General features: G+C 43.2%; 4 protein-coding genes and 1 pseudogene across 7 annotated transcripts in view; 2 read left to right on the plus strand and 3 right to left on the minus strand.

The window, feature by feature from the left end:
* The window catches only part of LOC306785519 (C-Jun-amino-terminal kinase-interacting protein 1-like), a 32,842-nt pseudogene extending 27,181 nt beyond the window's left edge, over positions 1-5,661 (plus strand). Inside the window, exons 9-12 of the transcript in view lie at positions 503-613; positions 879-949; positions 1,061-1,159; positions 5,589-5,661. The product of the transcript in view is annotated as a C-Jun-amino-terminal kinase-interacting protein 1-like (transcript). The remainder of the gene's footprint in view (positions 1-502; positions 614-878; positions 950-1,060; positions 1,160-5,588) is intronic.
* Positions 5,662-14,869: 9,208 nt separating this feature from the next.
* On the minus strand, positions 14,870-26,843 carry LOC306782588 (centriolar satellite-associated tubulin polyglutamylase complex regulator 1-like). Its single transcript, XM_079276023.1, has 9 exons — positions 26,668-26,843; positions 26,467-26,569; positions 25,779-25,909; positions 25,454-25,538; positions 23,339-23,424; positions 21,768-21,975; positions 20,444-20,553; positions 16,356-16,419; positions 14,870-16,111 (listed from the first exon to the last, which is right to left on the minus strand). The coding sequence occupies exons 1-9, from the start codon at positions 26,747-26,749 to the stop codon at positions 15,943-15,945; spliced, it is 1,038 nt and encodes a 345-aa protein (XP_079132149.1). The 5' UTR covers positions 26,750-26,843; the 3' UTR covers positions 14,870-15,942.
* Positions 26,844-29,101: 2,258 nt separating this feature from the next.
* Positions 29,102-75,784, plus strand: LOC306781911 (cytoskeleton-associated protein 5-like). 3 transcript variants are annotated; one of them, XM_079275025.1, is made up of 44 exons: positions 29,102-29,213; positions 30,559-30,654; positions 30,950-31,143; positions 33,688-33,894; positions 37,460-37,631; positions 37,732-37,864; positions 37,975-38,075; positions 38,310-38,423; positions 39,910-40,014; positions 41,858-41,947; positions 43,494-43,658; positions 43,788-43,916; positions 44,040-44,204; positions 44,369-44,470; positions 45,071-45,181; positions 46,252-46,344; positions 49,183-49,368; positions 49,501-49,595; positions 49,740-49,923; positions 50,078-50,223; positions 51,815-51,989; positions 52,271-52,384; positions 52,763-52,891; positions 53,015-53,209; positions 53,311-53,437; positions 53,839-53,921; positions 54,314-54,421; positions 55,050-55,172; positions 56,059-56,208; positions 56,297-56,500; positions 56,577-56,712; positions 56,835-57,028; positions 57,111-57,283; positions 64,368-64,541; positions 64,668-64,788; positions 67,714-67,893; positions 67,970-68,157; positions 69,254-69,326; positions 69,402-69,590; positions 69,773-69,910; positions 70,446-70,529; positions 70,695-70,854; positions 70,937-71,058; positions 74,597-75,784. In XM_079275025.1, exons 2-44 carry the CDS (start codon positions 30,598-30,600, stop codon positions 74,852-74,854), a joined length of 6,147 nt encoding a protein of 2,048 aa, XP_079131151.1. In that variant the 5' UTR covers positions 29,102-29,213; positions 30,559-30,597; the 3' UTR covers positions 74,855-75,784. The 3 variants fall into 3 exon arrangements, with proteins under 3 accessions (XP_079131151.1, XP_079131152.1, XP_079131153.1); XM_079275026.1 differs by having other exon boundaries at positions 70,449-70,529; XM_079275027.1 differs by lacking the exon at positions 54,314-54,421.
* A 670-nt stretch (positions 75,785-76,454) lies between these two features.
* LOC306781034 (homeobox protein DBX1-B-like) lies at positions 76,455-84,638 on the minus strand. Its single transcript, XM_079273666.1, has 5 exons — positions 84,230-84,638; positions 83,561-83,644; positions 78,554-78,600; positions 77,126-77,281; positions 76,455-76,954 (listed from the first exon to the last, which is right to left on the minus strand). Exons 1-5 carry the CDS (start codon positions 84,552-84,554, stop codon positions 76,694-76,696), a joined length of 873 nt encoding a protein of 290 aa, XP_079129792.1. The 5' UTR covers positions 84,555-84,638; the 3' UTR covers positions 76,455-76,693.
* Positions 84,639-141,581: 56,943 nt separating this feature from the next.
* The window catches only part of LOC306778732 (dynein axonemal assembly factor 4-like), a gene marked incomplete at its 5' end in the record, with an annotated part of 7,197 nt that continues 4,599 nt past the window's right edge, over positions 141,582-144,179 (minus strand). Inside the window, 4 exons of the mRNA XM_079270384.1 lie at positions 141,582-141,744; positions 141,948-142,053; positions 142,440-142,593; positions 142,665-142,774. Coding sequence (XP_079126510.1) covers positions 141,626-141,744; positions 141,948-142,053; positions 142,440-142,593; positions 142,665-142,774 — 489 coding nt within the window. The 3' untranslated portion in view covers positions 141,582-141,625. The remainder of the gene's footprint in view (positions 141,745-141,947; positions 142,054-142,439; positions 142,594-142,664; positions 142,775-144,179) is intronic.

Raw genomic sequence — 144,179 nt, forward strand, 5'->3', positions numbered from 1 at the left:
CTGCTGGTGGGCTCAGTACTGCTGGTGGGCTCAGTACTGCTGCTGGGCTCAGTACTGCTGCTGGGCTCAGTGCTGCTGGTGCTGGACTCAGTATTGCTGCTGGACTCAGTACTGCTGGTGGGCTCAGTGCTGCTGCTGGTGGGCTCAGGGGAGTTTATGTGGGTCAGGGTTAGTCACGCCGTGATTGTTCAGCTGTGCGGAGGTCACAAATATATTTCTGACGCTTCCTGTGAACCCTTTGAATGTCTTTCTGGAGAAAGTGTCTGAGAATGTTGACCTCCCTGCGTATTTCAGTCTTATCTCTCCCTATGAGCCAGCATCTCAATCTGCCTTTGAGTGCGGCCGCCACAACCACAAACACAAACATCATGGTCACATGATAATGACCCAAAGACTGGCCCAACACTACTGATCCATCTAGAATACACCAGACCGTGCTGCTGAGAGTCAACGCTCCTCGGGTATCTTTATTGACGGATTGATTGATTATTTGTGTTTACAGGTGGCGTGTAACAGGCGGTCAGCAGGTCAGCGTCCCTCGGCCTGTGTGCTGGAGGTCAGTGTGAAGGGTGTGAAGATCAGTGTCCATGACCAGTGTCACTCTGCACACAGGGTACGTGCACTACCTACCTACCTTCTTCAGCTTAATACCTTTTTATATCCAGTCACCTGCTGCAGGTAGTTATGATGTTGGCAATAAGTTACTTTGCTGTAGTTAGCTGTAGCGCTCTATTGTGGCAATCAGCAGTAACTACAACTGCTACAAAAAAGGTAATATTGATTTCTACTCTGACAATTTGGATAAATATCTCAGATAGAACGCTTGGAACTGAAAACATTGAAAGGTTGACATCTCAGTGTGTGTGTCCGGCTCTCAGGGGGACCAGTGCTTCCACTTCTTCCAGTTGAAAAACATCTCATTCTGTGGCTGTCATCCAAAACACAGCAAGTGAGTCGGACCACTCGATCGTATCGATTCCTACACTTGCATGAGCAGATTTGCCTCAACAAATATGTGGAAGTCAACCTGTGAACAGTAATGCTGATCATTCCACTGCAGGTATTTTGGCATCATCACCAAACACCCTGACCAACAGCGCTTTGCCTGTCACGTGATGATGTCAGAGACAACATCACACCCTCTGGCCGAGTCTGTAGGGTAAGACCTGTTGTGTACTCTATTCGCTTTTATCCTGTTGGATACATAGTTTCTGACTTTGACTGTTGGATATACATATCTGCTCAGGGCCAGCATTGGAAAGTACTCCGAAAGGTACATAAAGTACTGGTCCTTCATTTGAGTACCTCTAGTTTATGCTACTTTATACTTCTACTTCATTACACAGGGAAATGTTGTACTGGCTCCATCATACTTGACTCCGCTAGGTTATATTTATTGAAAAGCAACAGTTACTAGTTACTTCGCTTATTAAGATATTATAACAATGAGCAGATAATATAATGGTTTAACAACGTACAACTCTGCATAATAAGTACTACTTTGCTACTAAAAAGTCAAATGCAGGTATATAAAGGGATATTGTTACATTGGGCTTTTGCTTCTTTTACTTAAAGTTATTGTGAGGAACTTTTTACTGGTGTAACCGGTTGTATATGGACCCAAATGCAACACAAGATTCCAGGGATCTTTGGCCTTTTATTACAAACTTCCAGAAACAGCAGGCAGACTCTAAACAGGGTCAGGATCAGAAGGCTGGTGGGTTTACCGGGAGTCAGGCAAGGCGGGTAGAACAGGGGCAGGCAGGGTCAGTAACAGGAGATCAGTCCTGAGAGCGTGCTGCAGAGTCTGGCATCGGAAACCGAAGAACAATCTGGCAAATGTGTGTCTGGGAGGCAGGAGTCTATAGAGCGGCTTGAAGGTGAAGGGAGTTGGACTGATGAGGAGGGTGAGGAGGGAGAGGAGGGTGGAGCTGAACTGTGACAACCGGTTATGCAACAGTTGGTTCCTACTGGTAGCAAACAACAATGCCACCACGCTGCTGGAGACTCTTTGGAACGACTTGTTTTTCTGAACAAAATTACGTTAAAAACAGAGGTTAGGTTGAGGCAACAAAACCAAAACCATGACTCCACAACCATAACTCCACAACCATAACTCCACAACCATAACTCCACAACCATAACTCCACAACCATAACTCCACAACCATAACTCCACAACCATGACTCCACAACCATAACTCCACAACCATAACTCCACAACCATGACTCCACAACCATGACTCCACAACCATGACTCCACAACCATAACTCCACAACCATAACTCCACAACCATAACTCAACAATGCTGTGTCGAACACCGGACTCCAAGGTGACAGTCCTGTGTTCGCGACTATTTCACCTGCCATGATACTGGGCTGACTGACGGTCCGACACCAGGCTGCTAGAGAACCAGGCCCGACCAGGCTGCTGGAGAACCAGGCCCGAGCACGCTGCTGGAGAACCAGGCCCGAGCACGCTGATGGAGAACCAGGCCCCACCACGCTGCTGGAGAACCAGGCCCGAGCACGCTGCTGGAGAACCAGGCCCGAGCACGCTGCTGGAGAACCAGGCCCGACCAGGCTGCTGGAGAACCAGGCCCGAGCACGCTGCTGGAGAACCAGGCCCCACCACGCTGCTGGAGAACCAGGCCCGAGCACGCTGCTGGAGAACCAGGCCCGAGCACGCTGCTGGAGAACCAGGCCCGACCAGGCTGCTGGAGAACCAGGCCCGAGCACGCTGCTGGAGAACCAGGCCCGAGCACGCTAATGGAGAACCAGGCCCCACCACGCTGCTGGAGAACCAGGCCCGAGCACGCTGCTGGAGAACCAGGCCCCACCACGCTGCTGGAGAACCAGGCCCCACCACGCTGCTGGAGAACCAGGCCCGAGCAGGCTGCTGGAGAACCAGGCCCGACCACGCTGCTGGAGAACCAGGCCCGAGCACGCTGCTGGAGAACCAGGCCCGAGCACGCTGATGGAGAACCAGGCCCCACCACGCTGCTGGAGAACCAGGCCCCACCACGCTGCTGGAGAACCAGGCCCGAGCAGGCTGCTGGAGAACCAGGCCCGACCACGCTGCTGGAGAACCAGGCCCGAGCACGCTGCTGGAGAACCAGGCCCGAGCACGCTGCTGGAGAACCAGGCCCGAGCACGCTGCTGGAGAACCAGGCCCGAGCACGCTGCTGGAGAACCAGGCCCGAGCAGGCTGCTGCAGTTAGATAAGAGGTTTTCTGAAGGGAATCTGGTGCTCAGGAACACCACCACTTCCTCCCACAGGGACCGACCAAATCGTGACTCAATGAAAGTTCCTTGTTGTAACTTTAAGTGAAGGATCTAAATACTTTTAATGACAAAAATAGTTACATTCATTATCGATACAATCATATCTATAATTACATTATACATTATAATCATATTGTTAGATCCGGGGGTTTTCCTTGGCCCGATACGGGGCTACTTATTGACTCAGCTCTCGATTAAAAGATTGGCAAGCTGGTGTTTTTTCGAGGAACTCGCCTGGCTCTGCTTACTACCGTTACTCCTGACGTCTCCCCTGCTTCCTCTGGTAACCACGCACTCGGCTGAGGGTCCACCCTACCCCGGGCGCACCTACCTGTCACGTCAGTTATGGTAGCTTCCCCTTTTGGATCCGTGCTCTTGGTAAATTGCCAGGTTTGGTTTTAACGGCTTGTATTACTTATAAAGCCGTAAGGGTTTGCTAAGTGGATTGGTCATTAGGATAACCATTCAGAACTCAGTTGTTAGACATACATAGATTTAACTTTTTACTATCATGAGGAACATTTACTACGTAAGCAAATTAATGCAATTGAGAATTTTACTTGAAATGCAGGTTAGATATTTATTGCAAAATATATTTAGCAAGGGCAAAGCTTCAGCTCACATAAAATAATAATACTACACATGATTTCTTACTTTCAATTCTTTGGTTATACTCATGGTTAGAGGTTGGAGCTGGCTTTGGGTGCGGTGAAAAGTTATTTTTTGGAGTTGTCAGGGGTGAGGGTCTGGCCAGACCCTCCTCACTCCTGCCTGCTCGGCAAACGACGTCTGTTCAGCGATCTTTGATCTTGTTAAAGTTGAGCAGGGAGGATAGGTGGTTCTTCGTCTTTCAATCTCTGCTCATAGAAGGGCCGTCTTCTGCTTTCGTCTTTTCTCGTCTTTCTTCCTTCTCACTTGGATTTGTCCTTCTTGGTTGGATCGTCCTTCTCACTTTGGATTCTTCCTTCTCAGTGGGATTGTCCTTCTCGGTTGGTTTTCGGTCTTGCTTCTGTCGTCTTTCTTCTTTCTTCTTTTCTCGTCTTTCTTCCTTCTCACTTGGATTGATTCTTCCTTCTCACTTGGATTGATTCTTCCTTCTCACTTGGATTCTTCCTTCTTGGTTGGATCGTCCTTCTCGGTTGGTTTTCGGTCTTGCTTCTGTCGTCTTTGTTCTTCCTTCTTTTCTTCTTTCTTTTCTTCATTCTTGAGCAGAGACGAAGTCCACCGCTGCGTCTGTAGAGCGAAGTCCAGGGTCCTCTCAGGTGGAGCACTCGAATGGCTCTTACGACGTTATCCTCTCGTCTGTCAGCGTGTCACTTCTTTTATAACACCTTTGGGTTATCTTGACCCCCCTCCTTTCTCACTCGGCACCTGATCCATTCCTCATCATAATATGTGTGCGCTTGTCCTGTGAACGTGTGGAAATCACCTTGCCTTCCGTTAGGCCTGATTTTGCAATCCCAACGTCTCTGCATTCTTACACACACACATTTCTAACTCAGGCTGGTTATCTTAATCACAGTTACAATTGTTATAATCAGTTACAGTTGTTATAATCAGTTACAGTTGTTAACCACTTTATTCAGCACACGCTTGCTTTTAAAATACTTATTAGATTTCCTCTCCTTCTCTCTCTGCAGCAGTTATTTCCACATCCAGGCCTGCTCTCAGCTCACTTCCTCTATTCTCACACACACTCATTTCTAACTCAGATTGGCTATCATCATCACGGTTACAGTTGTTAATGGCTTTATTTAGCACACGCTTGCTTATAAAATAATCATTGATTTCATCCTTCCTCATTATTATGCTTTTTTTCCTTATTCTTTCTTTTCTTCTCTTCGGCCGATATTTCCACATCCCTTCAGGATTTCACATTCCCCTCACTCTGCTTACTTCCTGAATTTAAACACTCACACAAACTGCACTCTTTCTCAGATACACATATTATTATTATTATCAGGTTGACATTTGTTAAAATCACTTTACATTTGTTATGTAATACATGCTTGCTTTAAAATAATTATTCTATTTCATCTTTTCTCTCTTAATTTTACGCTTTGTGTCCCTTTAACCTAATTTACAGGCCTACCATGTATTCCTCATTTAAGGCTGATCCTGGGATCTCAACTCTTTTTGACAATATCTATAATGATATTATACATTATAATGATATCTATAATGTCAGTCAGGCCAGTAGTTCTATCTTCCTCTGTACCCAGAGAGTGTTGGATGATACAACACAACAGATGTGTGCTCATCTCTTCTGTCTTTCCTTGTGTTCTCTCCTTTGGTGTCCCACAGGAGGGCGTTCCAGCAGTATTACAAGGAGAACGTTGGCTACTCCTGTCCCACTGAAGACATCTTCATTGAGTAACACCTCTCCCCATCCACATCATGTATTGAATACTCACTATGTGCATGTAAGCTTGGTCTTACACAGCAGACTGGACCACTCGTATGTCTTTGTCAGAGTACTGCATTCCTCTTCTTCCCTGCATCCAGTGACACAGCGAGCTTGTCCTTACTTTAGCCATGTCACAATATAAATACCTCTGTGGATGGATTGGATCACATGAGATGTTCCATCCACTGAGAACCGATGTGACATAAACCCTACCTAAATACAAATACAGATATGTGATATTGATATATTTTATGGGTCACGTGACTACATGTAGATATTGGATGTAAAACCATATCGACAGCCTTCAGGACTATGGAGTTCATTTAATGACAGAATCGTTATGTTGTACATTTCTTAACTTGGTGAAATGTCTGATAATGAATAGTGACATTTTTGGTAATTGATTAACCATTTAATTCATGTATCAAAAAACAAGCGTTAGCAGCTCAGTGAGGTTGTGTTTAGGCACAGCAGTGCTTCAAGCTACTGTAAATGCTCATTTCAGCATGCTAACATATGCACAATGGCATGTTCATCATGTCAGCCGCTAACATCTGTTAAACACAAAGTTCAGCTGAGGCTGATGGTAATGTCATCAGTTTCAGGTTGTTTGGCCATAAACCAAACTAGATGAAAGGCCAGGAGATCACCACAGCGAATAATCGACTGACGGACGCTGACATGTGTAAAAGCTCACGATAGCGTGGCTGATGAAAACGCTATCTTTTGTTGTTTCCAGCTTCTAAAATATCATGTAATGGATATTGAATATGTTTGTGTTTTTGCACTGTTGGTCAGACATGAGAAACGATGTGAAGACATCACCTTGAGCTCTTATAATGAACCTTTGCCATCATTTCTGACATTTCATGAACTGATTAGTCAATAAAATGAAAAAACACGAATCAATTCAAAAAAGGTTCCTCACAACAAAATCGAAATCTTTAATCTTGGTACGATGAATGCACTCGAGTGGAAAGGGTCTATATCTGTAGCTAGAGTTCTAGTTTGTGTACATATGAACGTCATAGCCCATTCTTAGCTGTACGGTCACATGTGGTTCAACATTAATCACTCAAACCTTTTTAATTCCAGTCTCTAAACTTGGGAATATTGATGTAAAAGTAGGACCATAATGTTACCAATAATGTTGACTGAAAGGAAAACTTAGAAGTCTTACTTTGCAATGAAGTTATGTATTAATAATTTAGGTAGAATGAAAAGTAGCAAAACCTAGCAAGTTATGTAAGACTTGCATGTAATGTATCTGTTGATAATGAAGTGGGAGTGCAATGAAGAGCATCTCCCTTAGTCAACATTCATCCTCTTGACCAAAATTAATTTCTAATGCTGAGAATGCATAGATCAGCAATGTTAGTGATCATGAGTGTTGTGTTCACTTGGGTAAACAAACTAGAATTCCAGTCACAGTTATTGCAGCTTTAACGCAGTGTCCAATGACGTGAGCCCATCTTCAGGTGTCTGAGTTTACAGGTGGAATCAAACCCCAGTTCAATGGCGTGGAAGGCAGCAGTGTTACCACAAACACACACGTGAGGATCAGAGACACAACGCAAGACTGCATGTTCATGAAAAGACGGTAAATCTTCTGCGTGAAATTAGCTTCATACAACAATTTGAAGGAACATACAAAAACGAATGGAGCTGCTTGCTTCTCTGCACCAATGAGGACAAACTAATGTTTTCAGAACTATATAAGACTTATTCTGTATCTTATAACCCCGACTAGACAATCTACTGCTGGAGACCTTTGGAGATGTTAAGGTGCCCCATTTCTCTTTTTGCTGCTTGATGTTTCTTTTTTACCAAATGTGGTTTCGACTACAAACACCTGCAGCATTTCTCTGCTTGAGCAATCGAATGTCCTCTCTTTGGAATAACAAGGCCCAAATGACGCTGTGCAATTTACTACATGTGCAAAAGAAGTGGCTGGTGAGGAAGTGGATCACTGTGCACTCCTGTCCATGTCTGTCCGTGTTACTTTCAGCTCAGACTTCTTTTGCATTGGCTGCTCAAATCTAGGACCAAGTTGTGGTCAAGTCAGCTTGGAAACACTTATTTGTCATCAGACATAGAATTAGTTTCCTGTTTTATTTTGAATGGGATGTATTTAAAAGGAAATACTTGTTATCTAAGCAAGGGGAGTTGATGTCCATGCAGCTCCTCCTTGTTTCTCAGACTAGCTCCAGGCTCAAAGCTGCACCAGTCACATGTTGGATCAAATGACGATGTGCAATGTAAAAGGAGACACACACAGTGATGAACCAGAGACTTTTTATCCAACAACGCAGTGACGCTCAGCTCTATGAATCATTTCTTCTTCTTCTTCTTATGAAGAGCCTCTTTCAGCTCCACCCCGACCAACCTGTCATCTGAGAGCAGCAGGAAGCTGTTTGAGCTGAAGGCTCTGATGAACCCACTGTGCACTGACAGTTGGCAGCTAGCTGGTGAACACAGTGGAGCACACAGCAGCTAAAGAGACAGAGCGTTTCTCATGGGCTGATGGAGCCCAAAATAGAGCCAAACGAAAGTGAATATTGGATTTATTTTTCTCAGGCCATCTGAGCATTGACTCAAAATAACGATAATATTACTCAGTGTCTGCCAGATATGTAAAGAGACAAAGATTTGCTAACAAGCTAGACATTACAGCTTTTATACGGCAAAGTTGTGTTTTCAGCTTGTCCTGCTGCCTCAAGTAGCCTGAAAATCAATTAATGCAGCTTTAAGATCCAGGTTGTGACAATTTGGACTGGAATGTCCAGCCAGTCGGAATGCATCTGTACAAGCAGTTGAACGAGTTGGTAAACAGATTAGAGCAGGGGTTCTTAACCTTTTTGACCTCGGGGCCCAACTTTTCAAGTACAAAGTATCCCGGGGCCCACTCTGACTATATGCATCAAAAGTGTCAGACAACCTGTAGGTCATACAGAAACAGAGCAGTGGGCCTTTGGAGTCAGTAAAAATTTAAGATTTTTGTCCGCATAAAATAAAAAAGTATCTTTCAGTATAAATAACTGCCGGTGGCTGTATCTGTACAGGTGAAGGACAGTATAGGGCTGTAACTACACTATCAGTGAACAACTGCCTCAAATTTGAAGAAGATTGGACAAAGTATGACCATTCTACAGAGTTTCTTCCATGAAGAGATGATACAATGTGATGATCACAAAGACATTTATTTGTCATGTGTATGTAAACCTGCATACACAACAAGAAGCCCAACAGACTTTCCCACGAGCGTTGGATGTTTCGTCGCTACGTGTCGCTTTATTTCTGAAGGCTTCAGTGCTTCATTTGATAGCATTAGCTCACATTCCACACACTGAGCCCTCGGCTCTGCCTCGTTGCCTCCGTTCACAAAGCCGTACTTAAGAAAGTCAGGGTTGTACTTGCGAACACATTTAGACTTTTGGGGGGTATGGCACCACTGTCGTCTTCATTTTTTCTTTTTAATAACTTATCCATAACTTTCGCTACAGGCTAGCGGCTAGCTGAGTGTCTTCTTCTGCTTATTGCAGCTTGTTAAACAACTGACTGACGCATTACCGCCACCAGGTGGTGGGAAGCTGTATCGTAACTGAGCGTCTCATGGATAACAGTAAGATCTCTGGTGTCTTCAATTGATAACCTATGCAGTCCCGCGGCCCTCGCGGCCCACAGGTGCAAAACTGAAAGTTTTTCGCGGCCCTCTAGGTGGCGCTCGCGGCCCAATCATGGGCCGCGGCCCTATGGTTAAGAATCACTGGATTAGAGAATGTAAAGTCAATGGAAATGAAGGCTGAAATGTTTCGTCTTCAGAGGATAGTGCTGTGTGCTCTGGTGTAATGGTGACTGCTGAGCTGCTGACTGCTGATGTCTCTGATCATACGATTTAGATCCATACAGTCAATCTCATCCAGATGAGTAGTCGTGTTAAATGATGTTACTGGGACTCGAGAGAGATATTCGGCCAAGGTGCATCTGAACACGGGGCTGGTGTCGTTCCTCAGTCAGTCATTGTGGTTCAATGCTCTTTGATTGACTTCATATTTACTGTAGAACTGATTACCTTTTCTACAGGAGGCCATTAATCTAAGATGATGTAATGAAACATTTTGCTGAGAGTTTGCACAAATGTATTGTTATAGTTTGCGTTAGTACTTGCAGTATTAATAGTAGCTAAGTATTTCTCCCATGGTCTTGTTACTTTTGTAGTCTAGGAAGAATACAAACAATGCAGGCGAAACTAACATCTTGACATCTATATTTGGTCTGCAAAACCTGTATCAAATGAAGCCTTCATACAGGACAAACATTGATTTCACATATGCCATTACCTGCCATTGCCTTAAAGAAATGGTTTGGGTGTTTGAAGCCGGGTTGTATGAGGTCCTCATCCAAAGTCAGTGTATTACTGACTGTAGTTGGCGGTCAACACATCCCCAGTTTGGAGAAACAGGCAGGAACACCGACACAAGAGCAAAGCAATAAGTTGCTGTCGACATCTAAAAGAAAGACCCACCTACACAAATCAATATCAATTGAAGTGTTCGCCATATTTGGAGGGTTTTCACTGCTTCATCTTGCCGGCAGACAGCCTGAAAGTGAAACTTACCTACGCTCTCTTAAAAGGTGGATTGGCTAAAAAGCTTCTGGTGCTGCACTCGTCCACTGCAACACTTTACTTTGCTCCAGAGCTGGTGGTCCTCCCTGCTTCTCCTGTCTTCTGTCGGTAACACGCTGACTGTGAATAAGTACATACAACCCCACCTCAAAACACCCAAACTATCATTCATTTCAGAACGGGATCAAATAATTCAATAATGCATCAGAAATTTGCCCAAATCTAAGCGGACAAGAACTTTACAAAGATGGATGGCAGATGTCACACTTCCAAGTCTCAGTTGTTTGAGTTTCATACTGAAGTGAATGAAAATGAATGGCGAGCTGGAAGAAAGACAAACTGTTTCAGTCTCATTGAGTGTACTTTCCACCACGTTCATTTCCATGCAGCCATTCAAGGTGCACCACAGGAAGTTGTTGTGATCCACCAGAAAGTGTCTTCTTTGTATTCCACTCTTCTGATTCTAACACCATGGGGATCTGCTGTACATGACTCATCAATATCGATATATCCTGTATAGAAACTCTATGTATGTATGTTTGTATCGGAGTTATCATTGTATGCTGTTGGTTTAAACCTGGGTGTAGCACCGCATGATATCGATGTTGTAAAATGAAGACACAGAAGATGCACAGACTGGTGATAATGATGCTAGTTTTTCTTGTCAATAAATTACATTTACAACTGCACTTAGAATACATGTTCTTCAGTGGGAGCCAGAGGACCTTCTCCTTCGAGAATACAAGTCTGTAAGTTCACCTCATTTTTATTCATCATAACCCTTGACAGGATTTTGCAATATATGAATGTGTTGGAGGGCTAAACTTGAGTGACTGCAGTTGTGGCTGACTTTTGTCAGAGATTGAAAGATGTATTTGTCAGTTACTCATCAGTGTTTAGGTGTTACCTGCTCTAAAGGACCCTGTTACTGCCACCTTTATGTTTGAACCGCATCACTGCTTGCTCAGTTTGTGCTCAGCTTGTCAGTCTTGCGACTAAACTAGCTACCGTTTCCCATATTGACTCGTCACATGATCAAATACCCAGCAATCATCATTGCATATACAGATGTGCAATGATGGTTGCTGGGTATTTGATTGGGTATTTTTGTTATATACAGTGTATATAACAAAAATACCAAAGAAAATAGGAAATGATTCATTTAATTGGGTAGTTTGTTTGATAGTTGATGTGGTATAAAGGACATCATTTTGTTACAGATTCCTAATGACTATTATATATTATATAAACATATAAAAACCTTGATGGAGATGGGTTTCTTTTTCTCGGGTTTTGTAGCGTGAAGGGATCCCGACCCGGGGAAAGCAGCACAAGCTTACACCTAGCACGGCGGTCACTCCGTCCGCTGTCCCACCTGCGAGGGTTAGGTTCCTCTTGGAGGTGTCAGAACTATACCTTCGGCCTTTTATCTCACCCCATAGCTGAGTCGTTAGGATTTCGGAAATATTGTCTTTGTGAAAGTCTTTTACGGCTACGCCCTATAGCGCTCTCAGTAGGATGTAACCCTAACACCCTGTATGAATAGTTATGTACACCGTCTATACTTTACTGTTGCCTATTGTGAACATCTCACCATTTATGACTAACACTGCCAAGTCTTCACCCAGAGAACTTACCTTCAGCTCCTCTGGTAGCTTCTGGTGTCTGGGTCACACGGTTAACTGTGCTAAAGAACCAGAGTGTTTGGTTTCAGACACTTACAAATAGTAAGGCCGTTGTTTTATTAAAGGTTTTCACACAACAGTCACATACAACAATTAAAATTCAATGAAACAGTCACAGTACTACAATAACTAATTCTAGCACTCTCACTGTAATACGTAGGTTTATTTCTATTCAGCTTTCGCTGATTTGCTAAAGAAGTATAATCCAGCTTCTACCCTGGAACTCTCCTCTCTCTCTCTCTCTCTCGCTGATCTTCTGATAACGCACAAAGGGTCTTCTACTCCCCACCTCTGAGGGGGTAAGACCCCCAAGGGTCTATTAAAGAAGTCTATCCCAGTCTCTAGAGATGGGGGAAAAGCCCAATCTCACAGTTTTCCTGCTTCTTTTATGTTACTCTGATTCTAGTACCTCCCCTAATCACATGCGTCACACATGAGGCATCTTGTACCAGAGTTAGCAACAGAATGGTGTGATGGAAGATTTCTATGTTAATCGGGGGAAGAGAGTTTTGTTCACAAAGTCTTCAGAAGATTCAAAGTTGTCTTTGTCTGTTTGTTCGCTTGCAAGAGGGAAGAGAATACCACAGCTACGTACTCAGTAGACTGTGGCAAAGCTTCGACTAAGTACAAGATTCAACGTCATGTCATACATAGAGGTCCACTCCTCAGAGGAATCATACATAGAGAGGTCCACTCCTCAGAGGAATCATACATAGAGAGGTCCACTCCTCAGCTCAATCATACATAGAGAGGTCCACTCCTCAGAGGAATCATACATAGAGAGGTCCACTCCTCAGAGGAATCATACATAGAGAGGTCCACTCCTCAGATCAATCATACATAGAGAGGTCCACTCCTCAGATCAATCATACATAGAGAGGTCCACTCCTCAGAGGAATCATACATAGAGAGGTCCACTCCTCAGAGGAATCATACATAGAGAGGTCCACTCCTCAGATCAATCATACATAGAGAGGTCCACTCCTCAGATCAATCATACATAGAGAGGTCCACTCCTCAGAGGAATCATACATAGAGAGGTCCACTCCTCAGAGGAATCATACATAGAGAGGTCCACTCCTCAGATCAATCATACATAGAGAGGTCCACTCCTCAGATCAATCATACATAGAGAGGTCCACTCCTCAGATCAATCATACATAGAGAGGTCCACTCCTCAGATCAATCATACATAGAGGAGTACAGGTCTTCTGACACAGGCTGTCTTGATCTGCTCATTATCTAGTTTCTGCTCGATGCGTTCAACTGGGAATCAGTGACTGTATCAAGGTAAGATGAGACTTTCAACTACATGTTCAAACAAAGTGCCATACACAAACTTTCCATACAGTGGCCAGCTCCAGACACTCCAGTATGTGGAGGGATGGAGCATTTGCCCATTTTCCACCCACAACTTGAGAGTGGTATATTCCATGCTATTTAGAGGGCGACGCCTTCGTGTTCACTGATATGTGTGACATTCTCCCGAGGGGAACCCCAAACGATGGAACACCGGGGTTGTTCCAGTATGCCAGGCCGATGGTCTGAATTCAGATTTTCCTGAAATCAAAGGGAAAAATTTAAATCACAGCTGATCAAATTGGCCTGAATTTCATCACGACAGCTCATAATGTGACTCACTCAGTAGTGTGTATGTATGCACTCATGACAACGCAGAGTCTCCTCCCAGACCTGGATCAGGGCATCACGAGCTCCTGAACTGTCTGTGGCACTACTCTCTTGGCTGCGTCAGATGCACAGATGCATAACGTCCCAGAGGTTCTCCAATGGATTGAGGTCATGGGAACGTGAAGGCCAGTCAATGGCTCTATGCCTTTGTCATCCAGGAACGGCTTACACACTCTGGCCACACGAGGCCGGGCATTGTCCTGCACCAGGAGGATCCCAGGGTGCACTGCACCAGCGTCAGGCTTGAAAATGGGTCTGAGGATTTCATCCCTGTACCCAACAGCAGTCAAGGTACAGTTGGCTAGCATGTGGAGGTTTGTGCCACCATCACTGACCCACCGCCAAACTGCTCATGCTGGATGATGTTGCAGGCAGCATGACGCTCGCCACGTCACCTCCAGACTCTGTCCCGTCTGTCTCATGTGCTACTTGTGAACCTGCTCTCCTGCTGGAGGTACTTTTTTCAGGGCTCTAGCAGTGCTCCTCCTGTTCTTCCTTGCACAAAGGAGCAGATACTGGTCCTGCTGCTGGGTTGTTTCCTGTCCAGCTCTCCTCGTGTAATGGCTCGTCTCCTGGTATCCCCTCCACGCTCTTGAGACGGGACTGGGAGAAACAGCAAACCTTTTGCGACGGCTCGTATGGATGTGCCATCCTGGAGGAACCGGACTACCTGTGAAACCTGGATGGACTGCAGGTACCACCTCATGCTACCAGTAGGGACAAGGGCACTAGCTGGTCAATAAAGATGGCGCCGGACATGGCTGCCTCGATGACTCGGTGCGCAATGTTTTGTGTTGTTTTTGTTGTTAATTCAGTTTTATGCTGCGATACCCGGAGCTCCTTCACCAGAGATGAGCTCATGAACATCAGGGGTACGACTCCAGCGGATTTAGTTCCAACTTTTCTGCTAACTTCTGTGGAATTACTGGACATTCTTGCTAAGGGTGCGCTCATCCTTTCTCAAGCAGTGAGGCGACGCAGGAGAGGAAAGCGGGCCGGCGTGCTTGTACGTCTCCGCTCACGTGGATTCCACACACCGCTGCCGGGCATATTCCTCTCAAACGTCCGCTCACTGTGTAACAAACAGGACGAACTTCAGCTACTAGTGGGGCTGCAAATCATCCTACGTATAAACTGATGTGAACACAACAGATTTACGATCAACCCTCGACGCCGGTCACAAGTAAACAAACATGAGAAAGTCATTAAGACAGACAACTGAGACACTTAATGAAGAAGAGAGCTGAGGAAGCTTGTGTGAAGATGCTTCATAGGACACAGACTTTATGGAACCAGCTGCTCAGATTACAGTGGCTAAACAAAAACATTACTGAAGTTTTTCCAACAGTCGTTTCACTCTAAAATGGGCATATGTCTGAGGGAGAAGCTGAATGATACTCAGTGGGAACATAAGCGATATAAAATGGTGCAAGCTTCTTGCTGGCTGAGATGTTGCAGCCGAGGTGCAGCTTTGCTCCAGAAGACGTGTTTCTCACCCTGTTACGACCCAGTTCACTAGGGGAAAGGGGAAGCATCATAAAACCAGTCGGACAGTTGTTTTATTTACAAGAAACTCGGATTAAGGCCAAACACACCTGCAAAGGCAAAGAAAAGGGTCGTTGGATGCTGTTTAGAACAAATAACTCAATACAACCAAAAGAGGTTCCTATCTTGTGTTCCAGCAATGAGACCGGCCTTGTTTTGCGTAATATGGAGCAGCTAACTTACTTAAACTTCTTAGTTTCACTCGTAGTGGAGAGTATTGGTGTTTCATTATGGTATGAAGAGGCTTCTCCAACATCACAACAACCGAATTTCAGGTAAAATTGTAAATACTTTGAAATTGAGTGGAAAGTGGAGTGATACTGTTGATATTCTACTTAGTTATACCACTCATAACTAAATAAATACCATTACTGCCAACCAATGCAAACATTCTGTTTGGTAAGATTCCAGTAAAATTCAAAACACTGTGCAGAGCAGTAGCATGTCACATGATCATGTGCAGACGTGGGACTTCTAACAATACGTAGCATCAGTCAATCTAGAGTGCATGCAGAGCTACTCTCATGAAGACAGTCTGTCGCAAGGTGGAGTGTTCTCTTGCACCGCCGTGCGCTGATCCACTACTAGTGTGGGTTCACATAACTAATAATGGTCATGGACGTTTTGACATGTACCATACAGCCACAGTGTGTTTCCCACATAAGATGGAAGGTGAGATGTCACAGACTGGTGGAAGATAAGAGGTCAGTTTTCAGAGGAGTCGGTCTCTTCCGTGGAACCATCGCTTTCCACCTCCATCTTCCTCCTGTGGTGGATGTTCCTCCTGGGGGAGGCCCTCCTCTGCACCTCCTTCAGCCCCCCCACCGCACTGCCGCTGCTGTTGCTGCCGGGACTCACTGAGATCTGGGCGATTCTGGACAGCACCGGAAAAAAGAACGAGTTATTAAGAGAAGAAAGGAAGATAGGAGAACAACACAGCAAAGAGGACAGGAAGTAAAGGCCAGACACAGGAAATGAGGACAACAAAATGAGAAAACAGCGAAAGGAAAGAACGAGAAAAGCATGTCTGTTAAACAAATGTGAGAAAAGCTAAACGTGTTTGCGTATTATGATACTGTCATCCTGTGCAGTGTACAGTACACTGTCTGCGTTCTCACAGTTTGTCCAGTTCCTGGTCCATCTCTGGATCAATGAGGAACTCTGCCATGCTGGGTAATGCTCCTGTAGGAAGAGGGACGAAAGACAACGTTCAGCTTATTGTTGGAATGCTGTTAAGCATTCCAACTATTGTTCTTCGAATCTTTATTGTTGGAATGCTGTTAAGCATTCCAACTATTGTTATCCTGTTTCTTTATTCAACTTCTATTTCTTCCGTCGCGCCTCTTCTTCTCCTTCATATTTTAAGCTACAGAAACCGTTCAACTATTAAAATGTTCAGCTCTTTCACCAGAGGGGTGCTATGACTTTTCATATTTCGAACCTTTAAACTTTTTATTTTCAATGGGATCTCTATGGAGAATATTTTCAAATGGCTTCAGGCACACAGGTGTTCGCGATTGAGCCGATTAGTGATGTTGATAAACACACAGACTCACAGACACACGCGCACATACACTCCTCTCCCTCTCTCTTTTTGTCTCTCTCATTCAGGTCTTAGGGATCTTTAGAGGTCTTCCCCCCCCCCCCGCACACACACAGTCATTTCAGGTCTTGGAGACTTTTAGAGGACCCCCCCCACACACCCACCCCATTTCAAAATAAAAGCCGCACACACATGATTTGTTGCAGCTGTTACGTGTTGCAGCTCGGCCAATCAGATATGAGGATTCTGATAAGTTTCCTGATTCGAGTGACATTTACACACACCGCGACACAAGAGGGAGAGACGAGGAAAGACATGGCAGAGCAGGACAATAGTCATGTAAGCTGTAAAAGATAAAACATCGGACAATCTCCAAATGAGAAAGTTTGCCAGAGATATCAGAGCCTCTCTCTCACTCTCTCTCTCTGCCTCTCTCTCTCTCTCACTAATTCTTTCTTCTCTCTCTCTCTCTCACTCACTAATTCTTTATTCTCTCTCTCTCTCACTCACTAATCTTTCTTCTCTCTCTCTCTCACTCACTAATTATTTTTTCTCTCTCTCACTAATTCTTTCTTCTCTCGCTCTCTCTCTCACTAATTCTTTCTTCGCTCTCACTCACTAATTCTTTCTTTTCTCTCTCTCACTCACGAATTCTTTCCTCTCTCTCTCACTAATTCTTTCCTCTCTCTCACTAATTCTTTCTTCTCTCTCTCTCTCTCTCTCACTAATTCTTTCTTCTCTCTCTCTCACTAATTCTCCCTCTCTCTCTCTCACTCTAATTCTTTCTTCTCTCTCTCTCTCACTCTAATTCTTTCTTCTCTCTCTCTCTCTGACTCTAATTATTTCTTCTCTATCTCTCTCACTCACTAATTCTTTCTTCTCTCTCTGTCACACACTAATTATTTCTTCTCTCTCTCTCTCTCACTAATTCTTTCTTCTCTCTCTCTCACTCACTAATTCTTTCTTCTCTCTCTCTCTCTCACTCACTAATTCTTTATTCTCTCTCTCACTCGCTCTCTCTCTAGTAAAGGAGATTTAAAACATACATTGAAACAAAAAAACAGTCATTAAAACACAAAATAGCGTGGGACTCCCTGAGACATTACGCAATCAACCATACACTACCGCAATTCTGCAACTACTTGCACACAAACCACGTCTGGAAAATATCTCTGCCGATCTGCGTTTTATAGTGTACTCTTTGCACGAACTCGGTCCCGAAGGAAATGGCGATATATTGTGCAGTTCTTTTATATAGCGTGGGACTCCAACCCCGCCTCGGGACTCTAACCCGGCCTCTCTGAGGTCTTAATTCAAAGTGCTTCACATAAAACCATTAAAAGCGTCAAAACATAAGGCAAAAGAAAAGGAGATTTAACAGCAATTAAGAACAGTGTAAGAAATAAAATACAGTAGTAAAATGCAGAAATGCAGGAAATTGATTAATATATTAATTGAATGTGGTTCAATTAAAGGCAGCAGCAAACAGAAAAGTCTTCAATCTTGATTTAAATTAGCTGAGGGTCTCAGCAGACCTGCAGCTTTCTGGGACTTTGTTCCAGATATGTGGAGCAGAAAAACTGAATGCTGCTTCTCCATGTTTAGTTCTGACTGGGAACAGAAAGTAGACCGGTCCCAGACGACCTAAGGCAGGGGTGTCAAACTCATTTCCACTCTGGGCCACATCAGCATCACGGTCGCCCTCAAAGGGCCAGTTGTAACTGTAAGACTGTAAAACTAACTTCTCCCTAACATATTGTTAAATAACTGTCTCTGCATTTGATTATTGTTTATTCAAGTGTAAAAATATTGTACATGCAGTTATATAACTGAAAAATGATATTTAAACACATTTCTGTTATTATAACATAAATCATTTTAATTGAGGGTTAAGAAACCCACATGACTCTATCAAAGATCAAACTATTAAAGAAAAGAACAAAGACACATATCAAACACAAGTTATTACATTAACTTTGTTCAAAGCTATTTGTGTCACCTCTCTGCATCACTAATGTTCCTCCCTGTCGTCGTCCTGTGCATGCAGCTACATCCAAGAGCTGCTCACTGAGAGTCAGGTCTGATGAACATGGATAGATGATGTATCCGTGTTGTCTGTGCTTTCATCAACAGTTAATTCGAAACACAAGTACCTGCTCATCTCTTAGCTAGCTGTGTTGTTAGATTGCTGCTAGTTCATGAACTCGGTCTGCGATGGTGTTTCTTCACAAACTGACATTTGTAAAAGTCTGTATCTGGTCGGAGCTCTGCTCACATACCTTCAGCATGCACTGGGCTGTAGCTGTGTAAATATATTCTGCTGTGATTGCAGTCTGCCTTTTAATTCTTGGACAATTTGATGTTTTTCTTGGAGGCTAAATTTAGCTCCGTGTTTGGTGTCAAAATGCCGACGTGAATTGTATCCTTCATCACCGACACGCCTCATAACACAGAAGACAGACCCGTTTTTCTCCTTGAAGCACAAACATGTATTCGCTTTCCCATCTTTCATTTCATTTTCTTCCCTCTGCATCAATTTTTCTCTTCGTGGACATTTTGGGATTATTTGTCGATCTTTTTCAATCGTTGGAAAACCTCTTTTCGGGCTGTTGCCTCTCCTGTCCACCTGTTGTGATAGTTAATGTCGGTACACAGACAACATGCTATCTCATAATTTCAACTTTCTATCTCATAATTTCGAACATGAGGATACTTTTATTTTCAAGTCAAACTTTTAATTATTTCCCCCCCCCCAAAAAAAGAAAACAAAAATTATATTTAATTTTTTCTTTGCTGGCGGATTCGTGGGCCACATAAAATAATGCCGCATTCGGCCCGCGGGCCTTGAGTTTGACACATGTGACCTAAGGGGTCGGGATGGTTCATAAGGTAGCAGCAGATCAGAGATGTATTTTGGCCCTAAACCATTCAGTGCTTTGTAAACCAACAGCAGGATTTTAAAGTCAATTCTTTGTTGGACAGGAAGCCAGTGCAAAGACATCAGAACTGGGGTGATGTGATCCACCCTCCTGGTCTTAGTGAGGACTCGAGCTGCAGCGTTCTGAATCAGCTGCAGCTTTCTGACAGACTTTTTACAGAGACCTGTAAACACACCGTTACAGTAGTCCAGTCTGCTGAAGACTGTAGTAGAAGCAGAAGCAGAAGCAGTAGTAGCAGCAGAGGTAGTAATAAAAGTAGTAGTAGTAGCAGCAGAGGTAGTAGTAGTATAAGTAGAAGAGGCAGAAGCAGTAGTAGCAGCAGAGGTAGAAGTAGAAGAGGCAGAATCAGTAGTAGCAGCAGAGGTAGTAGTAGAAGTAGAAGAGGCAGAAGCAGTAGTAGCAGCAGAGGTAGTAGTAGAAGTAGACGAGGCAGAGCAGTAGTAACAGCAGAGGTAGTAGTAGAAATAGAAGAGGCAGAAGCAGTAGTAGCAGCAGAGGTAGTAGTAGAAGTAGAAGAGGCAGAAGCAGTAGTAGCAGCAGAGGTAGTAGTAGAAGTAGTAGTAGTAGCAGCAGAGGTAGTAGTAGAAGTAGAAGAGGCAGTAGTAGTAGCAGCAGTAGGAGTAGGGGTAGTAGTAGAAGTAGAAGTTGCAGTAGTAGCAGTATAGGTAGTAGCAGAAGCAGTAGTAGCAGCAGTAATACTACGACTGTGTAATGTTAAACCTACCAATAGTCTGGTTGATGGTCTCGTGTTTAGCCAGGCTCATTAGGAAGCTGTAGTGAGAGACTTTGTTGGTCTGTTCAAGTACTTCCCTCATACAGGACCTGGGAGGATGACTTCACACAGGAACACAAACACGACAGGGTCAGATCAGTCTCAATATTAATGAATGCACACAGAAAGATTCACAAATGTATTTTGTGATTAATGACTCGCCACAAAAATATTTTTCAATGCACATAGAAATAGTTATCATTATATGTAAGTAAGTAAGTCAGTAAAATGTATTTATAAAGTGCTTTTCACGGACATAAGTCACAAAGTGCTTAACAGGAGAAGAATTACAAACAAAAAGCACAATGTGACCATATAAGGGCCAATCATTACATTAAAATGCACAGAAACAGAAACACGGTTTAAAAGCAGGCCTAGGACAGGAGTTGTTACCCAAACGCCAGTCTAAACAGGTGTGTCTTGAGCTGATTTCTGGATGAGTTCACAGAAACAGCAAAGCGTAGAGGTGCAGGCAGAGCATTCCACAGCTTTGGTGCTACTAGCTAGTCAGCTGTAGTTTAAAAGTAGTATAATGTTCTGTGCTCCCCAAATGGCAGGAAAACTGATTCTTCCAGACCACGGCGAGACCTCCACCGCGGCAAGGCCTCCACCACGGCGAGACCTCCACCGCGGCAAGGCCTCCACCGCGGCGAGACCTCCACCGCGGCAAGACCTCCACCGCGGCGAGACCTCCACCGCGGCGAGACCTCCACCGCGGCCGGCCAAACGCGGTGTCCCAACATAAGAACAGTCCACAGGGCGGAGTCCGTTTAAATGGATGCATTCCATATTCCGTTGCCAGGTCTCAGGCAGAAATAAAAAAAGCCAAATTATGACTTGTGAACAAGTCATTTCAAATGTGTAAATGTCAAAAAAATCCACACAAAACATCTAATTCACAAATATATATCTGATGCACGCACGAATAGTTGTTTTAAATCAATACAATATAAATCTACAAATATAAAGTGTATCTAATCTCATTTTAAACTTTAACTAAAAGTTGTCTTATTTTATTTGAATCATGCTTAAACTATTTTGATGAAAACAAATACCAGTCAACAAGCTGCAGTACAGGTCCTTTCATCATATGTTTAGAAGTGTTGCAGAAATGGTTCAACCTGAATGCTCAACAGCCAATGGGAAGCAAGGACACTGACCTCTCTGAACATCCATGTCTTTTCTTGTAAACACGATGTACCCTGTAACATCAGAGTGTATTCTACACGCTGTGTGGTCCCAGTGAGTGAGGGCTGGACGTGTGTGTATGCTTTACCTGCGTTTGAACCGGTCACAGAGGGCATCAACACACTGAGCCAGAGTGGACGGTTCCACGCCGTCCTGCGGCTGCTTCTCCTTGTCGGTCTCCTCTGCAGCCACAGAGGGGAGCTGCTCGATGGAGGTGGATGTGGGGACGATGACGGTGTTAGGACTCTTCCCTGCTAACAGATCCTGGTAGATCACCAGCACGCTGTCCAGGAACTCTACAGACACGCGGATTAAATACTGTTTTATTCAGTTTTTGTATGGAAATGGGATTAGACTGTTAACACTGCACACATCATAACTTCGATATCAGATATACATTTGATGACTCTATATGGCTCACTTCTGATAAGATGATTCCTCACACACTAACGGTAGATAATATGTAGCTTTTATTATTTTCATATCAGATATCTGAACTTAGAAATCCTTCCAGTGGGCAAGAGTTTTATCTTTGTCAGACAGTTTTACCCTCTAACTAAACAACAATCAATCCATAATGAAAATATGAAACATTTGTATAACATACCTCTTACTATAGAGAATAAAACACAAAGATTATATTGAGTAAGAGTCTAAACAAATGCAAATCATTAAAGGGACAGTTCACCAACAAATAAAAAGGACATATTTTTCCTCTTACCTGAAAAAAACAAAGAAACGATCTAGACTGATAAATAGCACTATTTATCAGTCTAGATGGTTTTTTGTTGACCTCTACCCTTCCCAAAGCTGAGCTCTGACTGATGTCGTTTCATTTTCATCCGTCTCAGTGACGATTTTAAACACATGCAGGCGATACAGGCTGGAAGTGAAGCTGACGAGCAGACATCACCGAGCAGACATCAACGTATATTGAACGGCACGAGACTACAAGCAGTCCACTAGGTGAACCTCAAGCTGTTGATATAATCAAAGAACCAACTTGTTGAGTAAAGACTTTAAAGTAACAACTAGATCATCCACTTCACCACGCCCCCCCTTCCCCCCCACACACACAAACAATGACGGCGATGAGATACGTAGGTCGTAATCTTGGCGTCGTGCAACATCTCTGCAACAGTTAGGACCTCAGTGACCTACACGGCCATGGTTCTGGTGTGAGATGCCAAGTGTTGGAGGTATCGTCCATAGAGACGTCTCCCTTCTCTCCCACATAATGCGACTCGTTGGCACTCGGCTGGTGGTGTTCAAAGCGCCAAAAAAGTACATTTACAACCTCAACAGCGATGTCACTTTCTAGAAATCATAACTCGTTGACTCAAGATAATCCTCAGACCTTGTGAGCAGTTTCATCGGAGCTATAGTGCGCTGTTGGAGAGAGACGGAGAGTCTGGTGGACATTGGAGAGCAGGGAGACGTCTCTATGGATGACATCTCCAACACTTGGCATCTCACACCAAATCTGTCGAGATAAATAGCACTACAGGTAAGAGGCAACATATGTAGTTTTTCATTTTGGGGTGAACTGTCCCTTTAACACACCCACGTTAGTAAAGGTTACAGCCAAACTGAGTGAAGTGAATGTATAAGCCTGGACATACTGAACACAGCCATATGAAACAGTAGCTTGTATTGTACCTGGGTAGTAGAACTGCAGCTGGAGGGCATAGAGGAAATCAGAAAAAGACATCAGAGAGTCGATGGCATCGTCCATCAGAACAATTCTACAGGACAAGAAAAGAAAAGCAGATAACAGTTCATACCAGATACGTCCAGGGGAGAACTGGTCCTTAAGGGACCCGACTAGCCCAGTAACACGTCAGTATGCAACACACTGAAATGCATTTAACAGAGAAGAGAAGGCTCCTCACCCAATGACTGATTGCATTATATCTTCTTGTTAGGTCTGTTGTAACATAAAGCATTCGCATGTGCAGTATACACAATCTACACTCAACAAAAAGAGAAACATCATAAAAGACGGATGTGACTAAAAGATGCATTTCTGTAGCAGCAGTCATGTCAAATCCATAGCTCAGAGAGCCTAATACATGTTTTATGAAGATAAAACTGCATATGCTACAGTGGCCTATTATTGGGACCAGCCCAAGTCACATCTGTGTAAAAATCAGCAACACAAAATCTGAGAGAAATAATCATTTTGCGGGTCTAGAAAAGGTCTTAGATCTTTCAGTTAAACTGACACTGCATTTATATTTTTGTTCAGTGTAACTACAAAATAACGACTACACTGTACTTTAATACAAATGTAGTGGCCATCCTCTTTACTCTACCGCAGCGGTTCCCAAACTTTTTAGGCCGCGCACCCCCTTCTACATCCCGACTGGGTTCGCGCACCCCCCCCCCCCCTTAATAAAAAAAAAAAAAAAGAAGCAACAGAGCCTTTTAAGCCTTCATAGCCGCATAAGAATCGGACCAATGAGAGAACAGTTTGCTCGCGCGTGGCATTTGTTTACAAGATTTAGTCCGCTGTTAAATGTTGCAGTGTGAACACAAACCGAACAAAGGAGCAACTGCAACAAAGCAAACGAACTGAAGGTGTGAAAACGCCCTGAAACACTGCAACAAAGTTTCAATAACTTTCAGTGACACAAGGCGTCACTTTTAAAGAGCAATACGGATGCGAGCACACACGCACAGGCTCAGAGGCAGATTATCACATTTCATTTACAATTAATGAGCGACTAATGTAGCCAGGATGTCTTCGGACAAAGCATCGATGCGGCGACACAGTGTTGTTGGACACTGGGATCATGTCCAACTTTTTTGCTTCTTTCTCTCCAATCATACATTCCACCATCTCTCTGGCAGCTGGCAAGCTCACGTCTTCGGCGATTGTGTGCGGTAGCCCCTTTCTCGCTATTCTGTAACCAGATATGAAGCCCGTAGTGCGTCATTTATAGACCAACACATGAATGAGACTCCAGTTGTTTTTGGCTGTTTTGTAACTCCTCCAATTTCGATATAAAGAATGTAAGGGGCTTTTGACTTGCACTGGCATGCTTGGTGTTCAGGTGGCGACGTAAATAAGAGCTTCAGACTGTTAGCCAGAACCTCACTGCACACCACGCACTGTGGCTTTGGGGAATCTGCGTTGCCAATCCAAGTGAAGCCCAGACACAGATACTTTTCATCATATTTCCTCTTTTTTTCCCAGTCTGATGCTCACTCTCGTTTCCTCTTTTTCACCTTGACTCCGCGATGGGCCGATGTGCTCCCGATTTGTCTGTGCTATCCCTTCCTCCTTTTCGGTCTCCTCCGTCTCATCTTCCTCTGACTCTGGCTCGATTTCTTCTCCCGGTCTCTCCCCAACTCACCTCTCCGTTCCCCTCGCCTCTGATTCCTCTCTCTCTCTCTGTCCCTCTCCTCTTTTACGACTGATAGCTTCAGATGTCCCACCTGACAGTTTTTAAATTAAAATTACATTTTTTTTTAATATTTAATATTATTACACCATCAGACCGCCATTACACTTTTCCTCTCGCGCACCCCCTAGAGGCAGCTCGCGCACCCCCAGGGGTGCGCGCACCCCACTTTGGGAATCCCTGCTCTACCGCATGTGCCTCATACTGATTGTTAGAGTAAACTGAAAAAGGCACATTTTCCCAGCATGCAACATTAGTGTTGTGGTAACCAAACAAACAAAGGTGTGACCTCTTGGGATCGGGGAACAACAGTACAAAGACATAAAACAATGTGCACGTGCTGTCTGAGGTGCGTCTGTGTACTGACCTGGCTGCACTCTGCACCATCGCCAAAGGGAAGTCTGGACACAACAAGTGCAGCAGCGACCTGTACTCCAGCACGGACAGAGAGTCTGGAATACAACTCAATGCAGTTACAGAAGAGACACAGTGATGCATTCATTCCAACGTTAAAGAGTCAAACCAACCAAGTCAGGTCTAGTGGGTTTTACACGTCAATGAATTATTCATATTTTAATACTTACACATGTAATAACATAAACGTAGCCTTATATAGAGAAAGGGGCAATTATTGAGTGACTATAACGATCAAACTACACCTCCAACAGAAGAAGTGTGTGGCTCTCACTCACCTCCGCTCTTGCCGATCTGTCTGTAGCATCTCCAGAAGACTCTGATGAAGGAGGCTCTGTTATGGGGAGTGGCCCTGATGTAGTTATACTCTCTGAAGAGGACGTGGTTACTGTTCTTTACACTGCTGAAACTACACACATGCACACACAGCAATTAAAACAAACAAGAAGAAGTCCACCTCAACATTCATGTAATCAGTTAGATCAAAAAGAAACACAAGAAGCACTAAATTGTGTTTCTTCCACCGACTCTCTAAGCGAGGGTGACAGTGTTGTAAAACAAAATGTCATCTAGTTCAGTAGACTTCTCACCGTTTAGATTACATACCACGCATAAACGCAAAACAGCGTGAAAGACGAGTATGCATCACATTTACAGTGTTTTAATGTACAAATGTATATTATTAATTAAACACATTATCATATTAGAACACTGGCTTAGTATACATTTCCTACAAAAGAAACCAGCAACTACAATGGCAATTGAATGATTGTGACTATACTGTACACCTAATAACAGATAAAAGGTACCGGGGAAGTTTGAAAATTGTAGTTCCAGTTTCCTTATATTCTGTAATTTTCCAATATTATCTTTGAGGAGATTCGCCCTCCCAAAGCCTACATCAGTCCAAACTATTGCCCAGGTCAGAGGAACTATTAGACTAACTGTGTGAGGAGTGTGACATACTATTCAGCAAAGTAGCGGATCACCCCAAACTGGGTGTACTCCTCTTTGTGTTCCAGCAGCTGGGTCACTGCATCACTCAGGTAGAACAGCACGTTACTGTCCGCTGAGAGGAAACAGACACAGAGCGACCATTAGACAGATCTAAAGTACACCAGCTAAAGAGCTCAGCTGTTAGCACTGCAAAGCTAACACACATCCTACCGAGGTACTCGTCATCTGGGACGGTGGAATTAAAGCGGTTCATTCTGCTCATGCTTTCAGGAGAGGACGTTGAAATGAACATGAATAGACTTGAGGTAAATGTACACAGTTAAAAGCAATGCGACCTCTGTAGCATCCATCATAGCACCATCTTAGCACCGACCATCCGTCGCGTGGATGTGACCCTAATATGGTGGGCTGGGGCTTCCATGGAAACAGCAGGATGTTGTCAGTTACATTCAGGAAATGCCCCCAAGCAACATAGCACACAAAGGTTCCATTGCTATTTTCGACATACTGTAATAATAATAATCGTCATCATTATTATTTATACTAGCAGTATTTTTAATATTATTACTCGCTATATTATCCATCGCCGTTTTACAGTTTTAATTGCACCTTTGCTGTACAAGGAAGTCCCAACATCCGATTACTGCTTTTCATATTATATTGATTATTTTTACATTATTATTCTTAGTTATATCTTTATACTTGTCAGAGTTCTCTTTTGTGTCATCATACTTGCCAATAAACCGTTTCTGATTATTTGTCTTCTTAAATTTGTGTTTATATGGTTAGTACTCGATAACATGCCTTTTATACCGCCTATGTTGTATCCAATATTCCCATACTCAATATTTAGTCTAGTAGGGTTGTTTCTGGACTTCAGAGAGGATTAAATGAACGGTAATTGCATCACCAAGTGATTCCTCTCAAAGTGATTTAGGTTTGTTTGCAAGATTTTGTGTCTTTCTTAAGTATTGCAGTACTTGTCTTTGAAGCAAACCCATACTTGATTCTGTTTTTCAGGGAATGCCTGAGCAGCTCAACATGGAGTTCAATCCCCACTAACAGTAGGACACTGTTTGTCTCTGCATTCTGTCCTCACTGTCCCTTTTAGTGCTGTTCTCCTGCATGCTTACCACTCTACTTTAGTGACAGTGCTACAGTCCGTTGCTTTAAACAAAAAAACATCACAGAAACAACTTAAAACCATCATAACACATACAGTAAGAGACATTCGACATTGACAACACGGAAGATTAGAGTGCTAAATGCCCAAGTGCTAAATGGCTTCTATATGTATTGCATATTGCTCACAAATTATGTCAATGCAAAGGCAATGCATGAAATTAATGATGGCGAGATTTTCGTAGTTACAGGAAGGGCTTAATTTCAGAGCTGTGTTGAGAAAATTATTCCTTTTAAGGTGTAATAGTTTACACCTTCTACTGTTCGCAGTTAGTATGGATAAAATAGCTTTATAGCAGCAGCTTTAATAGTCACTAAGCTTTGTAGTAGCTTTAAATAGTCTTAGCTTTAATAGTTACTCAGGCAATACTCATATGAGACGGTAGGGCGAGGGAGAAACAGTGGAAGATTACTGGCTTAACTGCGTCACAAGGGCAGTGCCGCCATCTTAGGGTAGGCCCAACAGCCTCGGGCTGTATTAAACCAGTCCCCCCCCCCCGCAGTCGACAACATTTCATACACACTGACAGATGACCACGCCTTCTGGGAGGGGCCAATGTGAACGGACGTTCAGGCCTCCACCCAGGCTGTATACATGTACAAACATGCTCCGCCTGCTACTTTGAATTTGACCAATGGGCCTCAAGGGGAGGAACCCTATATTAAGCTTCACACTGCCGTGTCCAAGTGTGTCTCATGGTGAATCTCTGAGAGTGCAACCATTAGAACCCATGCATGTTTAATTGTTTGGGCTGAATAACTCTGTTGATAAATAAACTATTGCTTTTGATATAACTATACGCCTCTTGAGAGCTTCTGTTTCATTCTTAAATCCGCTCTAAGTGTGAAAGATAGCTTTATTTTCACAACAGCTGCCAATCTAATTTTTACCAAGGATAAGGACGCGTGATGGGCCAATCAGCAAAGAGATGTTATACCTTGGGGGCGGGCTGTAATTCAAATGCAACCAATCAATGGCGTTGTCCAGTGACGAATAACACATCCGCTAATGACTAAACTGTATAAAACGTGAATCCAGCTTCATGTGGGGTGTACAAGGGTTTCCTATTCTGTGTTTTATTCTTCATGCAGTGAGACTGTATACAACATCTGGATTAAGGATTAAATAGAAGAGGTGTGTTAGTGTTAGTCCGTCAGGGTGGTGTCCCTGTCTTCGCCCCTCTTCTGTCTCTCCGCCCGTGAAGGCGTTTCAAAAAACGACAACAAGTTGGACACAGGCAGCAGTGACTGCACCGGAAATTGGTGTTCATTTGCATTTAATATAAGAGTGTAAAATGTCTCAGTTGCACAGAAAGACATGATCAAATTAAACTATTTTCTGCTATTTTGATTTACGTCAGGCGTTTACTACTGCACAATATAGGTAAATTAATTAGGTACTCTGTATTGAGCAAGAAACGTTGTCTGTCAGTTTTATTTAGAACCGGAAGTGATTTGTCTTCTGGGTGGCAAAGCTTGTATAAAGCTCGGCTGGGCTTCTCTCCAGTGATACCATTATCACCGTCGTCTAACTGGACAGCCAGCATCTCATTGTCCTCTAGAGACATAAACAGGTATGTCAGTGATGTGCGAATGTTTGCTTATTTTGGTTAAAACGTGGCTTTTGCTCTAAGCTAGAATGCTAGGCTGTTGTGTTCAGCATCTGTCGTTGTGAACTGCGTTGTTAGGCCTGGCTGTGTTGGCGCTTGTGGAAGGTTACCGCTAGCTCATAGCCTTGTTTCTAAACAGCTAACGGCGGTTACCCACCGCTAGAAAACAATAAAGTCTCCCTATAAGCATCTGTTGGACCAACACATGTACACCAAATACGCTAACGAGCCACATACTGGGCGTCAATGTGAGCTGCGTGTATTTAAGCTGAAGAGGCGTTATCCAGAATGAGCGGGGTGACGTGCTAATGTAGCAACTGTCGCAGTTGTTGCTAACTTCGCTAGTTAATGGCGCTCATATGACTTGCTCGTAGTATACGACAGCTAGCTAGATAATATGGGCACCACTCCTAGTCTGAGCAAGCTGAGAATATCGTTGGGAACAGCCAGTTAATTGGTTGGCTAAATTAGATGATAGCCCAGTTTGCAAACGGCTGCTAGTCTAATTAATTATGACTGGCTGTATTTGATGGTCTAGTTTTGAAATGCCCGTCCTACTCAACCCCTGTGTTCATTCTAGTATGCACATTAAACTAGCAATGTTTTAATAGGGCTAGGTGCTGTTTCCATCCAGAGGTTTGCTATAATGTTTGGATCACACATTATTAGCCATTGTTGTGAACTTCTACGGATACCGGCTCAATATGCCCATACATTATGAACACAATGAATTGCTGAGCTTGCATTGCGTATGTGTAGGACTGGCTCCAAGCTGACAGTATTTACCGAGATGTTGATGATGTCTTTGGACTGTTTACCAGAATGGTTTGGATCAATATGAAATATGAACCCATAGCCCTCCCTGACTGTGCATTAGACAATTTCATTCTAATGCTTTCAAGTGGAAGTGAGTGCATATCAGGAGGTGGCATTGCAACTGAAGGCATTTCTGTGAGTCTGTTTTGTTGCCATGTGGATGATCTGTATTAAGCTACACCCCCTTGCAATTTGGAAATTGCAGTAATTGTAGGGCCAGTCGACTCTCACCACTATGGTCCTAATTATTGGAGTGTAATAGCTTCTGTGCAGTCCTAATGTTGTTGAATATCCCAAGCAGAGGTGTGAGTGAGGCACCGTTTTCCTTTTTAAAGCTAATTTATCTGTTGAAAGTGGTGTTTTCGTTTTCAAGCGGTGGTCCGCTGTCACCAACATTGTGATACATTTTAGGGCTCACTTATTCCCCCAGCAGCAAGTCACAGATTAAGTACAACAAATGTAATTTTATTTCAATAATTCTGTTGTTTTCCAGTTGAGTACCTTTGGGGAAGCCCACCCCAGAGCGGCCGTCATGGGGGACGATAGCGAGTGGATGAAGCTTCCCACTGATCAGAAATGTGAACACAAGGTGAATGATTCACTGACTAATATTTGTCCTCAATGCAGTTAACTTCAATCTCATTCACTCATTTTATAGATGAATATCGTCAAATAATGACACGAGATGTTTTTCATATCTCACCCATATACTTTCCCCGTCAGTGATGAATACGAGCCATGCTTCTCTTTCTGCTTTTTAAGACAGAGGAATCTGTTCATGCACATCTGGGTTTGCCTTAAACTCCTGGCTGTTGTGTATGGCTGTTGTGTATACCCCTTTCTCTTTCCGGCCTTCACCTTCGCTCTGGCTTGCTCTTCTTCAGGTGTGGAAAGCTCGTCTGAGTGGTTATGAAGAAGCTCTGAAGTTGTTCCAGAAGATAACTGATGAGAAGAGTCCGGAGTGGGGGAAGTACCTGGGACTGATAAGGAAGTTTGTTACTGACTCGAATGCTGTGGCTCAGCTTAAAGGCCTGGAGGCTGCCTTGGCCTTCATTGAGAATGCCCATGTAGCTGGCAAGTAAGTGATGTTTGCCAAAGGAATCTCATCTGGGGTCTGCGTAGGGCTGGGCGATATGGCCTAAAAAAAAAATCTCCGATTTTTTTACAAAAAATCCGATTCACGATTTAAATCGATTTTTTTCCCCCAAAATTTTTTGCAGATGACAGAAGCTGTTGAAAACAATTTTTTCTTTTATTTTGTGATGATTTTCCCAAGTAGGTTGATAAAAATAAAGTGCAAACAAAACCTGAACATTGTAGAAAGGTGCCTGTAGTATACAAAAAGTATTTGGTCACTCTTTTGTTTGCCTGAATCATTTAAATATAAAATTAAATTAAACATAACATTAAATGGCATTAAATAGTAGCCTTCCATTGTAAACAACTGTGCAAATGTAACTTTTTACAGTAAGCTTTTCTAACTGAATACACTGATACAAACACAGCATGAAATAAAATGTATATGACCCTTTAACATTCACATTTTCAAAAGTGCAACATCTGATCTAACATCAACATAACATATTTTGCACAGTAAATAAGTGCATGTAAACAAAATCAAGTGCATTCACAACATAACCAACAGTATTAAACAGTAGTGCATGTTTTTTCTAAATATTTTTTGCCAGGAAGACAAGCCTGTCTACTACCTCTGGCTTCAGGCATGCACGGTGGCATGTAACAATGCCCCCCCACACACTGAAAAGCCTCTCAGAGGGGGCACTTGTAGCTGGCACAGAGAGGTATTTCTTTGCTAAAGTACTTAGCCTTGGAAAGTTAAGTTGGTGACGCTTCCACCAGTCAAGTGGATCGGTGTCTGGGTCAACCTGCTGGACCACAGGTCAGTTGTTGCGGAGTAGAATGACATCCCCTCCAGCTCCGCAGAGATCCTTTGGCGTGTACTATTGTACAGCCGAGGCAAGGCAACGTCAGAAAAATGTTTACGGCTTGGTAGCACGTACCTGGGGTCCAAAGCTTTGAGACGGTGAATAAACCCCGGCTTTTCCACGGTGTATATGGGCACCATATCTTTTGCGATATACATCGCGACTGCATCCGTGATGGCTTTCCACCGGGCACTCTTCTTCTCATGCGGAGTACAGTTGGTGAATGTCTCCAAAATGCTGGGTTGTTTTTGTGAGGTGGCGGCGGCAGCAGTGAAGCTGCTGGCCGCCATTGTTTTAGTTTGTAAACAATGCGCGCGCACTCTACTACGGGAAAAAGGGGTGGGGGCGATTTTCTCGATTTTCAATAAAACACATCGCCTTAAAGCACACATTCGAATTAATCGATTAAATCGATTTATCGCCCAGCCCTAGGTCTGCGTTGTTTAAGGGACTGGAGAGACAATCAAATACAGTACAGATGCATTAAAAGTAGTGGTGTAACGGACCACTGTTGATCAGTATGGGTCACCCCACGCGGTTCAGCACTCACGTGAACCGCCGATTAATCACAGTTTAGCGTTAATCACCGCAGTGTGAAATACAGTTTTACTGAGTCATTATCTGCCAATATTCAGTAAAATATGCGATCAGGACATCTGCATTTATTCTTCTCTAGTCGCTGAACTCTCATGATGTTACAATGTAAACGACTAATCTGTGTTTAAACTGACCGGAGGAGAGCGAAGGTTCTGTTCACTTACATTATGTGTTCAGGATGTTTTCACAACATGAATAGATATTAGAGATGAATTATGAGCTGTTTCCACTAGCTCTAAGTAGATTAGAATACATCATTAAACTACGAATGACGAGATCTGTTTTCGTCAATGACAACACAATCTTGTGTGAAAAAACATTAGGTAAAGTAAAAGGATAGCCTTTTTAGAATAATTGTTTAGTTTACAGATTTCAGAGTGATTAAAATAGTGTGGTTCCTTGTAACCCAGCTGCTGTCATCGATCAACAACATGGATCATCGATCAACAACATGGATCATCAACGATCGGCAATTAGTATCGGCAACGAAATAAAACACTATCAGGGATCTCTAAAAGTTAAATTTCGCTCCTTTTTCTTTTGTTCTGATTCCATCTTTAATCCCAACTGTGAGTGTTATGATCCATTGCACCACCAATTAACAGATTCTTTTTTTAAAGGCACCAAAACACTGCAGTTTGTAACAGACAGGAATTTACACCTCTGGGAAGTTCTCATGGCTTTAACTACTTTAACTTTTGGTGTGGCGACTGTGAGGTAAATGGTAGAAATGCGCTGTTCATTACAAATAATGATTCTATTCACAATTATGTTAGTTTGTCCAATAACCTTTGAGCCTCTGAACATGGACTGTGTAGAAGTGGCTGTAATTCCTAAACGGTTATTGTGATATTTTAGTTTTATCCATTGAATTAAAGCTGAAAGTCTTCACTTCAAACACATATTGACTGATTAGTTTCAAATCCATTAGAGTTGTGTGAAGAGGCAAAATTAGAGAAATTGTGTCTCAGTCCAAATACTTCGGACCCTGACTGTATATGTATGATGTGAGGCAACCTGTTGGTAAGAGTTTGTCCGGTGTGTTCTGATGCTGTTTTTATCAATGTGCTCTGTTTCAGGTCGTCGGGGGAGGTGGTGTTGGGCGTGGTGACCAAAGTGTTCAACCAGCCAAAGGCCCGCGCTAAGGAGCTCGGCACAGACATCTGTCTGATGTACATGGAGCTAGAGAAGGCAGAGGTGGTTCAGGACGAGCTGCTCAAAGGCCTGGACAACAAGAACCCCAAGGTAGTGGTGGCCTGCATCGAGACGCTCCGGAAGGCTCTCAGGTCAGTGTTGAACACGTCTCTTTATTTAACAGTCCTACGAGCAGTCTCTCATCTATAAAGCCACCATGGTACTTTATTCTCACTCTGTTATGTTATTCGTGCAACGTAATGCAGATAAAAACGACCATCCCCGATGTTATTACTTACATTACGTCCATGCATAAATGGACATGCACCTCCCTACCTACCGTACTTTTCGGACTATAAGCAGCTACTTTTTACCCCACGCTTTGAGGAGTCGGCTTATAGTCCGGTGCGCTTTATATACGGATTTTTCTGTGGCTTTTCTCCGCCACAACAACAACCGCAACTTCCGGTTCCGGTCTAACACAACATTTACTAGCTCCCGACACAGAACAGTTGCTACCAGCAACCCCTCTGCTACCAGCTGTTACTGACAGGGTCGCTACAATATGGATGAAGTACCTTTGACCTACCTCTCACTAGGACTGTTAACAAAAAAGGTTGAACGGCAAGATGCTTTTAACAGTACATGTCCGACTCGCTAGCTTCTAAGCTAATTTTAACATTACGGCCAATGGGGAAATGCTAACCGCGATTAGCATTAGCGAATATATAATATATCTTTGTACATCTTTTCAGGCAGACATACTTGCATTACAGACTAAGGTCTCTCACGGCTACCAAACGAAAAGCAATGAGGCAATAACTGTTGTTGCTCATAGCTCTGAATAGATGTTGTGCTAGCAGCAACTGGCCAAGCCAGTTAGCCGTAAATGCTATTCAGAGCTATGAGCAACGTCGACACGCTGCATGAGAAGATCAGCTTTTTCTCAAGTCTGCCAGTGGATCCTAACAGCGCGGAGCAGTGTGAAAGAATCCACCATCACCAACGGGTTCCGAAAGGCTGGACTACTACGAGATGAAGACGACAGCGCAATGAGGACAGGCAAGCTCAGGGATGGATTTGCCTCGGAGCAAAGTGACACTGAGGGTGCAGACGAAACACGGACTGCAAGCACGAACGAAGCAATTCTGAGGCTGTTTAATTCCGACACTGAAGAAGAGGACTTCAATGGTTTTAGTGCACAGGAGGACAAAGGCGATAGCGATCCTGCGTGTTTTTGTGTGCGTGGTTTTGAGTGAGAAATAAATCATCTTGGTTCTGAGTTTGCATTTGGGTCCCGTTAGGACAGCGGTTCCCAAACTTTTTAGGCCGCGCACCCCCTTCTACATCCCGACCGGGTTCGCGCACCCCCCCCCCCCCTTAATAAAAAAAAAAAAAAAAAGAAGCAGCAGAGCCTTTTAAGCCTTCATAGTCATAAGAATCGGACCAATGAGAGAACAGTTTGCAAGCGCGTGGCATTTGTTTACAAGATTTAGTCCGCTGTTAAATGTTGCAGTGTGAACACAAACCGAACAAAGGAGCAACTGCAACAAAGCAAACGAACTGAAGGTGTGAAAACGCCCTGAAACACTGCAACAAAGTTTCAATAACTTTCAGTGACACAAGGCGTCACTTTTAAAGAGCAATACGGATGCGAGCACACACGCACAGGCTCAGAGGCAGATTATCACATTTAATTTACAATTAATGAGCGACTAATGTAGCCAGGATGTCTTCGGACAAAGCATCGATGCGGCGACACAGTGTTGTTGGACACCGGGATCATGTCCAACTTTTTTGCTTCTTTCCCCCCAATCATACATTCCAACATCTCTCTGGCAGCTGGCAAGCTCACGTCTTCGGCGATTGTGTGCGGTAGCCCCTTTCTCGCTATTCTGTAACCAGATATGAAGCCCGTAGTGCGTCATTTATAGACCAACACATGAATGAGACTCCAGTTGTTTTTGGCTGTTTTGTAACTCCTCCAATTTCGATATTAAAATATGTAAGGGGCTTTTGACTTGCACTGGCATGCTTGGTGTTCAGGTGGCGACGTAAATAAGAGCTTCAGACTGTTAGCCAGAACCTCACTGCACACCACGCACTGTGGCTTTGGGGAATCTGCGTTGCCAATCCAAGTGAAGCCCAGACACAGATCATTTCATCATATTTCCTCTTTTTTTCCCAGTCTGCGCCGTCTCATCTTCCTCTGACTCTGGCTCGATTTCTTCTCCCGGTCTCTCCCCACGCACCTCTCCGTTCCCCTCGCCTCCGATTCCTCTCTCTCTCTCTCTCTCTGTCCCTCTCCTCTTTTACGACTGATAGCTTCAGATGTCCCACCTGACAGTTTTTAAATTAAAATTACATTTTTGTTTTAATATTTAATATTATTACACCATCAGACCGCCATTACACTTTTCCTCTCGCGCACCCCCTAGAGGCAGCTCGCGCACCCCCAGGGGTGCGCGCACCCCACTTTGGGAATCCCTGCGTTAGGACAATGTTTAGAAAAGTGTAGCATTCAGCGTGTTGTTGAAAGCATTTGTCACGGAGAAAAATACCGGAAATAGTCCAGACATATTAAAATAAAAGTCTGCAACATCATCATACCAGCCATTGTAAACACAATTATACATGAACTAAGATCATATCCGGGTCCCCAGCACCAAGCTCCGCACCATGGGCGACCGGGCCTTTGGCTCGGCAGCTCCACGCCTCTGGAACAGTCTCCCTGACCACCTAAGGGCAACACAGACACTGGTCTCTTTTAAGACTGGCCTAAAAACCTTTCTATTCAGGAAAGCCTTTCTGACCTAAATCACTGTCAGTTATTTATTTAGTGTTTCTGTACATTCACTGGTTTTTATTATAGTTTGTTTTAACTATGTTTTAACTGTTTTTTTACTATGTACTGGCTCTGTGGCACTCTGAGATTTAAAAAAAATGAAAAGTGCATTCCAAATAAAATGCATTATTATTATTTTTCATTTCTTCTTTAATAACTGTGTGCTACTTCAGCTTTGGCAGCCATTCATAAATGTCCTGGTTCTCTTCGCTTCTGTTATGGCATTCCAAAATATGAGTGCAGAGGGTGTTATAGATAAGAATTTAAACAGTGTAGATTTGAGTGTGTTTATTCCGACTATCATTAATGAATGTCAGCGTGGGCCGTTTTTACTGCAAGCTGTTGAGACGAGAACCCAGACCGAGCGGTCCTTGTGTACGTTGCTGTGCATGGAAGTTCTCCTCCTCACTGGGACAGATGTGTGCTGGAGACCGTCTTCAGGATCCCGAAGATAAACTGGAAAACACAACCAAGACCAGCAGGGCAATATTTGAAGACTGAGTGAGAGCCACTAACAAGCTGCTTGTGTGTAGTGCATCCTGGTACATGTAGGCATGAGCAGGAGTCGGCTTTCTCTGTCAATATAGCTTCAGTGGACTACATTTACCATCAGCACTGAAAACAGTGCTTTAACGCTGGCAAACTTTACCTTTAAAAAATGGCTGAATGATGGACCAGACTATATTATTTGATGTAAAGTAATATGAAAGGAACATACTGACATACTTGTCAATGGTCCTGGTGTAACACAATTTCAATTTTTCAGACAAACTGTTTTCCTTTAATTCCTTTTAATTGAAGACAATATTCCATGTGTGTAAAGTATGTTTACGAACCATTTGTCCCTTCTCGGTCTCATCTTCTTCCTCCAGTGAGTTTGGATCGAAGATAGTGACGTTGAAGCCTGTAGTGAAGGTTTTGTCCAAGCAGTTTGAGTCCAGAGAGAAGGCGGTGCGAGATGAAGTCAAGCTGCTTGCTGTAGAGATCTACAAATGGATCCGAGATGCTCTGAGACCACCACTGCAAAATATTAACTCTCTACAGGTGGGACACACATCAGTGCACACACCTGCCCACCTTTTATTATTCAGCTGTGAACATCAAGTTAAACTAAATGATGCTTGTTTTCTCTCTGTCCCTGCAGCTGAAGGAGCTGGAGGAGGAGTGGGTGAAGCTGCCTTCAGCTCCTCCCAAGCAGACCCGGTTCCTGCGCTCACAGCAGGACCTGAAGGCAAAGTTTGAACAGCAACAAGCCCAGGGAGGAGAACCGTCTGATGGTAGGTTTAAGAAGGTAGCTAACAGATTTCTGCATACAAATTTGTGCTTTGATGTTGATGGGTTCTAGAGTGACGGTCTGCTGCCATCTCTTTTTCTGTTCCTCTTTCAGGAGAGGATGAGGTGGAAACAGTGGCAGCAGTGGATCCTTATGAACTGCTGGAAGCTGTGGAGATTCTGTCCAAGATACCCAAAGACTTCTATGACAAAATAGTACGTTTTTCTAACTACGTAGATTACTCAACAACCCTTCAAAGCATGAAGTCTGTGTTAACTGGCCAAGCCGTAGCCTTGGTGAATTCAGATTCTGCTACTGAAACACTCCTGTGTGTGTGCACGCGCACACACACATACACACACACACACACACACACACACACTGTTTTGTAATTAATCATTTCTTTCAGCATGTTTCAGTATGTGTCCTTCCTCTGTCTCTGACTGCAGGAAGCTAAAAAGTGGCAGGAGAGGAAAGAAGCTCTGGAGGCTGTAGAGGCTCTGACAAAGAACCTCAAACTAGAGAATGGAGACTATGGAGACCTTGTCAGAGCTCTGAAGAAGGTAAAGACGTTTTCAGGCTACATCCACACCATGTTTTCGCTTAATACCGGGCTAACGGACTATCTCCGTCCACACGGGCCTTTCAGCATGATTTGTGAAATGATCTCCGTCCACACTAGCACGACTGAAAACGAATATCAGTTTTATTTTATTTGCTCTTTGGCGTCATTCGTGTTAGATGAGCCGGAGAGGAGGCGAGGCTGATCTCCACGGAAACCGTTATCAACTAAGCCATTTATTTCTGCCATCAACCGTGGACGAAATGACCACTATTTCTGCTTAGTACTTGTTGTGGAAGTCCCAGATGTGGTGTAATCACTATCTAGCAAGCCGCATGTCTGCTGTGTACTACAGCTGTATGAACTCAAAATAAAGTCTGAATTCATGTTTCTTAGTTCTCTCCACAAGTAGTCAAAGTCAAAGTAGCTTTTATTGTCAATTTCTTGCATGTCAGGACATATAAGGAATCGAAATTACGTTTCCCACTCTCCCACGGTGGAACATAAAGTGCAAGCACGACACATAAAACATAAAACACTTCCTAGGCTAGGTAAGACAGATATCCTAGTTAAAACATATACTATACTACAATAAAACATTCAATACACATAGGGACGTTCAATACACATAAAAATGGGCAATTAATATAATAATGTGTGTGTATGTGTGTGTGAAAAGTGGGCAATTAATATAATATAAATATAAATATGGATACATATTTACAGTACTTCTGTACTGGGGGGGGGGGGTCAGCTTCAGCTTCCCGTCAGGCTGGAGGATATGATTGGGGGGAGTGAGGGGAGAGAGTTCAGTGTCCTGACAGCTTGGTGGGTGAAGCTGTTCTTTAGTCTGGTGGTGCGGCAGCGGAGGCTCCTGTACCTTCTTCCAGAGGGTAGGAGGCTGAACAGACTATGTGCAGGGTGACTGGTGTCTCTTGCGATTTGAGTGGCTTTCCGGGTGAGGCGGGTGGTGTATGTTTCCTGTAACGAGGAGAGTGGGGCACCGATGATCTTTCCGGCTGTTTAAAAGTAAACAACTTTTAAAATGCTTGTTTTCTCAATGGAGCTTGGATCGATTGATTCTAGGCTCTGCTAACATTGTAGCAGCTCCATCAACACTGAACATAACGTCATCTAGGCGTAAATACAGCAGTGTTGTTTTCATTGTTTGTACCATAAGGTTTATACACATGCATTTATACATGTAGTTTCGTCTGGTCTCTACTAATATGAGGTATCTTAGAGCTCTGGGTGAACTCCTTCGACTACAGTATTTTTGTTCCTCAGTTTTCTGATTCAGCGACATTAGTGATGACAGGAGGAGAATCTTAATGCTGACAGCGTCTCGCCAATTTCTCATCATTCTTGACACGATGTTGCGTCCATTCGCGTCTTTGTATTGACTTCATATATAACCTCGCGCAATAAATTTGCGTCTCTTTTGGTGTGAACACAGCATAACAAGACTTACTGGGTTTATGTTTCAGGTTGTGGGGAAAGATGCCAATGTGATGCTGGTGTCATTGGCAGCTAAATGTCTTGCTGCACTGGCCTCTGGTCTCAGGAAGAAGTTTGGAACGTATGCAGGACAAGTAAGTAAAGCAATCTCTTTATGCTATGATGAGCTTTTTTCTTTTTTTTTCCTCTATGAATTGTTTTCTCAAAATGTCCACGGAAAAGTTTGTATAGGCACCTAAAAGAGTTTGTTTCATTCCAGTGAAACTAATGGGTTTAATTGGTACAAAGAACTCATGAGCATTGCTGTTTTCATTTGACAGAAAATGGCTACAGTGGTTATCAGACATTTATGAAATCAAGAGACGAGTTATTTCTTAACATTTTCAAACACACTGCCAGAAAGCAGAATGCTGGTGCTGCATTCATGTGGGTGGGAAAGAAATGGGTGTAGTCATTAGATAACTTTATATTGGATAATACCGATACCATTCAGGATATACAAACTACATGGGAATTTAAGATTGGCTGTTCATACTATTTTCCAGTTCCCAACACATTTAACTGGTCACGTGAACAAATGACCAGTGGTGGGCCGTGCATTTCATACCTGGGCCTTCACTGCTGTCCTGCAGCTGAATAACCTCATGATGCCACAGCTACGGTTATTATTCATTTTGTGTAAAAATGAACCTAAACGTCTATAAATACTAACTGCAGAGTTCAGATGCATGAATACGCTGAGAGTGCGTCTCCGCTCTGTTCTGCCTGCAGCTGGGACAGCAGCGCGAGGCTGCTGTGAGTGTAACCGCCTGTGAGTGCTTTGGGGCGGCTCACGGCAGCACCCGCTGCTCGTTCACGACTGGGCAGAACGTACGTGCTTTCATGTCAAAACAGTCAAGTCAAAACACCAGAAAAGTCTCCATTAACACCAGAACAAGTCGCCAGATTTGTCACTAGTAGCGTTTGACAAAAAAAGTCACCAAGAGCGTTTGGAAAGTTGCCAGATGTTGCGAGAAAGTTGGCAACACTAGCACCGACTAAATATGTCCCCAGCACAACATTGGATGTAACAATGGTTCCGATCACATATAAAACCAAACAAAAATTCATCTTCATAAAAATAAGTTTTACAAATAATAATATATGAACGAGAAAATTCCGCAGGAAATGTTGACTGTGTGGCTGCTACTGCCCGACGACGTCGCAATATGAATATACGCGCCGATATTACAGGTAGTAACTAAGCATGTATTCTCAAGGTACACCACATGCTCTGTGTTTCACTGAGAGAGACATGTAGCGAATACAATGGTTGTATTGCCTTGTTTAATTACCATTGCAACAGGAAATTAATCAATGAATGACTGAGAATACATTTTAGAAACTATTCTTTCAGTCAATGTATCACGCATAACTACACCCAACCCACTTACAAGTAACCACAAATTCATACAACCGACCATTGGGCGACCGTGGCGCGTTACTTCGTTGTATGTTCGTACGATGACAGGAAACATCCTTATCCTTGTAGGCCAGCAGCTCTGACACGTCAAAGAATACACCCATCATGTCAAACTAAAGATCTGATTGGTTGAACACGATGACAATCAACAATATCGGCCCCATTCACTTAAAGTGCACATGGATGCACTTGTGAGTCTGCAGGCCTCTGGCTCTGTTCTACCTAGAGACACAGAGGTGAGATCTGATTGGATAAAAGCTCTACTTAAAACAAGCTGCACTGGAAGCAGAGCAACTGATGAAGACAGGAGCTGTGTAATGAGAACATAAGATAAAGAGAAATTATAATACATGTAGTATATTTATGAAATTATAAAATAGCTAGAACTTTGTGATTGTGTCTAGGCCAGCAGAGAAGGCCTTGCTGGCCCTGATGGCCCACCACTGCAAATGACAGTTCTATTCCATGTACCCAAATCCTTGGTAAGTGCTGAATTAGATTGGTTGTGTTTTTAGGTGGTTCCAACTATTCTGGAGAAGTTCAAGGAAAAGAAGCCTCAGGTGGTCCTGGCCCTGCAGGAGGCTATTGATGCCATCTTCCTCACTGTAAGTTCAGTCCTTAAGTTGACTTCATCATTTGTGAGCAGCTCTTCTTGAATCATCCAATGAAATGTTAATGAGCGTAATGGAGGAGTTGGTTACTGTGACAAACCCAGCTCAGGAAAGTCAGTGTGCGATAGCGCTCCTCAGTGTCTGTGTGGCTCTATGTTACACAAGCCTGAACATGTACAGTTGAAAATCTCTACTCCTTTTGTCATTTCACTTCAAATATGTCTGTGTGTTTTCTGCTCTGTTTTCAGTTTGGTTGGTTGTTCTTATCATTTACATAAATACACAAAGTGTTATGAAGGGCGTCAAACTCCGGATGCTCACGCATCTTGGTAAATGTGGAAAACAGTCGCTCAATTTTCCAGCCATTGAAAACACATGGAAATGAGAGAAAAAGTCAAGTGTTCTGGAAAATGATTTCAACATACTCCTATTTCCCTTTAGCTCAGAACAACTTTCTATCAGAGCTCCCCAATGTTGACATGGTTCAGTTGTAGGGGTGTAATGGTTCACAAAACTCACGGTTGGGTTCGGTACATTAGAAAACTATAAATGCCAGAGAAATGTACTTTATTTTGAAATATATTTGTTCATTACAACTAACATCATAAAGTTATTCTTTGACTTTGAACAATGATGGAACTATACCTGAGTGACCCATCTTCTGGGGTGTCTTCTTAGCAACACATAAGCATAAAAAACAAAAACTGCTCCTTAATGTTATGTAGTGTTGTTACTTACAGCTTCTCCATCATCATTTTAGTATGAACAATGGAACTAAACCTGAGTGAATGTGGCTCTTCATCAATAAAGGTTTAAAAAAAAAAATATATATATATATTTTTATTTTTATTCAAACTTATTGAGCCTCGTACCGAACGGTTCAATACGAATATGCGTATTGTTACACCCCTATTCAGTTGCCATGCATGCATAAATCTGCAGCTGTGTTTGCATTGTTCTATGATATATATTTTACATAATTTCTAAGCATGACTTCCACAGAGAATGATCTCTCGACAGGATTTGGATCAGTGGAACTGCTTTAGTGCTTTTACTGTGACCTTGATTTGATTTTGGAGCATCAAATGAAGACTCGGGCTGCTTTTTAATTTTTTATTTATTTATTTTTATTTTATTTTTTTCTTTGGCAGCCTGGAGAGACCTAAAATCCTAAGATATTTTCCTCAGAGGACAATATTTAATGAAAGAAATTATGAATTGATAATAATACTGCTGCTTTAACTGGTTAAAATGTCACCGGCAGTAGGTGACATCAGCCATCACTACTTGATTGAAGAACAGCCTAACACAATGGTGTTTTTACTTTGGTAACCTTTTTCGTTAGGCATACTTGTATCCTTTTAGTCATGTTAACCGTGCAGTAAATGGAAACATTCCTGCTTTTATGTAAACCTCGTGTGTTTCTTATTGAGCACTCTACTGACTCTCCAGACAAGCTTCTAGAAGACGCCCTAATCTAAATTGGATGGATTGTAATTTTATATAATGTCATATTTAAGGTGACATCTTTTTTTTCCAGACCACTCTTCAGAACCTGTCGGAGGAGATTCTGAGTGTGATGGACAATAAGAACCCCTCCATTAAGCAGCAGGCCGCTCTGTTTCTGGCCCGCTCCTTCAGACACTGCACACAGGCCACGCTGCCCAAGAGTGTCCTCAAACCACTCTGTGCTGCTCTCACCAAGGTACTCGTCTGCTGGCTGGACATGTCTCAACAGTCCACTACCCTTTCCTCTTGGTAATGCTGTACATGATGTCATTTCAACTGCCATCTTTAAAAGGCATACCTGTGCTTTTCTCTCTGACCGTCTCAGCAAGTGAATGACTCTGCTCTAGAGGTGCGTGATGCCGCCTTCGAAGCTTTGGGGACGGCCATGAAAGTGGTGGGAGAGAAAGCTGTAAACCCATTCCTGGCTGATTTGGATAAACTCAAACTGGACAAGGTAAGGACCACTAGAAGACGGTTAAATAAATTCAAACAAGGATAAAGCTCCCATTTTAATTGTAGTGAACTGCTTACCACTGTCCTGCTGACCACTGTTTTTTTTTATTCCACATGTGAACAGATAAAGGAGTCTGCTGATAAAGTGGAGCTCCCTGGAGCAAAGAAGGGTGCAGGAGGAGGAAAAGGGGGGGGAAAGAAGGCAGCAGCTAAAGCTCCTCCCCCCGCTGAAGCTCCACCTAAATCCTCTGCCCCACCCAAGAAGACCCAAACTGGTGCTGCCAGCAAGGTATGCTCAGGGTGATGCACATATAGAAAACTAAAATCACTCCAGAAACAACTTTGTCCCCTGGTTCTACCCAATGTTGCTGTGTTATGGACATCATGACCCGATAACTTGGTCGAATTAAGAGTCTACTGTTGTACTAGAAGCGTTTTGGCTCTTTTCTGCAGTCGTCAGCAGGCCCATCGAAGAAGGCCAAACCAACCTCTGTAGTTGGTGGAAAAACCAAGAAGAACCCCGAGAGTAAAGAGTTCACCGAGAGCGAACTCTCGGTAAGTCTGCGTGCATGCGCTTTCCTTTCCTTTGCTGCTGAAGCTTTTGTCACAGCCCTGGTCTCTGCAGTTACTTAAAAGTCTTCAAACTTTTTAAATGCAGTTCTTGATCCTCAAGTTTAAAAAAAAAAATGTCTACAGAGTGTCTGGAAGTGTAGAGGGGTCCGTAGTTAGGAGCCGTTGTTAATGCTATTTACAGCTGTGTGCCTCTGCTGTTTTTGACAAGTCAATGTCTGCATTGAACAGAGTCTATTATGTTGAGCACCAGGGTGGCTGGGGGTCAGAGGTTGAGCTTGTCCTTCAGTTGGCGGTTTGATCCCCGGCTCCTCCAGTCAGAGTCAATTTTCTTTCTTTTTTACTCCCGCTCCTCTAGGCTGTGCCTCCAGTGTGTAGATGTTAGTCTGATCGGCAGGTGGCACCTTGCATGGTAGCCCCTGTCATCAGTGTGTGAATGGGTGAATGATGACATGTAGTGTCGAAGTGCTTTGAGTGGTCGTGGAACTAGAAAGGAGACTGTAAATTACCATTTAGCGCCAACTTTAGGCTTCATCAGTACATTGTTGTTGGACGTTCTAATGACTTGTGTGTGTGTGATGTCAGACTGAGGTGTGTGAAGAGCGGGCTGCGGTTGTACTTCCTGCCTCCTGTCTACAGCAGCTGGACTCTGCCAACTGGAAGGAGAGACTGGCCAGTATGGAGGAGTTCCAGAGGGTGAAGTGTTTTGTTCCTTGATGACTGTGTTAATTCATGACTAATTATTTCATACATTTTTTTTTTTTTATCTGTTTGGATGAAAATGATTTTGCCCGTCACATCACGTGATGCTGCCAAACAAATCAAATGTGTGTATTCCCGTAAGCATCGTGACCCAAGTTAGATAAACACACACAGGAGAGACAGAATAGTCTGAGAAGTATATACATTTCTCATTGTGTTCTCCAAAAAGAGAAAAGTGGACAGTTAGACCAGAGCCTTTAACCAAGAATGGACATTCTTATGTTTATTCTTCCCACGGACAGTTCATAACCAGTGTGTCTCATGTGTTCAGTTCATAACCAGTGTGTCTCATGTGTTCAGTTCATAACCAGTGTGTCTCATGTGTTCAGTTCATAACCAGTGTGTCTCATGTGTTCAGTTCATAACCAGTGTGTCTCATGTGTTCAGTTCATAACCAGTGTGTCGCATGTGTTCAGTTCATAACCAGTGTGTCTCATGTGTTCAGTTCATAACCAGTGTGTCTCATGTGTTCAGTTCATAACCAGTGTGTCTCATGTGTTCAGAGACCATGAGGATTATTTAAAGCAGCAATGTTAAGCGCCACTATGAGACAAAGTCGTTTGCTCAAACTCTTTTGAGCAAACGTACCCACTCGCATCCAAAATGAAGTCGGATAATAAACAATCTAAGATCAAAATCCTAACGCATGAATTCACTGCAACAAAGATGTGAACAGAGAATAGAGCTGAAAGAAGTGGTTTAATAACAGATATTCAGTTCTGGACCTGTTGTATTCTCTAACTGGACCTCGCTGAATTTCAATTGAATACCCCTGCCCTACAGGGTACTAAAGTGAATATTGAAGTAAAGTTTTTAATGTCATCAAAGTATCAATTGTTGAAGAAACTCATTGATTGAACGCATATAACTATGAACATGTTCTGTGTGAAGTGCTAAAACTTCTACATTTCATATTGAAGACTGTTGGAGAGCCGTGGAAAAGGCTGACGTGTTATCCAATAATATGCAGTAATAATAATCGATGGATTGATGTATGCTTCTAGGCTGTTGAGACCATGGATGGGGCGGAGATGCCCTGCCAGGCCTTAGTCAGGATGCTGGCCAAGAAACCAGGCTGGAAGGAGACCAACTTCCAGGTACGTGTCTCTGGTCCAGCAGCAGACTGTTTCCTGAAGCCATGTGGTCTGGGCTGGGGTTGACTGTCACTCTTAATTGTGAGGAAGCATGTTTTTAGAGAAAAGAGATCCTCTCCCCTGAATCATCATATTCTGATTAAGACGGTACAGCTGATCAGCCGGCAGATATCCTTAACATGTCTGGATGGGCAAATACCAAACCGTCTGCTGTGATACCTGGGTTTATGATCATCAGAAGGTGGCCGAATTTACTACAAGATGAAGCCTATTTGTAAGAAGTCTGACTTCATGCTTTTTCAGGTCTATCCGCAAGACGACAAGCAAACAACTCGTTCAATCCTTGTTTTCTGAATGTTTGGATCGATCAGTTTGTTTTGCTAACATTGTAGCTGCTCCATCAACACCCAAAATATCATCCATGTTATGGGTCATACTAGTGCTAGGCGCTATGAACAAAAATGTGTATCACGGTATTTTTTAAGATTTTGGTGGTTTCACGTTTTTTTTTTTTTTTTTCCCTGACTGTGTTTTTATATAGGTTTATAGTGGCTTATACTGTCAGAAGTACATATGCTATAAAAACGTTTTAATGTCATGTATGGAGGCTTTGCTTGCTAGAGGGTGTGCTCGTTTGTTCCTATAATGTTGGGATAGCAGTTTGGCTGAAGTATTGCCGGTAAGACGTACCTTGAATCCAGTGTTTTAATCATTGCTCTGAGTCTTTCGCGACTGTCTGTAGCGGGACCATGTCCTTGCAGAGCTGGATCATTATTGCGTTCGTGATGTCGCTCCATCGCTTGCTTTTCTTGTCATAAGCAGTGCCTCGAGCAAATGCCTCTTCAAGCGATGTCTGACGCTTCGGCTTCACTGTTTCACTCACGTTAACGGTTGACGACCTCGAATCCGACGGCCGTCATCACACTGTTGGTATTCCAACATGTTTTCTGCTGAGGTGATGGAGTAAGTTGCTCATGTTACCACTAGCGTCAACAACAGTGGCTCGACAAACTTTGCAATATATAGTCTTTTGGTCTACGTTGGATTTTTTAAAAACCAAAACACTTCCAAACAGCAGACGCAGCTCCTCTCTTGGGCACAGACTCCATCGGTGGGTCTCCGGTCTGTCTCTGTTCATCCTGCATCGCTCTGTTCTTTAATGTAACGTTACTGTAGCGACGGAGCCTTTCCCAGCTGTTCGCAGACGGTTGTGTTAGTGGGCTAGCTAGCGAGCTGTACCCAGCATGCCGTTCGGCGGTGTCATTCTATAAATGTACACTTATTAGTGCCACAAACTGTTGTGTCGTGGTGTTTGCCCTGTTAAAGAGCGTTAGTTATTAATTGTTGTGTTATAACCATGATCAGGGGTCCCTCTCAATACACTCTAGACATGTAGCTCCGACTGTAGCCCTCTTCGTGGCGAATAACTTTGGTTCTGTCAACTCCGCCGTGTGGAATAGATTTATAATGAAGATGTCCTTGTAAGAGTTCGGTACCTTTCTCCATTTTTCTGTCCCCGCCGGTTCTTTTCTGTTCCCGGTTCATGTGAGGGCTGCAGCAGTCTTAGGCCCGCCCCAAATGCTCTCATTGGTTGAGACGCGCGATGGCGCCCATCCCAAGCCAATCCTGAGCAACATCCCGCCCCTCCTGTGACCCTCTGTCTGTGTTTTCAGAGCCAGTGAGCAACAGACTTTCAAAATAATACATTTTAAAAAATGCGTTAACGTGAGATAAAATAATTGTCGGCGATAATAACGTGTTAACTTGCCCAGCACTACTAAGAACACAATAATAACATGGTGCAAAACTGGTATCGATAAAACGGAAACCAACGGAGCTTATTTTTTTCTTGCAGATTTCATCCTGATTTGATCTGCCGCCATTAAAAATGTTTCATTTAAGTGGGGATAAAATAATGAAGGGATCTATTCCGTGGACACCGTGGTTCTGTGAAGCCTCACCATTCCATTACGGTTCTCAGTTCTCGATGCTTCTCAATGTGTCGCATCCTCAATCCTCTTTACTACTGCACATGGCTGCCTTTTCAAGAGGCAATAGCAGTGAGATACATCTAAACTCTCTTTGTTGAGAAAGTGAAATCAGACCGTGCTAACTGTTTGTACTATTAGTAGAGGTGTAACTCACAGTTGGGTTCGGTACGATACAGTGGAGCCACGGTTCGGTACGTTTCGGTACAGTAGAAAACTATGAATTCCAGAGAAATGTACTTGATTTTAAAATATATGTATTCATTACAACTAACATCATGAAGTTATTCTTTGACTTTGAACAATGATGGAACTATACCTGAGTGACCCATCTTCTGTGGTGTCTTCTTAGCAACACATAAGCATAAAAAACAAAAACTGCTCCTTAATGTTATGTAGTATTGTTACTTACATCTTGCTTACATCTTGTATTGTTACTTACATCTTGCAAAAGAGATTTTTAATCTCAATGGCACTACCTGGTTCAATAAAGGTTTAAAAAAAAAAAAAAAAAGTATTCGTCATGCGTACTGAAACAGTTCAATACGAATACGCGTATCGTTACACCCCTAACTATTAGTATTCGCTTCGTCATGCGCCTTCTTTCTAGTTAAGAGGTTGTACGTCAGGGACCGCTCTACTGTGTTAAGAATGTAACGAGTAAACAAAAAAAGCCGTTCACGTCCGCTTAGTGATGCATCTTAGAATAGACATTTCCACACCTAATGAGTCGGTTATTATCTTGTCGGCTTCCTTTAGAACCGCCTGTTTGTAGGTCGACTGCAGAGATGGATGCTGGAATGATCACTTGGGGATTGGATGTACCCATTCTGATGCTGTCTGCCCTGTGTAGGTGATGCAGATGAAGCTGCACATCGTGGCTCTCATCGCGCAGAGAGGACAGTTTTCAAAGATGTCAGCCTCCGTGGCTTTGGATGGCTTGGTGGACAAGGTCGGAGATGTCAAATGTGGAGGAAACGCCAAAGCGGGGTTGACTGCTATTGGAGAGGCTTGCTCTCTGCCCTGGACTGCAGATCAGGTTTGTTTCTCGTTACGAGGGATGGTATACTCTGGACAGAAGAAAAGTTAATTTTTCCCAAATAAAAGTTAAAAATACATTCTGTTTAAGAGCCATCGACTGTATTTACAGAGCTTGTGTTGTATTTGTCAGGTTGTGTCTATGGCGTTTGCACAGAAGAACCCCAAAAACCAGGCAGAGACTCTCAACTGGCTGGCTAATGCCATGAAGGAGTTTGGCTTTGCTGGGTAATTTACAGTCCTTATTTTAGAGCTCATTATTATATCAAATTGATGGAATATGTATATTAATTCAGTGATTTTCTTCAAAAATGATTCCAATGTTTGAAAGTGTTTTGGCTTAAGACCTCCTGAACCCCCCCCTCTCTCCAGTATCAATGTGAAGGGTTTCATCAACAATGTGAAGACCGCTCTGGGAGCAACTAACCCTGCTATTCGGACAGCAGCCATCGCCCTGCTGGGAGTCATGTTCCTCTACATGGGAGTTCGTCTCCGCATGTTCTTTGAAGACGAGAAGCCTGCTCTCCTCACGCAGATAGATGCTGAGTTTGAGAAGGTATGGACGACGGATGGGCATCAAGCAAAACTACTATCCCCCGCTTCACAGCATACATTTATACCTCTCCCTCTCACCACCTGGTCATCCCGTGCAGGGAAAAGAGAACCTGGCAAAAAAAACTAAAATCTCTATTTCTATGTGTCCCACACAGATGCAGGGCCAGTCCCCACCAGCACCAATCCGATTCACCAAGAAGTCAGCAGCAGATGAAGAGGGTGATGAAGGAGAGGAGCAGGAAGAAGATGGAGCAGAAGCAGCACAGGACATTATGGACCTACTGCCCAGAACAGACATCGGGTAACCAAACACTGACAGCCCCAGTCTACCAAAACAAGATTGAACTTCATGCAGCCCTACTTTTTCAAAATATGAACACAATAATAATTTGTAAACGTGCTTCTTGTTTTTATTTTCTACAGCTATTCTGAGAATTCTCAAGCTTTTAGGAATTGTCCATAAATGAGAAGAGGGTATCCTTAAGCCTGAAGTTAATATCAAACATGCCACGTTTTGCCTTATGTGACTCGTTCAGAGAGGAGGAGCTTACCTCCATGTAGATACAACATCCATCTTGGCCAAAAGATACGCTAGTGTTGCTTGTACCGGTGTATGTGTGTGGAAGTCCCAGATGTTTTATTCATGTATACAGTATCTATTCATGCCGTTTCTTGTCTGTCCACGTCGATAAGCAAACCACTTTAAAATGCTTGTTATCTGATTGGAGTTTGGCTCATTCAGTGGCTATGTTAATATTGTAGCTGCTCCATCAACACTCAAAATAATGTCACGAATAGGTCAGTATTTATTTAGATTATCTATTTATTATTCGTACAATCTCCTTTATCGTCTGGTCTCTGTACAAACATGAGGCACTATTGTAGACGGCCGTCAGCGACGTCAGGAGAATCTTTATGCTGATATGCTTTCGTGACACACATTTAGCCTATTTGAACATTTGTTGTTGCCACATTTACTTTATATAATCTCGCCACATGAAATAATAAACATCACAGATTTTCCTCAGAGGGCTTAACGATCTGTAAACGTATAACATCCCTGAATAGATCCAGTTGTTTGAAGGAGATGTTTTCACAGCAACATAAATAAGTAATAGATGAATTATGAGCTGTTTACACTGCCTCCTAAAGATTATAATGCATCAATAAAACTACTAATGCCAAGATTTGTTTTATCAATGAAAATACAATCTTTTATTTCCTAATCATTTGAATAGTTTCCCTTTTTATGGAAGAACACTATAGATGACTATAACAAAGTAGAAGGATAACATGTAGAATGTTTGCCACTGACTTCAGAGCGCTTGAAATTATTTTTGGGATGGTGGTACAAAAGTCTGGATCCTTGTAGACCAGCTGCTATAATCAAACAACAAATGGAACTGTATCTGCCAATATTGATCATCAATAATTTGTATCGGCGGCAAAAAAACCAGGATCAGGGATCCAAGGGTTTTATTGAATCCAATAAATCCCACTTCAGGATGTTCTCTTACTAATGATTCAATTAAATTGTTCCTGCTCCAAACTATCGTTATATCGGCCTTTAATATGCACCGGTCGACCTCCTAGAAGATCATCTACATGATATAATATGACTTCACTGTTGCTACACTTAAACATAACATATTTACTCACAAGATTTTAACAATGATTAGTAACGTGGTACTGAAGAAACCACGATGCGTATTTAAGCTAAAAGTTTGCTATGCCTTTTATCCATACCACTGAGTATGCAGTGTGTGTGTGTGTGTGTACAGTATATATGTCCCATTGTGTTTGTTTGGCTCAAGTGAGGAGACACTCCGTTGATTGCGATGGCATAGACTGAAGTATTGTGCCTATTTTCTCTCTTCCCTCCCGTCTCACAGTGACAAGATTACGTCTGATCTGCTGTCTAAAATCAGTGACAAGAACTGGAAGATCAGGAAGGAGGGTCTGGATGAGACTGCAGCCATCATCTCAGAGGCCAAGTTGATCACAGCCAACATCGGAGACCTGCCTCTGGCCCTGAAAGCCCGACTCAGCGATTCCAACAAGATCCTGGTTAGTAAGGGAGCAGACGTCCCTGCAGCAGCACAGCTCTGTTCAGAATGAAACCACATGAAATGAAAGTCCTCAAGTCAACACACTGCCCCTGATTTCATGAGATTTTTGGTAATTTCATCGTTGCAGATAGTTACAAGGTTAATGAATTGTCCTTGTACGGCAGGGTTTCCTAACTTTCAGTGGTGGTTCAGAGAGATTAGTCTGTACATAGTTTTTTTGGAATGATGCATATTTGACAGTAATGGGAAGTAAAAATGAGACTTGTTTGTGGTCTCCAGGTCCAGCAGACTCTTGCTATCCTGCAGCAGATGTCTGCACCCATGGGGCCGGGACTCAAGCAGCATGTGAAATCACTGGGATTCCCCGTTATCACCGTACTGGGAGACAGCAAGGTAAAGCATCTCTGTTTCCATGCTCAACGGTGGCAATGTAGTGCTGGCATTGAAAGGGAGCGCACAGCATTACAGACACATTTCTTTAGTTGTCATACAGTTCATGAAGTTCCAGGAAAGTTCAAGGTTTTCACTGAAACGATAAGATCCATCAGAACGGAACATAGTGGAGATAGAAATGGGAGAAAAACAAAGTGGAGGGCATTACATACAACAGTTTAATATTAAATTACAGCAGTTTACAATTTAACACGAAAGATGAGAAATGCACAGTGTAAAATACTGATATGAAATGTCTACTTTCGAAAAATGAATCTGAAGAAGCGCGTCGCTCTGGGGCCTGTTGTGGTGATGGACATGTCCTCTGTTTCTCTGCAGTCTAACGTAAGGGCGGCTGCAATGACCACCCTGCAGGCCTGGGTGGAGCAGACTGGGATGAAGGAGTGGCTGGAGGGAGAAGATTTGTCAGAGGAGCTAAAAAGGGAGAATCCCTTCCTACGACAGGAGGTACACAGTGAAACACACTCTTAACTGACTCGTTTGTGAAATTTCAGGCACATTTTCCAGAGAACTGCACACAACGCAGATGAGAGACTCACGATTTGCCACGGCCCTCTCCTTATCACCCAGGTGCTCGGCTGGCTAGCAGAGAAGCTGACGACCCTGAGGACGGTACCGGGGGACTTGATGTCGTGTGTCCCTCAGCTCTACGCCTGCCTGGAGGACAGAAACGGAGATGTGAGGAAGAAGGCTCAGGATGCCCTACCTACCTTCATGATGCACCTGGGCTACGAGAAAATGGACAAGGCTGCTGGGAAACTCAAAGTACTTCACAGATGTATTGTGCTGTGGCTGGCATTTATCTAAATGCATTTTCACAACCATCTTGTCTGCAATAAGGAATGTGTCTCCTCATCTGCCTGCAGACGGCCTCCAAAGATCAGGTGGTAGGCATGTTGGAGAAGGCCAGAGCTGTGATGCCAGCTAAACCTGCTGCCCCTGCCAAAGCTGGAGGGGGGAGAGGCTCTGCAGAGCCCAGCAGAGCTGCTTCAGGTTTGTGTCACATGACAGTCAACCCTTATTACAACCACGGTCTCTCATTAAGACAGATGCTCAATGTCAAACCAAGTCTCTGCTACTTTTACACATAATGTGAGGTATGGTTGGGTTTGACAGCTTGGATCTGGTTCCCATTCGGCAGAATAGCTGTATTCACTAAACGTCCACGCAGACAAGGGGAGGAATGTGTAACCGATGTAGGAAGTACAGCAGTGTGAATTCTCCCTGCTAATATACGTTTTATATTTTCTTTTTGAAAGCATCGTATGAATTCAGCCCATTTACAAAATGGGTAGAAAAAATGCAAACACAGGAAGTGTCTGACATCAAATGTTTTAATAGTCTGCGCAATATTAGTTTGATCACATGTTTACAAAGTTGACCCTCCTCTGCAGCCTCCAGGCAGCCAGCCAGTGAGGACTCTGTGGACAGTAAACCTGAAGTCAAGAAGGTCCGAGGAGGAGCGGCCGGGAAGAAGGTACGTCTTTCTGGATGCTCTTCTGTTTGAGACGTTTCAGTGTGCACAGAGGACCAGATGTGTTCTACTTGGTAGGACCTAATACATGTTTGAATGGCTGTTTAGCTCAAGTATCATTTGTTTCATTATTGATATAAATGTCCTCATTTATATTAATAATGAAGGAAGAGAGACTTGTTCGGTTCAAGTCCAGTCTGACCCTTCCAATTGTTTGGTTTGACATTAAGAGTTGATCTGTACCTTCAGTAAATACTCCCCCATTGATGTCTCTCCTGTTAGTGGTTGTGCATATCAGGCATGAGCATTTGACACAATTTCATTTTTGTTGATGCGCACCGTTTCATTTTATGACCGTGAGGTGTAAATATGATGTGGTTTTTCTACTCACCCAGCCTCCCTCCCCTCCAGAAGAACCTGTCCCCCCCCCTTCCAAGGACAAGGACAGTAATGCTAGTAAAATGCCCCCCTGCAAAGGGAAGGCTGCTGCTAGCGGTCGACAGGTAGTCCTTGTGATGAAATGTGTTTACACTTCATCTACCTGTTGCTACTTATTAAAGCTGCGTAGCAGATGTGGGGCCCGTTTTTCCGTGGACAGATGTGAACCCCTGTCCGGCTCTCTGCCTTGACCCGGTCGGCTCGGCTCAGTCTAACCCTGTTTCTCTAATCGCTAAAACCGCCAGTGAACACACCACTGTATAACCGGAAGCACATGTACACACAGTTGTTGGGTGGAATGAGATCAACTCATGTCTGTAGTAACCTTTAACATGTAGAAACCTGCTAACATGAGATGAATCAGCCCATGCAGTGCATCAGACAGACAGACAGTGAATGCATGCTAACAGAAGCACAAACTGAGAGGGGTCACGTTTCAGGTCACCCCACTGCATGAGTGTGTTTATCAATGTGTTGGAATAGTATCACATCTGTGTTTCTGCGCTGTGTTAACCTGCACTGAGATCTGTTCAGCATAACACCCTTTGTCTCCTGTTACTTCTGTCTGCCACCTACACACCCCTCCGTCATCCACAGCAGAAGCTGGTTACACACACTGCTGCCAAACATTCCACAGGCGGAGCACATTGGTTCACTTGCTGTCCCTCACTGTGATGCTGCCTCTCCTCTCAGGGTGCAGCTGGCAAGAAGCCTGCAGCCAAAAGCCAGAAGGATGATGAAGATAGGTCCGGGCCAATCTTCGTCCTCATCCCCAGCGCTAAGGAGCAAAGGATCAAGGAAGAGAAACAACTAAAGGTATCTGAGAAACATGTCCTGATCCCAGTGGGAGATCAGCTCTATTCTGTGTCTGAGAGTGAAAGTGTCAGCTGATGGCTAGGAAGCTGAGTAAGGCTTTGTGCAGTGTAGTCAAATATTACCAAACTTACGCCTAACAAGGCACTGTTGTACACGCTGATGAAAACAGTACTGTATACACTGAGCTGCCGGTGTATTAGGTCTATTGACTACACCCAGGTGAATAGGGTCACACTATTTAACTGATGGATACCAGCATGCAGCCTCCCCAGTGAAATACTTACAAACATGCAAATGAAGCATTGTCTTATTAAATGTGTTTATTTGCATACAATTCCAGAACATAAATCTGAACATTGGATGAAGCATGGTTCAAAATAGTTTCATTTTGTTGACATATTGAGCTCGATGGTTTATGCAGATGGTATTTTGGATATCTTTCTACAAATCAGAAAAAACTGTCAACATCCATGAAAAGAAATCCATTTTCACCATCTTCTTATGAATAACATGTTTTATTGACAACCTTCATCTGTACCTCTTAAAAATGTGTGAGTGCTTCTGTCCAGTGTTAGCTGACATGTAAGATGCTCTAGTAGTTGAGTGAGAGGTGCATGGACTGTAACTGGGTGGGGCTACCATGACTAATGCGTTGTCTATAATTGTTGGTGAGATGTATTGAAGAGGAAATATCAGTAATAATGTTTTAGAGTGTTTAGAAAAAAACAATAAATCTCATTTAAAAAAGGCACCACAAGCATATTACAATACAAACGTCAATTTGACTGTAGGTACCCGTCCTTTTGGGAAGTCCAACAGGCGGCCTAAACTGGCGACTTGTCGAAATAACTCCGTAAATATTGCTGACAAAATGTTTCCTTTGTAGGTTTTGAAATGGAACTTCACCACTCCCCGAGATGAATATTTGGAGCAGCTGAAAACGCAGATGTCCACCTGCTTTGCCAAGTGGCTACAAGACGAGCTTTTTCACATCGACTTCCAGAGACAAGTCAAGGCTATAGCAGTCATGATTGAGGTAGTGGTTGGTCTTAATCTACACATGACGGCATTAGGAGTCGGCTAGTTTTGGTAATAAAGTCTGTATGTGTGTTTGTGACTGGCAGAGGTTGGAAAGTGAGAGCGACGCCACCATCAGCTGTCTGGACCTGATTCTCAAGTGGTTCACTCTGCGGTTCTTTGACACCAACACCACAGTCCTGATGAAGGTGCTGGAGTATCTGAAGCTGGTGTTTGCCATGCTGAGCAGAGAGAACTACCACCTGACGGAGTACGAGGCCAACTCCTTCATCCCCTACCTCATACTCAAGGTGAGCACACGGCCCCCTCAGGTTGGTAGAAGCCACTGTCGAGCCTTTTCTGCTCACCGTTTCGTCTCTTCTTCAGGTCGGAGAGTCAAAGGATGTGGTTCGCAAAGATGTTCGGGCCATACTGGCCATGCTGTGTAAGGTTCACCCAGCATCCAAGGTCTTCCCTTTCCTCATGGATGGAACGAAGTCCAAGAACTCCAAACAGAGAGCTGGTAAGTCGCTACAGACCTGTACTGTTCCATTATATGCCTCTTTTGGCAAACTGTGGGGGATGATGTCTTTGAAGAGATGTATTCTAACAACATTGTTTCTGTGGGTTGCTCCCTGTCCTCAGAATGTCTGGAGGAGTTGGGTTGTTTGATAGAGGGCTATGGGATGAATGTATGCCAGCCAACACCAGCGAAGTCTCTGAAGGAGATAGCCGTGCACATAGGCGACAGAGACACATCTGTTCGCAACGCTGCCCTGAACACTGTGGTGGCTGTCTACAATGTCTGTGGGGACCAAGTCTACAAACTAATAGGAAATGTAAGATGGAGGACACCATTATCAAAAGAATCAACCCCAAAACAGCCGATTGTACATGACTCGTTTCCCCTATCCTTTCCAGTTATCAGAGAAAGACATGAGCATGCTGGAGGAGAGGATCAAGCGTTCAGCCAAGAAGACGACGGCAGCTCCCGCCAAGCCGAGTGCGCCGGAGAGGTCTCAGAGAGAGCACCCTACCAACCCCAACGCCACCCTCCTCCGCAAGCCTGCACAAGAAGACCCCAACAAACTCAAGTAGGGTTCAGGGCCCCCTCTGGCTCAGCGCTGTTTGTTTTAAAGTCAGCCGAATAAAAACCAGTAAGGAAGCCAATAATACCAGCTCACCACTAAATGTATAATATTGAAGGAGGAAAAACTAAAAGCATATACAGTATCTATGGCCATAGAGAGAAAAAAGAAATATAGATAGATAGATAGATAGATAGAGAGCGAGCCATGATTTACGATCCCTTGCTTTGTCGGTAAAAAGCATTTAACTAGAACATGGGGAGCTTGTGGATTATGTGGTCAGCTGTATGCTGACTTGGAGGATGCTTTTGACCTTATAGTTGGTTGTGTGGACGGGCCTGGAAAGCTTCATGGTTACTGTTATATGGATAACAGGTTCAGCCACTTTTAAAGTCAACAAATCTTTCTCCAAACAACAAAAACATAGCGATGCCTGGTGTTAAAGTGCCTAAATATGAAATGTATTCACCACTTTGTTTATTATACAACATTCAGTCACAGTGGGCATAATATACAATATAGAAAGACTTGGTTGGATTCAGCCGTTTAAAGTTCGCTGCTCTCTGAACTGGGAGTTTGGACAGTATTGCACAAATAAATCCTTTAATATATTTTAGGACTTTAATGCTTAACAGTTACCTTCTTGCCGAAATAAAACTAGACGTAAAATCAATACTGATATTTCCATAATTGGTTTAAGTTTTGACTTTCATAATACAAGACTCTTAAGCGATCGAGCAGCCTCACTGATGACCAAACATTACAACCGGGGATGAATGGGGTGGATCCAACATCAACTGGTAGAAAGGCTGCAAAACCATCGCGAAATCTGGTGCCCCTTCTTTTCTCCGCTCCCTACACACACACACACACACACACACACACTTCTGTTTTACAGAAATGATTTATCCAGTGATGTTGGTCAGCAAACAAAACTTTCATTCCATTATTTTACAGGTAGAAGACCGTGGCATGCTTCTAAATTAATGCAGTTAAAATTATGGGTGGGAATCACCAGAGGTCCCGCGATACGATATTATCACGATATCGCAATATTCTGAGTATTGCGATAACATAGGCCTATATTGCGATTTATTACTTTTTTCAACTTCAAATGATGTCCCCAAAGGAAAACTGTCAACATGTTTTATCTGATAAGATAAAGTTTTCAGTCTGTTCATCTCACTTCAATCATTTTTATTGCAGCAGAATATGATTGTCAAGCAGACAGACTGACCAACAATGTCATAAATGTTGCATGAACCTGACAAACTGAACTGTTTGTATCACTACATAGTCCAACTGAACTTAATGCAAACGTGTGGACTCAGCATATGAACTATAACTTCTATAAGTAGGATATTAGAGTTATATAACTCAGTATATGAACTATAACTTATATAAGTAGGATATTAGAGTTATATAACTCAGTATATGAACTATAACTTCTATAAGTAGGATATTAGAGTTATATAACTCAGTATATGAACTATAACTTATATAAGTAGGATATTAGAGTTATATAACTTGTGATGCGTGGACGTGGAGGGCAGAGAGTTATGCGCTGCACTCTCCCCATGAGCCGGCTACTGTTGGCAGGTTTAACCCCGTTGTGAGGCCAGATGTCTCTTTGTTTTGACCAACTTCCTACCAATCACGCTGACCCGGGACCTTTGCTGACCTCACCAGAAAACAACTCGGCACCATCTAGTGCAGTGATTCTTAACCATAGGGCCGAGCGCCACCTAGAGGGCCGCGGAAAACTTTCAGTTTTGCACCTGTGGGCCGCGAGGGCCGCAGGACCGCATAGGTTATCAATTGAAGACACCAGAGATATCACTGTTATCCATGAGACACTCAGTTACAATATAGCTTCCCACCACCTGGTGGCGGTAATGCATCAGTCAGTTGTTTAACAAGCTGCAATAAGCAGAAGAAGACACTCAGCTAGCCGCTAGCCTGTAGCGAAAGTTATGGATAAGTTATTAAAAATAAAAAATGAAGACGACAGTGGTGCCATACCCCCCAAAAGTCTAAATGTGTGCGCAAGTACAACCCTGACTTTCTTAAGTACGGCTTTGTGAACGGAGGCAACGAGGCAGAGCCGAGGGCTCAGTGTGTGGAATGTGAGCTAATGCTATCAAACGAAGCTCTGAAGCCTTCAGAAATAAAGCGACACGTAGCGACGAAACATCCAATGCTCGTGGGAAAGTCTGTTGGGCTTCTTGTTGTGTATGCAGGTTTACATACACATGATAATAAATGTCTGTGATCATCACATTGTATCATCATTTATTTAACAAGGGTTTTGCCTGTTCAACACCGGCATCCTCGATCCCCTCCCCTTCCGTTCCTACGGCTTGTTTGCGCAAATACGTCACAAAACATGTCCGTGTTTGGTATCCCAGCATGCCCAAAATCCTCATCATTGCAAAGAAATCATCGATTTTCTTTCATTTCTTATGGTTTCTCCACAAAAGGTCCAAAGCCACCATAACCGCTGCATTTTGACGGAAAAAGACACATTACAGACCCGACAACGTGCTAGCGGATGTTACCATGGAGCTACTGGCTTCAGAAAACGCTAGTACTTATAGTACAAACCTTATCCTCCTCTTCCATAAGCCATCAACCAACGTTTGCGTAACTGAGCTATTCTCATTCTCGTTCGTGCGCTCGGTCGCCGCAGCCATTAAGCACAGCAAGTCCGCTACTCACACACCAAGTCTTCGACCATATATACATAGTTTTTGCAATTTGCAAAGGCTAATAATAAAAGGAAAATAATATAATATCACAATATAAAGGGAGAAACACCTTTAGTGTGTCAGAATATCATGAGGTTACCATGTGTCCATTTGGGTCTCCAAATGTCCTTTTAGAGCTCCGCCTGGATCTCTTCATGAAGAAACACTGTAGAATGGTCATACTTTGTCCAATCTTCTTCAAATTTGAGGCAGTTGTTCACTGATAGTGTAGTTACAGCCCTATACTGTCCTTCACCTGTACAGATACAGCCACCGGCAGTTATTTATACTGAAAGATACTTTTTTATTTTATGCGGACAAAAATCTTAAATTTTTACTGACTCCAAAGGCCCACTGCTCTGTTTCTGTATGACCTACAGGTTGTCTGACACTTTTGATGCATATAGTCAGAGTGGGCCCCGGGACACTTTGTACTTGAAAAGTTGGGCCCCGAGGTCAAAAAGGTTAAGAACCCCTGATCTAGTGGACTGAAAAAGCAATTTATTTGATCTTTCTAGTAATTTTTAGTTTTTGTTTTAATGGTTTATATAATAAAATATCGATACTTGGCATCCGTGTATTGATACAATATCGCCACGCAAAATATCGCGATACTATGCTGTATCGATTTTTTTTTTTTTCCCCACCCCTAGTTAAAATGTCTTATCGTTGGACATGAATTGTCTTGAACGCACTAAAATCCAACTCTTCCAGTGGTTTTTCATAAGCATGTTATCCATTCTATCGATGCACTTCCCATCCTTCTACATGCGGAGGACTGTGGTTGGATTCGTACTCTTCAATCTTTTGAATGTTTGTGTTCTGCTCGCAACTAATCTGTCCTTCTCGTTGCAAGTCATTGCATGTTGGGCCGCTCTCACAGATACTTATTTTAAAGGGAAATTGGCACCTAATAATCCGATCCACGGTCCGTGAAAGCAGCTGGCTGTCTTCTGCCCGTCTGTCTCTTAACCCTTCATCTTTCTTCCTGTGTGATTTCCTTCTTTTCTGCTCTGCCTTCCTCCTCTTCTGGAGCAGAATAATGTATCGCACGTATAGGATGTGAGTACCTCTTCCTCCTCGCCCTCCTCTACATGTTGTCGTTGGAAGAACTCCCCTCTGAATGTGATCTAATACTCATCGTTCAAACAACTAATAAACTGAAATGTTTACTGTGACGTTGTGTTTAGTCATGCTTCTGCACATGGTAGGTAAAGCACCAGACTGATAGTCAAGGTGTCTAGCTGTCGCTTCCTCTTCTCCATCATCCCTTTGGCTTACTCATGTATGTTGTTTATACTGTGCCAGCTACAAATATAGGGACATAAATCTGCTTTTTGACAGTTGCAAAAAGACCTCCCCCATTGATGGCCTCACCTTGTTTGTTTTTTTTAACCTTTTTTATAATTATCTAAATTTTGGGTGTTTCTATGTGAAATCTGAATTTACTAAACACACTGGTAATGAGACTGTTATGTGGTTGTCATAGTGTTATGCTCAAAATGTGACATATTGTGCACAATTTTGAAGTGAGGTCCTTGGTAGAGATGTGCCGGTGCACTGGTCTCACTATTGTATAAACTGTAGTGAACCATTTTAATGGTATCAGCACCTCCTACTACTTCTATTGCTGTCATTATCAGGATTCTCCTGCCTTTTTACCAGTAGTTTCACTTTGATTAGCCTCAACACTAACCTTTTACCAGTCAAACGGAGACACTGTCACTGTAGGACCAGAGGGCCGGGATCATCGTCTGTCTAGCTCTAGCAACTTTGACCATGACTTGCTATACTAACATTGGCTATTTAACCTACTGAAGCGTGGCTACTTTATCGGTTTCAACAATCAGTGAGAGCAGGCATGTAATTCAACTGCGTTTAAATTGCACTCATTCACGTTCATCCCCACGGTCAGCCTCAACCCTGGCTGTGGTATTTGTTGGGAGCCCCAGGGTTACGAGTCGTGGTTCGGGTCCTATGGTCTATTCTCTACGTGCCGTAGGAGAATCTGGCTGGTTATACCGCTAACTTGTGTTTTGCATAAACACTTTGCCAAAAGGCTCCCGGTGACGATTGGCTATGAAACTGAAAAGCATCTCTTAGAACTCGAAATTGAAAATAGTAAATTTTGGTTGTTTTTTCCTCATCCTGGGGGATGAGTTTTCATTCACATCCTCTCCCGATGGAAGTACGCCGTCCTCGTCTTATACACCACTCTATATGTAGTTACTTTGCAGCTGACCAAGAAACCTGCTGGTGGGTCTTTCAGCTCCACTATTTAATTTCCAAGTGCGATTGACTGAACCAGCAATCTGCTTTGTGTGCTAAATGTGTCCGAGCAGAATTTGCACTTGTCAACTTTGGTTCCGCATTACGGACCGTGACTCCATTACCGATCCCGGCTCCAGCAGGTCAATTCCCGGCTCCGCTAGTCGCATGCTGGTGTGTCCTTGGGCAAGATACTTAACCCCAAGAGTGCTCCTGTAGCTGTGCCTACGGTATGTGAATGTTAGTTATTCCTGATGGCAGGGGCTACCATTCTACCATCCAGTGGGTGAATGGTGACATAGTGTTAAAGCGCTAGGAGTGGTCGGAAAGACTAGAAAAGAGTAATTTACCGGGACCGGTCATCACGCGACCTATTACGGCCCTATGTAGAAGCAATGCAGAGTGGTGGGTAATGCTCCAGCCCAAAATGGCCGTGCGGTGGTCCATCGCCTGTTTCTTCATTCTATCAACATGCAGCAGGAGTCTTTGGTTCTTTCACAACTGTTAACACCCAAAGGAAATGAAAGCATTCATAAATGGGTTCATGGAAGCTATGTGTATTGTATCGGGCCCATCAAAGAAGGCCAAACCAACCTCTGTAGTTGGTGGAAAAACCAAGAAGAACCCCGATGCTTGTCCTACCACAAGTAAATTATAATGTTCATTCTATTGATTTTATAATTTATTTTATAGTGTCAAATCATAGACACAATTCATATAGCGCTGCTCTAGACTGTGCTCTATAATTAACAGAGGCTCAACTGTCCATGAGCAAGCACTAGACGACTGTGGCAAGAAACAAACCTTTTAATGAGTAGAAACCTGTCCCTTCTCGACTGGTTGGGTTGAAAGCGAGAGACGGCAACAACAATAATGGCACAACAGTTCTAATAATACAATAATATTAGAAAGAGGACTAACAATAATAGGGTTTCTTCTCTTAGTGTTTGTTAGTACACATGCTGCAGTGTTCTGGATCAACCGGAGTCTGAATTTGAACTTGATAGAGCAGCCTGATAATAAGGGATTGCAATAATCTAGTCCAGAAGTAAGAAATGCATGAACTCACTTTGAGATGGGATGTGACTGATCTTTGCAATGTTACGTTGGTAACATTGTGGCAGTAAATGGCAGTTGGTAGATTAGATTAAATAGGTTCTTTAATAATCCTGCAAGGGGAAACGTTTTTGCTACAGCAGCAGTTATAGGCACAGGAGTAAAAAATATTAAATATAAAAATGCACAATCTATACAATAAAATAGAATATTAACTAACTGAACAATAGTGCCAAGATGTAACAAAACCAACCAAACAGTGTAGCGGTGTTGTAGTTGTGTGATTGATCTGGCCAGAGGTGATTTGTTGTACAGTCTTCTAGCAGAGGGCAGGAATGTTCTCCTGTATCTGTCCTGTGACAGCGGCGCTGGATCAGTCTGTCCCTGCAGCAGGTGGTGCAGAGGGTGGTCTGGGTTATCCAATATGGATAATAGTTTCTTCAGTGTCTCCCTCTCCACCACCTAGTAGCAACAATGTTATTCATTAATGTGGCCAACAGTCATCGAATGGAAAATACTTGATACAGATGCACAATGTTTGTTTTAGATCAGTACTGATCAGCTCCAGTCCTGACAGTCCAACTGCAATTTGGAGAAGTTGAAGCTAATCACTTGAACTCTGTAATATGAGGTCCTTTAAACTAGAGTTCAGAGCAGGGATGCACTGGAGGGAAAACCCTCAAGGTTTGACTGTTGTCTGACTGTTAAAGTTGTTTTTAACTCACTAGAATTAGATATTGATGGTTTTTGAAGCCAAAAGGGGAAATTATGCTTTTTAAAAATGGAATTGATTCTCAATAAAAGCGTTGTGCCGTTTGAGGATCACAAACATTTTATCCTCGTTTTTATTGATCTTCGTGCACTGAATACTCATTAGACTGACTGCTATCGGATACACACACAGTGTCATAGATGCTCAAACTAATACGTGAAAGCTTGTCAGTCAGGACTGAAGCTAAAAGGCACTGATCGATAATACACTGGACTAAATATACTCTCTTGTCCTATCGTCCATCCAGCCAAGCCCGTCAGAACGCCCAGCACAGCGAGTCTTCCCACCCCTCCATCCCCAAGGAGTTTCAGTTAGACCTGGACATGATCGAGATGGACCTGAGCCGAGTGTGTGAGCTGCCGGAGCTCGTCCAACACAAGCTGGACGAGCTGCTGGAGCCCATCATGATCCCTGAACCCAAGTAAACGCACTCTGACACACAACCAGACTGACAAACACTGATGCAAATACGCAGTTCAGATAGAAAGCCATGGGGGGGGGAAATCATTTTTGGTGATTTAATACAGTCTGTGTTTTGTGTTCAAAGGATGCGTTCAGTCTCTCCACACTTTGATGACCTCCACAACAGCACGGCCTCCACCATCAACTTTGTCATCTCTCAGGTGGCTAGCGGTGACATCTGCAACAGCATACAAGCACTGGCACAGGTATGAAAACATGAAGACTGCATCTGTGGCATCACTGATGATGGGATGTTTTGAAGCTTGGATTTCTGTCTACTGCCGTTATTGCAATTACTAGAGCTAGAAAACAATATTGGTCAAAGGGTGAGCCTTGGTGGAGCATGCTGGAACCACCACAACACCTACCAATCAGTCCTTGAATGCCTATAACAGATGCATCAGTATGCTGTAGATGTTGGCCAAATAAGTCACAAGAAAGGTCAGCAGAGAAAAGAAGTGGTTTGAGAGACGCAGCGTCTCAAAGTTTGTCCAGCACAGACCGGTTATTTTCCAAATGTAAAATCCAACCCTCCACATAACTGAGACACAATTCTATAATAACCAAATTGAAGTGATCCCTAACAAAAAGTCTTGCGCATGCCCAGGCCAATTACTCGCCGGGCCAGTCCAAATTGTTTTAAATGGTAAGGTTTGAGTGGATATGCATGTGTTTGGGAAGTAGTGAGCCTATGATTGTACTGCATGTGTGTGCTCTGGTTTGTTTTATGTGTGACACTCGAGCTACTCACCTGAAGTGTTATAGAAGAGCTGTAAGAATGTCCTCCAGCCTTATATCTGCCAAAAGAGTAAATCACAGTGTGGGAGCATTTTGGATATAAAAATGTATCAAGGAGTCAGTGATCTGCAGATTAATGTTGTTAGAGTTTAACCATCATAGTGTGAAAACCGTTTTACTGCTGGTCATTCTATTCAATAACAATATGCAGTCTGGAGAGCAATATTAAAGCTTTCTCATGGCTGCTCTGATAATGAAACACTAAACAAATCTGTGATTAAATCAACAGGTCATGTGTGAAATATGTTTTTATTAGTGCTGGGCAAGTTACCGCGATGTTAACGCTAGGGCTGGGCGGTATACCGGATCAACAATTTGTGACACTAATAATTGTACATTTATAAAACTTCCCCACCGAACTGCATGCTGGGTAAAGCTCGCTAACAACAGTCTGCTAACAGCTGAGAGGCTGTGTCGCTTCAGTAACGTTACATTAAAGAACAGAACGGAGCGATGCAGGATGAACAAAGACTGAACAACAAATGGTATTTAGGTCAGACACGTATGAAACGCTGATTACCGTGATATGTGGTATTTGTTATAAATGTACGTTGGTACATAGAGGGTGATAAGAACCTGTACTGGAGGGGCTTAGGACCCAGGGGAGTGTAGGTGAAGGAAACAGGAAGAGACTCCACACAAACAACACAGTTGTTTCCTCTGGTGGAGATGTGGACATGCTGGTGGAATTTAGGTCAAATAGATCTGACATCTGAATTAAAATCACCAGCTAAAATAAAAAATACCATCCGGTTGATGAATTTGCATCTGGAGGAATGTAAACGGCCGCAACAAATTGCTGTCAAATGCTCCATTTAGTCAGTTTGGTGCTGAGCAGGTAACGGCCACTGGGTTTTATGGCTTTTTTCTGAAAACAGCTGCCTGCTGCATCTGTAAAGCCTAATGCTGCGTTCACACCGGTCGCGTTTATTTTTTGAGGCGCGTCGAGATTACATACAAAGTCTATGCACAGACGCGATGAGACTGGCGCGCCGCGATTTTGCGATGGAGCGGCGCGTTGGACGCGTTATTGCAGTGCGGTGGACGCCGCAAAATCGCCAACGCGCGAGTTGAAATTTTTCAACTTCAGCGACATAATCGCGTGACGCTGTGGCGCGATAGCCTATCAGCGTTGAGTTGCTCCCCCTGTCATCACTGGCTTTCTGCCGTTGTTGAATCAGGAAATAAATCCTGTAGCCGTCTGTGTTCACCCAGAGCTCTACGATACCTCATATCAACAGAGACCGGACCAAACTATGTGTATACATGTGTGTGTGTGTGTGTAAACCATATGGTACAAACAATGAATACACGCTGCCGTATTTACGTCTGCGTGACGTTATTGAGTGCTGGTGGAGCTGCTACGATGTTAGCATAGCCTAGCACCGATCCATCAGAGCTCCATTGAGAAGACCAGTAACCTACAAATCGGCATCATTACGTAGTTATTTCGGAGTCCCTTTTTGTCGGAGAAGACAAGTACAAATCGGCATCATTACGTAGTTATTTCGGAGTCCCTTTTTGTCGGAGAAGACGAGTACAAATCGGCATCATTACGTAGTTATTTCGGAGTCCCTTTTTGTCGGAGAAGACAAGTACAAATCGGCATCATTACGTAGTTATTTCGGAGTCCCTTTTTGTCGGAGAAGACAAGTACAAATCGGCATCATTACGTAGTTATTTCGGAGTCCCTTTTTGTCGGAGAAGACAAGTACAAATCGGCATCATTACGTAGTTATTTCGGAGTCCCTTTTTGTCTGTTTATTGCCGTTAAATCACAGCCAAATCAGTTTATGTTGTGTTCCTACAGCTGTAGTAAACAGCGACCGGTGGCTTGCTAGACGCAGTGAATACAGCTCGATACAATCCACGGAGCTCCTCTGAACAATATTATGAACCAGACATGACGGCGTTTGGCATTCCGATGTTTGAGGGACTTCCACAACACGTACAAAGCAGCAATTGTCCTTATTCCTTTAATGGTTGACAGCGGAAAGAAATGACGGCCAGGTGAACGGCTTCCAGGCTTCAGGCCGATAAACCACGCCCCCTCTCCGGCACGGAGCGATTTTGCGGCGTTTGGTGTGAACACGACCGGCGGTGCGTTGGATGCGATTTTGCAGTGCGTCAAAAAATCAACGCGACCGGTGTGAACGCAGCATTAGACAGCTAAACAATGAGCTGAAATTCACTCGATAAAGCATCTAGTGATACCTCTCGTATGTTCACCACTACAAGTAGCGACCCCCCCCCGCTACATATTGTCACATGATGCATTTGTTGTACTAGAAATATCCAACACAGATGCTTTGAGGTGTGATTTGTCCCCGTAGATCGACGAGGTGTTGCGGCAGGAGGACAAGGCAGAAGTCATGTCGGGACACATCGATCAGTTCCTCATTGCTACCTTCATGCAGCTGAGGCTCATCTACAGCACGCACATGGCTGATGAGCGGATGGACAAGAAGGACATCATGAAACTGTACAGCTGCATCATCGGAAACATGCTCTCTGTGAGTCACATATACTAACGTGATGCATCAATAACTACATTGGTGAGGTTGATATGACTCATTCTCTTTCTATTAGTTGTTCTCGATGGAGTCCCTGGCCCGAGAGGCATCTATGGGAGTGTTGAAGGACCTGATGCACGGTGTGATAACGCTGATGCTGGACGGCAGAGTGGAGAACATAGAAGACGGACAGCAGGTCATCAGATCAGTCAACCTGCTGGTGACCAGAGTTATGGAAAAGTCTGACCAGACCAACATAAACAGGTTGGTATGAAGAAATGGTAACATTATTCCAAACCGCCCAGTAGTTCTTCAATGTGTTTATTCAACGCGTACGTAACAGACCTCTGAGTCTTCTGTGACTCAGTGAGGGAAGAGAGAATTCGCCCGAACCAGACTTTCAAATAATTGTTTTTAATCTCCTGTATTATTATAATAGAGCAGCGAAGTCCCGCCCCTTCCAGTGGACCACCATGTGATATCATTTCTAAAAAATATTGACGGTAGTCTATGGAGAGGGACAAATCATTTTTTGATCCCATTTTGAATTGTGTAACATGACGTTTGTTAATTCAAAAGATCATTTTGCTCGTCAAGAAAGATGCAGTTTGTCCAAAAAGGGTTAAAGTATAAGGCTGTGAAAATACGTGATTACAAAGACGCCCAGGAGTGGCGTAAGAGACGTCTCTCTGAAGCTACGATGCCTCACACCAACAGCTGGTCTCCTCCTGCTTTTGCTTCCTGGGAGATGAAAAGATGTGACGTTTGTGCGAGGAACATAGCTATGTTAGCTAGCTAGCTAGCACGTCTAGCTATGTTAGCTAGCTAGCTAGCACGTCTAGCTATGTTAGCTAGCTAGCTAGCACGTCTAGCTATGTTAGCTAGCTAGCTAGCACGTCTAGCTATGTTAGCTAGCTAGCTAGCACGTCTAGCTATGTTAGCTAGCTAGCTAGCACGTCTAGCTATGTTGGTGACGAGATGAAGTTCACTGATCGCATTCACACAAAACAGAATGTTTCTACAACAAACTGCCACTTTCTTGAATTGCAAAACTGTCTGACAAACACCATATGTGTAATTCATGGCACAATTCAAATGGGGTCAAAAAATATTCTCTTGCTGTTGACTATCGTACATATTTTTACTAAAATATGGTCCCAGGGATGTGGCCTCTATACGCTAACAATCCGTGATTGTGTACAGTGCAGAAATAGTTTCCTCTTTAAAGCAAGAGATGTTCTTAAATCCAGTTCTGTGCTTTATTTTAGTGTTCAGTCTATCGATACCAATATGTTTGACATTATTGGAATAATAATAATAGGTAGAACATCGCTGTTAACCCTTCCCTTCCTGTCTGCAGTGCTCTGCTGGTTTTGCTTCAGGACAGTTTGGTCACGAATGCCTCTCCCATGTTCTGTGAGCTGGTCTTGAAGGTAAGGAGTGACTCCGCCTCCTCTTACTGACCCTGCTGTCCGGTACCTGACTCTGCGCGGTTTGTGTGTGTTCAGTGTCTGTGGAGGGTGATCCGCTTTCTCCCAGAGACCATCGACAACATCAACCTGGATCGGATCTTACTGGATGTCCACAACTTCATGAAGATCTTCCCCAAAGATAAACTCAAGCAGCTCAAGAATGACGTCCCACACAGAACCCTGAAGACTCTGTTACACACACTCTGCAGGCTCAAGGGGGCCAAGGTAACGCCACTAAACCTACCCCACCATGTTATTAGTTATTGTTCTGCTTTTAATGCTTTTATGTGAAGCACTTTGAATTGCCTTGTTGTGAAACATGCGATATAAATAAACCTGCTGTGATAACTGTATTTCATTTTGACTTATTGAGTTTTGAACTTCTGTATCGATGCATTGATCAACAGATCCTGGACCACCTATCGATGATAGAGAATCGTAATGAGTCAGAGTTGGAGGCCTATCTGAGGCGGGCGGTCAAACAGTCTGGAAACCTCTCGGGACTCAAGAGTGACCGTGGCAACGAGAAGACCGGTCTGCGTACGGTGAGTCGTGGTGGCGGATTGTCTCTTCAACCATTATTCAAAAGGGAGGGACCACCTATAAAAGGTCTGGTAATTCCGACACCGTTCACCTGATCTGGATGTAAATACCCTCAGATTGAAGCTGAAAGTCTGCACGCAAAGCACATCTTGATTGTGTCATTTCAAATCCACTGTGGTTGTGTACAGAGACAAAATTATGAAATGAATGAAATTTGTGTCAATGTCCAAATATTTATGGACCAGACTATGTCAAATGACTGAACATGCTGAGTTCTGTTTTTGCTACGAGGATGCTGCTAAAGTAGCAGATAGTCAGTGAGAAAAAAATGTTGATGCATCACGAAGAATCGATCCGTTTTATAACCGCATTGCATTCCTCTGGCTCGAACTGTGCGGAGCCGAGAGTATCTCCTCTAACCGTGAGCTACACACACTGGAGCCGCCGTCGTGTTGGTCAAGACTTTACACAAACGGTGTCGTAGTCTTTGGGGTGGCGGTGTTTCTGAAGTGATGTGACTCTGTCCTTTTGTTCAAGGAGGATCGGATGTCGAAGGCCAAGGTCAGCGACATTCTGTCGGAAATCTTCAAGAAGATCGGCTCCAAGGAGAACACCAAAGAGGTCCACTCCATTTTTCAAATCATTCGAAGTGTACTGGTTGTTGCAGTCTCAAACTTAAAGGAAATGTTTCTATTACCGTTGCCTTGTTAAACCTTCAGATGAGTATTTTGACGAAGGGCTTGGAGCACATTTAGTATATAGTTTATGTGTCCGATCTTCTTCCAGGGTTTGACAGAGTTGTACGAGTACAAACAGAAGTACTCGGACGCAGACCTGGAGCCCTTCCTCAAAAACACGTCCCAGTTCTTCCAGAGCTACGTAGAGCGAGGCCTTCGTATGATCGAGTCCGAGAGGGAGGGCAAGGCTCGCATCCAGACCTCAGCAGGTAAACCTGTGAGCCGTCACCGGCTCTTTGGTCCCAGTGAAGCCAGTCCTGTATAGTAACGTGTGTGTGTGCATCTCCACAGTGATCCCTCAGCATGGTGTGGACTTCAGTCTGAGCAGTAACAATGAAGAGCTGAATCCAGCCGTTTACTATGAGAGACTCAAGATCCTCCGACAGAGACAAGGCCTGGAGAACAACTCCAAGGTTAGTGGACTGGAGCGCATCCCAGGATCTCATCTTCAGGAGGACACTCACTGACGTTATTCACTCCCTAGTCCCTGACCCTAGACCAGCGGTTCCCAAACTTTTTAGGCCGCGCACCCCCTTCTACATCCCGACTGGGTTCGCGCACCCCCCCCCCCTTAATAAAAAATAAAAAAAAGAAGCAACAGAGCCTTTTAAGCCTTCATAGCCGCATAAGAATCGGACCAATGAGAGAACAGTTTGCTCGCGCGTGGCATTTGTTTACAAGATTTAGTCCGCTGTTAAATGTTGCAGTGTGAACACAAACTGCAACATTGTATCATATTAATCCCTGAATCGGAACAAAGCAAACGAACTGAAGGTGTGAAAACGCCCTGAAACACTGCAACAAAGTTTCAATAACTTTCAGTGACACAAGGCGTCACTTTTAAAGAGCAATACGGATGCGAGGACACACGCACAGGCTCAGAGGCAGATTATCACATTTCATTTACAATTAATGAGCGACTAATGTAGCCAGGATGTCTTCGGACAAAGCATCGATGCGGCGACACAGTGTTGTTGGACACCGGGATCATGTCCAACTCTTTTGCTTCTTTCTCTCCAATCATACATTCCACCATCTCTCTGGCAGCTGGCGAGCTCACGTCTTCGGCGATTGTGTGCGGTAGCCCCTTTCTCGCTATTCTGTAACCAGATATGAAGCCCGTAGTGCGTCATTTATAGACCCAACACATGAATGAGACTCCAGTTGTTTTTGGCTGTTTTGTAACTCCTCCAATTTCGATATAAACAATGTAAGGGGCTTTTGACTTGCACTGGCATGCTTGGTGTTCAGGTGGCGAAGTAAATAAGAGCTTCAGACTGTTAGCCAGAACCTCACTGCACACCACGCACTGTGGCTTTGGGGAATCTGCGTTGCCAATCCAAGTGAAGCCCAGACACAGATACTTTTCATCATATTTCCTCTTTTTTTCCCAGTCTGCGCCGTCTCATCTTCCTCTGACTCTGGCTCGATTTCTTCTCCCGGTCTCTCCCCACGCACCTCTCCGTTCCCCTCGCCTCCGATTCCTCTCTCTCTCTCTGTCCCTCTCCTCTTTTACGACTGATAGCTTCAGATGTCCCACCTGACAGTTTTTAAATTAAAATTACATTTTTTTTTAATATTTAATATTATTACACCATCAGACCGCCATTACACTTTTCCTCTCGCGCACCCCCTAGAGGCAGCTCGCTCACCCCTAAATCCCTGATCCTAACCTAGACCATCGCAACTAAATCCCTGATCCTAGACCATCACAACTAAATCCCTGATCCTAGACCATCACAACTAAATCCCTGATCCTAGACCATCACAACTAAATCCCTGATCCTAGACCATCACAACTAAATCCCTGATCCTAGACCATCACAACTCAACCCCTGATCCTAACCTAGACCCTCACAACTCAACCCCTGATCCTAACCTAGACCCTCACAACTCAATCCCTGATCCTAACCTAGACCCTCACAACTCAATCCCTGATCCTAACCTAGACCATCGCAACTAAATCCCTGATCCTAACCTAGACCATCGCAACTCAATCCCTGATCCTAACCTAGACCATCGCAACTAAATCCCTGATCCTAACCTAGACCATCGCAACTAAATCCCTGATCCTAACCTAGACCATCGCAACTAAATCCCTGATCCTAACCTAGACCATCGCAACTAAATCCCTGACCCTAACCTACACCATCACAACTAAATCCCTGACCCTAGACCAGGCATGGGCAAACTACGGCCCGTTGGGCGTTTTAATCCGGCCCGTCAAATATTGGTATAAATTGTCAATACTATAATAAAGACTAGGGCTGGGCAGTATACCGGGGTTTTTCCCGTGTGATATGAATTCTTCACACACATCATAGCCGAAACAACTGCTGTCTGCTTTCAACAGGCAGCTAAATGTATTCTTTGCTGCTATCGCACAGTGGTCAGCGCTAGTTGTCTTATATGTATTGAGGGAACTCTAGTCATGGTCATAACTTTATAACACAACAATGAACAACCCACAACTAACGCTCTGTAACAGAGAAACACACCACAGCACACAACAGTCTGACACATAAACAATTTGTAACACTAATAATTGTACATTTATAAAATTTCACCGCTGAACTGCATGCTGGGTACAGCTCGCTCGCGAGCCTGCTTGCTAGCACAACAGTCTGCTAACAGCTGGGAGAGGCTCCGTACTCCAGTAATGTTCCATTAAAGAACAGAACAGAGCGATGCAGGATGAACAAAGACAGACCGGAGATGCACCGATAGTTTGACACATAATAACGCTGATTACCGTAATATGCGTGGTATTTGTTATAAATGTACGTTGGTGCAAAGAGGTGATAACAAGCTGTACAGGGAGGGGCTTAGGACCCAGGGGAATGTAGGCGAAGGAAACTGGAAGAGACGGAAGACACGCCACACAAACAGCTGTTCACCGCTCGTCACCATCCTGCAGACCAGTGATTCTTAACTGGTGGTTCGTCGCGGACCCGTTTTCAGTGACCTTTGCTTTATGCAGCGGCGTTATTCACTCTCCTTTCCAGCATTTACGGCACTTTGTTCAGCTGTGCAGGAAAAACACCGACCAATGCGTTGTAAATCACGTCACGTGATGCAGTTTAACCAATAAAATAAGGGTATTCTGATACGTTTCCTGACGCCAGTGAGATGCACCCACACCGTGACACAGGGGGGAGAGATGAGGAAAGACTTTGCAGAGCTCTGATCATGTTACATGTGACAGTTAAATATCTGTATGATCCCTTCAAAGAATCAAACTGCTAAAAAGACCACAGTCATTGACCTTTACACTAAAAACTCTGTGTCAAAAATGACTGCTTAATAATGAAGTGCATGATAAAATAGGCATTTATGCAATAAAAAAATACGGTGTAAGAGCCCAGCTAACTGATGAACACCTCAGATCTGTTCTGAGAATTGCCACAACCAAACTGACACCAAACGTTGACGCACTGGTTAAAAAGGGTGACCAACAGCACTGTTCCCACTGGAATTACATTTTACTTGTAATTTATATAAGTTCACACAAACACTCCATTCATCTGCTCCCGGCCCGTCTGTCACATTTTAGAACTCAATGTGGCCCCCGAGCCAGAAAGTTTGCCCCCCCCGATCTAGACCATCGCAACTAAATCCCTGACTGTTAACTTGCTGGTAAATCCATCAAATGTGCAGTTAATCAATAGATGCAGTGTACCAGTACTCTGGAATGTCATGATTAATCTCGATACATCACTGAGTAATATCTGAGTTGATGTGAGCTGGGTTGGTCTTCCTTTCCCTCCTGCTGCTCTACAAAGCAGTTCAACTTGTGCTTTGTACAAAACACCTGCTGAACATGTTGCTTCCGATGACATTTGGAATATTATTTGAATTGGTGTTCTGCTGCAGCACGTTACACTTTGTAGTTTACCATTGACTGTGTGCTCCTGATGGCAGCTGACCCAAGTCTTCCCCTTTCTACTGCAGCAGGGTGTCGGTGGCAGCGAGGACGAGCCTCAGCAGCGACCTCCCATGTCCTCCCTGCTGTCCTCCAAGCCGCCGGTGGCCTCGTCCACCGACATGCTCCACAGTAAGCTGTCTCAGCTGAAAGAGTCCAGAGAGCTGTACCAGCAGGAACACAACGCACAATCCCATTCCCCGACGCACGCCCGCTCAGCTTCACCGGCGGCCAATCTGGACGACCTGAAGAAACGTCTGGAGAGGATCAAGAGCAACCGGCAGTAAGGAGCACCTCATTCCATCTCAGAGCCTGTGGAGTTCAGCTGGTGGTAGAAAACCCGGTCTGTGTTTATCTTCATGTTCTGGTGGACGGAAACAGGAAGCAGTTAAACAAACCAGGTAGCAGCAGACAAAACACACCTGACTCCACCCACTGTGCCTGTAAGTGATCAGACATCAAACGCACCTTAATCTGATATGTATGACGTAGACGAGAACTTTCAGATCGAGACTCAAACTTCAGTCTAGCAGTAAGCTTTGATGTTATTAATTCTCAGTCTGTACAGATCCATCTTGCCGTCCCGTCCCAGCTTTCTTTCAGGCTGCCTCCCACCCTCTACTCATGTACACGTTTTATTCTGATAATTAAATGGTAATCTTCCGCTCTGTTTCAATATCCCTGCACAATATGTTTGTACATATTTAAAAGTTGTTTCACATGATGTACAGCGGCGCTGCTGCTGGTTCAGAAGGAGATGCTGGTGAAGAGCGCAAAGTGTCGCTGTGTAAATGCAGCGTGTGACCGCCCCCTTGTGGCTGAACACTGTCATAGTATCAGTTTGTAATTCTCCGCACTGGGAGCATCTGATGATTTGGATTACTTGCAGAAAGTTAACATTTTCTGTCTGTAACAGCAAAGGAGAATTGTCAGATTAGCATTGTTTGGTGGCTAATAGCTCCGTGCAAATACGGATGTCTGATTTCTATCAATTTTAGATATTTTTCCTGCCACAAAGTACTTTGAGCTGCATTTCCACAGCAACATGAAGCCGTGCGATTGTCTTGTGATGATGGTCTTGTCTGTTATCTGAAAGAAGGAAAAAAAACACTAACATTGTTTTTAATTTGATTGTGTGTGCTGGTCCTACGTTGTTGCTTTCCTTGTATAATCCATAGTGGAAAATGGAAATAAAGTTTGTTTTTTTTAACAATCCAGCTGTGATTTTGCGGTTTTTCTTTATTCAGCTGTGTGTTACTGAAGCGGTGCTCCTGTCCGTGGGCCGGACCCCTCACCCTCCTGCGGGCTGCGGAGGACGTGGAGTGGGGAATGCGTTGAGTGGTCGGAGGAGGAGTCTATTTACCACTACACGTCATTCACACACTGACAGACCTCCGGATTAATGTATCACTCACACAGCCCCCCCCCCCTCCTCTTCTCCATGGCTGCCAATGTCAGATAATGTCTCCATACAGTCACGTGATCTCGCAGCTTGTTAAATGTTACGCACCTCCCGTCATGTCAAATTCCTTGTATGTTCAACATACAATGGCAATAAATGGTTGATTCCTGACTGTCACACTGTAGAAGGTCAGAGGTCATGTAGTGGCAGCTCCTCTATGATGACCTTAGGTCACCGCTCTTCACTGGCGACTCGCTGAGCTGCAGGTTGTGGGCTGTGCTGGTTCCGCTGTCGGTCTTCAACCTTAACCAGAGCTAAGCTAACGGCAAACAGCCTGTGCTGTCTAGTTTAATATCAGACGTGCTAGGAACAGAGTTCATGAAGCAGGACACGAAATGGCACTTGTCAAGATTTATTTGAGAAAATGTAAAGAATACAGATATGCATCAAAAGACCACTTTGTATATTTAAGAGTTTTGGACAGTTCAATCTACAAATATCTAAAATAACTCCGTATACTCTATTTACTGGACTACATATAAGTCATATAAACAGCGCTGTACAGACATGGCGGAGTAGCTGTAGCTATGTACAGAGAAGATTCAAGCACTTGTGGTTTTCACCTCCATTCACCAGTTTGTGGAGTCCTTCACAGCTGACGGGGTCTTCAGAGGAGGCTGCTGTTTGAGAGTCTAACCAGATGTTGTGGGCAGATGTCTGCCTCTTATGACACGGTGATTTCTTCACTGTCTGACTCTGAGAGCTCCGACTGTTTGCCGGACTCTGACGGAGAGGAAAGATGGTGGTGATGATGATGGTGGTGAAGACGGGACTCGTGGCAGTGGGTGCTGCCTACATCAGTGAGGTCTGGGTGGGGATTGGTTTTGGTGGGGAGGGTCTGCTGGCGACAGCCACCTGTCGACAGCAGCTCCCGCTCTTTGGAGTTCCTCCATTTCATCCTGCGATTCTGGAACCAGATTTTCACCTTCAAAGGACAAGAAAGCCAGTGTGTGAATGTCACTGACCTCATCGACGAATAACCTCGTTCACGTTTTTAAATACACAATATGAGAGCCATGGGGCGCTGGCTCATTATGTAACGTGAACGTGTTCAATGCATTGGACAAGATGAAATGGTCCTTGAGGGGTACTGTACCTGGGAGTCTTTGAGTCCCAGTTTACTGGCGAGTTTCTTCCTGTCTGGTTTGCTGATGTATTTCTGCCTCTGGAAGGTTCTCTCCAGGGCCTTCCTCTGGAGGTCTGAGAACACAGCCCGCCTCAGCATGCCCCTCCTGGGCTTCCCTCTGGGGGCCAGGTAGGGCTGGGCGATAAATCGATTTAATCGATTAATTCGAATGTGTGCTTTAAGGCGATGTGTTTTATTGAAAATCGAGAAAATCGCCCCCACCCCTTTTTCCCGTAGTAGAGTGCGCGCGCATTGTTTACAAACTAAAACAATGGCGGCCAGCAGCTTCACTGCTGCCGCCGCCACCTCACAAAAACAACCCAGCATTTTGGAGACATTCACCAACTGTACTCCGCATGAGAAGAAGAGTGCCCGGTGGAAAGCCATCACGGATGCAGTCGCGATGTATATCGCAAAAGATATGGTGCCCATATACACCGTGGAAAAGCCGGGGTTTATTCACCGTCTCAAAGCTTTGGACCCCAGGTACGTGCTACCAAGCCGTAAACATTTTTCTGACGTTGCCTTGCCTCGGCTGTACAATAGTACACGCCAAAGGATCTCTGCGGAGCTGGAGGGGATGTCATTCTACTCCGCAACAACTGACCTGTGGTCCAGCAGGTTGACCCAGACACCGATCCACTTGACTGGTGGAAGCGTCACCAACTTAACTTTCCAAGGCTAAGTACTTTAGCAAAGAAATACCTCTCTGTGCCAGCTACAAGTGCCCCCTCTGAGAGGCTTTTCAGTGTGTGGGGGGGGGGGGCATTGTTACATGCCACCGTGCATGCCTGAAGCCAGAGGTAGTAGACAGGCTTGTCTTCCTGGCAAAAAATATTTAGAAAAAACATGCACTACTGTTTAATACTGTTGGTTATGTTGTGAATGCACTTGATTTTGTTTACATGCACTTATTTACTGTGCAAAATATGTTATGTTGATGTTAGATCAGATGTTGCACTTTTGAAAATGTGAATGTTAAAGGGTCATATACATTTTATTTCATGCTGTGTTTGTATCAGTGTATTCAGTTAGAAAAGCTTACTGTAAAAAGTTACATTTGCACAGTTGTTTACAATGGAAGGCTACTATTTAATGCCATTTAATGTTATGTTTAATTTAATTTTATATTTAAATGATTCAGGCAAACAAAAGAGTGACCAAATACTTTTTGTATACTACAGGCACCTTTCTACAATGTTCAGGTTTTGTTTGCACTTTATTTTTATCAACCTACTTGGGAAAATCATCACAAAATAAAAGAAAAAATTGTTTTCAACAGCTTCTGTCATCTGCAAAAAATTTTGGGGGAAAAAAATCGATTTAAATCGTGAATCGGATTTTTTGTAAAAAAAATCGGAGATTTTTTTTTTAGGCCATATCGCCCAGCCCTAGGGCCAGGGGCCATGAAAACGTTCCCGGGACAGGAACCACAGAGGACGAGGCTGGAGGGACGAAAGAGATTCATAAGCCATCCCTGTATCATCTCATGGAAACACTGCATTATAGTTGTCATCGTGCATTCTGCATCTGGCTAATGATGAAAAATAAATGAAATAACAATGAATCAAATTCTGTAAGACCCTTGGGACCCCTGTAGCCAACTCTGAGGAGATTGAGTCTACAAAAACATATCCCGGAGCTGTGACAGGACCACTGAACAGCTGCTGGTGGCTTTAACTCCCAAATTCCCAGAAACAGCCGACGCGGACAAAGAAGAAACGATCGACGTCATTAGGTTTATAAAAGATGGAGAACTAGTTGAGCTCATTATCGAACAGCAAGCCATCAAAACGAGGTTACAAGGTTCCTTCATTGTCATCGCACAACAAAATGAAGTTTAAAGTCATTTTGCTACATAAGTAAATACACACAAAGAAGAAAGTATGTTGAGGATGAGGATAAAGTACGGAGGTAAAGAGCCTGAGGAGAGAAGCTCCTCTGAACAGATGCACAGGTAGGTGAGCCATTCATACCTCAATCATGACCTTCAACTATACTGTGGTACTAACATTACATATGATTTAGTTTGATGCTTACTGCAACAATAGATGGATTCATTGGTTGATTTCTAACATTGAGACACACAGATGGTTTACAGCAGCTTTGAGCAGCTACTGGATGAGGATGATGATGATGAGTGCATGAGTCATAATGTTGGGCTTTACATTTCCGTGCAGTTGTTTCTGTATCCACTGCTAAAGATGAAACAGTTTCATTCCACAATTCATTGTACAATTTGATGAATTAACAATTCTTTGCATTAATAACTTTAATTATAATTGTGTCCTCTGATGAAGAGTTTCTGAGCATCTTGAAGGTTGACTCGTACCATTCTGAGCAGTCACCAGTGTGTGAACGGGTGAATGATGAGGTGTCGTGTTAAAGCGCTCTGAAGTGAAGTCAGAGGACCAGAAGAGAACATCTACCAACTGAGCCTTCTGGTGTTTCTGCTTCTTTTTCATTGTTTGTGCCTTTAATGTGTCGAAAATGTTAGAAATCAATCAGCCTATCGATCTATCATACTTTCTTGATGTCCTTGTTTATTTAGTAAAACTGCAGTTTCTGAACGGATACGTTTGAATGTGATTCATGACGAGAAGCTTTGAAGCTGCTTTAGCAGGATTTCTGCTGAACTTCTACGTTCCTCAGGATCTCAGCAACGAGTCGTCCCTTCTGATTCCATCATCAGCACACATGCTGCCGATAATATACTTGTTCTGCCTGAAATCTGGCGTTAAAAAGCCCCAATTTGTCCAGCAGTGGAAACAGAGTGTATGCTAATGAGACGGGCTCTCCACAGCTCAGCCCACACTGCCTCTAATCAGGCATGAAGGAGGCGTGTATGGGCTGCAAATGCACAGAGAAAAGTGATTGTGTTGTAATGAACAGAGTGGAAAAGGCCGTCGACAGGCCAGTATATTACAGGCCCATTAAAGACAGGCCAGTATATTACAGGCCCATTAAAGACAGGCCAGTATATTACAGGCCCATTAAAGACAGGCCAGTATATTACAGGCCCATTAAAGACAGGCCAGTATATTACAGGCCCATTAAAGACAGGTCAGTATAATGACACAGCTTAGCGCTCTTCATGAGCTACTTATCAAAGCTCTTCCTTCTACATGTTCATATGTGTACAATCAAATCAATAAATCAAATCAATGTGTGTGTGAGTGTGTGTGAGAGCTAGTGTGTGTGTGTGTGTGTGTGTGTGTGTGGTTTTGGCTGTATTGGTCACGGTGAGGGATCTTTGTGGTTGCAGAGGGGCTTGGTGGGAAAACGACGGCGCATGAAGAGGCGCTGAGTTCCTGAGCTGGGAAGAAACCCGCCTCACATTAGAGCGTGACAAACCGCACTGATCTGTTGAGAGCGTGACAAACTGGACTAATTTGTAGATTGGGACAACTGGTGCTAATGTCAGCAGTCAGTGCGCCGCTTAACAGACCTTCAAATTGGCGGAGCTGATTCCAAGCTGTCCAGGGAATTCCCATGCTAAACGGCTGAGACCACATCAGCATCATCAGCATCATTATTAGCATCAGCTGGTAACATGTGCAGCTCATAATCACAAGCTGTCACATCATCAGTGAGATCTGATCAACAGCTGTAGTCACAGATAACGTATCAATCAGGTATATCCATGAAATAATTCATTCATATATTAATCAATATCAGTTTGAAATGTTCAGCGCCAAATGTTAGATATGGAGGCATCATATTTTACAGACAGCTGGAGGTCTGACACACATCTGTACTGTAACCCCACTTCATTCATTACATTCATTACATTACATCACAGTCATCGCAGTCATAGCAGTCATCACGGTCATCGCGGTCATAGCGGTCATCGCGGTCATCGCGGTCATAGCGGTCATAGCGGTCATCGCGGTCATCGCAGTCATCGCAGTCATAGCAGTCATCGCAGTCATAGCAGTCATCGCAGTCATCGCAGTCATAGCAGTCATCGCAGTCATAGCAGTCATCGCAGTCATCGCAGTCATAGCAGTCATCGCAGTCATAGCAGTCATAGCAGTCATCACAGTCATCACAGTCATAGCAGTCATCACAGTCATAGCAGTCATCGCAGTCATCGCAGTCATAGCAGTCATAGCAGTCATCGCAGTCATAGCAGTCATCACAGTCATCACAGTCATAGCAGTCATAGCAGTCATCGCAGTCATAGCAGTCATCACAGTCATCGCAGTCATAGCAGTCATCACAGTCATAGCAGTCATCGCAGTCATCACAGTCATAGCAGTCATCGCAGTCATCGCAGTCATAGCAGTCATCGCAGTCATAGCAGTCATAGCAGTCATAGCAGTCATCGCAGTCATAGCAGTCATCGCAGTCATAGCAGTCATAGCAGTCATCGCAGTCATAGCAGTCATCGCAGTCATAGCAGTCATCGCAGTCATAGCAGTCATCGCAGTCATCGCAGTCATAGCAGTCATCGCAGTCATAGCAGTCATCGCAGTCATAGCAGTCATAGCAGTCATCGCAGTCATAGCAGTCATCGCAGTCATCGCAGTCATAGCAGTCATCGCAGTCATAGCAGTCATCGCAGTCATCGCAGTCATAGCAGTCATCGCAGTCATAGCAGTCATCGCAGTCATCGCAGTCATCGCAGTCATAGCAGTCATCGCAGTCATCACAGTCATCGCAGTCATCGCAGTCATAGCAGTCATCGCAGTCATCGCAGTCATAGCAGTCATAGCAGTCATCGCAGTCATAGCAGTCATCGCAGTCATAGCAGTCATAGCAGTCATCGCAGTCATAGCGGTCATCGCGGTCATCGCGGTCATAGCGGTCATCGCGGTCATAGCAGTGATCGCGGTCATCGCAGTCATCGCAGTCATCACAGTCATAGCAGTCATAGCAGTCATCGCAGTCATCGCAGTCATAGCAGTCATCGCAGTCATAGCAGTCATCGCAGTCATCGCAGTCATAGCAGTCATCGCAGTCATCGCAGTCATAGCAGTCATCGCAGTCATAGCAGTGATCGCGGTCATCGCGGTCATCGCAGTCATCGCAGTCATCGCAGTCATCGCAGTCATCGCAGTCATAGCAGTCATAGCAGTCATCGCAGTCATCGCAGTCATAGCAGTCATCGCAGTCATAGCAGTCATCGCAGTCATAGCAGTCATAGCAGTCATCGCAGTCATAGCAGTCATCGCAGTCATCGCAGTCATAGCAGTCATCGCAGTCATAGCAGTCATCACAGTTATAGCAGTCATAGCAGTCATCGCAGTCATAGCAGTCATCGCAGTCATCGCAGTCATAGCAGTCATCACAGTCATAGCAGTCATCACAGTCATCGCAGTCATAGCAGTCATCGCAGTCATAGCAGTCATCGCAGTCATAGCAGTCATCGCAGTCATCGCAGTCATAGCAGTCATAGCAGTCATCGCAGTCATCGCAGTCATAGCAGTCATCGCAGTCATAGCAGTCATCGCAGTCATAGCAGTCATCGCAGTCATAGCAGTCATCGCAGTCATCGCAGTCATAGCAGTCATAGCAGTCATCGCAGTCATAGCAGTCATCGCAGTCATAGCAGTCATAGCAGTCATCGCAGTCATAGCAGTCATCGCAGTCATCGCAGTCATCGCAGTCATCGCAGTCATAGCAGTGATCGCAGTCATAGCAGTCATAGCAGTCATCGCAGTCATAGCAGTCATAGCAGTCATCGCAGTCATAGCAGTCATCACAGTCATCACAGTCATAGCAGTCATCACAGTCATCGCAGTCATAGCAGTCATAGCAGTCATCGCAGTCATAGCAGTCATCGCAGTCATAGCAGTCATCACAGTCATCACAGTTATAGCAGTCGTCACAGTCATAGCAGTCATAGCAGTCATCACAGTCATAGCAGTCATCACAGTCATCACAGTCATAGCAGTCATAACAGTCATCACAGTCATCACAGTCATCAGTCATAGCAGTCATCACAGTCATCGCAGTCATAGCAGTCATCACAGTCATAGCAGTCATCACAGTCATAGCAGTCATCACAGTCATAGCAGACGCTTTGATCCAAAGCGACTTACAATTCAGATCCTATCACACCGTAGGCACAGCTACAGGAGCAACTTCACAGTGCACGTAGTGCACGTAGTGCACTATGACGCTGATCTTGTTTATTTGTGCAATATATTGTAAATAGAAAAGTGAAAGTGAGGTCCATATCCTCAACCTGAAGTGAGACCTATGTAAAAGGGATCAATGTGTGAATATGTGATGTTTGGAGATGTTAAGCTTCAGTCTGATGTTTGTGGTTCTTGTAACTCTTTTAATTGCTGTATATTGTGTCGTTTGTGTTCTTGTTAATGTTGCGTGTTCTCAGATCCCTCTTGTAAAAGAGATGTTCATCTTTAAAGAGATGAAAATGACTCTCAGTCCACCAACCTGTGAAATAGGAAGCTCTGATGAAAGGATGAAGGCCTCCATCAAAGAAAGGCAGAGGGAAGGACTTGGTCTGAAGACTCTGGACTGAGGAGCAAGCGGAACAAGAACACATCGACTGAGCTGATATTTCACAACGTCAGCAGGAAATATATCACAATGATAAATATAAGGAACATTTAAATATGCAATACTTTAATAACTGGGCCTAGGGACAAATAATTGATTGAAAAAACAGATAACATAACATTTTTTAATTGTTTCTGATTGATGCAGCTCGGCAGTGTTTTTATTGGCCATATGCTAATTTACTGAGCCTGACCTCTGTCTGTGTAAGAGAGGCGCTTCATGCGTGAAATGTATTATTATGATTATTATTGTTATTATTATCATTATTTTGTCAAGAGAGAGGAGCAGCAGTTTGCAGAGCCGGAGAGTTGATATTGCAAAGTCTATTGTGAGATACTACTATCACTACAAATTATAATAATCATAATTATAATAATAAATAACATCGCAATAATAATAGAAATACATATTTTGTCATATTCTACTGATCATTAGGCTACTAACAGCAGCTTCTACCTTCATAAGAATCATAACTATCATCATAACTATCATCATCATCATCATCATCATCATCGTCGTTCAGTACACCGGCCTCACACTCACCGCTCCGTGTCGGCGGTGCCAGTATCGCACTAACACCGAACTTCAGGTAGCCGGAGTCCGGGCGGGCAGTGTGCGCAGAGCGCTCTGTGCTGGGTCCTAACGCCCGGGGTGGGCCGCACGCTCCCACGCTGAGCGGGAGAATGTCCCCGGGAGTTGTGGAAGAGAAGGTCCTATGTATGTAGCTGACCGGCTGGCTCAACCGGAGGAGGTCTTCCACCAGGAAGCCTGAGTGGAATGAGCGGTTCAGGGGCGAGGAGAGAGCCGCAGCGGGACGCAGTGAGCTCGGGTACAGAGGAGGCGGCAGAGCGCTGCAGGGGAACATCATGGTCGTCCAGTCTGGAACAGTTTACAACTTTTTCTTGTTTAGTTTGCAGAGAAGCCTCGAAGGAGAAAATAAAGAGGGACGCACAGACACGGTCACTCTGCGCGCTGTGCGCCTCTGCGCCCTCTTGGAGAGGTTTTATACAAGGCAGTCACTTCTACGCACACACACACACACACACTCACACTCAGACACGTGCACATGTGCACGCGCACAAGTTCTGCCCTCAGCCTCCGCCTGAGTCTCTTTGAACAGTAGGCCAGGCTGACGGGATTGGTCAACGTCCTCTGATGCTTTAGTCAAACCCTCATGTTTGATCTGCTGTATTCATTGTAATTCATGTGTGTAATAAATGTCATTCATGCACGCATGATACTGATGAGATGCACACATCAAGGTGTTTTACGTCTGACCCATTGGATTATTTGTGACAGCTGTAATATAATATGTGTTCTTATTGAAGAACCTCTGAAGAACTCGACCCTGTTGACTAATCACTCACATGAATGCAGCCGACAGAGGAATACACAGAACTAGTGTCTTTACACAGGCTGTGTTCAGACAAGGACACCCCACCACTAGCACAGTTCAACTAAATATATTAATAATATGAATAATAATAACAACAATAGGGACAGATTGTAAAGCCCTCTGAGGCTAATTTGTGATTTTGGGCTGTACAAAAATAAATTGAATTGAATTGAATAATCATAATAACAACAACCCCAGTCTCTTGTGCATCATCACAGGCCTGTGAGAATAATGATTATGATAATTAACAATGCTCATATTTATTCAAGTCACTTAAAGTCAATTAAATCATTTCAGGATCTGGACGTTTTCTGTGGGATTTCCCCCAAAAAAGAACAGCACTTATTTTTCTACTTAAATCCAGGTTGTTTCATCATCATCATCATCATCGTCATCATCATCATCGATTAGTCATCCAGTCAAGTTGAAAACAGGTGTCCTTGGTGTCCTTGGTGTCCTGCACTTAAAAGGACTGAAAGGGAGCGAGACTTAAAGTCAGCTTTGTTCTGCCTCCTTTGATCATGTGATCGTCTGAATGTCCCCGTTGACTTGAATGAGTGTAAAATGAGGCACAGAGCACCCACTGCCCCTGAATGCCCCCTGGCATGCTGCTTTAGGCTGAACGGAGGAAATCGTCGTTCAGATCTCGGCAGTAGGCAAAATGTTTGTGACCTTTGGCATTGATGTCTTCTTATAGATTGAGTTTGTGATTGTGAGAGAAGGCGGTGGTGGTGTTTGGACTTCACAAAGATCGAGGTGAGAGAGGAACAAAGACTTTCAGAGAAGATCTGGTCTCTCTTGACTCTCTTGATAAGACCTGTGACTGATGGCATTTGAGCGTGTGCTGCTCTCCTCTCCGTTCATCCTCCGTGAGCTCTGAAGCCACCATCGTTCCTCCTTCTCTTCCACCGGCTCACCAGCATGACGTCCTGGTGAGCATGACGCTCAGGAAGGACTGAATGAATTAACTGATTACAAGGCGTGGCGTCTTGTCCTGCAGCACTCTGCTCCACATCCATTGACAGCTGACGCTGACTCCTCAAATGTTTTCGGACCAACTTTTCGGGTCACAAGTCCATTCTGCATCTTTACTGCTGAGGAGGTTAGAACCAGAGGAGCTGCTGCTGGACGGTCGTGTGTGGTCTGACATACGCCGAACATAAGATACCGAACCAACCGAGGCACCTGTGCCTTTACCTCCATAGTGGCCACATGCTCCAGCAGCTTTAACCAGGAGGCTTCACCCCACTCAACATAGCAGCCTTCTCATTCTTCAGACATCTCAGGCCCAAATCTATACCCACTTAGATCAGATCATTTTGAAGTCATCAAGATGAAATGATCCACTCTTCAATAAAAACAACCACTCATTAAATATGCAGAAGATTTCTGAGTGGCCGTCCTGCCGTGAAATATCGCACCTTAACCAGAACCAGAGAGAGAGAGGGAGAGAGAGAGGGAGGGAGGGAGAGAGAGAAATAGTTGCGTTCAAAGCATTTTATTCCTTCAGAAAATCCCTCTATTGTACTGAAGTGGAGCAGATGGTTCCCTGGGAGGGAACATGGGCATCAGCAGAACTAATGTCTGCTGCTGGTCCGACAGACAGGCCGGCCTGCTGCTCGATTCTTAACCAGCACAACAGCTGTCGGTGACTTAAACACAGTTAAGACTCATTTCTAAGCTATTAGCCTCTTGAAGTCTGACAACAGGAAGCCTCCCACCTTACTGGCCCGATTGGTTACACATGCAAAGAGGGAAAACAACTACGGCTGTGTCTGTGGTGAAGTAACTAGTTAAGCTCTAAGCCTCCAAGTTTCAACAAAAATGCAGCAAACAAAGCAAAGAGACAATGCTGACTGGAACGTGTTGTCAGAATGATGGGATGAATGTTTCACAAGAAGCTTGTTAAGTCGTTTCCCTCTGTTTGTCTTAAAGGCACAGAGCTCAGCTTGCATGCGACGTGAAACTACATACATCGATATGCTTTACTCATCAGAGGCAGAAGAGTTTCTGGGCGACGATGTTCATCACGGAGTGTGGCAGGTGTCATGTACAGAACATCACATCATGTGCGCTGGTGAACGGTGGTTCGGTGGTTCGGTCTACAATGAACCCGGCTTCTTCCTGAAGCTTCTCTGACTGAAGGACACGATGCTCGCTCAGCTGAACCAGCTGCTGTCCATCGTACCAGAGTCACGTGACCAGATGGAGACGTGAACAAACATATTACCCAGCAGGCATCATTATCTGTATATGACAAAAATACCAAAGAACAGAAGAGACGATTCATTGAGTTTAATATCTTTTTTTGTTTATTAATACTTTTTACAGTTCATGTAGAATAAGCGTATACTTTTAAAATATGATGAATGTTATGGACTTCAACTTTTATAGATATTTTCTCGTCTTCCGACCACTTTTTGTGGGTAAATACAGAAAATAGTCGTCAACTTTTAGAACACAATCTCGTGTGCAGAGACAGATGATGTGGCCGTCCTTCAATCAGAGGGTCGGCGGTTCGATTCCCGGCTCCGCTAGTCGCATGTCGATGTGTCATTGAGAAACACACTTAACCCCAAACATGCTCCCTTCCTGTGCCTAGGTGTGAATGTGATAGAATCTGAATTGTAAGTCGCTTTGGATAAAAAGTCTGCTAAATGACTGTAATGTAATGTAATAATGTAATGTAATAATATAATAATGTAATAATGCAATGTAATAATGCAATGTAATAATGTAATGTAATAATGTAATGTAATAATGTAATGTAATAATGTAATGTAATGATGTAATAATATTATGTAATGTAATAATGTAATGTAATAATATAATAATGTAATAATGTAATAATGCAATGTAATAATGTAATGTAATAATGTAATGTAATATAATAATGTAATGTAATGATGTAATAATATTATGTAATGTAATAATGTAATGTAATAATATAATAATGTAATAATGTAATGTAATAATGTAATGTAATAATGTAATGTAATGATGTAATAATATTATGTAATGTAATGATGTAATAATGTAATGTAATGATGTAATAATACAATGTAATGTAATGATGTAATAATGTAATGTAATAATGTAATAATATAATAATGTAATAATGTAATAATGCAATGTAATAATGCAATGTAATAATGTAATGTAATAATGTAATAATGTAATGTAATGTAATAATGTAATGTAATGATGTAATAATTTAATGTAATAATGTAATAATGTAATGTAATATAATAATGTAATGTCACGTAATAATGTAACAATGTAATGTAATAATGTAATGTAATAATGCAATGTAATGTAATGCAATGTAATGTAATAATGTAATGTAATGTAATGATGTAATGATATAATGATATAATAATGTAATGTAATGTAATGTAATAATGTAATGTAATAATGTAATGTAATAATGTAATGTAATAATGTAATGTAATGATGTAATAATATTATATAATATAATGATGTAATAATGTAATGTAATGATGTAATAATACAATGTAATGTAATGATGTAATAATGTAATGTAATAATGTAATGTAATAATGTAATGTAATGTAATGTAATAATGTAATGTAATGATGTAATAATGTAATGTAATAATGTAATAATGTAATGTAATAATGTAATGTCACGTAATAATGTAACAATGTAATGTAATAATGTAATGTAATGTAATAATGCAATGTAATGTAATGTAATAATGTAATGTAATGTAATGATGTAATGATGTAATAATGTAATGTAATAATGTAATAATGTAATGTAATATAATCATGTAATAATGTAATAATGTAATGTAATAATGTAATGTAATAATGTAATGTAATGATGTAATAATGTAATGTAATGATGTAATAATGTAATGATGTAATAATGTAATAATGTAACAATGTAATGTAATATAATAATGTAATGTAACGTAATGTAATAATGTAATGTAATAATGTAATAATGTAATGCAATGTAATGTAATAATGTAATAATGTAATGTAACGTAATGTAATAATGTAATAATGTAATAATGTAATAATATAATAATGTGGTACTGTAATATAATAATGTAATGTAATAATATAATGGTATAATGTAATGTAATAATGTAATGTAATGTAATGATGTAATAATGTAATGTAATATAATGATGTAATAATGTAATGTAATAATGTAATAATGTGGTACTGTGTATAAAGAAACTCAACTTTGCAGTGACGATTGCATTGTACTTTATGAAGAGAACGAAGTGACATTTTACGATAACGATTTTAACTCAAAATAAAGGAACTTTTTGAGATCGTAACATTAATCTTGTCTCTACTCAAATAAGTTGAAATAAGATTATTTACCTTGATACGTGAATTCTACTAATGTACTTGATAGAATAAGATTCGTCGGTAATAACGTAATGCGTGAATTTCAGACTAGGTTTTTGTGAAGTTTTTCCGATGTATAAGGAAACTCAACTTTGCAGTGACAATTGCATTGTACTAAGATAACGTCGACGGCCACAAGAAGGTAACATGGGTGGAAAAAGTTCAAAATCAGCGGAACCGGAAGGTCCGATTGTTGAATTAATGCGACAAAAACATGGAGAGGCATGTTTGGAATGTCTTCCATACTGGTCAGAAGAGTTTGGGTTTCCAGAAAATGGCTCATTAAGTGCCGCTGAACTTAAAATGTTATGAGGGGATTTAGAAGGTAAACTGAAAGAAATGAATAGTGGCAAAAAGGTTCCACATTCAATTAATATATTCATCAATTTCCTGCATTTTACTCCTGTATTTTATTTCTTACACTGTTTAAAAAAAAAAATGTTTTAATGCAATGAATGTTCTTAATTGTTTTTAAATCTCATTTTCTTTTGCCTTATGTTTTGATGTTTTTAATGGTTTTATGTGAAGCACTTTGAATTACCTTGTTGTTGAAATGTGCTATACAAACAAACTTGCCTTGCCTTACTGTAATGTAATAATGTCATGTAATAATGTAATAATGTAATGTAATGTAATAATGTAATAATGTAATGTAACGTAATGTAATGTAATAATGTAATAATGTAATAATGTGGTACTGTAATGTAATAATGTAATGTAATAATGTAATAATGTAATGTAATGTAATAATGTAATAATATAATGTAATAATGAAATGTAATAATGTAACAATGTAATAATGTAATGTAATAATGTAATGTAATAATGTAATGTAATAATGTAATGTAATAATGTAATAATGTGGTACTTTAATGTAATAATGTAATGTAATAATGTAATGTAATAATGTAATGTAATAATGCAATGTAATAATGTAATAATGTAATGTAATAATGTAATGTAATAATGTAATAATGTAATGTAATAATGTAATAATGTAATGTAATAATGCAATGTAATAATGTAATAATGTAATGTAATAATGTAATGTAATAATGTAATGTAATAATGTAATAATGTGGTACTGTAATATAATAATGTAATAATGTAATGTAATAATGTAATGTAATAATGTAATAATGTAATGTAATAATGTAATAATGTAATGTAATAATGCAATGTAATAATGTAATAATGTAATGCAATAATGTAATAATGTAATGTAATAATGTAATAATGTAATGTAATGTAATGTAATGTAATGTAATGTAATGTAATGTAATAATGTAATAATGTAATGTAATAATGTAATAATGTAAATGGGCGGTTCTTCACGTGCATGAACATCCTCCATTTCCTGACAATGCAACATGTGACATACTTTCTCACATGTATGTGACGGAGACGTCCCTGTGAGCGTTCCGTGTTTGCTGGATATAACGTGGTGCACTCGTACCAGCCACCAAACACAAACACCAAGAAGGAGGTCGCTCTCTGTCCTGTGCAGCCACACTGCCTTCACCGTCTCCATCTACTCAAACATCTCACCAGAATGATCTGAAATCACAGTATCGCCTCTGACAACTTCAACTTGCTGTTGTGTTGCATAGTTTTGTTCCACATATATTAATTGATATGCTAATTGATAGCAACCAAAGTTGCGCAGTGTTGCTAAAAACTTCCATGAAGCAACTGTAGACTAGAAAGGTGTAGCGAGGACAAAAAGTTCATTGTGTTAACAACATTAAGCACTGTAGGCACATCAGTACCAGGGTTTACAGTGACAGAGGGATGCATAACCATGCAGGTTGGTGCCTCGCTTCAGAAATAGAAAAGTCACAAGTTCAGAATGCGAGAGAGCGAGAATATTAGAGTGACATGAGCTCGTAAAAAGGTGAAATGTCATCGTGGAAATATTGTATACTGTTTCAATACAACTGCCAATAGTATCGTCTCTCTCCACTCTCTCTCACTCCTCCTGGAGCCCACTCTCTCACTCTCCCACTCTCTCACTCTCTCTGTCCCTCTGCGTGTCCCTGGGCCAGGCAGTGTGGAACAGAGTGGATTAGTGGGGCCTTCAGTGTCGAAGTGCGACGACAAGCATTAAAGCCATATTAACTTTCCATTAAACATCACCTCGCTCTGTGGAGGGAGAGAAAGACACAAGGCCTGGGATAAAGCCCCTCAGAGAGAGAAAGAGAGAGAGAGAGAGAGTGTGTGTGTGTGCGTGCGTGTGCGTGTGTGTCACCCTCAATGCACCTGTTCCCTCAATGTACTGTTTTGCAGTGGAAAAGACAATGCAGAACAATACTGAATGACACACTGAGAGTTGTTCCATTCAGACTCACTGTAGTTCTGTTATGGTTGTCAGTGACATCATCAAACTGTGAATATCAGCTTTCAAAGCATTGGGAAGAAGAAGCTGCATGAGAATATTTATTATATTTTATCATATGTCTATGATATGTGTATAAATATCACGGATTTTAAACAGATGATTATAATAACATAATGATATAATAAGAAAAGAATGTAGCCGAATGGAATACATGTTTGTTGGTCCACGAGGTGAACTGACTGGAAGTGAATTCTACGTTTAGCTGCTCATTGTTATCTGAACAAAGAATGAGATGAGGACGTGTCACACTGCAGAGAAGCATCACCGTCTCTGCAGCTCCCGTCCGGGTCTTAGTTTCTTTCAAACCATCGTTTTGGTTTTACTTTGAACTTTAAATAATCCAGAGTGACTGTGATGTAAACAACAAACTGTGCATAGTCATATCCCAGCTAATACTCAATGAGTGATATCGCAAAAATGACTGTAGAAACCAAACCTGAACACAAAGTGTAAAAGCTGAGAGTGAAGCAGATGCAGGAAGTGACGTGTGTCTATGACCTCATTACAGTGACACTGAGAGGTCTAGTGTGTTGGGATGCTGTGTTCAGGTTCCATCGGCGTTTACCGTGTCCAAGGCTGATGACGGCTAGGAAGCGGTCCTGAGCTATGGGACACAAGCGCAGTGCAACTTGAGTTGCCATGTTTGAGGGTTCCAGCAGACGTTGCGAGAAATAAAGGGATGTTGTCCGCCGGTGCTTCATGGCTGAGTCGGATGTTGTCGACCTGACAGAACTTCTACGCTTGTGCATCAACAAGAGAGCCTTTCATCCTGCTGAGCCCAAATGATACAACACATGACCGCTCCTCTTTTGACTCTCCTTGACCGTATCCTTATGAAATGTGATGGAAGCGACTGCGACAGCAACAAAATCAGCAGCGTGGCTTTTTAAACGTTTGTTAGACACCATGTTTCTATTTATGCAGACAGCAACCTCCAGGTCTGACAAGTGAAGCCATGTTTAAGAGTCTTAAAGCTGCATTCTCTCTCGTGTCCACCAGGGGGCGACTCCTCTGGTTGTATAGAAGTCTATGAGAAGATGACTCTACTTCTCTCTTGATTTATTACCTCAGTAAACATTGTAAACATGAGTTTATGGTCTCAATCTCTAGTTTCAAGTCTTCTTCAATACAGCTTGATCATTTCGTACATTATGGTCCATTTCGAGTCAAACAGACCATAAAGCAGGGGATGCTTTAGGGCGGGGCGACTGTGATTAACAGGTCTCTCACCAGAGACGTTGTCCGGTCTGGAAGTTGCCCGTGTTTTTGTCTCACAACTTTACCCTTTCACAGTGTGTTGTCACTTCATGGAGGTTACAAGTGTTCAGTGTTTACTTGTACTGCGCTCCACCCTATCGAGTCACTTCTGGCGACAAAAAAAACGAGATGGTGACGACCAAAAACCAAGATGGTGACGGAAAAAATGCTGAACTAAAGGCTTTAAAACCACAGTTCACAAACCAATGGGTGACGTCACTGTGACTACGTCCACTCCTTATATCCAGTCTGTGGTTTATTCCTGTCGCTCGCTTTGAAAGCATCATATGAATGAGGAGCAGCTGATTGGTGAAGCTGAAATGAGGAGCTGTACGATACCTCTTCATTTCACTCCAATTCAATTCAATTTTGTTTGTATACCCCAATATCACAAATCACAAATTAGCCTCAGAGGGCTTTACAATCTGTACAACATCCTCTGTCCTTAGACCCTCACATTGGAAAAAGGAGGAGGGAGGGAGATCGCCAGAGAGTATCCTGCTTTTGGTCATTTCAGTAAATATCACAATCGAAAAATTTAAAGTTCAAATGTCTAAGATTGCAGTTACTCACCGATTTTTCAAGTTACATCTCCAGTCTGATCAGCTGATGGTTCACCTGTGTGGACAGGGAGCGATTCAAATACCACAACAAGTTTATTTATTGTTTCTTATGCTGTAATAATACATACGAAGGTCGATATTATTCATCTTGACAATCAATCATTAGTTCTATGTTATCATAAAAACACAGCATTGAGCATGAGGTCATCCTCTGACTTCTCTTTGAGCACCATGAGGTTGACATTCGTGGGGAGAGAAAGGTCTTGCAAACTGTTGCCTGGACTGCACTGACCCCTCATTCTAAATATGAACTCTCTTTGGTGACCCTGTGACCTTTCATCTGTTGCCACCATTAGGCCAGAATTACATGTTGTCTAATACTTTGATCTGAGACCAAATTTGACATTATTATTTTTCAATATTGCAATCTAGCTAACGCTTTGGTGAGATGGTGAACATGGTTTACAAATTATAAAATATATGCTGAACCTCAGCATGTCAGCAATGTCACTATGGGTGTAAGAGCCATATGAGACTTGATAAGATGTCTTAAGTCATTTGTGTAACAAACATGTGTAAATGCTCCTTTAGTTGCATTACTGACCAGGTCACAGCCAACAGCCCTCAGTTGAGGTTATTCAGTCTGCGGAGCAACATAGTTTTTTGACCGTTGTGCTAACGCTGTGACAAGTTGAGCAAAGAATGTATCTTGTAACTTTATTTTGTTAAGTAAACCTTCGTTAAATGAAGCTACTGCCTACGAAGATTCATTACGCGTCAAGCTTATTGCCAAACCCAGACTGTAACAGTAGTGGTAATGTGGACTATCGGACGGAGAGAATATTGCCGCTACAATGGGCATGCTAGCATGCTGACATTAGCATTTAGCTGAAAGCTGCTCCACAGTGCTGCTAGCATGCTAACATTAGCATATAGCTGAAAGCTGCTCCACAGTGCTGCTAGCATGCTGACATTAGCATATAGCTGAAAGCTGCTCCACAGTGCTGCTAGCATGGCTGCAGGCACTTCGTTTTGTTTCTATTCATCACTTCTGTTCATTGCATACAACCACAGCATTGTTTGCTGCAGTTTTGCAGACACTGACACTGGCTGGAAGTGGGCGTTTCAATTGTATTAGCAAACTCATTGAGCGTTCTAAGCAAAGGTTTATACACAGTACAATCTGTATTACAGCAGCAATATTTCGTTTTTTTAACTTCATTCCCAGCACGTGGGAACCAGAATGTCAAAACTCAATCTCCGGAGGCTTAAATCTCACTACAAAATACTGACTTGTCAGTGACCAGCCCCATGAATTTTCATCAAGCAGAGTGTGAGAACGTCCTCAGCATACTGAATTCATACAATACAAGTAAAACTTGCCCGAAGCGATAAGCCCATGTTGCTGACAAATATGAGAAATTGCTCGCCTCGGTGTCCCCATCGCAGCCTCTGGACACTTGTGACATAGAGCACGCTCACTGAATGCTCATTAGTTATAGATTGGTCATGGGAGCTCAGAGCAACATATCGCTGTGCTAACAATCTATCCCATTATAAGAGCTTCCATTCTTCTCTTCACAGCCCATTCTGCTCTAATCTTATTGGAGTCTCATAACGTTCTGTGGCCCTTCAGCGGGAGCTCAAAGCACCTGGCAGGTTGTTTAGAGGGGAGCTTGTAAATGCCTGTGGTTAAAGTGAGTTCTGGGGCCCAAACACAAGCCGAGCACTGCCGGAGAAGAGAGGGGGGGGGACCGATGTGGTTGTCAAGTCCACTTTACATTTTGGTTTTGTCACTCGTTGGGGAAAAAAGAAAGTGACGCAGTGCTCACAGCAACGTGTTGCTTCAGTTTACTTCTGCTTTTTTCTTGGAATCGTCGTCTCAGAGCCAGAGGAAAGCAGAAAGCGCGGTATCGTCTGTGCACCAGGAGTATTACTGCACAGATATATTCAAACCAAAGGACCTGATATGCTCTCACAGCGCTACCACTAAATATACTGTATGTTGTTTTACAGAAAACTACATTCAGCTGTACAGCAGCTGTAATTCCTATTTGTATAATAAATGTTTGAAATGACAATGTGAGAACAATGCGACACTGTGAAAGGGGTCACCTGTGACGGACTTGCAACAAAGAGCAGCCCGGGGCATTCTGATGAGCACTAAACTAACACGTTTGTTGATCAATGATTCACTAATTCAAAATTAAATAAAACAACAACAACAACAACACATTCTGTTCATTTGTAACGTTTGTGTTAGGATACGATGTAAAACAATGAAACTCATTTTGTGTGTACAGATTGTAAAGCCCTCTGAGGCAAATTTAGGATTTTGTGATTTTGGGCTATACAACTAAATTTAATTGAATTAAATAGAACTCTGGGCGCAGAGGGGCCCCGCCGTCCTGGGGCCCCGCCGTCCTGGGGCCCCGCCGTCCTGGGCTGGTTAAGAGTACTTAGTGAGAAGGCAGCAGGCACCAAGGAAGGCAACGGTAAAGAAGTAAAGCCTGCCTCTTACTGGATTTGAATGACTGCCCGGGCGAAGTGTGACATTGACAAGCTGTGTTTCTCTGCACCTGGCGCTGAAAAGTTGATCATATTATAACTTTCATGTGTGTCTAAAATCTGCTTGAAAAACGCAGCGCAAGAGACGAGCGCCCGCCGACCCGAAGGAAGACAATGGTTTTGCGAGCGATGCTTTTCTAGCTCCGCGTCATGATGTGATTGGGGCCTAAACCTAACTTCCTGTGAAGACAGGTTCATTTTGAAAAGAGGCTTTGCATGAAACATGCAGAATTGATGCTCGAGGGGTACGTAGAGCGTCATAGTTTGAAGCTTAGTGTCACTGACCAAGCTGCGTTATTCCACACATTGGTGTGAGCATGTTTGGCATATGCACTCAATTTCACAATGATTCAGATCTATGAAACAGAACCAGGCAAACGAAAACAATGCGTAGGTTATGCATATTTCTGTCTTTGTGCCTGCTGTGTCGATGTCACCGGCTCCACAAAAGAGACCAGTGGCTGCTGCTACTTCACACATGGCTTTAATAATGAGGGGAGAGCTGTACACATTGTTCTACAGATCACAGTTGAGAAGTATATGTTGGAGGAGAACATCGTGGATAAGCCAGAGAGCTACTATGCTGCTGCAGTAAAACTTAAGATGGTCTTTTGCATGCTTAAAGAAATCTGTCATCGTTAAAATCACAGGATTAATGTGCTGTAAACTCCATATGTTTCAATTCTTCCAAAGACTACTGACAGAAAGTCACAGAGACTCGGAGGTGGAGCAGTGGGGTGTGTAGTGATAGAATAGTCAAAAATAATGACTGTGATTTCTGTGTTCCATTGCACCACGATTCCTCAATTTAACACAAATTGTTCTATATCGTGCAAAACAAGCTCATCAACAGCAATGGTCCCCTATGGGCTCACAGCTGATTTCATTGGGTCGTCCTCGTGTTTCGACTCAGTAGAAACTTCAGTCACACACAGAAACATCACCCAGAGTTTCTTTCCACTCAGACTTCCTGTCTTTGTGTTGTGTATATCGTATCAATAGCTATTCATTTCCAGTGCTAGCTTGGGGTCTTTGGATAGTTCAGAGGGGGTTTTGTTTCAGCCCGGGGGTATTTAGAGAGCCTGGAGAAGCACCTTCTCCAAAGGCCTGTATTAAAGCAGGCTGTGGCTTGAGCGTAGGGTTGAGGGCAGAGTCTCAGAGCTAGCTGAGGTGAAGAGACCGAGGTTAGCGCTAGGCTTAGAGATGAATACGGCCAGTCTCATTTCTGAGGCGGGCTGAATACAAGGACGCCAGCACAGCGCTGCATGGCTAGCAGGTATTGAGGCGGGTAACGCCACATAATTGGATTGAACGCCGGCCACGGTATTTATGTCACTTCTCGTCTTGTCAATCCCATAACAGGCATGGCAGCGGCGTGGGGATCTCCCATGGTGACGGGACTTTGCCTTATTCAGACAGAATGGGAAGAAAGAAGCCAAGCCTCATTTAATTCACGTTTAATTCTCACTCAAACCGTTTTAAGGGCTGATGTTATTTGCATAACTGGGAAAAAAGGGACTCTGCCTTTTCAGTGTCCCTGTGTTAGTGTGTGTGTGTGTGGGGGGGGGGGGAGAGAACAGGAACAGTGTTGCAATTGAAAGTGTATTGTAGGCTTATATATGCATATGCTGAGGGACAAGCGTTCTCACACGGATCAGCAGACAGAGAGATCCTGTTGCAGCACACTCATGCATACTGCTGTTTATATACAGACTCAGATCATTGATGTGATGGCATTTCTACACAGCGTGACACAGTTACATCTCCCCGTTGTTCCATCTCCACACTGAACAAATACCAAAACTATTTTGCCACAAAAACACACCTTATAAGTAATATGATATTTAATGGAAATAATCACATTCACATTCACAAATTTAGCAACACATTTGCAAGTTCAAAAAACAAGTTATAAGTTCCGCATTAACTTAATTAAAATGTGGTTCTTCATCGATACACAGAAAACAACATCAAAATGAAATATAAGAATAAATGGGAAGTATCATAGATACCGCAAAACAATTGTGCAGACATCAAATTTGAGAGAAATATATCGGCTGACTTATGTGTTACAACAGGCCTAAAATATTGAAACTATTAAGATAAATTTAATAAAATACACAACCTCAAAACCTCTCTGCTTGCATCAAAAGGTCACAGTACAAGTCATTTCTGTCACAGTCACAAAGTTCTCCCTGTATGGAGCATGAGGCTGATAAAACCTTAGAATCGACCGTAGAAGCCTGGAAGACATTATACAACATCTGAAGTCATCCTCCTGCTGCTTGGATATTCTACCAACACACTTTTTCAAAAATATTTCAAACTGCATGACCACTGATCTTTTACACATAGTAAACACATCCATTCTCTCAGGTGTCTTCCCACAAGCCCTAACAACTGCAGTTATTAAACCGCTCCTAAAGAAGGTTAGTTTAGACTCCGCAACAATGAAAAATTATAGGCCTATATCAAACCTCCCATTTTTAAGTAAAATAATTGCCAAACAACTTTTTGGCTGTAAATAACTGCTTTGATGTTTTCCAGTCAGGCTTTCAACAGAACCACAGTACTGAAACTGCTCTTGTTAAGGTTTTCAATGACACAGACAATGGCAGAAGTTCAGTCTTAGTATTACTGGATCTCAGTGCTGCCATCCTGGTATGGGGGAGACTCTGGGTTTTAAGGATAATGAAATGAAATAGCCTACTGAATATCAAATTCAGTTTCTGAACTTACACTTGTATATTATTATTGAATATTTATTAAATAACTATTTTTGAAGGATTTTTGAATGGATGCTAATTTTAAATATATATTTTTTAAATCTCACGTACCCCCTGGAGTGCCTTCACGTACCCCCAGGGGTACATGTACCCCCATTTGAGAACCACTGCTCTAGAGTCTAGAGCAGTGTTAAGTGAAGCCAATGTGGAAGTGTCTTAAAAGTTGCATTCTCTCTAATGTCCACCAGGGGGCGACTCCTCTGGTTGTATAGAAGTCTATGAGAAGATGACTCTACTTCTCTCTTGATTTATTACCTCAGTAAACATTGTAAACATGAGTTTATGGTCTCAATCTCTAGTTCCAAGTCTTCTTCAATACAGCATGATGTTCACAGTCTGACTGTGTAGTGCTATGTGTATTGCCTCTCAGTCAATGAGCTTGTAGATGGCTTGAATTTTAAAGTAAAAAATATTATTGATGCCATTGCACCCACTAAAGTGAAGGTTGTCTCGGGTAAGCAAAGATCTCCTTGGAGAAATGCTATGCTGGTCAAAATAGAGAAACGAGAGTGTTGGAAAGCTGAGCGCAGGTGGCGAAAAACTAATCTCCAGGTTCACTGTGACATCTATAAAGAGAGACTTCGCAATTATAATTTGGAATTTAGAAATGCAAGGCAGTCATTCTTCTCTGACATGTCTAAAATGACATGTGGTGTTCCCCAAGGTTCAATACTGGGGCCTCTTCTGTTCAACATCTACATGCTTCCACTAGCTCAGATTATGGAAAACAACAAAGTGTGTTATCATAATTATGCAGACGACATACAAATCTACATAACTATGTCACCAGGGGACTATAATCCCATACAAGGGCTGGGTAACTGCATTGAACAAATCAACAACTGGATGTGCCAGAATTTTCTTCAATTAAACAAAGATAAAACAGAAGTAATTGTTTTTGGTACCAATGACGAACAATTGAAAATCACCACTCAGCTTCAATCACTGATGTTAAAACCCACAAACCAAGCCAGAAATCTAGGTGTAGTTATGGATTCAGACCTCAACCTGAACAGCCATATAAAGACAATTACAAAATCAGCCTCCTATCACCTGAAGAATATATCAAGGATTAGAGGAATTATGTCTCAACAGGATTTGGAAAAACTTGTCCATGCATTTATCTTCAGCAGACTGGACTACTGTAACGGTGTGTTTACAGGTCTCTGTAAAAAGTCTGTCAGAAAGCTGCAGCTGATTCAGAACGCTGCAGCTCGAGTCCTCACGAAGACCAGGAGGGTGGATCATATCACCCCAGTTCTGATGTCTTTGCACTGGCTTCCTGCCAAACAAAGAATTGACTTTAAAAGCCTGCTGTTGGTTTACAAAGCACTGAATAGTTTAGGGCCAAAATACATCTCTGATCTGCTGCTACCTTATGAACCATCCCAACCCCTTAGGTCGTCTGGGACTGGTCTACTTTCTGTTCCCAGAGTCAGAACTAAACATGGAGAAGCAGCGTTCAGTTGTTCTGCTCCACATATCTGGAACAAAGTCCCAGAAAGCTGCAGGTCTGCTGAGACCCTCAGCTCATTTAAATCAAGATTGAAGACCTTTCTGTTTGCTGCTGCCTTTAATTGAACCACGTTCAATTAATATATTAATCAATTTCCTGCATTTCTGCATTTTACTACTGCATTTTATTTCTTACACAGTTTTTTAATTGTTTTTGAAATCTCCTTTTCTTTTGCCTTGTGTTTTGATGCTTTTAATGGTTTTATGTGAAGCACTTTGAATTACCTTGTTGTTGAAATGTGCTATACAAATAAACTTGCCTTGCCTTGCCTTGCCTTGCTGTGCCTCTTATCCGTCATTGTTGAATCCAACTGCATTTCTGCATTTTACTACTGTATTTTATTTCTGACACTTATGTGTTGCTAAGAAGACACCCCAGAAGATGGCTCACTCGGGTATAGTTCCATCATTGTTCAAAGTCAAAGAATAACTTCATGATGTTGGTTGTAATGAATAAATATATTTTAAAATCAAGTACATTTCTCTGGAATTTATAGTTTTCTACTGTACCGAAACGTACCGAACCGTGGCTCCACTGTATCGTACAGAACCCAACCGTGAATTTTGGGAACCGTTACACCCCTAATATATATATATATATATATATATATATATATATATATATATATATATATATATATATATATATATATATATATATATATATCAAACTGAACTTCAAACTGAACTGGATGGATTATAAATAATACATAGAAATACATAAATAAATGTTCTTATTTCAAGTACAATAAGGGCTGGATTAAAGAATAACTGACATAACAGAAAGCTTTTGAAAAATGTGCATCTTAAAATAAATTCATTTTAGAAACATTAATTTCACTGAATTGTCCTGCAGCTTTAAATTCAGTTCATTCAGGTGTGAAGTGATGTCAATAAAAAAGTCACAATATAATATTTTTGTCTTCTAAATAGATAAATCAGTGAGCATGGACATTATCTGTGGTTATTAAACCACTTGTTTCAGCTCCATTCTCTCTGGTAACATTGTTGGGCAGTGAATTCATGCGTTAGGATTCTGATCATTTTGGGCTCTTAGGTTTATTTTCTGTGTCTTCATTTAGATGTGAGTGGGTACGTTTGTTCAAAAGAGTTGTGCTTTGTCTCGTAGTGCGCTTCATTTGACGCTTTTTTCGAGTGGTCTCGTGTGACGTCACAGTTTAGCTGTCGGCCATGTTGGAGTACACACAAAGCCACTGGCATGCACGGCTGAGTCGCATAACCTATCGGTGGTGAACTTTTGTGCTGTCTTTGGTTGTGGCAGCAGAGCTGATAGACAAGAAATCATTCTTTCGTTTGCCAGCGGTCATTACACATCAAGGAAATGACACGAAGGAGCTATCCAAGCGACGTCGCGAGAAATGGCTGTCACCAATGTTCCCTCTAAGCTGCGCGCTTGAGCAATCGCGCACTGCTCGCACATTCTCAGCGCACAAGAAAATCTATGCAGCGCATAAAATAAAATTCAACATAAACGTATTAATTAATATCTAATATTAGTCCTAATCTTATCTAATCAATTAAACCAATAATAATAATAATAATAATAATAATAATTTTGTTTTCTGTACTATTTTGCAACGTAACTCAGTGAGTGACAGGTGTCCAGCCAATGATACGATTCGGTTCACTTACGCTACGCAGCCAATCATAGCATTGACACTATTGCCCTGCCCATTCGCGCCGTGCAGGTTAGCTAGCTAACAACAGGGCGGCGGAGTTACGAGACGCAAATGCTAACCCCTTATCATGGCGAAACGAACGGGCAGCGACATAAAGTCAAAGCAAGAAGCAGACGAAGCCATCAACCTGGACAAAGTGTACAACCATTGGAGAAGTGAGAAGGACAGACGTGAAAAATAAGGTAAAATTTAAGTCAGATTTGTGCATATTCTAGTGACATTTATTAAGATGTTTTACTTATGGATATTAATCATTAAATTATGTTACTACTAGATAATTTATGGGTAGTAGAAATCATAATAAAAAACTGAGTAATTACATATTTTACAGACAGAGTTACAGGAATTTACACTGTATCACAAGCTACAGCACACGTCATTGTGCAAAATGTGAATGTTTTAATGTGAACAAAATGTTATGTCTGAAAGGTGTATATGTATCATTTCTTCCAGAACAGGACCCTCACACAGGCCACAACAGGACCTCACACAGGCCAAAGCAAGACTCTTCCCATGGCCAAGCAGGACTCTCACATAAAACATACTACACATCTCATGAACAACAAGATTTTTGTCTTTTTCCTTTAAAGTTTGTCAAATCACTTATATTAAAAGTAAACTAGTGAAAATTGCTGCTGTAATTTGATTCTTTTAATAAGCCATGTAACTTGCTATGATCCAAGGTTTTGAACAGGTGTGATACTGGTGTGTGGCCACAGCGTGCACATCTGATGTTGCTCACAGTGGTCCTCAGTGTGCTCAGAGAGCTTGTGTGTATGCCCAGACACATGAAAAATTAGAGGGAACATTGGCTGTCACGCATCTCTCGACATCTAACGTAACGATGGCCTGCCTCGGTCGGCGCTAGCTGCTATTGGCCTGTCTCGAACGATTCCGTCGTGACGCCCTTTCCGGTCATTACGCTGTCATTTTCTTCGGCGATCGCCAACCATACGTAAATAATATTAATTCATACATATCAAATAATCTGTGTGTCAAATTTCATGAATATATATGGACGTTTATATGTCTAAATACTATAGGAAAGTGACTTTGATGAGAGAAAGCAGAAAGAACGCTCGGGCGACGCTTAAACAGCTCAAACGGAAATTAAGGAGCTTTTATTGCATCATTTGGAGTTGTTGAAGCGTGATATCTTATTGTGAAGGACAGAACTACGGTCCCGGATGTGTTGACAGCATTGATGGTCATTTTTGCGACCCTCGAACAAGCGAATATCCCCGAAAAACCAGCAGCAGCCAGTGTTTACAGCGTGTTTGTACGGATTAGGCCAAGAGCAGTGCACGGCTAATTCACCCGTGTTAGCATCGTTTTAACGACTCTGGTAAAGACAAGGCTAACTGTAATAATTACAACAATATTTCGTTTGAAAGGTACGAAGTTTAACTTCAGTTTAACACCATTATATCAACTGAAAACATTACACGATCATTTTTATCAACATTGTAAGTGAATTGTATTGAAACATTAGCTAAAAACTGTCCGGTTTGGGGTACAACTCCGTTAACGGAATGGAATTTGGCGTACACTAGAGTATGTGCGGATCACTTTATAAGTGGTCAGTGATTTTATTTACTAATTCCTTTGTGAACAGTATTTAATAAAGGAAATATAAATTAAACTTGGACATGAGAAGGTTACCGAAGCTTCATCGGCCCGTGACAGCAGTCGGTACCAGAGACGTGTCGAGCGTGTACAACAGGCGAAACACATAGATGCAGCCTCAGCATTGCTTGATATGAGTTTAACGTCAGATCATATATATATATATACATATATATATGTATATATATATGTGTATATATATATATATGTGTGGGGGGGGTATGGAGTTAGTTGAAAGTGAATTCCTACACACACGCACACAATGACATGCATGTACAATGTAAACAAACACACGTGTCTGTTTGCGCTGAGTAAACATTGAATATTGCTAAATATCTGACCAGATCTGTATATATGTACCCTTCCAATGACGAGATGAGAATTCTCGACGACCGTTGCTTTGACGTCTCGGACCCATCCACTGACAAACTGATTATAAGCGTCGAGCCCTTTGTAGCACTCCAACTCGTCTTTTGTGTAAGGACTGGGGGTGTTCACGAGATACGTGTAGATGTTGGCGTAGTTTACCGATGGAAGATAAGTAGGATCGGCACTGAAACGATCTGCACTCATCGTGGGATCCAAGTTACCAATAACCTTCAATTTGGCCAGGTAGCGAACCTTTGATGCACTATCCAGTGATTCAAAGTATTGTATTTTCGCCGCACTTCCTTGTTTACTCGCCGCCATGTAGGATCTGTATGTACTCCAACATGGCCGACCGACCTCGTAACTAAGGAGATCGTGACGTCGGTGAGACCACTCCATAGTTACGGTTTCTGAACATATGAGACATGCTGGATTTAACTGCCTGCGGGAAGAATTAACAGAGAAGAGTCTGTTCATTCATGCTTGTAAATTATATTCTCTCTGAACACGTTTCTCTTTTTGGAGAACATCATGTGAGATAACTTCTCTGATTAGCGCAATTTTCCTGCTCTTGTTTCTACTTCCTCGTCTCTCCCCCGTGTGTCACGGTGTGTAAACCTCGCTCAGTCAGGAAACTTGTCAGAATACTCACATTTGATTGGCTGAGCTTTACACGCATTGGTCGGTGTCTCCTGCACCGCTGAACAAGTACCGTAACGGCTGTATAAGATGCGCCGCTTAAAAGTGGAAACTCGCTGCCTAATATGTATGATTCCGAAATATCGATTTTAGGTCCTGGGTCCGGATCCGGACCGTGGCCTGCCAGTTAGAGACCCCTGGTTTACTGTGTCAAATGCAGAACTGAGGTCCAGAAGAACTAACAGAGCAGTCACCTGCATCGGAGGATATGACTATATAATTCAAAACCCTCAGGAGAGCGGTTTCAGTAGAGTGTTGTTTTCAAAACCCAGACTGGAACTTGTCGTACATGTTGTGCCTCTCCAGTGCAGCAGTAAGTAGTTTGTTCACCACTTTCTCTAAGATTTAGGATGGGAAAGGCAGTTCTGATATGGGCCTGTAGTTCATAGGTAATGCAGGATCTAAGTTGGGTTTCTTTAATATAGGCTGGATAGTGGCATGCTTAAAGTAGGACGGGACCTGTAGACAATGAGGAATTAACAATAGATGTTACAGTAGGGCCAATAATTAGCAGAACTTTCTGGAATAGAGAGGATGGTATAACATCCAGAGGACAAGATGAAGGCTTTGTTTTCATGATTAAATCCATCAGGTGTTGAAGGCTGATATGCTGGAAAGAGTCCAGAACTGTTATGTGGTGGTGTAGTAGATGGACCCAAACGCACGCTCACACAGCAGATTAATCCTTCAAGATCTTTATTATAAATATAACTGCAGACTTAAACAGAAAACAATAAACAAACGAACTACGGCACCGTGTCCAGTGGCCAAAGCCTGTCCGTTCTCCATGAGTCGGGAGGGAAACTCAACCGAGGAGGGATGGTGCAGCCTCTGTAGTCGGGAGGGAAACTCAACCGAGGAAGGATGATGCAGCCTCCGGAGTCGGGAGGGAAACTCAACCTTACTCACGGCTGGAGACGGTCCGGGATGGAAACAAAGGACGCCGACCGGTGAACTTCATGGTACTACTCGGGTCGGCCTCTGCGCACAGGTGAATTCCCGGGGGTCGACTCTGCGCGGCAGGAGTGCTGCAGACAGCCAGAAAGGTTAGAAATAACTATTCACGAAAAACTGTTCAAACTCACGTGGACTAGAACCAGACTGGTAACCGGACGGACTGACAACGCGCGGAGGACAGCTTGGGTATTTAAGTCCGTCGGAGATGATCACTGGAATTCCCCACAGCTGAGCCTGGGGAGAGGGGCGTGATTGGAGATGGAACTCGGGGGTGGAAACTATAGGCTGACACAAAAACAAAACATAAGCACATGGCCTTCAAACAACAACACTGACAGGGGGAAAAACAGAGGAGCACACACTAGGTCAGACCGAGATCCTAACAAGAACAGCAGGAGATTGAGAGGAGCTACATGTAGATGAACAGATCCCAGGCTGAATGCCAGACCTAATAGCTGTTATCATCATTAAAATAGGTAAGGAACTTGTTGCAATCGTCAACAGAACAGCATGGTAATGTAGAGACAGATGGTGAGACAATTCTCTTAATTGTGTCAAACAGAATCTTGGGATTTCTCTTTGAGGAAGAGATTAAGTTGGCAAAATAAGCAGTTCTAGCTTCCTTTACTCCAGTATTAAAGGAAACTCTGAGGTCTTCGAGATATGAGCGATGCACTTCTAGCCCAGTGGCTTTCCAGAGCCGCTCTGTCCTGTGACTCAGGCTGCAGACAGCGTCTGTCATCCACGGAGAAGTGTTGTAGGCAGCCCTGGTCCTTTCCTTAAGAGGTGCCACTTCATCCAGCTATGTGGTGCAATGTTCATTAAACAACTGTACTAAAAATTTGACATCATTGTGATTTGTGTTGCTATCACAGCAAAAGTGCATAGAGAACTGATCAGCTGTACTCTGAGTAATGATGCAGGAGTGGAATGTTCGTTTCAGACACACGGGGTCAGCATTTACAGAAAGATCAAAGAAAATACATTTATGATCCATTCATGATCACTGTTATCATCGATAATTTCTGAAAACATTTGAGGTAAGAAATAAGCAATGCAGTAATAGAATCTTGAGTCATATTTGATCACGCTGCATAGTATCACAGTTAAACCGGAGTTCTAGAAGGATCCCCATTAGCTGATGCCATTGTCACCAGTTTATCTTCCTGAGGTCCGAAATTCATATTCATCATATACATACTTTATAGAACATCAACATCACATTTGTGTTACGCTATATTCAACTCATGTTCACCTGTAACTTTGTTGTATTAAGAAGTTTAAGTAAGTATTAAAAAAAAATATATATATATATATGTAGAAATAGCATGTAAATAGGTTTGAATTTAATCATCAATACACAATTTTAAAACATAGAAAACATCATCAACCATGCTTCAATGGTTCTCTTCAAACCTGCACCGTCTTCTACACATCCCACACCCTCTACACTCTATCTTTGATTTTAACTTCAACTTTCTCCCTTGATCCCACCGTCTGCCTAAGCAGAGAGAGAGAGAGGGAGAGAGAGAGAGAGAGAGAGAGAGAGAGACGGGATAGGGGGATAAAGTGACTGGTCAGCTTCCTGCTGCTTCTCTCTTCTTGTTCTTTGTTGGCTTTCGGCCCTTTAGCCTGGCTCTGTAATCTTTGCAGGCACACACACAACTACACACATGCACATGTGATATGCGCTCTCTACAAGTGCATATGCTTGTGAGTGTTTTGATCTGGCGTCCTGGTGGAGTCCATTGTGTTGAGGCAGAAAACAGATAATCCAGTCAGATGCAACCCAGTCAGGGATCTGCTGCTCATAGAATGTGACCGGCAGGAGCTCTGCTATTGTGATATAAATAAATAATGATCTAACAATCACATCTCCAGATGGTTGGTTTCTGTTGAGGGTAAGATAGATGTCATTCCTATTTATGAAGTCGAGAAGAAAGAAAAGCTTTAATGTGAAGTAAGTGGAGTGAAGATGAATGTTAGGCCTATAAAAGGTCATAGTTATCATTTCATAGCATTTTTTTTACCAAGAAAGATCACTTCACTTCCTGCCTTTGTGTGTTTTCCCACCACTGTGATTGTCTGCCCCGCCCCTGATTCCACCTGTGTCTAATCTCCTACACTTCCCCAGTGTATTCATTCCTTGTGTTACCCTGTTTCTGGGCCAGTTTGCCTTTCTTCTCTATGTCAAGCGTCCCACAGATTTCCTAGTCTTCATGTTCCCGGTTTTTGTGATCTCTGCCTGTTTTTCCTCCACCACGTTTGCCTGATCCCTGCCTGATTTGTTTTGTGTTCTGACTGCCTTCGTGCGTACCGAACTTCTCCGGATAAGTAAAGAAAAGTTTTAACCTGTCTGAACTGGCCACTTATGGACTCAGCCGATCAATATTGTTGTTTGAGGAGGAGATTTACAAACTGAATTATTCCCTCCTCTGTTTGTTTGAGGAGTGGAAGAGAGCTCCAAGTAAGGAGATCAAAGAGGTTGCACTTAGGGAGGCGTCATCTCTGCCTTGGCTGGGGAACTCTTTACCTGGCTGGGTGAAGGACTTCCTTAACACTACAGATTCTCTGTGTTCCTCCCTGTTAGCTATCCTCCGGTCTGCTTCTCAGCCTGCCGAACCGCACTTGCTACCGGCGAGCTATCTGCCTGTATGTCTCCACACAGCTAGTTACTGGTCTGTTTCTCAGCCTGCCCCTGCTCCGCCTGTCCTGTCAACAGTCCGGCCGACTCCAGCGCCACGTCAAAAAGGGATAGTTGTTGGATGTTTTGAAGTGGTGTTGTATGAGGTACCTATCCATAGTCAGTGTAAGTGGTTGGTGGGCGTAGCAAGCAGCAAAATGTATTTTAGACACAATCTATGTTTCTGAGGGGAACTAACGTTGTTTTCTGTGCACTAACCAAAGCCACCAAAATCCATTGAAAAAAACAAAAAACAAACAGTAATTTGGGGGTTGATAGTTGGTGTTATAAAGGCTTCATTACTGTCGGAAATGCGTTTCCTCGATGTAAAGCTGTGAAAATATTCTACATATAGCATACATTTATTGAGTTTTTTAGGTGAGCCTTTCTTCTAGGTGTGTAAAAGGTCCCTGTCCACTTAGTGCATGCTGCCCCCCTCCACTCAAAAATGTGTTTTGCTCATTGCTTTTTTACTGGGATGTTTAAGCTTCACAGTGCAGAATGATGTATGTGCAGTTTAACACTCGAAGGCTGTCTTTGTCTTCTCATGCTGCAGGGGTAACGTTTCTCTGTGCTCACCTTAGATCTGAGTTTAAGGCATGTTCATACTAGCATCGCAAATCCTGGTCTAAAATGTATCTAAACAAGTGTGATGTTCACTAACCAAAACCAAGCCACGAGTAAGGAACAAAAGTACTTTTATTTGGAGTGCCATGAGAATGCGAGAAGATTGGTTAAGGGTTGAGTTCGTTGTGATGGTAGGAAGAGGGTCGTATTCGGTGGGATGATAGGGGTCGAGGGGAGGGATGGAAGGGGGCCGACGACATGGGGATGAAAGAGGCCTTCGTGTTGTGGCTTGAGTATTGGGTATCCCCCGGGGGCAAGACTCAGAGAGGCGGCATTTCCTGATTGTGCTTCATGATTCCCCAAAAACGTTGATGAACTAAGTGAGCTTGGGCTCTCGGATGTCACTGAGGTGGCTGTAAATGTAGTTATAATAGGCGAGCGAGGACTTGAGAACCATCCATCCATCCATTATCCAAACCGCTTATCCTGTTCAGGGTCGCGGTGCGCTGGAGCCGATCGCAGCTGACGAAGGCAGGGTTCACCCTGGACAGGTCACCAGTTCATCGCAGGGCACATATAGAGACAGACGAACATTCACGCTCACATTCACACCTACGGGCAATTTCGAATCTCCAAATAACCTAAGCTGCATGTCTTTGGACTGTGTGAGGAAGCCGGAGAACCCGGAGCAACGCTGCAACGGGGAGAACGTGCAAACTCCACACAAATCTCATATATTCAAGAAGCCTAGCAGTAGTAGCAATGTCTCTGTGTAGTCAACAACTGTCAAATCAAATAAAGAAAGTACACATCAATTATATTTGAACAATTATTATTCTCAGTTTTCAAATGTAACTGGATGGATTATAAATAATACATAGAAATACATAAATAAATGTTCTTCTCATTTCAAGTACAATAAGGGCTGGATTAAAGAATAACTGACATAACAGAAAGCTTTTGAAAAATGTGCATCTTAAAATAAAGTAATTCATGTTTGAAAAATGAATTTCACCGAGTTGTCCTGCAGCTTTAAATTCAGTTCATTCTGATGTGAAGTGATGTCAATAAAAAAAGCCACGATATTATATTTTTCTCATATTGTAACAAGATAAATCAGTGAGCATGGACTTTATCTGTCGTTATTAAACCACTTATCTCAGTTCTATTCTCTCTGTTAACATCATTGGTCAGTTAATTCATGTGTTAGGATTCTGATCATATTGGGTTCTGAGCTTTATTATCTGTATCTTGATTCAGATGTGAGAGGGTACGTTTTCTCAAAAGAGTTCTTCTTTGTCTCGTAGTGACGCTTCATATTACGGCTTTTATAAATCAGCACGGCCTCTGAACACATGAGACACACTGGTTTTAAACTGTCAGTGGGAAGAATGAACATATCCTGTTCCTTTTTGGTTAAAGGCTCTGGTCTCTGGTCTCTCTGGTCTCTCTGGTCTCTCTGTCCACTTTCCACTGTCATGTGAAATAACTTCTCTGACTCACGTAATTATTCTGAAGATCTAGGGGGGTTCACCCATATCCCTGGCAGAGGCCGCTAAGGTAGTTAAAAACTGGTGGCAACTGGTCGCAACTGGTGGCAACTGGTGGCAAGGCGCCGGGGGTGGATGAGATCCGCCCTGAGATGCTGAAAGCGCTGGACATGGTTGGGCTGTCTTGGCTGACACGCCTCTTCAATGTTGCATGGGGGTCGGGATCAGTGCCCATGGACTGGCAGACCGGGGTGGTGGTTCCCATCTTCAAAAAGGGGGACCGGAGAGTGTGCTCGAATTACCGGGGTATCACACTACTCAGCCTCCCGGAGAAGGCATATGCCAGGGTGCTCATAAGGAGGCTCCGACCGTTTGTCGAACCTCAGATTCAAGAGCAGCAATGTGGATTCTGTCCCGGTCGAGGAACAGTGGACCAGCTCTTTACCCTCGCAAGACTACTGGAGGGGTTCTGGGAGTTTGCCCAACCACTCTACATGTGCTTTGTGGACTTGGAGAAGGCTTTCGACCGGGTCCCTCTGGGGTTCTTGTGGGGGGTGCCGGACCCGTTACAACGGGTGATCCGGTCTCTGTACGACTGCAGTAGGAGCTGTGTCCGCATCCTCAGCAATAAGTCAGACACGTTCCCGGTGGGTGTTGGTCTCCGCCAGGGCTGCCCTCTGTCACCGGTCCTGTTCGTGACTTTCATGGACAGGATATCTAGGCGCAGCCTGGGGGCGGAGAACATCAAGTTCGGGGCTCTTGGGATCGCCTCTCTGCTGTTTGCAGATGGTGTGGTCCTGTTAGCCTCCTCGGATCGTGACCTCCAGCATTCACTGGGGCGGTTTGCAGCCGAGTGTGAAGCGGCGGGGATGAGAGTTTTCCAGGCATGTCCAACTGGGAGGATGCCCCAGGGAAGATCCAGAACACGCTGGAGGGATTACATCTCCCAGCTGGCCTGGGAATGCCTTGAGATCCCCCAGAATGAGTTGGAACATGTTGCCGGGGAGAGGGAAGTCTGGGTCAGCCTGCTTGGCCTGCTGCCACCGCGACCCGATTCCAGATAAGCGGAAGACACGTAATTATTCTCCTGCTCTTCCTTCTCTTTCCTCGTCTCTCCCCCGTGTGTGTACATCTCACTCGAATCAGGAAACTTGTCAGAATACCCAGACTTGATTGGCTGAGCTGCATCATGTGATGTGATTTACAACGCATTGGTCGGTGTGCTTCTTGCACCGCTGAACAAGTGCCGTAAATGCTGGAAAAGCTGCGCCGGTTAAAATAGAAGCGCTCCGTAAAAATGTAATAATTCTCAATTATCTATCGGTTTTAGGTCTTGGGTCCGGATACAAAGGCGTGCGGGTCCGGATCCGGACCGCGGTCCGCCTATTAGTGACTCCTGGTCTAACAGATCGCAGTCAGAGGGGTGAGAAGCAGCTTGTAGTCTATAGTGGTAAGCGATCTGAACTATTGGATATATTGAAAACAGTGTTTAAGTGTGTCAGTCAAAACAAATGGTCATGAAAACTAGGACAAGTGGGAAAGAAAGGGGTTAGACACACGTATAGAAGTCTGCACAGGTAATTGAGTTGATGCTGCACAGGTGGTGGGATTAAGAAGTCACAGGTAATTGCATTAGTGGTTAGAGTTTAACTTCATTTAAACTCTGAGACATCCATCCCACCTACACTGAGGTTTGACTTAACAGTTAAACGTTTGAATCAAACAGTAATTGCATATTCATAGATTTTGGATTTTTCAATGAGGGAGAAGGGGTAACAGTACATTTTCTTTTTTTTACTTTTGTTTGGTAGAAAAACTATGTTGGACACAAATTATTATTCAAAGTATTTTCAAACATGTCTGGAAGGGATCTTTAGAAATTGTATTAAAAACGGATGGAATTGCAGCAAGGAGAATATTGTAAATTGGCTCTCCCATCCATACCAGTCAGTAACCCGATGAAGGTCTGTGTACCAAAACGTTGTCACTAAATATCTCTGAATGCAGGAGTTGATGCGGGAGTTTTTTTGTTCTATATTGACATCCCATCCATAAAAAATGATGTCTTAAAAGTTATAGTTATAGTAATATTCATAACTTTCTATTTATTGTTACCAACAAACTATGATATTAAGATTTTAAGTATGTCTTTGGGACCACCAAACACCATACATACATCATTCGTTAGTAAAACACCATGTAAGGTAACAGGCCGAGAGTCAGTTGGTCAGGGAGTCATCCAGTTGGTAAATAATGGACTTAATGCTTTGAAAGATGTTTGTAAAAGTTATTACAATGGAGAAACCCTATCACTAACACTATCACGAGGTGCAGTTAATGCTTTAGAATCATTTTACTTCAGTTATTTTCGAGCAGCAAGAGTGCCTCCGTGGACAAAGGGCCTTTGTGGTCTTGTCTTGTAAAGTGCATTTTCTCAGTGAAGATATTAAATGGCTGAAATTACTCATTTAAATCTTCATTCTGAGAAAAACAAACACTTTTCATGTTCCAAACTGACTGACAGTCTCATAGAAAATCACCTTTGATAGTACAAGCAGAGGGTCATGTCATCATTGAAGAACAATTCAAAAGGCTGAATTCAAAATTTCTCATAAAGAAAAGGATAAAACATTTCCTGTTTGGAAACTGTGTCAAGCCATTCTTTCCCATACAGCACGCACGCACACACACACACACACACACACACACACACACACACACACACACACACACACACACACACACACACACACACACACACACACACCAGATTATGGTCATGGTGCCCAGTGTGAGTGCTATTCACTTTACTTCCTATTTCAGCTTTGTTTGATAATTTCACATGGACTGAAGTCAGCAGCCCACGCAACACACACAGACACAAACACACACACACGCATAGACACAAACACACACACACACACGCACAGACACAAACACACACACACACACACAAACACACACACACACAGACGCACACACACATTAGAATAAAGGAACAGCCAGGAGGATATCCCCATTTCTTCCATATCAAGGCCCCTTTGAAAGCTTTGACTCTGAGCTGAATGAGAGGTTTCACTGAAGCCATTCACCTCAATGATCTGCTCTGATCTACTCAAACTCAACCATATCTGTCATACATGGCTAGGTCTGAGACACAGGAGAGATGGGTGGTGGTGGTTCCGGGGGGAGTGACATCGTAGGAAGAAAAAGTCTAGAAATAACGAAAGAAAGAAAAAGATGTGTCAACTCATGCAGATCAATATGGTGTCAGATACACTCAGCATCATTCGTTCTGCCTTTTTCACAACCAGACAGTAATGGTATCAATTTACCATGGGCATTACCAGCATGAACAAACACACACACACACACACACACACACACACACACACACACACACACACACACACACACACACACACACACACACACACACACACACACACACACACACACACACACACACACACACACACACACAGTGAGTAGTCCCTTAGTTAAAGGGTGATTTAATGGGGGTCTGTCTTGAGAAAGGAGAGGAAAGCTGTGTGTAGATCCCTGCCTCTCAGGTCCAGGTGCTTCTATGCTCTACTGCTTGTCAAAGTGAAGTGCAACATGTCAGTTAATATCTGTCTTAATATTATTTGTTAGGCTACATGCAAAAAGTGAACCTCGTTTTTTGTGATGACAGCCTCTCACTGGGATTGTGGGCTGTCCTGTGTCTGTCTGTTGCAATAGTCTGGTGCAGGGCTGCTGCAGACTGTGACTGACTGCTTACTTCAACACTCGGATCAAATCCAGATGACAGTTTGAAATGTATTCAACACATTCTGCCGGCTGGAATGAGGCAAAAGTCTCTTTGATGTTGTTAATTCACGGGGAAACTGCATGTTGTGTGTCGCCACCGTCAGTGAAGAAGAGCACCGTCGGTGAAGAAGAGCACCGTCGGTGAAGAAGTGCACCATCGGTGAAGAAGAGCACCATCGGTGAAGAAGAGCACCTTCGGTGAAGAAGAGCACCGTCGGTGAAGAAGTGCACCGTCGGTGAAGAAGAGCACCGTCGGTGAAGAAGAGCACCGTCGGTGAAGAAGAGCACCATCAGTGAAGAAGAGCAGGGAGACACCTGCAGTCTTGTGTCTTGGAAAGTATAACTGCTGCCTGATTTGATGGATGTCTCAGTCAGCAGTGCAGGAGTTAACATTTTTACAAAAACAAACCCAAATCATTCTATGGAACATAAACAGGCTCTCTGTTTGTCGGTACAATCGGTTTGAGTGGACGTAGTTGCGATCCTCACCGTTAGTGACACACAGTCGCCACAAGGCCGGCCCCCTCACTTAAATCCACATCTGTGCTGATGCTGAATATTAAAACAACACCAAAGTAAAATAGATAGATGCCAATGTTTATTAAACCTTACAACTCACTTTAATATATAAAACCTACAAAAAAAGTTCACAAAAACAATCTCCATTAAAGTTAAAATGCATGCATGCAGACTCCAGACCTGGAAATAACATATCAAGCATGAAAACCACTCCCGCAGTAGTTCCTTAACGTTTGCTGACGCGTTCTCCTAAAGTCCTATAATCCTGACATGATCTGACAAACTCATAGTGACATCATACTGTATGTGTGATCTGCTCGATCTCAAGAACATAAAGAATGTTCATGTTACAGAAGAACATACAAACAGAATAAATCAATGATTAAGTCCCTCCCCCTACAAGGGTCATAATAAGAGGAGAAGAGAGGAACGTTTGGTGAAATAGACACGAGATGTACTCACATTAAGACATATAAATTCAACTACTCATTTCTGCACAAATGCCATAAACCCACAACAGACTGCCACATTTCCCAAGTAGCTCCTGAAACCAGAACAGCATTTATCAAAGAGATCGCTTTACTTTGAGATTGGACTTCATTGTTTTTGATGCCAAATACGAGGACATTCCTTTAAAGAGAGGCGGAAGATCTGCACCTTTCTTTAATAAAGCAAAACATGTATTACCAGCAATCACGGCCAGTCTGACAGAATGCAGCTTGTTTCTCTTGACAAGAGGGACATCAGACGAGTCGCCTCGTAAGACTCTAGCTTTGGTCTATTGAACCCCAATCAATAAACAAGGGCAAAGTTCAAACGCTTGTGTGTTTTGAAGGCCGTCCATCACATCACATGTTCCTAACGGACTCATTCAGTGAGAGAAACGCAGGACGCCTCAGTGTTCTGCTGAACTCTCAGACGGTCTTTTGTTCCGGCAGTGGTCAGATTCTTTCACCTGCACCTGAAGGTTCTCCTATAATTACACTCTCTGTAGACTTTATGTTCAGCTGTGTAACATGTCCGTGCATATGTTTATGTTTGTGTGCGTTAGAAAGGATTGACTGAGATTTGTGTGTGTGTGTGTGTGTGTGTGTGAAAGAGAGGGAGAGTGGGAAACAGTAGTGTGTATTGTGTGTGTGGCCTGCCCTCCCTACATCTCTAATCCCTGTGATAGATGGCAGATCATGAAGAGCCCTCTTGCTGGACCGGCCTGCTCCACTTCACCATATGTCTGATGGTGAAACATTCTCCTCAACTTATCATTCCCATCATTTACGTAAGAACCCTCGTTCTTCTTTCCTTTCCTTCCTCCCTTGCATCCATTGGTCCATGTGTTTGAGTTAATTGATGCTTTTCTTATGTAAAAGAGTAAAACAGGAATGAATCCTACGTGACTAATTCCATTTGGACCTAATTCTCTCATCTCTGTTTCCCGAGAGAGGAGAACACAAAGTGAGTTTGTTGAACATCTTAAGTCTAATCCACAACACGTTTCATTTATAAACCAATTAACTCTTTCAGTGAGATGTTTCACTTCACAGCATCCACTTAGTTTACAATGAAGTCGTTGACATGTGCGATGACATAAACCTTCAAACAGACGCACTGGCCCACTTAGTAAAATGTAACTTATCTTTTGCCAACTTTGAAATAATACAATTTAGACTGCAATATAAATCATAGCATTGTTAAATGATCGAGGAGACTCGCCTATACGCATTCATGAAGGACAATAAGAATAACTTATCTCAAGATAGATTTTCTATTGAAATAATATCATAACAATATTATGACATAGCTTTTACAATCCGGACTTTGTAATAATGAGACACGGTTAGTATGGCTATGAATCGTCCTTATTTGAGAAGATGGTGCTACCTGATTTAATTCGCTTTTATTTCCTCTTTGGTTTGAGACGAAGCGTTCGACCATGTTGTCGGAATCTCAGTTAGTCTGGCGAGATAGTCTTATAGGTATCGGAAGGCCCTCCGTAATGCCAGAGCAGCCTGTTACTCATCATTAATAGAGACAAATAGAAGAAGCCCAGGTTTCTCTTCAGCACTGTAGCCAGGCTGACAGAGAGTCACAGCTCGGTTGAGCCGAGTATCCCTTCAGACCTCAGGAGCATCTTTGTGACAATTTATCCTTAAATACCGGAACCTGAGAAACTGCTGTAAACGCTGATATGTATTGAGACTGCTTTTCTCCTTTCGACTGATGGAGGGGCCATGCGAGGTACCACCTGCCCATCAGGACATTCATACCCATTCATACACTGAAGGAACAGCCTGCGGGAGCAACTTGGGGTTAAGTGTCTTGCCCAAGGACACATGGACATGGACCAGCGGAGCCGGGGATCAAACCGCCGATCCTCTGATTGAAGGACTCTGCTCTACCGCTGAGCCACAGTTTCTCTTTCTTCATCCTCCATCTCTCTTTTCTGTTCTTGAATGTGCAGTAGTGACGGAGCCTCTGCAGCTTTTTAAAAGACTGTTTTGTAAATTTGTAAAAGTACACTTATTTATTGCTTTAATTCGTTAATTGCACAGTTATTTGTGGGTTATTAACTGTTGTGATACAACGTTTTAAGCATGAGTGAGATGTGTATGCCGTTAACATGTTACATATAGATTAACAGGCTTGTTTGGGATGAAGCGGACCCACAGACCTGCGCGTTGCGATCGCCTTCTTGCTGTTGGTAAGTCATTGTGTCAGACCTACTCTGGGAACTCGACTGCATAAAGAGACCCCGTAGTCCTGAAATGCTTGATGTGAACCAACTTGCTGATATCAAGCTGAGCACTTATTGGGAGTTTTTAACACGTGTTGTTGATGACCCGTTCCAATTGGCTCAGCAAGAGATTCACATCAAGACTTCCAATATCATTTGTAATCATTATTTTACAATGTTTACATGAACTTCTATGTATTTTATACTGTACTTGCACAGCTTACCGGGTTCATACTTTTTTGTATCTTAGCGTATACACACTGTTCATACTGTTCATAGGCTACTGTATATCTACTGTATTCATACCATACAGTTTATTCTCCTTCCATTTATTTTGTACATTCTGTACATTCCTGCTTGTTTGCTCTCCTGGTTAGATGCTAAACTGCATCCATGTGCCAGTTCCTGTGCTCTATGCAATCACATTAAGGTTTAATTTCATCTTCAGCAGTGACGGATGTGTTAGTATTCGTAGAGCCTGCGTAGAGGCAGTACAACACCCTGTGTTGGTTTGTTTTAAAATGAACAGACCCTTCAGTCACATTCATTCCTAGTGTTCTGTTTGTTTCCATCACTGCTGCTGTTGGGTACTATTTCACTTGATTTCAGTTTGAAGTCGAGGCAACTCAAGTCAAACCAACTGCAAGCTGTTTGACTCTGTCCTTCCCCCCCCCAGCTGCATTCGGCTCTCGTGTACTTTTGAGGCCGCAGCTCATCTCAAATGAGCCTGCATGACGGGGTGAGTCTGATGAAGGTTTTTACATGAGGCGACAGAAGCCCTGCTAAGCCACGCAGAGCTCTCTACACACACGCTCTGCCACCAGAGTGGCTGATTATTCCCTTCAAGTGCTGCCGCTGCTGCGGGACTTTGAAGTCCCACATTCATCCATCTCTTTCTCCTCTCACCCTTCTCTATCAGTGTCTAATGCCATAATGATGTAAAGAGGTAGAGGAGGAGGGGATTTAAATTAGAGCACCGTCTTTCTCTCTCATTGTATTTAATGGCTCTTATTGTGAGAGCTGACAGGCCACAAGGGATCCCTCAAGGAGGGATAGGGCCATTCCTTCTGCCACTCTGAAGAAAGGATGATGGGAGAAGTGGATCAGGAAGAGTGTAGCCGGTGTAAGGGGACATACCAAAGTAGAGTGATGTGAGAGGTAGAAGCGATCAGTACCCGGCTCCTTTCTTAGGTTTAAATTAAAACACCCTGAGAAATTCTAAACAAGCCTCGGCTTTCTCTCTCTGAGTTCAGAGCTCAATGTGTTGGAAAACTGGTCCGGACTATAATGTGAGAGGGATGACAGAAGGGCTGAAGAGGAGAGTGCTGAAAGCAAATGAGAGGCTGTTTACAGATGAAGCTATTAACATTTCTCGTTAATCAATTAAGTCATTCATGGAAATGAAAAGGCTAATTAACTCCCGGTTAAAAGGCACGGGAGTCTGGTGCAGCAGACGTGGTTGCAGAGTGAAGATGTTCTGAAAAAAACAATATTCTGATTAATCAGTGTTTTAAATTTAGACATAGAGTAGTATCATGTATTGCTTTAATATGAAAGATTAGTGAAAACATTTGAACTATTTACTTCTTTGCACTTATTTCTCATATAAACTATCTCCTTTGATTCTGTTTCCTTTCCTTTTGATCTAGAGTTGGATAAGAAAGGTAGTTTATTGGGCTAACACACTCTTGATTATCTAATCATGAGAGACGAGTGACACACAGAACATACATGTAGCATTTAATGATGTAAATCCATGCTGATATTTCCATCTCAAAACTTCAAAACTTTTGCCACGAACTCCCTCTGCACTACATCTGCCTGTCTCATCTCCACCTGGAACAGTGTCGATGGTTCAGTGTGAGCTGCTCCACATGACGCTGTCATTTAAAGAGCCAGAAACTATTAATACTCAAATATTGTTCAATAAAAATGTTTTAACTGCTGGACACAATATGTCTCCTACTTCTTCCTTCTCTCTAAGTGACTGTTGAAACAGGTGTCGATGATGTGACGATATCATGGTCCCCTGTGTCCGGTCTGGGCTACCGAGGAAACCTGGCTCTGTAACCATGCGGACTCCATGGAGAGGACCCACCCTTATGTAGGTATGCAGCATATCCTCATACAACGGTTATTATGATATCCTCTGAAGAGTTACTCACTTTTGTGTGTTCCGACAAAAGCTGGTTACAGCCATGTGCGGTCTTTTCAAAATAAATGTCATCACAGGAAACAACACTTAGGTTTAGGCAACAAAACTACTTAGTTGAGGAAAAGATCATCATTTGGGTTAAAAGAAGGATAAAAGTAGCACTACTGACGTACGCAAGTTAAGTGAGATATGAATCAACGTTGACTTCTTGTTGGCCATGGGGGACTAACACGGTCTCATGGCTGAAGGATCGCTGTTGTTTACTCAGAGCAGCTAACATGTTTTCAGTGTGAGGTCCACACAGGACAGGGACTTGTTGGTCACTTGCCGGTCTTGTGAGTCGTTAGTCACTTGATAGTAATGGGAGTCGTTGCTCAGTCGAGTTAATGTCAACCACACTCTTTTCTTAAACCCAACGAAGTGATTTTGTTGCCTAAACCTAACTTCCTTGAAGACGGAAGTTTATTTTGAAAAAACACTGCATGTAACAAAACAGACACTTCATTCCTGACATGCCCAAAGCTGACGCTAGAGGGGACCTAGAGGGGAACCTAGAGGGAACCTAGAGGGGAACCTAGAGGGAACCTAGAGGGAACCTAGAGTGAACCTAGAGGGCCATATTCTGAATCTTAGCAGCACTGACCAAGCTGCGGCATTTGCATTGTTGATCTGAGATATGCAGCATTTTATGATCCTTTACTTCTCTATTCTGACACACAAAGTTTAGGTTGAAGAGTTGCAAAAGTTCAGCAACAAACAAACAATCTAGCCTGAACTTCACAGCACAAGAGAGGCCAGACTAGAACTTCACATTTTCTACCAATAGGTCGTGCACTGTTGCATGCTGGGGAGGCGAGGATACAGACACCAGAAGGTTTGATCACCGTTAGCATAAGTCCTTATTGTGGCTACATATTAAGGTACTAGACCCACTGGGTATTGACTGAACACCGCCGTCAGTGTTAAACAGTCACAAACAAGTGGCTGCAAGTTCTTAGTTCACTATTATTAGTGTTCACAAATGTGATTTGGAAGCTAAATTCTGAAGGAAGAGATTTACCATAGAAAAAATCTGTATCTGACAAATCTATTTCCACCTCAAACATATAAGGGCTTTAGTTATGTATACTATAATCTTGAGCAGGCAGCGCAAAATGAAAGACTGTAGCTTCATATTTAGATAAATTCTTTATTGTAATTAATAAAGGAAGCTGCCTGGCAGCAGCTCTGTTATTCTATCTGCATGCTTCCCTTGTTCCTATAAAACCAACCTGATCAGAATATGTTCGACATCAGTTTGTTTCCTCTTTACTGGTTAACGTAATCACAGGAAGTGAACAGCGAACAATACTCATTTGACTTCAAAACAATACTAAAAGTAGGAGTATTTGCATTACATCAGTGTATATTCCTGCAAGTACTTTGAAGCTATTGTATTGTTATCTTCAATATCTTTACCTTTATGTACTCCAATCAGCTGTAACATTCATTCAATTATCCAACGGATTTTTAAAGGTTCATAAAATCGTATTCTTTCATTGCACGTTCACTCTGTTCTTTCTTTCTGTTCTCCTGTCCAGTATCTCCCGGTCACTCTCTGTGTGACTGGCTGCTCACTTCCCTGGAAAATGTGGTGAGAAGGGAAGTTAGTGGGAGAGGGTAGCGGTTGGGTTTAAGTATCCCGGCTCCTTTCAGTCGGAGAGGGAGACTCTATAAAAGAGGCAGTGAGGCATGCAGGGCGGGATCTGCTGGCTTCTTCTACCTGAGAGGAAACACAGGACAGACACACACACACACACACACACCAATGGGCTGTCAAGTGCAGCTGAGAGAGGCTGTGAGCGGGGCAATGACAATGGGCCCCTGGGGACACAGGGTGACCCCTCGGAGTCTATAATTCCGAAAGGGGTTAGTCTATCATTCACAAACTCTCTGAACAGATTCACAGGGGCAAGACAGGCAGTTCATTATTGCGGAGGAAAGAGGAGGGAGGAGGGGGGAGAGGGGAGATATAGGAGGAAGAGAAGGAAAAGAGATGATGGAAATAGGTTTACATAGCGAATTAAAACAACACAAATATGCTTTAAAGTAAAACCAAGGAGCTGGCTGTTGATTTTAGAAAAAAGCAGGGGGAAGGCACACAGCCCTCTCTACATCAATGAAGCTGAGCAAGTGAACAGTTTGAAGTTCCTGGAATCAGCATCACAAACACCCTGACATGGTCCTCACACATCTTCATCCTAGTGAATAAAGCTCATAAACGGCTGTATTTATGAAGGGAACTTGTGCTTTATTCGTCTCGTCAGCTCATTCTTTCACGTAATTATGTGTGCCTGTCTTGTCCGCATTTGGGTCCTTCCCCTGCTGCCTGCCCTCCTGATCATGGACAAACCAGACAGACTTCTTTTTCAGAAGGAACTGTAAACCCTGGTTCTAAGAATGTAGATGTTGCTTTGCACATGACATGCAGAGAGGTGAGTTCAAAGCCGTGGCTGAGATTTTGCCAGCCTTCAACCAGCTGGCCACAGGCTTGTCTCCAGGTTGGCTAACTTCCAGTCTGCATCCCAACTAGCTAGCATCCAGCCCAGTGACCTAGAATCTTCCCTGCCCAGCGAACCAGAGTATCCACTGGTCGGCGAACCTAAGTCTCATTGCAGCTACATGACCCAAGTCAGTTCCAGAATCGGGACTTCTGGCTGACGTCACAGTTGGTTGTCCCATCAGACTTCAAGCCTGTTCCTGGTTCATTGTCTGGCCGACATATGTTCCTTGTGTTCTCTCGGTGGTCCCGGTGGAGTTGTTCTAGTAAGGTCCCAGTTTGGTCCGGTGTCTATGGCTGTCCTCAAAATCAGAATCAGATCAAAATCAGAAAAGGTTTATTTGGCTTGATGATTGGTGCTTGACAATAAACACAGTGCAATAGTATGAGATATCATTTAAGAATAATATGGAAATGAAATGAAATATGATAAACAAACAAACAAAATAGGAGCATGTTAAAACAAGTCTGTAATTAAAGTGTCAAGTGCATATTTAAGTAAAGTGTTGCGTAAATGTAAAGAGTTGAGTAAATGTATGTAATTATCCTCGGATGTCTCAGTCAGAGGGGGTCCCGGTCATTGTTGATGAGCCCAACTGCGGACCGGAAGAAACCAGGGTGAGAGGGGTTGGTTACAGTCTTTCTTGCCCGCCGCAGGGTCCTGGAGGCGTACAAGTCTCGAGGGATTGCAGATGTCAGTCAATCGTCTTCTCAGCAAAGCTAATGATACGTTGCAGTCTGTAGAAGTGCACCATCATTTCTTCAGCTGTCTGTCCTCAGGAAGAACATCCTCCGTTCTTCTGGGAATTCCACAACCATCTCCACGATCCGTTGTTAAGCCTGCACCAGGTCACCAGATGGTCAATCTCCCACCTGTAGGCGGACCAGGAATGGGTCCAATGAGGGTGGTGTCATCCCCGAACGTTTAGACCTTGATGACTGGTGACTGGAGGTGCAGCTGTTCATGTACAGGGAGAAGACCAGAGAGGAACAAACGCAGCCTTTAGGGGAACCGGTGCTGATGGTCCGAGAGGCTGAGACGTGTTTCCCCAGTTTCACATGCTGCTTCCTGTCAGACAGGAAGTATATGATCTATTTACAGGTGGAGTCGGGAACGTGCAGCTGCGAGAGCCAGTCCTGCAGCAGAGACGGGATGATGGTGTTGAAGGCAGAGCTGAAGTCCACAAACAGGATCCTGGCGTCGGTTCCTGAGGAGTCCAGATGCTGGAGGACGAAGTGGAGGGCCATGTTGACTGCGTCGTCTACAGACCTGTTGGCCCTGTAAGTGAACTACAGAGGCTCTAGGAGTGTGTCATGTTTTGAGGTGGGATAGGACAAGGTGCTCAAAAGACTTCATGACCACAGAGGTCAGGGCGACTGATGGATGGGGTCATGGGGGATGGGGAGAGGACTTTTTCATTGTCTTTCAAAGTGGCAATAAAACTCATTCAGGTTGCTTGCCAGGCATAAAGCTCAGTTAACACTCGCCGTAGTGAAGCCAGCGCGATGCGCCAGAATAAGACATAATCACGGCCCGTGTGTCGTGTGCAAAGGCTCTGCAAGTGGTTGCAGATCTTGGTCGTGCACCTCTGAATTTCTGTAACTTAACGATCACGTGACTGTCACAAATAGTTCACTGATAAAAGCACTATTAGGGATGCCTTGGGATTATACAAAGAAGCTTAGAGTTCATTTTAATCCCGGTTGGTTTATGGCTTTTTGATTCTTCACAGTTCAATTTCAATTTCAATTAAATTCAATTTATTTTGTATAGCCCAAAAACACATACTGTATCACAAATTTGCCTCAGAGGGCTTTGCAATCTGTGCACATATGACATGCTCTGTCCCAGGACCCTCACATCGGAACAGGAAAAGATTCTCAAAAAACCTTTTAACAGGGAGAAAGGAAGAAACCTCAGAGAGAGCAACAGAAGAGGATCCGTCTCCAGGATGGACAGAAGTACAATAGATGCCATTTGGAATGGCACGATGAAGCCAGGTTTATCTCATAAAGATGTGGACATAACAGCCAACCACCCCCCGTCGCTGGCCTGAAGTCTGATTTCATCCATCTTATTTTTCAGCAACCGGGCATGAGACAGCCAGCAGTAGGCTGGGAAGTACCGGTACTACCCTGAGCCTTCCACTGAGCACTTATTGTATTCATATTAGTTTATTTCTGCACTGTACTTTGGCTCTGGTTTATGCTCTTAGATGCTTGTTATGAAAGGAGATGCACTTATGACTTCTGGTGACAAGTAGATCTCTTGAATACCAATGTTGAATACACTTATTGTAAGTCGCTTTGGATAAAAGCGTCTGCTAAATGACTGTAATGTAATGTAATGTTGGGAATGAAAAGGAGCGCGTTTGAGTTATCAGCATATAAGAAAACTAAATTATTGACATCAATAGAATTATTAATGTCAGTAACGATTATTATTGATTATTAATAATAACGGGGCACCACCCTGCGAACAGGGACCAATAGCCAAACGATAAACTAAGTCTCATAATTAGTGTTCACTCACAATGTCAGTGGTCTGAGTTACACATTCAGAGTGAAAGTGAAGGTTTAAGTTCGAGCACAGACCACATATACAGCTATTATCACAATACATGCACAAAGTAATCACAGACAGCTGCTCTTTAAGGTATGACAGAGTTTATTAAGTTTGTTAGATCCTGGGGTACTTCTGGCCCGATACGGGGCTACTTACTGACTCAGCTCTCTGTTAAAAGATTGTCGAGCTGGTGTTCTTGCGAGGGAGCTCGCCTGGCTCTTCTAACTGCCGTTACTCCCGACGTCTACCCTGCTTCCTCCGGTCTGAGTGCACTCGGTCGAGGGGCCACCCTGACCCCGGGCACTCCTACCAGTCGCGTCGGTTATGGCAGCTTCCCTCTTCTGGATCCGTGCTCTTGGTAAATGCCAGGTTAGGTTTTAACGGCTAGGATTACTTCTAAAACCGTAAGGGATTGTTAAGTGGATTCGGTCTCTAGGATAACCTTACAGAACTCAGTTGTTAGACATACAATGGATTTAACTTTTTACTGCCACAAGGAACTTTTACTACCTGAGCAAATAAATGCACTTGAGAATTTTACTTCAAATGCAGATTAGATATTTATTGCAGGTTATATTTAGTTCGTTTGCAAGGGTTAAGCTACAGCTCACATAAAATGTCACTACACTTGATTCGTTACTTTAATTTTCTTCTTAGGTTATACTCATTGGTTTTAGATGCCGAGGCGGCTCGGTTGGAGCTGGATTTCCAATGGTTCGGTGAAAAAGTTATTTTGGAGTTGTTAGGAGCGAAGGTCTGGCCAGACCCTCGGACTCCTCCTGCTCTCGCAGCAGAGTTCGGCCAACAGTCCACAAGGCTCTGTACAAAGTCTTTCTAGGGCGGCGGCGTTCCTCCATTGTTCAGTTGTTAAAGTCGAGCAGTGGGGAGAGGAAAATCTCCGTCTTTGAATTCTTTGTCCACGAACAGCGGCCTTCTTTCCGTGAACCGAGACAAAGTCCTCGAATGCTTCAGTCGCGATCGTCCGTATCTTCTTCTCAGAGCGTCTGGATGGCTCGTGTAGAAATCCCAGTTTGGGGCTTGCAAGCGTCTCCTTTTATCCTTGATTTGGGCTATCTGTTCCCCCCCCACCTATTCTGAACACATGATTTCCATCCCACCCTCTTGTGTGTGCGTTTGTCTCCGGAAAGCACCAGACCTTTCCCTCTCGTGTGTGTGAGTCATCTCTTGCAGTAGAATTCCATGTCTCATGACTGTTTTTCCGACCCACACCCAAAAACATCTGTTCCTGACTCACTCGGTCTGCTGACACACTATGACACACTTTTTCCACATCTCAGCTCCGGTACATAGAACATTATTATAATCAGTTACAGTTGTTATAATCAGTTTACTTAGTACACATTTGCTTATAAAATGATTATTGATCTCATCCTTCATCATTATTGTGCTTTGTGTCTTTTCTTCTCAACCACCATTATTTCCCCATCCCTTGAAGCCAACACCCTGCTTACTTCCTCTTTCTCTGTACTTTCTACACTCAGACTGCACTATACTCAGATACACATATTATTATTATTATTATTATCAGGTTTACATTTGTTAAATCACTCTATGTATTAAACATTTGTTATGTAACAATCATATACTTTATCTTTCGATTACACTTTAACTATTGATTTCTGAGTATATGCTTTATGCTTTTTATATCCTGACCTTCCCCTGAACGTGTATGCATGTATCCAAGGCGGCTTTCTCTGTGAGCTCAACTCTTCTCGACAAGTTCCAATAATAATGATCAAATCAACTAATATCTAAACTAACAACAACTATACATTCATGAGCACGCTATCTAAAATCAATGAAAAAATGTGTGTGTGTGTGTGTGTGTGTGTGTATGTGTGTGTGTAGGGGGGAGGGGCGAGAGAACAGCTCAGACAACGTATGACATAATCTGAAACGTGGCGACGTCTCTCACGAGACCACAAGATGGCGCGATACTCTAAAATGGCGGTGGACAATAGAGACCTCGTTAGCTACACGTGTCTGAAGCCTTTAGCGCAACCGCGGAGCTACATTAGCTTAAAGCTATATGTGTGTGTGTGGGTTAGTAAAATAAGAGAGAACGCAAACAAAACAAAAAGGTCCTCCAAAAACAGATTAAGATCCTCCCCGCCGCGGTGGAGTACGGAAGATTGTTCTCTCAGCTACAGAAACAAAGCCGGCGACTCTTTGATAGCACAGCCGCGGTTCTGACCTCTGAACTGATGAGAAACAACTTCTGCCTCCGCTAGCGGTGAACCATCTCAACACGATTGCAGCAGTATGAAATACACAGTACTCCTACACAACATTAACGATCTCACCACGTTATAAAAACGACAGTAACTTAAGCAACACAAACAAGACAACAAACACAGTAATCTAAATCTAGCCCAGACACCGTACGTAGCTTACTAGGAGGTGATTTCATGGTTGAAGATGTGGTTCTTCTGAGTTCGTCGGTGGAACTCAGGCGCGGCTCCGTGCGGCGCAATAGATTCTCTCGGTAGCAGAGAAGTTCTTCGGCTCAGTGAGGGAATTCCTGTCCTTACGGCTAGCACAAAGTCGACTTGGGTGGAGAGGAGAAATGTGCTTCTCTCTCTCTGAAGAGTCTGTTTCTTCACCTCTGCAGGACAATTGTTCAGTTCCTCGTCCAGGATGTGAACAAAACAAAACAAACAAACAAACGTAGATACGTCCAGCGAATCTAAAACTGTTAAAAACCTCGGATTTTCTTTTGTACGGCAACGTTGCATGTGCTTCCTTGTCGACCGAGATCGAGGGGAAAGCATAGAGATGGGGGAGCAAGGCTGTGTTATAGAAACAGGGGCTGAACCACGGGGGTCCCGGGGTGTCTGTGGCCCTCGGCCAATTAGATCGCAGTGTTGCATGTTTTATTGCTTTCGCATTTACATTGCACTTATCACAAGACCCAAATCAGGATGGGTCTTGCCTGCAGAATCAGCAGGCCCAGATCTCTTTGTCTCAAAGCACATGGTGGAGCCACATAGTCGGATCCCACTGGTGGTGGTGTTTGGTCCAACATGTCTGGCTGGTTGGTCGCCAGTGAGCAGTGAGATTGAATCCGATCTCCACGCTTCCTTTTCAGATGTTGATGAATGTATTCTGTCATACATGAGCGATAAACGCGGTATCCACTTAATATGGATATCATTGCCTCTCGTACAAACATCCAGACATGCCCACACTTTGCTTTATTTTATTGTCTGTATGTCTGTCATATCATCTATATGTCACATTACTTCATCAACAAGTATTAGAAAACAGCGCTCTCAGAGGTAGTTTGCTGATCAGCTCTTCCCCTTGTCTTGGATCTTCTGCACCTCTTCCCTGAACTCTGCTCTTTTTCTGATTCTGGAGTATTCTGGTTAATTCAACATGGATTACAGGAATTGCTGAGTTTGTTGTCTATGCTCGCAGATTGAAGTTACTGGACGTAAAACATAAGACTTTCCTTTTGGTATCTGTGCTTATTTTGTTCAGCACAACTATTGTGAAGATCACAACGAAACTGTAAATGAACAAAACATAAATGCCGCTCTCCAGTACAACGGAGACTTTCAGCCACCCTGCAGAGCTACAACAAGAAAACCCACAAAATCTGAATTGGAATTAGAATCAGAATACTTTATTGATCCCGGGGGGCAAATTTGTATGTTACATTTGTTCCAGTTAAGAAATATGAAAACAAAATAGAAATATAGGACGATGTAACATATACACAACCGAATGTAAAATAAAATGTGGCGCTCTGTGGTGAATCCTGGTGGAATTAGGCTAGCACAGAATGTGCTCCTGTATTTGACCATGTCATGGAGTGGGGGGGGCATGTAGCTTGGACAGCATCCTTCTATTTGAAACCTCCGTCAGTGAGTCCAGTTCCACCCCTACAATGTCTCTGGACTTGCGAATCAGTTTGTTGAGTCTGTTGACATCCATTAACCTCAACTTTCTTCCCAAGCACACAACAGCAGACTGGACAGCGCTGGCCACCGCTGGCTCATAAAACATCCTCAGATGTTGCTGCAGGAGGATCCCACCTCCTCAGAGAACAGAGACAGCTCTGGGCCTCCTTGCAGGGCTTCAAACAGGACTAAACTCTGGTCTGGGTTGAGTTTCAAAACAGATACATAGTGGTGTGGATGTAGCCTCTGTCTCTCTCCTTCAACCCAGCTGGTTGAGGCAGACGGCTGCCCACCAACAGCATGGTTCTGCCTGAGCTTTCTTCCTCACACTACTGCTCATGGGGGAGTGTGGGGGGTTCCTGTTCATCATAGAGTACAGTTCAGACCTGCTCTATCAGAAAAGTGTGTCAAGATAACTTCATGATTTGAGGCTGGATAAATGAATTGACTTGATGTAATACAGCTGCGTTTAGAGTGGAGCAGAGGAAGGACTGAACCATGTTGAGCCTTTAGTAAGGGGTGAGAGGGACCTCAGAGAGCCTCCACTGTTCATTCATTTTTAGTTCAGTCTCGCAACCAATTTATTCATCCAATTTTAAATTACTTACAGCAAAAATTGCATCAATAACAAAATTTTCATTCCAGGCTTTTTGAGCCTTATTAGGTGAACACACGACACACAACTCCAAGTGAATGTTGATGTGTGTGTGTGTGTGTGTGTGTGTGTGTGTGTGTGTGTGTGTGTGTGTGTGTGTGCTGGTTGTTAGAACTGAGACAAACTATGGTGGCATTCTGTCTCTTCTGTTTGATGTGTTCTGCCCCCTGATGGCATGTATGTAGATGACGCATCACTTACATGAAACAACACATTCTGAGTGTGTGTGTGTGTGTGTGTGTGTGTGGTTACACGGTCAGTAAGAGTGTTGGACGATACCACACAGAGCTGTGACTAAAGGAGCAAAATACAGACATTTCACACACAAACGCACACACGCACACACACACACACACAAATGCACACACACACACACGCACACACACACACGCACACAAATGCACACACACACAAACACACACACCTACACACACAAACGCACGCACACACACACCCTCACACACACACTCTCACACACACACACACACACACACTTACACAGCAGTTTTTCAGCTCATTAGGCAGAGGGTTGCATGTCTAATCATGTTTTGTATGGATGGTGCAGGGTGATTGTGATCTAATTTACCTTTAGTGGTTATTCAGCTGAGCAGAGAGGGAGGGAAGAGGAGGGATGAGGGAGGAGGGGGGAGGGAGGGAAGAAGGAGGAGGGAGGAGGGAGGAGGGTGGGAAGAGGGAGGAGGGAGGAGGGGGGAGGGAGGGAGGAGGGAGGGAAGAGGGAGGAGGGGGAGGGGGGAGGGAGGGAAGAGGAGGGAGGAGGGAGGGAAGAGGGAGGAGGGAGGAGGGAGGAGGGAGGAGGGAGGAGGGAGGATGGAGGAGGGAGGAAAGAGGAGGGAGGAGGGAGGATGGTCCAGATCTGAATGGGAACTTGTGCATAGAAACACAATTTCTGGATTACACTATTTGGGAAAAGATGACGACACAGTTTATGCTGCAATGTGGACTTGGCTGTGATTCCTTCTCTCTCTGGCTCTACATAATGGAATCGCTTATTTCATCATTGTGTGTGTTAGCTATTAAAATAGTAAGATGTATTCCTGGAAAATAAAACAATGGAAATGCATTGATTTAATTAACTCATTCTCAACAACTCAACAGGAAAAAGGAAAAAACTCTCCAAAAAAAACTTTAATGGGTAAAGAAAGAGAAAAGAAACGGCAGAGCAGGATGGACAGAAGTACATGTCATGTGTACAGGATGGACATCATAACAGAGTTACAACACAGTCAATGCATATGAAAAACATGATTCATGAAATGAAAGTAGTAATAGTAGCACTAACAATATCAGCATAATAATAACCGCGTTCCATGGAAACCTGCACAGAGGGTCCGGGGGAAACCAAGTCAACCATGAATCCTTCTGGATCACCTGCAGAGTCTTCAGAGCAATCTGAAAAAGGAATTGCAATAATCTAGTCTAATTCTTCTGCATTGTTGTGAGACAGGATATGCCTGATTTTTGCAATGTTACATCGGTGAAAAAAAGGCAATTTTAAGGGCATATGTTGATCAAAGATAACTCTGAGAGTCTTTACAGTGACGCTGGAGGCCAGGACACTTCCATCAAGAGTAACTCTATCATGAGTGAGACTCTGGAGAAGAAGTCAAGTCTCAATAAGGGACATTAATCGGACATGAATGCATACAACCATCTATCGTCTCTCAGCTCTTCACTTTTATTCACTGACTTTTTACTGTCTACTCGTCCTTTAAATGTGTTGCTTATTTGTAGTACTTTGAGCTTTGAAGAGTGCTTTTTATTATTAGTACATTTCATCGGATATCTCTCAAGTTCCAGTTGTGGAAAGTTAAATGATTATGATTATGTTAAATGATCAGCCTCTGACTGATTGAGAAATACTCCCCAAACTCCATATGGTTACATTACAGACCGTTTCAACACAATTGCATTGCCGGGCAACATTTTGGGTCCATGTTGACTTCTTGTCCGGAGTTATTCACACACTGCAGCTGTTCATGTTTACGTCAGCTACCTACCGTCAGCTAAGTCTGTTTTGACGGACAAACCCACATTTACAGGTTCATTTGACCTGAACCTGACCAATGAAACACCTAACATAGAATAAAGAGAAGTGATTATAATCAGGGGAATGTGTGTTAATTTTTTTTTCTTCTTTTTTTTTATTGAAAGACAAGAGACAATACATATACATAACAACAAGAGGATGACAAGAACAGTGGGATAAAAGCCCAAACATCCTATAGTCAGTAATGTTAGTGCACCATATGCTGAAATTCATGGTAAACGCATTTAAACGGCACAGATCGGGAGCGAGAGAAGGACTTTGAAAGTTCGCGGAAACATTAACGTGAGACAACATCCGGTTTCTTCAGACGAACATAAGGTTTTCAGAAAAAGATGCCAACAAAGTATGAATTATATTCACATTAAGTATGAAACATGCTACCTGCATCTCGTGAACCAAATGTTATTGCCCTTTTGTTCATATAGCAGTACTTTAAAATAAAAGTGCGCAATACACTACTTTATAATTCATTGTTGAACTTTGCCATAACAATGCAATTAATCACAAAAAATCCATGCGATTAATCGCGATTAAATATTTTAAACGTTGCCCAGCACTAATATATATATATAATGATTTAGATATGCACTTGTGGTTCGGGACTATGCTAATATATGCTTTATAAACGCATATTAACACTGCAATTCATGATTAATTCAGGTAGATACTAGTCATTAGTTCACACCCACTCACACACTGCAGGAACAGCCTGTGTGAGACATGTGGGGTTAAGTCCAACTGGACACATGGACATGGACTAGCGGAGCCGGGGATTGGAGCACCGATCCTTTGACTAAAGGACGACCCGCTCAACCACCGAGTCACAGTAATGGAGTCAAACCTGCATAAATACAAATTTGTAAATATTATATAAAAAGAAGAAGAAATGTTTTGGTGTGGTGCCTCTGAGGGTAAAATACCACAGATAAGTCTTCTAGTAGATTCCCAGCATGCGCTCCATTCCAAAGACTTGCATTCATCTTTTGTCATAACACTTCAACGCTGTTGCTCGTCTGTGCCGGAATTGTGTTTATCCTTACAAACGCTCAGCCGAGCGATTCACGGACAGTCATTCACTGACTGCTCTGCCACAATGCAGCTCCACTACACATCACAGCCGCTCAATGATGCCGTTCTTTTGATGCTGAATTCTAACCATTCGTAATTCTTCGAGAAGCTTTTGGCACATTTGATTAGGAGATTAGAAAAAACAGAGCATTTTTTAAATAAGAAAAGCGGCTTTGCGGGGTGTTTACAGATTACAATTGTGTCCGCTGACAGAGGGCAGGGTGTGTGGTCGAGGTCCTCAAGTGCTACTTCACAGTCACACTCGCATGTTTGGCAGGATTGGAGCTCTGATCTTCTTGGATCAGTGGACTGACAAAAAACTCTTCTGTGGAGCCACATTTTTAAGCTGGTAAATTCTGTTTTGTGGACTACTAACCTGCATTAAGTTATCAGTCTGTATCATTACATGTGACAGGAATTTAAAAAGGCTAGCATGTTAGAACCAGCAGCTAATAACAGAGCTAATATAGCATAAAACCACCGCTTCTTCCAGAATCATCTGGTGACTCACACCAGCCCTTCCATGACCCAGCAGCACTGGGTCCTGACCCACTGTGTGGTCTGAGCAGTTGACCTCAAATTGCACTTCAAATTCACAGCAAAAAAGGGCCGGAGTCTCCACAGCCTTCACAGAAAGTCTGTTCACAAAGAAGGTGTCAACTTTCTAATCCCTTCAATCTGAAATCAGTGTCGGAAAAGGCTGTAGATTGAGGAGGTAGAGTGAGGAAGTAGAGTGAGGCGGTAGAGTGAGGTAGAGTGAGGAGGTCGAGTGAGGAGGTCGAGTGAGTGTGGTACAGTGAGTGTGGTACAGTGAGTGTGGTAGAGTGAGTGTGGTAGAGTGAGGAGGTAGAGTGAGGAGGTAGAGTGAGGTAGAGTGAGTGTGGTAGAGTGAGTGTGGTCGAGTGAGTGAGGTAGAGTGAGTGGTAGAGTGAGGGTGCTAGAGTGAGTGGTAGAGTGAGGAGGTAGAGTGAGTGTGGTAGAGTGAGGAGATAGAGTGAGTGTGGTAGAGTGAGTGAGGTAGAGTGAGGAGGTAGAGTGAGTGAGGTAGAGTGAGTGAGGTAGAGTGAGGAGGTAGAGTGAGGAGGTAGAGTGAGGAGGTAGAGTGAGTGGTAGAGTGAGTGAGGTAGAGTGAGGAGGTAGAGTGAGTGGTAGAGTGAGTGGTAGAGTGAGGAGGTAGAGTGAGGAGGTAGAGTGAGTGTGGTAGAGTGAGTGAAGTAGAGTGAGGAGGTAGAGTGAGTGAGGTAGAGTGAGTGAGGTAGAGTGAGGAGGTAGAGTGAGGAGGTAGAGTGAGTGGTAGAGTGAGTGAGGTAGAGTGAGTGAGGTAGAGTGAGGAGGTAGAGTGAGGTAGAGTGAGTGAGGTAGAGTGAGCAGGTAGAGTGAGTGAGGTAGAGTGAGCAGGTAGAGTGAGGAGGTAGAGTGAGTGTGGTAGAGTGAGGAGGTAGAGTGAGGAGGTAGAGTGAGGAGGTAGAGTGAGTGAGGTAGAGTGAGGAGGTAGAGTGAGTGAGGTAGAGTGAGGAGGTAGAGTTAGTGAGGTAGAGTGAGTGCGGTAGAGTGAGTGGTAGAGTGAGGAGGTAGAGTGAGTGGTAGAGTGAGGAGGTAGAGTGAGTGTGGTAGAGTGATGAGGTAGAGTGAGGAGGTAGAGTGAGGAGGTAGAGTGAGTGAGGTAGAGTGAGGAAGTGGAGTGAGTGAGGTAGAGTGAGTGTGGTAGAGTGAGTGGTAGAGTGAGGAGGTAGAGTGAGTGTGGTAGAGTGAGTGAGGTAGAGTGATGAGGTAGAGTGAGGAGGTAGAGTGAGTGAGGTAGAGTGAGTGTGGTAGAGTGAGTGGTAGAGTGAGGAGGTAGAGTGAGTGTGGTAGAGTGAGTGAGGTAGAGTGAGGAAGTAGAGTGAGTGAGGTAGAGTGAGTGAGGTAGAGTGAGGAGGTAGAGTGAGGAGGTAGAGTGAGGAGGTAGAGTGAGTGAGGTAGAGTGAGGAGGTAGAGTGAGGAGGTAGAGTGAGTGAGGTAGAGTGAGGAGGTAGAGTGAGTGTGGTAGAGTGAGTGTGGTAGATTGAGGAGGTAGAGTGAGTGTGGTAGAGTGAGGAAGTAGAGTGAGGAGGTAGAGTGAGGTAGAGTGAGTGTGGTAGCGTGAGGAGGTAGAGTGAGGAGGTAGAGTGAGTGGTAGAGTGAGTGAGGTAGAGTGAGGAGGTAGAGTGAGGAGGTAGAGTGAGTGGTAGAGTGAGGAGGTAGAGTGAGGAGGTAGAGTGAGTGAGGTAGAGTGAGGAGGTAGAGTGAGGTAGAGTGAGTGTGGTAGAGTGAGGAGGTAGAGTGAGGAGGTAGAGTGAGTGGTAGAGTGAGGAGGTAGATTGATTGAGGTAGAGTGAGTGGTAGAGTGAGGAGGTAGAGTGAGGAAGTAGAGTGAGGAGGTAGAGGGAGGTAGAGTGAGTGGTACTTAAATTAATTAAATAAAAAATAAACGACCGAGGAGTTAAACAAAATAACTTAATCCAAGTTAAAACCGCAACAGTGCAACAACAGTGCAACAAAATAGGATAATTAAATGTGGACTCTTAAATGTCAGATCTTTGTCATCTAAAGCTCTACTAGTAAATTAGCTAATATCAGATAATCATATTGATTTATTTTGTCTTACTGAAACCTGGCTGAGTAATGATGAATATGTCTGCCTAAATGAATCAACTCCTCCAAGTCATATCAATACTCACATTCCTCGAGGCGCCAGCCGAGGAGGTGGAGTAGCAGCCATCTTTGACTCTAGCCTATTATAAAATCCTAAACCTAAACTAGACTACAACTCATTTGAAAGCTTGGTTCTTCGTCTTTCACACCCAACCTGGAAAACAATACAGCCAGTTATATTTGTTATAGTGTACCGGGCCCCAGGTCCGTATTCGGAATTTTTATCGGAATCTTTTCAGTTTTTATCAAGTCTAGTCCTTAAAACAGATAAAGTAATTATTGTAGGTGACTTTAATATTCATGTGGATGTCGAGAACAATAGCCTCAGTACTGCATTTGTCTCATTATTAGATTCGATTGGTTTCTGTCAGAATGTACAGAAACCCACTTACTGTTTTAACCACACTCTTGACCTGGTTCTGACTTATGGCATTAACATGGAAGATGTAATAGTCTATCCACAGAACCCTCTTCTATCGGACCATTATCTAATAACCTTTGAATTCCTACTAACGGAGTGTACACCGTTAAGCAAGAGTTACTACACTAGATGTCTATCTGATGGTGCCGTAGCTCAATTTAAAGAAGTGATTCCGTCTGTATTTAACTCAATACTATGCTTCGATGTGACGGAGGACTCCTGTGCTAACTTTAGTCCGACCCAGATTGATCATCTTGTCGACAGTGCTACAAGCTCACTGAGAAGGACACTAGACTCTATTGCTCCTTTAAAAAAGAAGTTGGTAAAACAAAGGAGATTCGCTCCATGGTATAACCCTGAAACCCGCAAATTAAAGCAAACATCGTGAAAACGTGAAAGAACATGGCGTTCCACTAACTTGGAAGAATCTCGGTTACTCTGGCGAGACAGTCTTAAGACATATAAGAAGGACCTCCGTAATGCCAGAGCAGCTTATTACTCATCGTTAATAGAGAAAAATAAGAACAACCCCAGGTTCCTCTTCAGCACTGTAGCCAGGCTGACAGAGAGTCACAGCTCTGTTGTGCCGAGTATCCCTATAGACCTCAGTAGCAATGACTTCATGAACTTCTTTAATGATAAAATTATAATTATTAGAGAGAACATTAATAATCTCCTGCCCTCGACCGATCTTTCCACAAATAGAGTAACCTTAGAAACAGCTGTAAACCCTGATATATGTTTAGATGGCTTTACTCCCATTGACCTTGACAAACTGACTTCAACAATTTTTACGTCTAAACATTCCACATGTCTCTTAGACCCTATACCGACTAGGCTGCTTAAAGAAGTGCTACCATTAATTAGCACAACTTTATTAGATATCATCAACCTGTCTTTAGTAACAGGTCAGGTACCACAGTCCTTTAAAGTAGCTGTGATTAAACCTCTTCTTAAGAAGCCCACTCTGGATCCAGAGGTGTTGGCCAACTATAGACCGATCTCTAACCTTCCTTTCCTCTCTAAGATCCTTGAGAAAGCAGTTGCAAATCAGTTGTGTGACTTTCTGTGTAACAATAGTTTATTTGAGGATTTTCAGTCAGGATTTAGAAAGCATCATAGCACAGAGACAGCTCTGGTAAAAATAACTAATGACCTTCTAATCGCATCAGACAAAGGACTCGTCTCTGTTCTTGTCCTGTTAGACCTTAGTGCTGCGTTCGACACTATAGACCACTACATCCTGTTGCAGAGACTGGAACATTATATTGGCATCAAAGGAACCGCACTGAACTGGTTTGGATCCTATTTATCGGATCGATCTCAGTTTGTTTATGTAAATGATGAAGCCTCGATGAAGACCAACGTCAGTTATGGAGTTCCACAAGGTTCTGTGCTTGGACCAATCTTGTTCACCTTATATATGCTTCCTTTAGGCAATATTATCAGAAAACACTCTATAACCTTTCATTGTTATGCAGATGATACTCAATTATATATATCGATCAAACCAGACGAAACCAACCAGCTTGCTAAACTGCAAGCGTGTCTTAAGGACATAAAAACCTGGATGACCTGTAACTTCCTGATGTTAAACTCAGACAAAACTGAAGTTATTCTACTAGGCCCAGAACACCTCCGAAATCAGTTATCTAATGATATAGTTTCTCTAGATGGCATTGCGCTGGCATCCAGCAGCACCGTCAAGAATATTGGAGTTACCTTTGATCAGGATTTGTCTTTCAACTCTCAGATACAACTTATTTCTAGGACTGCCTTTTTTCACCTACGTAATATTTCAAAAATCAGGCACATCCTATCTCAAAGCGATGCAGAGAAATTAGTTCATGCATTTGTGACCTCTAGACTAGATTATTGCAATTCCTTATTTTCAGGCTTCTCTAATAAGTCTCTTAAATCTCTCCAGCTGATCCAGAATGCTGCAGCTCGTGTACTAACAAGAACTAAGAGGAGAGATCATATTACTCCTGTATTAGCTTCTCTGCACTGGCTCCCTGTAAAATCTAGAATAGAATTTAAAATCCTTTTACTTACCTACAAAGCCCGAATTGGTCAGGCTCCATCATATCTTAAAGAGCTTATAGTACCATACTGCCCTACTAGAGAGCTGCGATCCAGTGATTCAGGGTTACTTGTGGTTCCTAGAGTCTTAAGAAGTAGGATGGGAGCCAGAGCCTTCAGTTATCAAGCTCCTCTTCTGTGGAACCAGCTTCCCGTTTCAGTCCGGGGGGCAGACACACTCACCACATTTAAGAGTAGGCTTAAGACTTTCCTCTTTGATAGTGCTTATAGTTAGGGCTGGCTCTGGCTTGCCTTGGGCCGGCCCATGGACAAACTGGTATAGGCAAAAACTACAGGGGGACTTCCTACACTGAGCACCTCTCTCCTCCTCTTCTTCACCTAGAGTAGTAGAGTGAGTGTGGTAGAGTGAGTGGTAGAGTGAGGAGGTAGAGTGAGTGAGGTAGAGTGAGGAAGTAGAGTGAGGAGGTAGAGTGAGGTAGAGTGAGTGGTAGAGTGAGTTAGGTAGAGTGAGGAGGTAGAGTGAGTGTGGTAGAGTGAGTGAGGTAGAGTGAGGAGGTAGAGTGAGTGAGGTAGAGTGAGTGGTAGAGTGAGTGGTAGAGTGAGGAGGTAGAGTGAGGAGGTAGAGTGAGTGAGGTAGAGTGAGGAAGTAGAGTGAGGAGGTAGAGTGAGGTAGAGTGAGTGGTAGAGTGAGTTAGGTAGAGTGAGGAGGTAGAGTGAGTATGGTAGAGTGAGTGAGGTAGAGTGAGGAGGTAGAGTGAGTGAGGTAGAGTGAGTGGTAGAGTGAGTGGTAGAGTGAGGAGGTAGAGTGAGGAGGTAGAGTGATGAGGTAGAGTGAGTGAGGTAGAGTGAGGAGGTAGAGTGAGTGAGGTAGATTGAGTGGTAGAGTGAGGAGGTAGAGTGAGGAGGTAGAGTGAGGAGGTAGAGTGAGTGAGGTAGAGTGAGGGGGTAGAGTGAGTGAGGTAGAGTGAGTGGTAGAGTGAGGAGGTAGAGTGAGTGTGGTAGAGTGAGTGGTAGAGTGAGGAGGTAGAGTGAGTGAGGTAGAGTGAGTGGTAGAGTGAGGAGGTAGAGTGAGGCGGTAGAGTGAGTGAGGTAGAGTGAGGAGGTAGAGTGAGTGAGGTAGAGTGAGTGAGGTAGAGTGAGTGGTAGAGTGAGGAGGTAGAGTGAGTGGTAGAGTGAGGAGGTAGAGTGGACGAACTGATGTTAACTTCATAAAAGCCTCTGGTCAGGAGGGTTCGGTGAGCACGAACACGAATTATTGTCCAGATCTGTTAAGATCTTCTTTCGTCCCTCAACAACAACATTGTTATGCTTTGGGTGGAACAAGTCAGATCCTTTGGAAAAGTACCAAAAAAGTAATGTAAAAATACTCTAGCAGTTAATGTCCTGCATTCAAAATCATACATAGTCAGTAAAAGTTCAGTATTATCATCAATATAAACAAGTCTAAAAAGAGAATGAAATATGGCTTCTGTGACTGATATTATCATATAGGACAATATAAGAATGTTGACTCTGAAGCATCAATACATAAGCAGCATTTCAGTGTTGTAGCTGCTTGAGGTAGAGATCATGTGAACTACTTTATATACAATCTGGTCCAGTGTGTCTTAGGAGGTGCCACTTCATCCAGCAATGCGGTGCAATGTTCATTAAAGGTTAGAAGGTGATAAGGGTCAGGACGACAGTCACAGGTGTCTTTGCTTACCGATGTCTCTGGCTAGCTCCGGCGAGAGCCCCGGGCAAAGTGACCATGGCTGAGACAGCGGAGGACAGCAACAAGATGTTATACGGTGGCCAGCTGAGCCTCACCCTGTGCGAGTGCTCAGTGAGATGAGCATGAGCCTGATCCTGATCAGATGATGTGTGGGCTGATGCCTACTGGAGAAAGGGCCTTTTGGGAGCAGCATGAATGCCTGACTTTGATCCAGGTGGAACTTCAGACATCTTCTTCTCCTTGTCCCCATGGACTCTGGTTATCGTAGCGGGATATCTGTGCTCTTAGTTTTCCAGGGCTGGAGCTCTGGGAAGGGAGGCCACAGTGGAGGACGTCTGGCTAGCGGCTCCTGCTGGTAGACTTAGTTATGAAATTACCTTTAAGCTAATTCTATGAGTATCCTTATCACAGAGTAAAGCTAATTAAATCAATTTAACATCCAATTCACACACTTCTGTTGAACATTGGCACAACTTTGATTTCACAATTACAATATAACCAACCAAAATAATTAAGAGCGCTCATATTTTCACAACAGAAACACACATAAAACATAAATTGAATCACTGATGCACTTTTAAAATGTATTTGTGAAAACAGCAATGCTGGAATTCACTGGCAAACCACATCTCAGTGAGCAGCTTAACTGCAGCACATTACGCAAATTGTGCAAGAGTGCATAAAACACAACAGACTTTCTTTATCCAACTGGTTCTTCCCTAGCTGCAGTGTGCACCAACAACCACCAGAGAGCATCCTCCTGCAGCCACATGACTCTCTGTTCAGAGCACACGGCTGAAGCCTCAGCAGGAGAGGACGAAAGCAACTCGGCGGATGTTTTACATGTATTTCTACGTTTAAAGAGCTGCAGCGGACTGTGGTTGTGATCGCTGGTCTGAACAACTGTGCTGACAGCGAGTGTGTCTGTTGAGTTAATGCTTCTAAGTTTAATAACCTATACACACAGTATTTGATGTTTCATAACTACCACGAGTCCTGCTCTCTGCCCTGATGAAGAGATGCAGAAAAGTAGAGAACAAATGATGGACATGAAAAAATGACACAGCTGTTAGTTCAGGAGCACATAACTGATATGATGTTTCAACCCCAGATGGTCTTCCTCGGGTCAAAGTGAAGAAGTGAACACACCTGTATCTAATGGGTCGTTAACGATGAAACATCACAGTGTTGTCTCCAAATGAGCCTGAACGAGTCCTCTGACATGAGACATGTTCAGGAAGACGAGAGACGGATTGGTCCACTTCACTGACCGTATTGTCTTCATCTGACTGGACACAGCTGGATGTGATCTGTGTCTGTCTGTGATGGGAACTATCGCTGTAATGATCAAAGTGTAAGGACACTGTGACATGTTGACAATTGTTCTATTTACTTTGACGTAACAGACACGATTTTCTGATTTACTTGGTAAATGATAATATAATATAAGAGACAACAAGCAAATCATGTCTAAATTCCTTTGTATACTTAATAGAGCATCAAGTATTGATTTCTTCTTTGTCTTAACCTCAAATAGATGACTGAGGTGACCTGATATTATCTATTAGCTGATACTGTGCATCACAACAGCACTGCAGTTTAAAAACTGGAATGGAGGCTGATCTAGATAAAGTTGAAAATGTATTGTGTTGCACACAATCCGTTTTCCCCGGCCCCACTCGTCCACGTCCATGTGTCCTTGGGCAACACACTGAACCCACTTTCACTTGCAAGCACCACACTCTCAAACAGAAGTGTTGAGCAGGTTCATTGAAGGTAAATGTGATTGAGATGCAAGACCTGAGCTTGGTGTAGCGCCTCCGGTTAGTTTAGTGGAACATTTGACCACGCGAGGGTGTTCTGCTCACACTGATGGAGCGTCTTCCATGCACTCTACATCTCATTCATCAGTAAACACACTGACACAGGTCTGTAGCCTTCACATGCTTGCAGCTTGAAGCCTGTAGCGTCATGGATACAGCAGGGATCAAACAGATATGCAGAGTCTTTGAGTCTTTGCTGTCATTTATTGAACCTTTGGGTAACAGACAGTAAACAGCCGTACACTATATGCACAGTAGGCTGTGCTTCACTGCGTCTCCAGAGTCGCTGCAGTGCCTTGAATAATGTCTCTGATGCTCTGTGTGTCCGCCTGCAGTGCTTTGTTGTGAGGGTCAGTCTGTAGAGCAGCTTGGTAGTCCTGTAGGCCTGAGGAAACACGCCACAGGTGGGTCAGCTGACAGCACAGAGCAGGTTCAGCCATTCACTTATCATTGTGAAAAGACATGCTTCATGTCTTGTTACTTTACTCTATGTCTTTAAACACAATACAAAAACTGTGTGTGTATCATTAAAACCAAGACATGAAGTTCAAAGATGTACAGTCACAGTGTCCCTGTGGCCTGTCAGACCTTCTGCATAGAGCTGCAGCTGGCAGAAAGCAGATCCTCGGCGGACATTGGCTCTAGCTCTGGCAGCTGCATTGGCAGCAACTGGTGGAGTCAACAGATCAAGCGCCTGCAGAGAAATGTGTGCAGATGTTTATTCCTACTGTACAGAATGACTTAATGCAGCTTTACTGTCTCAATGATTCGCCAAGTAAAGTACAAAGAACTCAAGCCGGTAGAAACTAAATCCGACTGATAACAGGGACTGTTCAACATGATCCAACTCAACATGATCAAACTCAACATGATCAAACTCAACATGACAACCACTCAACATGTGTCCAATCTGAAGAAGTGTATCGGCGGTGCAGAGGCTGCAGTGGTGGAATTACTTAGCTTCTCTCCTTGTACAGTTTCAAGACAGCAACATGTGCAGTGCAGCTCGACCTCAACGGACTCTGCCACATGCAGTCGAGTACAGATGAGCACAATGTGAAGCACCGGGATAGTACCGACCGTAGAGGAGTCCTCGATGGCCTTGTGAAGATGCTTTAGCTTCAGATGGCAGGCCGCCCTGTTTGAGTACAGAGCTGGGATCCTTCTGTTGAGCCTGAGAGCCAGGCTGTAGGCGTTCACTGCCCCCTGGTGGTCCCCAGTCACAAAACACTTGCTGAAGGAAAGAGTCGAGTTAGTGATCCCGTGGTTCACAACAACACATGCTGTGAAATAGACCTCACTTACTCCCCTTTGTCCTTGAGCCAGTCAGGGTTCCTCTCCTCCTCCTTCAGGTCCTCCAGCTCGTCAACGTCTGCGTTCACTGCACGCCTGGCTTCAGCTTGTTTCTTGAGCCACTGTTGGTTCAATTGTAATTCCACTCAAAAAGCATACGGTGCATTCAAGCTCTACATATAACTTTGATTCGAGGAACGTTATCTTCTGGGAATGTTTCATATTTAAAGGCATACGATACAGGAATTGTCGCTGACTGTGACATTTCAATGAAAGAGATAATCAAGGGCGTAGGACTTGGAAGCGATATCCAGCGGACGGTTCCTCGCAACAACTGTGATCAGAACATTTCAGTATAAGTCGAAGTAAAGACACAGTCCTTGTACCGACAGGACCTCTGGTGTCTGGTACTGATTCAGTTTCACCTCCAATGTGTTCAGAATATGTGGGATATGTTCTGAACATTGAACACATAAAAGCTATTGGAGTCCAGAGGTTAATAATGCATTGAAATGATTTACTGTGTCATTGAAGTGAATAAGTGCCACATGCACATTTAAAGGGACATTGGAAAGCTCAGCGGCTCGTCCACGAAACGAAAGATCGGCGGTTCGATCCCCGGCTCCTCCAGTCCGCGTGTCCAAGTGTCCTCTGGTAAGACACCGAGCCACAAATAGATCCCACAGGCTGTGTCATTGGTGTGTGAATGTGTGAATGTGTAGATCCTGAAGGCTGTGTGTGAATGTTTAGACCCTGAAGGCTGTGTGTGAATGTGTGAATGTGTGAATGTTTAGATCCTGAAGGCTGTGTGTGAATGTGTGAATGTTTAGATCCTGAAGGCTGTGTGTGAATGTGTGAATGTGTAGATCCTGAAGGCTGTGTGTGAATGTGAATGTTTAGATCCTGAAGGCTGTGTGTGAATGTGTGAATGTTTAGATCCTGAAGGCTGTGTGTGAATGTGTGAATGTTTAGATCCTGAATGCTGTGTGTGAATGTGTGAATGTGTAGATCCTGAAGGCTGTGTGTGAATGTGTGAATGTTTAGATCCTGAAGGCTGTCTGTGAATGTGTGACTGTGTGAATGTGTGAATGTTTAGACCCTGAACGCTGTGTGTGAATGTGTGACTGTGTGAATGTTTAGATCCTGAAGGCTGTGTGTGAATGTGTGAATGTTTAGATCCTGAACGCTGTATGTGAATGTGTGAATGTGTGACTGTGTGAATGTGTGAATGTTTAGACCCTGAACGCTGTGTGTGAATGTGTGAATGTTTAGATCCTGAAGGCTGTGTGTGAATGTGTGACTGTGTGAATGTGTAGATCCTGAAGGCTGTGTGTGAATGTGTGAATGTTTAGATCATGAAGGCTGTGTGTGAATGTGTGACTGTGTGAATGTGTAGATCCTGAACGCTGTGTGTGAATGTGTGAATGTTTAGATCCTGAAGGCTGTGTGTGAATGTGTGAATGTTTAGATCCTGAAGGCTGTGTGTGAATGTGTGAATGTTTAGATCCTGAAGGCTGTGTGTGAATG

Source organism: Melanostigma gelatinosum, assembly GCF_949748355.1.
Source record: "Melanostigma gelatinosum genome assembly, chromosome: 1".
Lineage (NCBI taxonomy): Eukaryota > Metazoa > Chordata > Actinopteri > Perciformes > Zoarcidae > Melanostigma > Melanostigma gelatinosum.

Excerpts from the sequence above, each read along its gene's own strand:
- LOC306781034 (XM_079273666.1), bottom strand. The coding sequence starts at position 84,554 with ATGATGTTCCCCTGCAGCGCTCTGCCGCCTCCTCTGTACCCGAGCTCA. Across the intron at positions 83,645-84,229 it reads GGCACCGCCGACACGGAGCG|TCCAGAGTCTTCAGACCAAG; the intron begins GTGAGTGTGAGG and ends CTTGCTCCTCAG. Across the intron at positions 78,601-83,560 it reads CAGAGCTTCCTATTTCACAG|CCTCGTCCTCTGTGGTTCCT; the intron begins GTTGGTGGACTG and ends TCGTCCCTCCAG.
- LOC306781911 (XM_079275025.1), top strand. The coding sequence starts at position 30,598 with ATGGGGGACGATAGCGAGTGGATGAAGCTTCCCACTGATCAGAAATGT. Across the intron at positions 30,655-30,949 it reads ATCAGAAATGTGAACACAAG|GTGTGGAAAGCTCGTCTGAG; the intron begins GTGAATGATTCA and ends GCTCTTCTTCAG. Across the intron at positions 37,865-37,974 it reads GGGAGGAGAACCGTCTGATG|GAGAGGATGAGGTGGAAACA; the intron begins GTAGGTTTAAGA and ends TTCCTCTTTCAG.
- LOC306782588 (XM_079276023.1), bottom strand. The coding sequence starts at position 26,749 with ATGTTCATTTCAACGTCCTCTCCTGAAAGCATGAGCAGAATGAACCGC. Across the intron at positions 26,570-26,667 it reads CCCAGATGACGAGTACCTCG|CGGACAGTAACGTGCTGTTC; the intron begins GTAGGATGTGTG and ends GTTTCCTCTCAG. Across the intron at positions 25,539-25,778 it reads ACAGATCGGCAAGAGCGGAG|ACTCTCTGTCCGTGCTGGAG; the intron begins GTGAGTGAGAGC and ends GTTGTATTCCAG.